Genomic DNA, 130,928 nt, shown 5'->3' on the forward strand with positions numbered 1-130,928 from the left:
GTCCCCCCAAATTAGTAGGGAATTAAACTAACAAGCATGAAGGCTGGAGGTGAGGGGAAGACATTCTCTTGAGATAAGTCTATTTCTCATTTACAGACCCATTTCAGCACCTAGCTAACCTCTCATAAGCCCCAGAATCTCATTAGGCTCAGACTTGGTAAGTACTAGGATGAGACCACACCAAGAAATCCCAGGAAGTTGAAAAAAATATCTGGGCAGAAGGCGGCGACACATTATTTCCATATTCTTGCCAAGAAAACCTCACGAGGCATTGCACTGGATTCAAAGGAAACTTTGAAGCAGCATCATTTTGATTTTAGAACAATGGAATAGAGTTGGAAATGGTAGTGCTTGGAGAGACGCCACCAGGAGATCCAAGGGCTGTAGACTAGACCAGGAAGTTGGAAAGCTTTGTAGAAGACAGCCGTGGCAAACCACTTCACTATGGCTGCCAAGAAAATGATCTATCCATATAGTCACCAGGAATCAAGCTTGTTGGGGTTTTTTCCCCCATCAGAAGCATCTAAGTGGTTAATAATAATAATAATAATAACAACATACAGTACATGCTAGGCAACACTGATCTAGGCACGAGGCTGGTGCCAATAACCAGCATCTTGGGGGCCAACGCTGAGAGGTTGAATCTCTTTGCTGCTGAAAACATCTCTAAGTATTCACTCTGTCATTCCAATTCCTTGAAAAGGCACCAAGAGTGGCCTTGCTAGCTGGGGAGGATTGGTGTTGTAGTTCTACCCCTCTGGAAGATAATAGAAGAGACAGACAGTAGATAGAACTTTATGGTTATTCATCTCACAATAGCAACACTGGGCAGCTAACGTAGCATTTTAAAAAGCTCAGAATACAAAATAAACCATATTAAACCATATGGCAGCAAGCAAGGGCAAGAACGATCGATAATAAATTAACAACAGGTCATGAGCTCAACTAATCTCCAGACCCCCATGCCTGGGAAAACATTCAAGTTTTTAAAGCTTTCTGAAAGGCCAGCAGAGTCAGGGCCAACCTAATCTTGGGGATTATGGTGTTCCAAAGACCAGTGCTGCATCAGAAAAGGCCCATTTCCTGGGTCCCACCAGAAGACACTCTTTAGTAGGTGGGATCTGGAACCTGCCCCTCCAGTCGGACTTGATGGGATGAGTGGAAGCAGTTGGAGAACGGCAGCCTCACTAATAATCCAGCCAAACACCATGAAGGGTTTTTATAGATGACAACCAGCACCTTGAATTGCACCCAGAAGTATACTGGGAGCCAATGCAGATGTCAAGGTAGACCAGGCTAGGAAACCAAAGTTATGATTGCTAATACTACTTTTATTCTAAGGTTACAGTAAAAAGAATCTTGCAATCTGAATACACCTCCTCCTAGGGAAGGTCTTGGCTGAGTCACTTTCTCAGGTTACAGTTCTGTCCCAGACTCGGGTTTCTTTTATCTGACCCTTGCCTTGATTGCAGCTCTTTGTCCTGTTGCTCAAGGTTACTCCTTCAGCCCATTACATCGGCTTGTAACTTTCTAGACCAGTTGCAGCTTCCAGCTGTTCTTCAAGGGTGGCTCCACGTAATGCACATTGCAGCAATCCACTAAGGAGGAGGAATGATTGGAGAAGACCAGTTCAGAATTTGCTGGTGTTGACTGGCTATGGCCATAATTATGATGGCCTATTATTATTATTTTTCCACAGGTTAATTATTACATAATTAACCTGTGGAAGGCATCAGACTGAAGGAGGCAATTTTCATAGCATGGATAAATCTAGTTTTGGAGCTGTTCCTAGCATTGCTTCAGAAAATCTGTTGCCAGAAACCCCTGGATTACCTTACTCACCATCGCTGAGTAAGAACATCAAGAGCAAGACTGAAATTATGTTGGCCCAGCATCTGCCGTCAACATAAATGTGCAGAAAGGTGGGTTTTAAATCCACTTTTAAGAGATTCTCTTGATCCAATGGGTTTTTGGGATGTTGGTCATGCTGGCTGAGTTTTCTGGGAAGTATAGTCCAAATACACTGGTGGCGGTGGTGGTGGGAGCATGAAAAAGCCTTCTCTCAAAAAGTTGCCTCTTTTTTTCCATCTGTGCATGGGACACACATAAAAATAGTCAGGACCTTGATTGCGTGGCGGCAACCCCCATCTTGACTTTTTTGACACCGCCGACACCCTAAGGATCTTTGACGCTAACCTAAAAAGATATCTGCGAAGAGAGATCTCTTTGGAGAAGACCCTGATGCTGGGAAAAATGGAAGGCAAAAGAAGAAGAGGAGGGCAGAGGATGAGATGGTTAGAGAGCATCACTGAAGCAATGAGCATGAAACTGAGCAAACTCAGGGAGGCAGTGAAGGACAGGAAGGCCTGGCGCAATATGGTTCATGGGGTCACGAAGAGTCGGACACGACTGAACGACTGAGCAACAACAACAACAAAAGATATCAGGACTGTGGCGGGAGTGAACAAATTCAGAGTCCACGTGTCAAACTGAAGCTCAGACGAAAGCCAGTTCATCTATAATTTTTAATATACTAGATCTCTTCTGCTTTTATAAGGGATTAAAATAAGGGGTGTTTTTTGCAACTTTATGGCGAAAAAAGTTTGGCTGATTGGATTTGTGCCCACATTTCAGCAGTCAAAAGTAAAGCAAGTGATCTTATCCACGATATTAGTCATTCTATGAACTATTCCCATTACTGTTTTGTTTTTTTTAATGAATAACAGCCATGGGGGAAACTGATCGATATCAGACTGATAGCGGAGAGAAGTGATTTTTTAAAATTCTTTGGCTCACTCTAGTGCAAAATCAATCTCCCTTCCAATAAGAAAATTGGCAATAAGAGATTGTCACAGATCAAAGGTGTGTTGGCAAGAATCAATTTCTTTTTTAAAATTCAAAATGTTCAAATGGGGGCGGGGGGACAGTATTTTACACCTGAAAGTTTCCAGCAGAGGAAATGGATGCTTTAAGCTTGGCCCTTCTTTACTATTTTGAGGCTAGGCAGCTGGTGGTGAAGATCTCGGACTAGGACCAGGAAAACCTGGGTTCAAGTCCCTCCCATCCACCAAAGACTCCCGGGTGACTTTGGGCAAGGCATGATCTCTCAGCCAGCCTACCCTACAGGTTTGTTGTTCTGGGGATACAAATGGAGGAGCGAGGTTGGAATAAAGTGGAGAAAAGCCCTTAAACTGAGTTTGAGACTAGATAACCGTGCCATTTTCTTGGCAATAATGTGAAAGTAGCTTGTCATTGCCTTCTTCCATAAAATACACATCTAACAGACCGAGGAACAAATATGAGATCTATCAAAATCTAAGTGCTTCCAATTATGGTCAAATACTAAATGCTATTGCATGCTCTCTATAGGTGCAGTCAAGATGTATCATTTTCCAAACTGCAGAAGTCATCTGACAAAGGCCATCAAACATCAAGAACAAATCTAATCAGCCACTGAACGTGATCTCAAATGTTCAGAGAACATTAGCAAAGCTGTGACTATTCAGAGAAGATCTGGTAGCTCTCTGATACCAACACTGGGCGCAGTTTTAGAGAAATGGACTCATTTTAGATTCATTTTAGCCCAGAAGTGAACAGTCTTGCCATATCTGCCACAGTGCACATCTCCTTAATTCCTTGAGTCATCACGATACTATCCAATTTTTCATCCAAGCAAGAGATATTTGACTAAGTCTCACCTCTTCCCAACGGTGGTCTTACTTTGGGTTTCATCACACAGATACTAAGTTACTGTATATGGGTCATCAGAATGCTAATAAGAAATCTGATTAATGCTCATGGACCGGTTAAATGAATGGGATATTTAATTAATGTCTCCGGCTCTTTTTAAAGAGAACATTTCCTTTAAATCGTGTGCTTTCCCCCTTCCTTTTCTCTGTTTAAAGAAAGGATACCACCCCAATGATCCAAAGTTTTCCAAACATACAGAAAGCTTCAAAGACAGACATGGTTTGGTTTTAAAAAGCTTTGGACTGGTTCATTGATTCTTTTCCCTGCTTTGTTCAGAAGGGCAGCTGGGCCTGATTCCAAGGCTGAAAAATAGAAGGACATGTTGTTCAATGGGAATCGGGGGTTGCTTCAGAAAATGTCCTCTTCAGAATGGGACAATTAACTGCTTAGTTCCTGGGTATCTTAAGGGAGCACAGTCATGCAGCAAAAGTTTGTCCCTGATGGGCTGATGTCATATCGCATCCTCGGAAGAAAACACAATGAAGATGCGGATCAGAAACTGATGGATTTGTGAACACGGAATCTGGGGAGCCAAGGGCTTCTTTCTTCAAATAGCCTTGCTCTCCTTCATCTCTGCATTCACAGGATACTAAAACATTAACTAGACAATGGCATTTTAGCCTAGAATGTCATGCGAACCCACCCTCTTTCTTCCCCCCTTCATTCAGGGATTCGTGCACAGCCAGAAAGCTGGGCTTATCCCATAGCACGTGGCTGAGTTGGGGTTAACTGTGTTATGCAAATGCAATCATAGAACATGTTAGTGGGGGAACTGTAGAAAATGCTGTGGGGAGGAATTGTCTCAAGAGGAGAAGGGGCCCTCTCCAGATACTTTGGGCTATAGAAACTAGGAAATGTGAACCTAATAAGAAGGTAGAAAATGCTGTATATGGCAAGGAACCACTCAGAAAGAACTGAAGCTTGAGTTAGCTAGGGACCGAGATTTCTATTAGAAAAAGGTTGCTAAGCTGTTTAGATTTTTATTTTTATTTTTACCTGTTCAATCGTGTCCAATGTCAATTCTCGGAGACTGCCTGGACAAGTCCCTGCAGTTTTCTTGGCAAGGTTTTTCAGAAGTGGTTTGCCATTGCCTCCTTCCTAGGGCTTAGAGAAAGGGACTGGCCCAAGGTCACCCAGCTGGCTTTGTGCCTAGGTGGGACTAGAACTCACAGTCTCCCAGTTTCTAGCCTGATGCCTTAACTGCTACACCAAACTGGCTCTCAGATATTTCATTACTGTACTATGAATACAATGGTTGCTGCATAACAGAAAGTTTGGGGCCTTTTTTCAAAGTACAAACACAATGTCAGATGCCTGTACCACTTTGTAGCATGGGAGATGTGTGAACGTCAGTAAAATTCACAGCGGAAGCTTAAGAAGAATCTTGTGGTTTGAACACTGACCTTTTACCAAGGTTTTTCCCACCAGAGACCTCTTGGGAAGCAGAAGTTTTCTCATCTTAGGAAAATGGATGACTAGTTTATGCCTACCTGATATATAAGAGGGTTTGAGAACATCAAAGACACCAAAGCTTGAGAAATCTGTAAGGATTATAAGAGGGAGAAAGCAAATGAGGGAGAGATTCAAGACAGCAGAAAAGACCAGGAATATGCAGATTGTGGGATTTATCCCCAGAATTAGGTAAAAATGGCTCTAACCACAGAAAGTATGGTGGTCAAGAGCCAGGAATAAAACAAAGGAACATTCATGGGCTCCAAACAAAGTTTGATTATTGACCGATTATGTCCCATCAAATTAGTGTCAACTTTTAGGAACCCCATAGATTTTGTCCAGGAGGATCTGTCCCCCACCCTGGTCCTTCGGGTCTTCCAACGTTGCAAATAAAGCTACAGAGGGGAACAGCCAGAAAGTCAGTCTAGACAAGCTTTTCTCCTTGACCAACCATTCAGCACCAACACAGCTGAAGGTCTCTAGATGTACAGTTCTAGCTGTGAAGGAAGTTATGCAGCTGGGCTGAATTTCCTGGGTCACAAGATCTATGGGAATGGGCGACAATAATACATTGTAATCCTCTTCCTCCTCCTTCTCTGTAGCTATAATTCACCTTGATCCTACAGAGGAGCCTTCCTTGTGAAATGAAAACACTGTCAGGGGCTGTTTACCTGGGCCTCCAGAGATTTTTAGGCACTGCTTTGAATGCCTTAAGCCATTTCCTACAAGGACACTTTTGAAAATAAGTAAATAAAGTAAATAAAGTAAGTAGGTAGGTAGGTAGGTAGGTAGGTAGATAAATAAATAAATAAATAAATAAATAAATAAATAAATGGTAAATATATGGAAGCAGCAAGAAGGATAAGAGCACTTTCCAGCAGAACGTGCCGATTCATGGGCAAAGGTGGATCTCTTCGTCCGTGAGCAGAAAGCAAGATTGTTCTCCTGGGCATCATAAGATTTTATAGGTTGAGAGCAGAGCGTATGGTGGCATTTAAGGCTATCTTAAAAATGCAGATCCTTCACCCACAAAGTGTGTAATTAATCACTTTGAAAACAATATTTGAGAGGTGTCACACGCAGCCCAAAGGGGCCTCTTAGCTTTCAAGGCATCTTCCATTCATTTGGGTTCTTGAACAGAAATCAATTTTATTTTCAATTAAATGGAGCTTGGCATTTGATTCTCTGTCACCGGCCGCTGCAGCCTCCTTTTCCCCCTTCTGTCTTACAGAAACGTGAGACCTTTGGAAGGGTTAATAAAGAAACAACTTTAAACAAATACATTGACGACAAGAGAAAAAAGGGGAGGGAGGGTGAGAGAAAGGAGAAAACGCAGGCATTAAAAGAGCACGGAAGAGAATTTCACATCCAGCCGTGCTCGAAGGAAGTGACAGCTAATAAAAAATAATAATAATAATAAAGCTAGATTGGGCATTAACTGCACCAAGCCCATTTGCATTTCTATTGCATACTTGGAAAATACTGATAACACCAGCTTTATTTAAAAAAAAAAAATCCGGCAAGTATCAGGCATAACATCTGTGCCCAAGCACAAAGGAAAAATAAGTGCGATTGTGGCATTTCAGTGCGGAGGCCTTTTCCAGTGATAAAGGCAGAATTGTGTGCGAGAGTGTCGCTCTTTCACTCTATTTATCTCTGGATTCAACCAACAATGGAGGCAGCATTTTGGAAGGCTGTTGAGCCAAACCACAACGGCCAGCAAATGATTTCTAAGAGACAGATCTGGGAAAATGCCTAAAATGTTCCTCCCCCACTTTCTCATGGTGGCTTGAATTAAAAAAGGCCATTTTTATTTCGGATATGTATACGTTCATATACTAGGATGTATCTATCTATCTAGGGATCCCTCTATAGCAAAATGTTCATTCTATGTTTTACCAAGTGCCTCATATGATATGCCTGGCAGGAGATATTGACGGAGTTATGGGGAGTGATTTTTTTCATTTCTACCATTAATAATTGCATTGTGTTTTGCATCAAAGACATACTCCTTTCCTTCCTTTTTTTTTTCAAGGCTGAATTTTAATTTAGATGGGAATAACTGTGTTGGGGTTGATGCAGCCCATCTGTTAGAATGCCACCCATCTTTCCTTGCACCTAGAAAACTAGCAAACCAGGGTAAACTAAAACACGGTTGCCCTTGAGACGCTGACTTTCTGTGTGCTGCACAGAGTTTATTTCCTGCAAGAAGAATTTTGCAACTTCGGTATTAGCTAGGCCAAGTTTAATGAGCACAAGGCCAACGTCTCTGTTTCGTATGGCTTATTTAATCTGTTTAAATGATTCAAACGCATGGTGTAATTGTACTAAACGGCAAGCACTGTTGCTCTGGAAATTGTTTCGGTTGTTAAGCTAAGTGGGAGAGAAATCATCCAAAGATGTAATCAGTGCCATTCTTTCTATTTCATTTATCAACTTTCTCCACCCCTCCCACTCTTCTTGAACTTCAGAATCAAATGTTCTGTTTTCTCCTTGTAAAGTTATCCCATCCGGGAATGTAAGCCAAGGAGCGCTTGTGACGTCCAACTCTGAAATCCATTTATTTATTTATTTGTTCCAATTTCGAAGCTGCCCAACTACTTGGCGATTCTGGGAGGCTTCCAAATAAATGAAAAGAAATGATGCAAGTAAAAAAGAACACGGTCAACCAGAAGAACAAAATTAAGCTAAATGAAAAGGGGTTCCACAACCACCCTTTCCCAAGGCCTGGGAGAACAACCAGGTTTTTAGTAAGTTCTGGAAGGTTATAAGAGTGGGAGCCACATAAATCTTTGGCGGAATATCATTTCAAAGGGCAGGCACTGCACTTAAGAAGATAGGCCTCCTGGATCACATAAGATGATATAGTTTGACGGATGGGACCTGGGTGGAGTCCACCCATCTTGCTTGATCACACCATATAGGCAGAAACAATTGGAGGTAAGCAATTCATCAGACAACCAGGGCTTTAAAGATGATGCCCAACACCTTGAATTGCACCCTAAAGCCAACTGGTAACCAGTGCAGCTCGTGAAGGAGCAGGGCCATGCGAGCATAATACTTCCTGCTTCATTCTGGACCAGTTGTAGCTTCTGGATGGTTTTCAAGGGCAGCCCCATGTAGAGCGCATTACAGTAATCTAAATGGGAGGTGACCAGGGCATAAGTGACAGTCTGAAAGGCCTCCTGATCCAGGAATGGGGACAATGGGACACCTGATAAAGCCCTCTTGGCCACAGCTACCACTTTTCCTTGAACAGGAGCTGAGAGTCCAGCAGGATCCCCAGATTGTCTCAAATGGGGGAAATGCCACCCCACTGAGAATTAATGATGAAATTAGCCTGGAACTGGGGACCCAAATAAACATAGTCACTTGGTCTCATTAAGACTGAGCCTGAGTCTGTTCTTCCTTATCCAGCCTCCAGGCACTGGTCAGGACTTGATTGGCCTGAGGTCAAGATATATAATTGGATATCATTGGCATATTGATGATACCTGACCCCAAACTGATGGATAACCTCACCCAGCAGTTTCATATAGATGTTATACAGAATGGGAGAGAGTATTGAATGTTGTGGTACCCCAAAAGTGATGGTCCATGGGTGCAATCTCTCCCCACCCACCAATAGAACTGGTCATGGAGAAAGGAGAACCACAGTAAAGTGGTGGCTCTCATCCCCAATCCTCGAAGCCAGGCCAAAAAGATACTGTGGTTGATAGTATTGAAAGTTACTGAGAGAGAGAGCAACACAAGGATGGACACACTACCTCCACCCTGGCTCCATCACAGGTCACCAGCAAAAGTAACCAATGCAGTCTCTGTACTAAGCCCCAGACTGAAACAGGTCTAGATAATCCACTTCTTCCAGGGACCTCTGGAGCTGAAGCCCAACCACTATCTCCACCAGTTTCCTTAAAAAAAAGAGGGGGGTAGAGACTGGATGATATTTGTCCAGGACCATTGGGTCCATCAATGATCTCTTGAGGAGAGGACATACCATAGCCTCCTTCAAGGACACCAGCGCATGGATTCAAACACAGATTACATCCCAGGCAGCTTTAACCATCCAGGATGGACCTGGATCTAAAAGGCAGGTGGTCACGTTAACAAACTGGAGAATCCTCCACTTCCTCTGGAATCCCAGAATCATGCATGACTATGCCTTGGGCACCTCAACTGGACCTGTCCAGTTGGGATCCATCTCTCAGCAAATCTGAGGGACTTGATCTGCCAGAATATTCCTCACCATGTCCCTGCAGATGGTCCTGCAGCAAGGACCGGGTTGCCTTAGACAGGGATGAGGGCAGATTTATTGCTGTCTAATTTGGCATTCAGCAGCCAGAGCCTGAGGCCACTGAGGATCTGGTAACCTGGCCCCGTGGGCAGACCCAGTGAACTGGACAGAGGGATAACTCTCAAAAGTGAGCCCACTGTCCCCAAGAATGACCCGCCCCCAGGATCCTGCCATGTCTCACTCTGCCCATCACAGTGCTGATGTTCCTGCCTGTCCTCTCATCCCTAATTCCCCCCTCCTAGGCCAAGGCTTACATTCACCAAAATGCCCCCCTCAAAACCACACAAACACAAAACCAAGCATATCACACTTGCCCCAGGCCCTCACAGCAGCACTTAAATCCCACCCCAGGTGCCCCTGCCCTGGGGAAGGGAGGTCAGGGCAGTGGCAACCCCATCACACATCAGGAATCTTTAAGGATGCCAACAATGACCTAATGCTGAAAATTGGTCATGAGGCTAAACAAAATTCCTGCCAGGATATGATCCGTAACATCAATAAAGTGTCTTGATGGCTGACTAAGGTTTAAATGTTGCTGGCAGACTTTAAGTAGGTCACATAATTAGAGTCTGGGGGCAAAAACGGGAAAACCACAATGTCAGCCTTAGTTAGTCTGTAGCTTTGTGACAATGATTTTTTTTACCTGCCGAGGTATGAATGGCAAGTGTGACTTTAAAGCAGGCACTGTTTGCTGGAATTCTGTGTGTGTCCAAAGGACCAGGAGCAGCCCCATATAGCTGTAGTCAATAAACCAAGGTTGAAGTCTTTCTCCAACTTCTTGGGTAATATTTGGTTACCACAGCCCTTCTTTTGGAGAAAGCAAGGCAAAAGTCAAGCAAAATGAGAGCCCGGGAGGCAGGCATGGCAACAGGGTTCCTGCAAATGCCGTTGCCAGTTTTCCACCGCGGGGCGTCAAAGGAGAAACAGCGAGGGAACCAGGAAGAGGCCAACAAAAGGGCTGGTTTCTTGGGAAATGTGGATGTAGAAGCTAGTTTGGGTGGCAGTGAAAACATGGCGCACGCAGGAACGGGGGAACTGAGCAACAAATAATTTGGAGCGCTGGCAGCTGAAAAAAACAGGTTGCCAAGTTCCAGTTGCTCTATTACTGCCAAACAGGCAGGGGGGTGGGGAGGGAGGTAGCTAAGCGACCACAGAAAAGTTGATGGCAACTTCCCCCCATTCACCATGTTATTTGGAGGAACATTTAAATCCCAACTTTTGCCCAAATCCCACCATGCAGAGTCAGTAGGTAGGATTCAAAGACAGGGATGGATCCGATGCAAATCCAGATGTTTGCACAATCTCATTAACGAGTTTCCCATCCAGATGTTGGCTGTAAGTACGGTGACCACATTTTCCTGGAAAGAATAATGGACAAACCTGAAAAAGGGGCAAATCTGAAAGAGGTTCCTAAGGATAAAACATTTTGATTGTTTGTGCTGATAACCTTGCTTTACGGAGGAAAATGCAAGAGCAAAACCACGAAAAAACTTTACAAAAACGCATATTCTAATAAAAATATCTAAAATCAAACAGCTGATGTGAATTTATTTTAAAAAACAGTTCAGTTTCCGTATTTTTCACATCGATGTGAACAACTGTGCGTTAAGTGGTACCATTTGTACGGTGAAAGTGAAAGGACCAAAATAAAGGACAGAAGTGAGTTTATGAAAGATAACTAAAGGACTGTTCTTTATAATGAAGGACATATGGTCCCTGTAGCTTTAAGGGAGATCAAAGGAGTGGGAAAGGTTTATTACCGAAGGAACTCATCACAGAGTACATCTCATCCTTTCCTAGAGGCCTGTTATTTATTGATGCTTCACCTTAATGTCAACCAGGGTGGTCCCCAAGTGATGTCTTCAAACAGAGGATGGATGTTCATCTGTCAGAGATGCTGTAGTGGATCCTACACTGAGCAGAGGGTTGGACTAGGTGACCATGTACAAACTAGGGGATCAAACATGATGTGTAACTCAAACAGTAAGTATCATAATAAAATACAATAGAATCTTCAGACAAATGCATGCAAAGCGACAATGAACCTACATGGGTAAACCTACATGTTGTTTGATTGAAGCGACCTCTACTTGTTTAAATAATCCATCAGTCACTGGGGCAGAGGGAAGAAGGGTTAGCATGTGAAGCCAGGGGTGGTGAGGCTAGTCCATCCACGTGCTCTGCTCCTCTATACTTTTCAAATTTTAAAGTTACTGACTCTACAGGACTTCAGACTCATGAGATAGCTGATAAAAGCATCAATGGATCCTTGGCTAACAAGTCTTCAAAGGAACCCTTTGATAGCAAAAGGTCAGCAGTAGAGGAGAAGCCCAGATATCCATCTGCTTTTTCCACTGGAGATTTTTAAACCTAGAGTGATATGTTATTTTTTTTTAAATGTATTTTCTTCTTCAGGATGGGGATGTGGGTGCTTTAAAACAGTGTTGTGCAAAACTTCAACGGAGGATTTAAAGGTCAGAAAGGGAAACTGCTCAGATTTTTGAACTGCTGCCCAGGAAAAGATTCACAGTCACAGATTTTTTTTTCAAAGGATCTCCTCTTCTAATGGATTGCAGCAGAAGTTGGGAAATGTTAGCCAGAAGTATAAAGGCGACGCTTGTGAGTCAGCTTTTCAATACAGGAGGAGAGGGAAAGGGGAAGAGAATAGCCTATCTAGTGATAATGCATCAGTCACCCAAAGTACGCCCTCCTACTGAGTCCCAACCAAACCAGCCAGACACGTCAAAGTCACTTCTACTTTTCATCTTAAAGATGACCACTTTACAAGCAAGCCAGCCCAACATCCAAAAAGCAAGGATGAAGGTAGAAAGCCAGCATGGTCTCTTAGCTGTGTTGGTTCCCATCTTATCTCTAAGATCCTCTGCCCTGGGCACCATCAGGGTTGTTTACTCAGTGCAATGAAATCCATGCTGGCTCCTAAAAAACAAATTAGTTGCTTAAGCCCCAAGTTATGGGTGTTTGCAGGGAAGGAAATAAAGGGAAGCCAGAGACATCACCACGGAAGGGACAAAAATTGCATAATAATGCAGCATTGGTGTGAGGATGTTGTGACCCGTGTGACATCATCACGGCTTGTGCCACATTCATGCACCCAAATAGCTGAGCTGGGAAAACTAGAAGTTTCGGCAGATAAGTCCCTCCAAGCTTTAACAGCATCCTTAACTCCATCCAGGTTTCCCCTATTTTCATTCTGTTGACACCCTCTTGCTACGCCGAATCCCAACATCCGGTTTTAAAAAATTACCTCTGGATTGAAGGTGCACAAAACCACTGTTGAAAGGCAACGGGACCAAAGACTGATTTTTTTTTTTTTTAAAGTTGGCCATATTCTCCTGCCAGCTTCCATTCCCCAATTTTTCTTTCAGACTGATCCAATAACAGAGCTGAACCTTCTTTACCATGCTGTATTTTAAAAACGGGTGAATTAAACAAACCCTGCTGGCTGGATCCTAAATTAAAATGATTGTGGGGTGCCTAGAGACTCTTCCAAATCCACCAATGGACAAGGATATGGATCTTTATAGCTGGCTCCCTAAACTTCAGAAATCTGACCAGCACAAGTTTGTAAAAGTGGAGATCAGGACTTTTCCTAACTTTTCTTTCTCCACCTCCCCATTAGCTCCTAATTCTAGTTTCCACTGATCGGTGGCCACCTTCAGCTTGGTTGCTAGAGCTGAGTTTCTTTTCTCTGTTCCAGCGCCCTGCTGTTTGTTGATTGTATTAATAATATGAGCAGCGGGAGTCAGCAGACAGTGGGGGCCCTTGGCTGTCCAAATTGTTCTTGGGCCTCGTCTGTAAATTACTTGGTGACCCAGCATTTCGGCAGGGAACTACTATAACTCAAGCCGCTCGGTTTATTGAACTGCCCTCTCTCAGCCTCCCACTTATTGATCTCTTTGGACGTGAAGAGGCTGACTTCATCTGTCTGCAAAACGAGAGGCTCGCACTGATTTCAAAACCAAGGATCCGGTCAAGCCTGTTGTTTTTGGCAAGACTCCCCTGTTGTCCGGCATTTTGGATCCAAGGTGTGGAGACACTCAAGACACGTCTAGTTTATGCTCCCTTAGCATTAAAATGGTCCAAACTCGCCATCAAGAGCTTGGCCTGAAGGCTGTGCTCGGAAACTCCTCTGGGTGGATCATCTTGCACCCACATTCTTGCTTCGCACCCTTCTCGTCCATGTGAGAAGTTTCCAGATTATCACCACAGTGAGAAAATGAACACTTATTTTTAGAGGATGCTGTTTTTCCGTCAAAAATTAACCACAAAGAATGTCTGCTGGAAACGTGTTAGCTAAGAACTACACAAGCTGCTAGAAAGGCTTAGCGGAAGTCCCTAAAATATTAAGCGTGGATTTAACTCCAGAAGGGATCTCTGGAGCATACAGAGATGTGAACATAGCATCTGAGCTTTTTCTCTGCCCCCCCCCCCCAATTTATGGAATACCTTCCCCAGCAAGCTTTGACTGAGGACATGAGTATCATGCTTTTTAACTGGCTTTTAATTGCATTTTTAACTTGCATTGTTGTAGATTTTGAATGATAGCCTCCCTGCTGCCTGATTTCTACAGCGTTTTCATTTTGCATTTTACTCCATTTTATTGCATCTGTTTCTGTCCAAATTGTATTTTTTAGTATTGTTTTATTATAAACTGCCCAGAGAGCTTTGGCTGTTAAGTGGTTTAAAATTTTTAATAAATAAAATAAACGTGATCCCAGGAAGAGATACGGCTGCTTTAAAGAGTTGCCAAAAGGTGCTACGTTGTACATGCTCTGGGAACTGTTTCTGAAGCATTACACAGGCTTATTAAACTATTCATGAAAAAGGCCAGTCATTCTGTCTTTCTAAGCCAAACATGCTTTGATCCAAGGCAGGAAAGGCCAACATTTGGGGTTAAAGGAGGCACACCTTAAACACCAACAACAAATCAGCATTTTGAAGGTTTGAGGACTTAAGTAAGGCAAACCTGTCAGAGCCTTAACATCTGTGTTTTGCATGTTATTTACAGAAACAAAAAAATCATACCATCAAACTTTATGTTGTATAGGAGGAACTAAGAATCGAACACACACATGCCAAGCCAATAGCTTATGTCTACTTTTGGTAATGTCTGGAATAATTCTTCTAAGTCTTCCCCATACCAAGAGCCCTCCGGATTCCCAGGTCAGAAACCCATCTGAAGACAGCAAACGGGATCACCGTATATACCAGAAACACACACCACGATGCCTTTTGCACATCAGACACAAACCTGGCTAAATCATTTCTGATAAAGCAAGGAGAAAAATCCCTGAAGTTGGCTGCTACGGACAAGCAGCAAGAGGTTTGCAGTTGTAGCGTGTGGAGCAAAGAGCTTTGTCTCACCTACTTCGGTTTGTGAATGTTAAAAGATTTCCACCCCCACCCCACCAAGTTCTGCAGTGATTTTATTTTTAAGAAGCATTTCAAATGACTGCAAGCTACTGCCTACCTCTGAAGACTAAGCATTTACTTCAGAAATGCTTTCCAGCAGCCACCTTAGAGAAAAGATTAAGCTGATACATTCAGCTATTCTAACAGATTTTCTTTAAGCCTTCAATCCCCCCCCCCCCCATTCAGTTGGATAATCACATTACTTTTGTCATTAAAAGGTCCCCTTCCCTTTTATGGCAAATGCCTAAACTGCTTACACCACCCAATGGGGTTCCACAGATTAGGGAAACAAGGCAAACGGAAGGAATTTGGTGCCCCAAGTTCCCTTTTTCAAGCACTCCCCTTTATAAACTCCGGAGATAGTGCTCTTTAAAAACAAAAAAGTGGAAGTGAAAAGAGGAGACCACATCTAGGGGAGCTTCTGTTCCCATGTGGCATATGGGAGAAACTTTAAAAAAGAAAAAAAAACAGAAGTTGGGAGGTCTTCTCAAATACAACACTGCCCCCTCAAGTCAACACTGGAGATAGAACTTCCCATCGCATGGCCTTCAGAAAGGAGTGCACGTTCAGTCCATGTTCACAAGAGCTTGTACCTTTCAATAACTTTTGTTAGTGCTCGCCAAATTCTTTCAGCTTTTGGGCTTCCATCGGCTAATCCAACTGTCTTCCTGTAGGGTCTTTTCCTGCAGAAAACGATTCTCAAAGGTTGACCCAAAGGGGACAATTTGGACCAGAGAGCCATATGAGAAAATACAGTGGCAGGTCATATTCCTCATAAGGGTGGGGTCCTTTTTAATTTGCGTGCAAGGCCAAAGATTGTCTAACATTAACTCTTCCCTGGCAGTTGGGGGGCTCTTTTAAAGCAGAGGCATGCAGGCCCAGAAGCACCCCAAAACCTTGGATGTAGCTCCCCAATTGCTTCCTGAAGTTCTTACCACACCGTACTGTTAAATGTAAGTAATGTGATTTTAATTACACTGAAGTTATAAACTAAATGCTTGTTTTTAGGCATGCAGGCCCCCCAGAAATTAAAAGTTCTGTAGCAATTTAAAGACTGGAAATAAAGCCACCAAAGAAACCCCATTAGGAGTGTGACTGTGGTGCGGAAGCAAGCAGCTGCTAGCTAACATTTTAAATAAAGAAATCATTGAACATGTTACTTGGAGTTGCAACCAACCATCAAGCTTACTTTTTACTGTCGAAACCATTACGTCTTCATTCCGACTGCCTTGAAGAATTAACATGGTTTGCAAATCCCACCACTGTAGTTGGAAAACCATGATTAATGGCTTAATTTCAAAAATTAATGGCTTAATTTCCCTTTTCAAAGCCTTGAAGACCTGCATGTGTTCAAGGGGTTCAGATTATTAGTTGAAGCCTGTGAAGTTGTTCACCGTGGCACACTCGGTGCTATTAAACATATTGACGTAAGTAAGTTTATTGTTGCAAACTGACAGGCCATTGCGTATTGATATTTCACGCCGTATTTGAATTTTGATTTTAAATACTGCGGGCCACCCAGGGTCGCCCAGAGATGAGCGGCCATATAAATCAGATAAATAAATAAATAAACACACACATCCTCGACACGTGTTTGTGCAATTTCTCTCGAAGGCATCCAGAGAAAAGGAACTCACCTTCTCCTTCTGTAATTTGCTCCACCATCAAAAACCATGACAGCTGGGAATTTTCTTTTAATCGTCCACTAGTATCTGCCTTCCTGTAACTTAAGGCCATTGTTCCGTAGCTTACTCTGTGGGATGGGGCGGGGGGGAGAATGGCTTTTGTCTGTCACCCAGGTGTATCTGGGAAGGGGGGTCAAAAAAGTCAAGAAGGTGCCTGTGACAACAATAGAAGCCCCACCCCTTTTTAATGTACTTTTCAGGCACTTGAAAAGTGTTTCCATGTCTCTTCTTCTGATCTCTGGTCACCTTTTCTCATTTGCAGTTGTCCAATTCTCTTCATGAGACATATTTTCCAGGCTCCTGAGTTGCCCTGCCCAGTTTATTTAATTAACAAACATTGCCAAATGGATATGGTTTTCTACTTTTATTAATAGCTGTATTTTTTTTTTCATTTATGGATCACAATGTCATTTTATCAGTGTACAAATTGCAGTTCATCTTTTCTAGAAGAATAACCAAAATAAGGATATCTATCTATCTATCTATCTATCTATCTATCCATCCATCCATCCATCCATCCATCCATCCATCCATCCATCCATCCATCGTTTGGTGCAAACAACCTTGGATCTCTGCAGTCCTACAGGAAAAGATATGCATATACTCAAAGTTTTTGAGAACCAAAATGGCACAAATCTGTGTCCCTGGCGATACAAACCACTCCTGGATTTGTTCTTGCCCAAAGATACTTCAAATCTTTGGTCAAAATTGTTATAAGTAGCTAAAATTTGCAACAAATCCCGGTCTCTCTCAAAAGCCAAAAAAGGTTTATTGGAGATTTAACAGAAAGTTTGCTTGGATATTTCTTCAGTGTTCGCTCCCTGGTCATTTCCTTCTCAAAATGATTCAAAGCACCTGAAGGTTTCAGTAAAGGGATATAGTCAGGCTAATAATGCATAATCTTTTACCATTATGAGCCTCAATTTTAAACGAGTAGGGACATTTAACCTTCTCATTTCCTGCTGCATCTTCCTGACATACAGTACTTTCAAACACCATTGGTGTTAAAGCTGGACAGAACCAAAATCTCCTAGAAGATTATCAGACCAGGGAAGGGGGAACGGAGTGAAAGATAAACTCTGTTCCTGATATTTTGCCCCTGTATTTCCATTAGGAGACAACCAAGAATGGGAAATTCGACATTCTCATACAATGCCTATCTATGGCTTTAGCCACTGGCTAAACCAGCATCAAACTTGAGTTAAACAAGTCCCGACCTGCAGGAGATCATCCACACACTCCATATATTCTAGCTGAGCAATTACTAGCTAGGTAGCCCAGCACAAGTGTCCTGCTGGCCACAGGCCCATCTATAGTTTAAGCGTCATCATCATAACCAAACAACATGCAAAGACAAAGATCTTCTGCTGTAATGCTTCTTGGTGTCTGTTTTTCAAAGTAAACAGCCATGATCAGTAGCAGGATCCACTGAACTACAATGCCTTACAGCCAGTGGCCAGGGACAACATAACTGTAGTCTCAAGTATTTTGAGGACAAAGGTTCCTTCATAAATTTGTCTACTCTGTTTAAAGTCACCTCCCAAGTTATCAGCTATCCCACCTGTTATTCAACTGAATTCCTTAATACAATTGGCCAGGGACAACATAACTGTAGTCTCAAGTATTTTGAGGACAAAGGTTCCTTCATAAATTTGTCTACTCTGTTTAAAGTCACCTCCCAAGTTATCAGCTATCCCACCTGTTATTCAACTGAATTCCTTAATACAATTGGCCAGGGACAACATAACTGTAGTCTCAAGTATTTTGAGGACAAAGGTTCCTTCATAAATTTGTCTACTCTGTTTAAAGTCACCTCCCAAGTTATCAGCTATCCCACCTGTTATTCAACTGAATTCCTTAATACAATTGGCCAGGGACAACATAACTGTAGTCTCAAGTATTTTGAGGACAAAGGTTCCTTCATAAATTTGTCTACTCTGTTTAAAGTCACCTCCCAAGTTATCAGCTATCCCACCTGTTATTCAACTGAATTCCTTAATACAATTGGAGTCCAGCTTCCCACACAAAGGCAGCTAAGTGAGTCGGGTAGGAAGAGGCAGAGAAGGTGAGGGGTTAGAAACGTTCTCCTTTTCCCGTTGTGGGCCCTACTGCTCAATCAAGAGCAACAGAAATCCTCTTGGCTTCCTGTGATGAGATACATGGATGTAATGTCACCAACCAGAGCTCAGCCACGTAGATTCCAGCTTGTCTCAAATAGAGAGTTTGATTAAGTAGTGGGAGAAGATAAAGAATGTTTGGAAAGCAAGCTGAAAAAGAGACAATCCAGAAAAGAGATGATCACCAGAAGAAAGCAGTTGCTACAAACCCCAACTGTATCCAGTTACTCTGGGTGCTTATTGACCGTTTTGCTTCTGTAACCACAATTTCATGTACTGAACTTCCAAGAGGCGGGCCTGCAGGACGGATTTTGGGTCAAAGGGGCTGTTGGCACGCAGATCCAAGTGATGAGCACCTTCCGGGATCACAATTGCAACTAGAGTGTCTGTGATGTTCTGGGTAACTCCACCTCCAGACCAAGGATCAAGTCCCCCATTGCTGGAAGAGAGTGAAGAAGGCAGGCATGAATGCCATACTTGAACATCAAGGAGAATGCAGAGAAACAAGAACAGCACAACAGTAGCATCTCAGATCATGAATCAGGCTGTTTCTCAGGGCATTTTTACCATGAACCATCTTGAATTATGACGTCAATGGTCAAGAATGAGAAGACAGTTTCTTCTGCATCCCCACAACACCTGATTATACTGTAGTTTTGCATAGGTTTAATTGAACAGCTTCTCTAGGAATCAACTGGATAGAAAAGTGAAGCATAAATATCATTAAATGCTAAACAAATTATAGGTTCAGTGTTTAAATAAGCAATGAAGGCTTCCATTTGCGGGGCCAGATGAAGATAAAAGGCCAACACAGTTCTTCTGAGAGAAGTGTCTAACATCTATTCTAGCCTTCTACATTAAAAAAAAAACAAAAACCTGGTTACTTTTTCATGACTTGTACCCATCACCATTGTAATTGCGTCCATCCATCTTGCTGCTAGTTGTCCTCTTTTTCTCTTTCCTTTCATCTTTCCCAGCATTATAGACTTCTCAACAGACCTAGCTCTTTGCATAATGTGTCCACAATACAGCAATTTGAGCCTGGTCATTGGTGGGGGAAAACACACCTACATCATGTCTGATATGCCTATTTACAACAGAAACTCACCTGAAAATGATGTTACTATGAGCACTAATGTTCTTCCCCCCATAAAGAGTGGGAATCCAAGAAGGGCGGGGTCGTACCCCCCAGGTTTTGAAGCAGTCTTCTGAGTACGTACGAAAGTCCCATTTCTGTGGCTCAAACATATCATTGATGCCATCTGAACACATGGGCATCACCATTTCAGTGCAAGCCTTGGAGATGAGGAGAGGAAACAACACAGATTAATTTCATAAGATTCTGGCTTGGAATAGTTGTGTCAGAGAGACGTGTTCATATTTGCATCTCTAAATTATGAGGTCTTAAGATGGACATTATCTGATCACATTACAGTCAGCTGTATCCTAAACCACAGAAAGGAGAACTGAATTGTGGGATTAAGCAGGACTGTACAACAAGAGGGGACTTTATACCACTAAAGAAACCAAGGTCAAATTCACAACTTTGTTATTGCTGATGAAAAAGCAAAATGTTGTTTCATATAGTCAACAAGTCATGGTAGTATTTGAGGCAGTTCATTAGCAACTGGGAAAAAATTATATTTGTAACCTCAAACTACCTCACAGAGTGAGATTCTCAGCAGAACAGCCCTCCCTGACTTGATTCCTATCAAATTCCTGGATTACAACTATTATAATCCTCAAACAGAAGGGCCACCTCTACTCTCTTCCTCACTGCTGAGAAATGCAGTAACTTCAGGGTAGAAACTGCCTTAAAATAAAAGCGAGATAATCAAATATATGATCCTTGTAACACACTCTATCCATCCAAATAGATTAATAAATAAGACAATCAGTTAAATTACAATATAATAGTTTTGAATTCTGATTCTCAATTTCACTTTACAAGCGAATCAAAACATTACAGTGGTACAAAGTCAACCATCTGGGTTTCTTTTCTGCTGAACTTCCCAAACTTCTAAAGCTCAGAAAATGCTCCTGATTTATTAACTGCAATTTGCATTTCAGACTTTTTCTCCTGCCCTTAATTTCTTCTCACTCCTCCTTGCCACAACCTGCTTGTCATTACTATATTTATAGAAATCAGACTGCACTCAACCTGTGCATCTGGGTTTTTAAGATTCTCTTTATAATTAATCCCAAAGGGTTGCCTTACATCATGATCCCCACTTCCCACCCCCCACAATTGCCATGGTGATTATGGGGCACACACCCACCTGGTAATACCAACCCTGAAGGCCCAGACTTTTAGTAGCAGTATGAGTTAAGTTCAGGCACGATGCCCGTCCTGTGTAGTTGTAGTAGATGTCTATAGCCTGGAAGATATTCTGGAGCAACAATCTGTCCGACAGTTTAGGATTTTTCAGGTATTTACAGATAGCCTGGGGAAGACAAAAGAGGAGAAAGGAGTTGAACCTCCCCAAAATAGCAGAGAGCTACACAGTCCAATCCTGCAGGGAGAAGCCTGTTGCTGACACATCTGCAAGTTAAAGGATTCTGGCTACAGAAATATACCAGCTTTTGTCCCCCAATAGTACAGAGATTTCATTTTTCTAGTTATCCTTTAAAAATTAAAAGGAGACTTAAGATGCTGAGAGAATTAAGAATGATGTGGACAGACATCAAATACTGATCAAGTACACCCAACGATACCAGTAGACAGCAGGTTCAGGATCAGATGAGCAAAAGCCTTTTTCATCTTTAAAACTCAAAACACATGATAGCCACAATTACGAGCTCTGATAACCTTTTCTAATATGGGTTAAACAGAACAGTACAGGTAGTCCTCGAATTGCGACCATTCGTTTAAAGACCGTTCAAAGTTACAATGGCGCTCAAAAAAGTGGTCCTTTACGACTGGTCCTCGCACTTACGACCATTGCAGCGTCCCCATGGTCACATGATCAAAATTCAGGTGGTTGGCAACCAGCATGTATTTACAATGGTTGCAGCATCCTGGGGTCATCTGATCCACATCTGCAACCTTCCCAGCTGGCTTCTGACAAGCAAAGTCAATGGGGAAATCTGGATTCGCTTAACAACCATGGTGATTCACTTAACAACCACAGCAAAAAGGTTGTAAAATCAGGCACCACTCACTTAACGAATGCATCACTTAGCGATGGAAGTTCCAATCCCAATTGTGGTCATAAGTCAAGAACTACCTGTACAAGATACCAGAGACTGCAGTAGCTGGTCCCTCTAGCCCAAGTGAAGCAATTCTTAGGGCCTTTATTTACTGATAAATAAAGATGGATGCCCTATCCTTCAAAACCATTTTTTCAGAGCAACTTCTACTAGTTTACAAATCAATGTTCATTTTTTTAAACACCAAAACAGTAATGAAATGCAACATATCCATAATAAAAGTGCACATATGAAGCGTTGTAGCATGCAATTAACAGGAAGGAAAGTTGTTGAGAAGATGGTCAGGTTGCAGTTGCAGAGAGCCATAGATAAAGCAGATTCTCTGGATTCTTGCCAGTTGAGCTTCAGTCCAGAACATAGTATGGAGACAACGTTGTCTGTGCTTGTAGATAACTTCTGGTAGAGCTGGGATGGGGTGGTGTGACCTTCCTGGCTCTTGAGATCTCAGCAGCTTTTGTTACCAGCAATCATGGTATTCTTTGAGGCACGCTATAGGGATTAGCAATGGGAGGCACAGTATTTGGTTGTCCTCTTTTCTCTTGGACTGGTTCCGGTTTGTGGGGGAGGGAGAGAGGTTGATCCTTCATCCCCTTATCTGTGGGGTGCCTCAGGGCTCGACACTCTCACCTCTCCTGTTTAGTATCTATAAGAAACCACTAGGTGAAGTCATCTACTAACAGGGGGGCCCAATATCATCAGGGCACTGATGGTACCCAGCTACATATCTCGAGTCCAGGCTGACCAAGTGATGCTAGCAAGTCATGTCTTTGGTTCTGAATGGGATGGCATTTCCCCAGACAGAACTGGTGCACAATTTGGGAGTCTTCGGAGAGGAGGTGGCAACTTTGGACAGGAGGGCCCTGGCCCAGATTCATCTGGTATACCTTTCCTGGACTTGGATTCCCTTCTCACAGTCACTCATGCCTTGGTTGCCTCCCATTTGGACTCCTCCAATAGGCTGCCCTTGAAAATCACTGCCACGTGGGCAGTTATGGTCATGCTTCAGTACACCTACATGATGCCTCTGCTGCACAAGCTGTACTGGTTACTGGTGAGCTTCTGGGTACACCATTCAAGATGCTCTAAAGTCCTTCAAAACGTAGGGCCTGGTTAACTGAGGAAGCATCTTTCTCACATCATTTCTGCCCACCTTCAAAGATCTGGCAAAGTGGGCATGTTCTGGGTCCCATCCTTTCAACCATGTCACTTGTTGGGTCCTAAGAAGCATACCTTCTTGGTTGTGGTGCCTGCCCTCTGGAATGTTGTCTCCCCAGAAGTTCACATTGCCCTAGCTTGGTTGTTCTTTAAGCAAGCCTTGAAGTCCTGGCTCTTTCACCAGACTCTGGGATAAGGGGGTGTTTTTGGATACCTATTTATTGATTGATTGGTTTCTGTCCATTTATTTATTTATTTATTGGTTTCTGTCCTTTTTAATTGGTATTCCGGTCTTCTGGGGGTCTTGTATTGGGTGTTTTTCATTGTACGCCATCCAGAGTGGGTGGAATGGGATGGCTCTATAAATTTGTTTAAATAAATAAATAATAGAGAACAACGTATTACAAACATCTCACAGACCACTGCATACTTCTAGGTCAAGAAAGCTCATTTACTCACTGTGGACAAAAAGTGTAATTTATCAGAGCATCGGATGAAATCCTTTGGGAGTCTCCTTCAAAAGAGACAGCAAAGGAAGGGAACTGGCAGCTAAGCTTGGAAATATTCATCAGACTAACATGTAACTAATTTTTCCCACATGATGGGCCAGGGGGGAGGATGTTGTAGTTTAATGCCTCTGCAGTTAGTGGAGAAGGTTGCCTGTGATCTAAGCAAGAAGGCCACTCTGAATTTTCCTTGAGGACAACCAGTCACATTGGAACATAAGATTCCATGATTATTTTGAGATCCTGATACTGAAATCAATCATTCTAGAACTTGGTTCATTATCTCAGTTGTTCCAGGTCCTACTCCAGCTCCCCAGGAAGAGAGCTTACAGCCCATTGTCAACAGTGGACAATTGGCCCTAGGCAGGTAACCCAGTGACTTGATTGAGCTGGCATCACAGTGAGGGAAGGGGAAACAGAATCCAAGTTGCCTTTGAGCCAAGTTTCAGCAGGGACTAACTGCCTTGAGGCTTAGTGAGTGGGGGAAAAGGTTAATCACTTATTAAGATGACTTCTAGCCTTTCCCAGTCGACCGAGTCCCTTCTCAGCTGGAAGACCAAGGATTTCCCAAAGCTTTTCTGCTACTGCAGATGGGCCATACGGAAGTTAAAGAGTAGCTTTAAGAGGCTGCAACTTTTATGAAGAGCAGTGGGGAGAGGGTGGGAACTGAAGATGGAGAGCCTCCCATTTCCCCAAGAGGACCATTCCCATCCCTGCCCCATGACTGAAGAGGATTAAACCGATGTATTCAGGGAGTTGAATAAATCCATCCTCCTAAATTCTCAATAGACCTCCCGCTCAAACTCAGAATAATCACATTAGTTTGGTCACTGAAAACCCGCCTGTTTCCTAATAAAGAAAAGAGAGGTGACTGGAACAAGCTTACGCCACCCAGTGAAGCTGCATACATTATTAAAAAAAAAAAATCAACAAAAGAGAAGAATTCCCTTCTTGATTTTAGCCCCCAACGGACTGGAATGTCTTGTGAAAGAATCTCAAAGGAAACCCCATCACTACCATTTCAAAAAACAAAAACAAAAACACCTCTTTATGAAAAGGCTGTAAGCACCAAGGACACCCAAAAAGCTAAAGTGATGACTGACAAATCTGAACAAATCAAGGTTGCTTACAGCAAGAAAATATTAACAGACCCGGAGCCTAGAACAGCACTGCTCAACCTTGGCAGCTTTCAGATGGGTGGACTCCAACTCCCAGAATTCCCCAGCCAGCTTGCTGGCTGGGGAATTCTGGGAGTTGGAGTCCACCCATCTGAAAGCTGCCAAGGTTGAGAAACACTGGCCTCGAGGGTGGAGGCCAGATATCTAAGAATACCTTTCCTATATCCTTGGATTGTGAAGCAACCTGGTGACCAGGGTCTATGGAGATGCCGTAGCTGATAGTCACATAGCACAAGACCTGCCTAGTAATGTGATAGCCAACCCATGATCTCTGACAAACAGACGCAGCCCACCCCAAATATACCTTCCTAAAACGAAACTTGCTCCCTACCGCTTGTTTGGTAGGAAAATTTCACCTCCTCCTTTGCTCCTCTTCCAAGGTCCCCTGTGCCAGCCCCACCAGTACACCAGACCTGTCAAGGTCATCTTCCTTCATCACGACACCTCTTTTCTTGCATGGATTTTGGTACACGTCGGCCTTGTTACAATACAGATTATCTTCCAACAGCAACTAAAGAGGGCAATTTTGGCACCTATCAGGACCACAAGCCATTTTTCACACCTTCAGCGGCAACCCTTTCTTTCCCCATCAGGTTATGGTCAGTATTTGCGCTACTTCGCCCCGTGTTTTTCTTGCTAAGTGTGGTAAGTGATATTGCTCACTGCCCTGTGGCCTTCGCTGTGGAATCAGAATACCTTGAGAAATAACCCAATATCAGAAAATAGCTCCTTTCACAATCATGCAAGGGCACCCCATTTCTCTGGCCAATAAGCAGAGGTGCAGTGCTAGAAGCACATTGTAGCAGCTGGGATGCTTATGAGGGGAAAGGGGCTTCTGTTGCTAGGGTGATGTGGCCAGTTTTAAAATAGCTGCAGTCTAGGAAGGACAAGGGAGAGATGAAGAAGCACATTGGAGTCCTCAGATTTCTTGTTAGAAACTCAGCAATAAAGAACCCCTGAAGCCCAAATCCACCAGAATGTTCATAACTTTTATTCATGATGGAATCAGCTATCATCTTCTTCTCGGTAATTCAGTTTTGGCCTCTCCTGGAAAAAGCCAGTTCTGGGATGGGTCACAGAGCAGAAAACAGAGACTTTGGGTTTGGTTACCTGAACAGGCCAGGCAGGAAGAGGCTGTAAGAAGTCGGCTGGATATGGGTAGTCCACCATTGCTGAGTTTATCCATGTCTCTCTCAGCCACGCTTTGAAGATGGTGACATCCGTCACAGTTTTCAAGGGACTGCACAAGTGAAATGTGCAGGAAAGCCACCGTAAGCCTTTCTCTAAAGAGAAAGAATTCAAGAAATTACTGTTTAATATATACAGCAGGGTTCCTCAACCTTAGCAACTTTAAGATGGGTGGACCAACTCCCAGAATGGCTGGCTGGGGAATTCTGGGAGTTGAAGTCCACCCATCTTAAAGTTGCTGAGGTTGAGGAACTCTGATATACAGGATATAACCTACTTCATTCTCACAAGAGGGAGAAGAGCTGGGCTCCACATACTGTGTTACAGATCATCTCCTTTAAAGTCCGCATTTTTTAATTTTAGCAGAAACTGATACATGCTGGTCCAGTGCCAATTCTGCAGCAAGGAACTTTTTTTTTCAAAAAAACTAAATGCAAAAGATCCTCTTCCACTGAATGTGAACAAATGGGTCCTTCAGCAAAATACAGCAAATTGCTCCTTCTTCCCATCAGCCAGTCATCACCTCTCCTCCCATTAAGCTATTCCATGCCCTTCTGTAATTACATTTTCAGGTTTTCTTTGCCAAAAACTTAGCTGTTATGTCATGTCTGAACACCCCCGGTAGGGCTGTGCAAAACGTCTCCAATCCAAAACATCTTGAGCTAAAAGCAACTGTTTTGAGTTTGAAATGAGTTGTTCTGACCTTACTGCAAGCATTTCAATGCAGTGCCAATCATTTGGAAAATATCCGGGGCATGATGCCCTTCCAAAATGTTTGGAACAGAGTTGTGTATCTCCAATAAGGTCAGAACAACTCTTTTGCAAAGTTTAAGGTCGTGGAGACCTCTTGAACGTGCCATTTGTCCTCTGAATTACACTGATACAATTGGCACCGATTCAGAGTTTTCCAGAAGCAGAAATTCAGAACAAGAACTGGATTGGTGGGACGCAGAAGACACCCAAGAGAGTTTCAACATACCTACTTTTTGAAGGTGTGCTTTGAACTCAGAACAGCTGTTTGAAGTGTAAAACATTCAAAATTTGAAAATGTTTTGTACATTACTAATTCCCAGTACTCACTGGGTTGTTGTATACACCTTATCTAGTCTCAAGGTATCCAAGTATGATGAATCCAATCAATACTTTCTCTTCTCATTTGACCACAGTGGGGACTTGGCTACAATGGTTTTTTAGTTTATTATATTTTTGAAAAGAAAAAATATTGGCTTGTACAAGAGATCTGTATTCCGGGACTGGGCCAGTCTTCCCTTGGAAGAAGGAAAGGTCAACACAGTATGCTTCTTCACACAGTATGCCAACCCAGGTCAGTAAAAGACATTCATGGATGCATTATCAGAACACGTTTGACTTCGTTAGGGTTAATCTTGGTTTGCAAATGTTCTGGGTATGTGTCTATGTGTGTGGAAGAAAGGAGTTTGAGAATGCTGTGTGAACTCAGCCTGTTTGGTTAGTTTATGGTGAACCACAAAATGGGAGAATTCAATAATTAGGTTAGACACGGTGTGCAAATGGAAACAATGTCAGATCTGGCTACAAATTTTGCTTCCCACACTCCCAACTAAATTTTAATCAGAATACAGCTCTATTAACACAGCAAACTTACATAAACAAACACTGTTATGAACATTACAGACATTACAAATGGAATATGGTGCTGTAAACACCCGATATGACAGGCAAAAAGTTTCACAAGCCAAGTTGGCGTGGCAGTTAAGGTGCTGGGCTAGAAACCAGAAGATTGTGAGTTCGAGTCCTCCCTTAGGCACAAAACCCACCTGGGTGACTTTAGGCCAGCCCCTCTCTCTCAGCTCAACCCACCTCACAGGGTTGCTGCTGTGGGGGAAAGAGAAAGCGGGAGCATTATATACGCCACCTTCCATTGTGCAAAATAAAGCAGGACATCAATCTAATATGGGCGGAGTCTAAATTTGAAAAATAAATAAATAAATAAATAAATAAATAAATAAATAACCATATTTGCCAAGAGGGGAGTGAGGAGGCTCCAGCAGAAAAGAAACCTATTCCTTCTGGGCGAGGAGAGGCTGAGATGGTGGAGCTTCTAATGGCTGCTGGGCACCAGAGGGCACCCTTGGCCCACATGCCAGGTGCTGCAGCATGGTCACTGTACAACGGGTCAGGCATCGGGACCCTCGAGTGGGACTTCCCAGCCTCCCTGTCTGGTTCTGCCTGGGCTGGGGCTCCACACCAGTATATTCCAATCATGGGCATTCAACTCTACTCTGCAGACACCCTCAGCTTCAATCTTTCTACCCTCTCACCTTTGAATGGTTGCAGATCAATATGTTCGTTTTCATAGTTATTTTTGCTTGTAATTTTTTTTTAATGTATTTATTCTTTTTAATTGTTGTACGCCGCCCAGAGTCGCTTTTATGTGAGATGGGCGGCTATATAAATACGATAAATAGTTAAATTAATAAAAATGAAATCATAATAACTAAAATCAAATAACTAAAACAAACTCCATTTACTCTTTGTTAGCTTCTTACCTGTGGCAGTAATACGCTTAATGGCTGCCCAGGAATTTCTGATGGCTTCTGAACAGCCAAGCCCACTCTTTCTGAAATCTTCGGTGACTATCTTGTAAAAAGTACCGCAGGGAACCAAGCTGTCAAATTGCCAAATGGGGGCCGAAGCTGCGAGAGCTCTGAAAGCAAAAAAGACAGAATCTATAATAAAGGAAATCTAGACCAGGTTTCTCAACCGGGCTGGGGAATTCTGGGAGCTGAAGTCCACACATCTTAAAAGATGCCAAGGTTGAGAAACACAGATGTAAACAATCATCCGTGGAAACCAAACAGGCTGGTGGTCATGCTTTGGAGCAGCCAACAGATCTGATCTCAGCTGTGGGATGAGCCAACCCTTTTCTCATAGGCTTTTTTCAAAAGAAAGTACCCGATTAGCATTCCAATTTGAGTGCCACCACTAATGGCTGAATTCTGCTGGGTTTAAAGGGGAGAAGGTGAAAAGACTAGGTGGTACAAGATACCTCCTTGATGACGACTTCAGCCTCAGTGCGATGGGAAAAGCCAAGTTGGTTGGGGCTACTCTTAGAGCAGGAGATGAAGGTCAATTCCTACTAGCTCACCTGGGTATTTCAACTGCTGTTTTCCTTCTTTTCCTCCTTCCTTCAATTGCTGTCATCCTTCTATTTTGTTTTTATAGCATTCTCATCTTCTGTTTTAAGCTTCTTCACGTTAGAATAAAGTGATCCGTCGGGGTAAATTCCTTTTCAACACACCAACCCCCATATTTGATTATGCTGGACTCACTCAAAGGAGAGCTCCAACTATAAAACTCTTCCAACACATCGTTAGATCAGCCTACCCCAACGTAGCCTTCTCCAAATGGGTCTGACTACAGCTCCCATCACCGCACAACAAGTAGGACTGCCAAGCTCTAATCTAACATAGTAATCAAAGATCGCTAGGTGGAGAAAGACCAAGCTAGATTCAAAAACTAGCTGGTTCTCTGCAGTTCCATAGCAGATAGTACCACCTTGCTCTGCACTCACCCGATTACGACATGGGGATATTTCATTCGGAACCAGGCAGCAAGCATCCCGCCGTAGGATCCTCCTATGGCTATAACCGGGGTGTTCTGCGCCCCAGGAATCGTATCCTTCAAGTGCTGAACAAGTACTGCAAAATCAGCCAGCGCTTGCTGTGAAGTCAAGTAATTCAGATGCTTGCTATCCTGAAACAAGACCACAGGACCTTTGTAGAGCATCCTTAGGACACTTGCCCATTTCTCCTGCCCCATCCAAAGATGTGGTTTCTTAGGCAGCTCAAAAGAAAGGGCGCTGGAAACAAACAGCAATCTGAAAACCCAGCAAAAAGAGAGTAGGACTTACACAACCGCGTACCTGGGCACCCATCATAAGCAGCGAGCCACGGAACGGGGTGTTACTGAAAAGGGAGCAAGGTTGTGACCAACATTCCTCCCACTGGTCAGATCATAAGTTCTATTTGCATTTCTGTGAGAGGTACATCCTCTAGTTAGTGGCAGGCCACGAGAAGGAGTCCAGCAGAAATGCTGTTCTTACCAGAGGAAACATGGTGGAAGTCCGTTCCTTCTTTTGTAGGAAGATGGTGAGAAAAGTTGCAAGCCTTCCGATGAATATGGTTTGTCTTTACCTAGTTTCTCAATGCTGCAATCAACCCTATACCAGTGGCCTCAACACTGTTATTGATGAATGAACTGGCACCATCTCATCCACCAATTTAAGTTATGCCACAGCTCAGTAGCCAAATAGATGCTTCAGATCAGATGTCCCTAGGTTTATTTCAACCCCCTGGCATCTCTAGACATGGCTTCTAGAGAACTACTATCAGTTAACATCAAGAATACCATCCTTTATATAGTCCTGTTATTTTTTTTAAATCTACAGAACAAATGGCAATGTTCACAGGTAACACCAAGCCAGATTTTTATAACCACACAACCAATGAACCATAATGGCCTAGATCACACCTAATGATCAGCCATAAAAGGTAGGATCCCACCTTAGTAAGCCAAAATCATACCACGTTATAGTTTAATGTATGAGCTCAACCCGTGACAACTTTGAATTGGGGGTGATGCTTACGGTGAACGATTTGTTTCCAAAAGGCATGGACTCCCCGTAGTATCTGTGTTCAGCAAAAACCAAGATAGCATCTAATTCTTCAGCCACATTCCACATGAAACCCTGAAATGGAGCAAAGGTTGTCTTTTTAAAAAAATAATTCAGAAAACAATCATCTTCAATCTTTTAACCTTCATAAAACGTCTAAAATATTTTAATCGGATACGAGATCATGTGCACCATACCGTATTATTTGCAAACCAGGTGATGTCTCCTTCGTTGCCCGTGTAGAAGAGAATTGACCCAACATCTTTCTTCCGGTGCTGATCTGCTATGAGGTAGCGCTGCTTGAAGGTGCGATCTTCAGCAAAACCAAAGTGATCGACCTGCAACAACGTGAAAAAAAAAAACCACTTCATGGAAAGCAAGCAAAAAGGAAAAAACCTAGGGATTGAGGACGGTAATAGCATAAATGAGATTTCTGCATAAATGAGATTTACAGGCATCCAGAAATTCTTTCAGCATAGCATCTGCCAATGAACCTAGCTGGGAAGTAGGTGGCATATAAAAGCTCTTAATAAATATACAGATATACTTGACAAAGAAGATTGAGACTGGACAGGAAGAAAAAAAAGAAAAAGAGACAGCAGATGGAGCTGTTGGGTAACTTAAATCGCTTCTAGTCAATGTTCTTGCCTAATCCTAGCTAACCAGACTTCAGATCTAAAGCAAACAAAACTGCTGCAATCTGGTGTTTTCTTAAAATGGTGGGTAAACCCGTCTGGTTTTTTCTCCCCACTCCAAGCACTTCAAGGTTGGTTCATAAAACTACTTAGGACTCCAAGGAGAATTGGTTCAGAATGCAGTTGTGAGAACAGCAGCCAACGGTCATACATATTCTAATGTACCTTTCAGACCTCAAAGGGGCTCCAAAGACATTATTACAATAGTAAAAATCTTTGTACCAGGATTTGGCTGATCCCATTGGATGAAAGGCCGGTGATCATAAACCTGGTCCCCCAAAAGTCATTTGGGTCTACACACTTTGGCTCTATCTTCTTCCTCTGGTTTAACTGCTTGGTAGTAAACTGCTGCCACCACCTATCTTCTGGGGCTGAGTAGCTACATGGAGCCACAAATGTAGGGTCGGGGGTGTACATCCAAAGGGCTTAGGGGAGTTGGCATCTGAGACCTCCTACCTTTGACCCAACAAGAGACTTCAGCAACACAATCTAGCTGCTGCATCAGAAACTATGAAAAACATCAAATTATAGATGTTTGGTAGACCTTTTTCTGATCAGGAGATGAATACAGATTTGCCTCCAAGGTAACATGGTGCAGGATTAGAAGAGTGCATTCTCTGTTACTGGTTCCCCATGAAGAGTCAGGAAACTCACAGGAAATACGCCTATGGTTGAATCTCACACCAACCAGCCAACATCTCTCAAGTCTCATTTATAGAAGGATCTGACTTAACAGAGATCAGAAAACATGGCAACTTTTTAAAAACACGGCAGAAGTTGGGGCAAAACTAACAGTTCAATCCTACATGAATTTACCAAAGAATAGACTTGAATGCAAACCAGTGTAATTAAGATATCAGCATGAGGCAAAACTACTCCAGCAAAAAAAAAGTAAGTATGAATTTAAGGATCAGAATACAACAGAAGATTATGAATTCACTAAAATGAACACTATACAAGTCTACACATTTAATTTCAATCTCACCTTTATTTTTGGTCAGCTCAAGGCAGCCTACCTACCTAACGCTCCTGCCTTCAGCCAGCTTTCATGCCAATGGGAGGCCAGAACACATGGTCTTCCAGTTTCAAGCCTGGACAAACAATCTTAGGCTGTTTATCAATTGCCTAAAACTGAAATAAGTTCTGTCCTCGCAGGATTTAGTTCTGTCCTCACAGGATTCTCATCAGAGTTCCCTTTAGCAAGGTTTATTGAGATGAGAGGGTGGGTTACAAGAATTCCGGCGAGTGAACTATTTTCAATTTAGAACCAATGTATTCCTCTGCACATTAGAGGGGAAACTGATTTTTTTTCCTAAGGCTTTCCTGTAATCCAGCTAAGAGGTGGTCTCTTTGACAGTGGGGAAGTTTACAGTCTCCTGAATCTTTATCTGCCTGGAACCAATTCTTACAACCTGGGCATAAAACAGCATTACGCCACGTCTGCAGTTCTACAAGAGAGCAAGAACCTTCAGGCAGGTAGCCTTATTCCACAAAAGCTTTTTCCATCATGAGCCATGAATCATAAATTGCCACCCAACATTTTGTTTTTGCTGTAACAGAATGACTGTTTTATTATATCAGTCACATTTAGACATGCAGTTTTAAAAGCTAGGGGAAGAAGAAAGGCAGAAATGAGATCACAGAAAAGACTCCCCCCCAATCAGAAAGCTAGCTTTAGTCGCGGCCTCTTCGATCCTTCCTCCAGATGCTCATAAAACAGCAACGGTTTTAGCAGTGCACTAACAACTCTAACAAAAATAGTCATTTCAAAAAGCAGAAGGGGAAGGAGAGTGAAAGCTGAACTGCACCGCACTATGAGCAATATATATCCTGCTAGGAAGACAACAGCTACCAGATGGCAAAAACTAGCTTCATTAACCCTCATGGCTGAAGGACACAGGTGTGCCGGAGTCAGCAAAAAGTGAAAGGAGGTTGTCCTGCTAGGTTAGGAAAAACACACAGCCAATTTATTTCTTACTTTATGCAGGATACTCCTAGATCCTCATCCTGGCTTGCTTTTAAACCTAGATGGCATGTGAACTGCCCTACCGCCTGATAAGCGGTAACAGCATCTGTTGGGATAGGGAGCGACCCAGTTTTATTTTGACTCAATCGGTTGGCCTCACAACTCATAGTAAAGTATGTGGCTTTTCTAGTTTGGGCTTAGCAGGGCGTCTGAACTTAGCCACTGTGGTTTCTGTATCACCCTTTCTGGTTGAATTGCAATGGGTGAATCCAATCATGGAGCAGGCATACAATCCCAGCTGTGAAATGCTGTTTCAAGGTGGTCCTCTCAGAGGTTATGCCACCACTCCAAGGAGGCTGAATGAAAGCATGATTCTAGGTCAACACAGGCCATCGGTCTGGGGAGAATGGGTACCTTGCTTCTAAAGAGTAGCCTCCACATACTCATCCCAGCCTCAGTTTCCCTCACCCATTTCTTCAGGCTGGTTCAGAAAGGAAAACAATGCCTTCTTTTACAGAGGTAATAGGTGAAGTCACCATTAACCGAGGCAAGGATTGTTTTGCAGACAACCATTTCCCACTCCCACAACTACACAAATGGCCCAAAGAAGATTCCCTTCTTTGTTCTTTGCTATGCTATGCAACCTGGGGCTCCAGCTGTTTTTCAAAGAATCATCTTTCATCCATTTCAAAATACTTGGTTTTGCACTGAAAAAAAAAAAAGAGAAGAAGGAAATTATGTCATCTTTTCTTATGTGGCAAACCAGCCTTTTTGTTTTTTCTGGGTTCCCGCTTTTTCTGTAATAACTTCCCTTCTACCAAAGCATCTTTGAATCTCCTCTTCCCCAAATTGGAACATCAGACCAGCTATGCAAGTTAGCATTTTAGATAAAGAAGCCAGGCTTTAGGGCTTGGTGTTACACCATGAGCCATTTCCGCCTTCAGAAGCATCCCAGAGAAATTCAGTGCTTGCAAAATTATACATATCCCTAATATGGACAGCTGTCACCCATAGTTCATCCTGAGCACATCACATCCTGCTAATGGTTTCTCAGCTCCCAGACTGGAAATCCTTGATGCAGACAGTCTGCCAGGAATAGCCAAAATCTCCTTCCTCTTTACTTAACTCTTCCTTAACTCCCATATCCTAGTCTCCCGACCAGAATAATAATTTTGGAATCTATCCCAGAAAACAACAGATGGATCCTTCTCATAACCATGCACTTCTTCTAACTGGTTTTCTCCAATATTCCCCACTTGTCCTCCTCCTACATCACATACAGTGGATTTTTTTCCCTCTTATTTGTCATTTGGACACCTACTCAACCTGCCCTGTTGATGCCAACAATGCTGCAATTCTTCTGGTAACCCTACATGGTCCTCCTTGGGGATAAGCATTTAGTAGTAATTACCACTTGCCTTGAGTACTCATCAGAGTAGGCAGACAGAATATACCTTGTAGGAATAACCTCATAGCACAGCTTCAGTTTCTCCCTTATGTAATTCAACCTCATTTGAATTAGAGGCTGGGTGTGCATTTTGATGATCCCAAGTATGGTGCAATGTTTAAAGTGGTGGGAGACTCAGTTTCAACCCACCTTCAACCACAGAAGGTCATTGGATTCCTTTGGGCCAGTCCCTCTTTCTCAGTCCAACCCATCTTCCTGGGTTGCTATTGTGGGGATAAAATGAAGGGAGATCCCCATGTAGCAGCCTAACCATCTCTTGGAGGAAAAGCGGGTTATAAGTCTAACAAATAAATAACACAAGGAATACCCTGGAACTGAAGGAAAGGATGGGAAAGAGATCGTAGATGAACAGTTAGCTCACTCCCAAGCAACCTAATTGCCTCACAGGGCTAAAGTCCTTGTAAAAAATGATGATGCAATGCTACCAGACAAAATATGCACCTAGCTAATCTACCTTGCAAGGTGAATGAAGTATAGGGGAAAATTCAGAACATAAAAGTAGTCCTACTGGATCAGGCCAAGGGTCACCTCATCTAGTATTCTGTTATTCAGTCACCAACCCAATGCGTTTTGGAAGCTTGCAATCATGAAAACAAGAGCAACTGCTTTTCTACAAGTCTTGACCCCAGCAGCTGTGATTCAGATCATAATCAGCAATCTAGACTAATCATCACCTGATTCTCTAATTTCTTGTTAACACAATCTACACTGATGTCCATCACCAGCCCTAAACAATTCGAACCCATATTTAACACTGCCTTTTACTGCTAGAGACAATGACCACAATATCTTCAATGGCTTCATGACAGCCCCATTGCTCTGATGAAGTGACACAGAGTTCATGTCACCCAGCCAACTGGAATAATATTCAGGAGAAATCCAGCACAGTAGGATCTTTCCTTTTAGAGTCCTTCAAACCTTCATGACAACGGAAAACAGTTCTCTTGCCAGATAAATTCTCTAATGCTTGGTGCCACAATACCCAACTATTTTTAACCACCAGCTCTTTCCATCCTAATGTGCTGATGAACTAAGGGATGTCTTTTAATGACATTTTGTTGCAAGTTTCCTTTTGTTTTGAGTCACTCTTGGATTTTAATTGCAAATACAGACTTCCCTACAGACAGATGTTGCCTGAAGATTGCTTCCACGCAGCTCAGTTCAGTTATAGTACAAGTTCAATCCATGGTCTTTTATGTAGACTACAATATCTTAACTCAAACTTGGTGCCCCTCCTTACAGTTTGCTGCACTATGGCTGGAGAACATCAGATGGGAAAGGCTGCCTTAAGTTCTGTTGGTGCTTAGAAATACTAGACATAATAAAGATGCATATTATAAATGTAGGAGCCACTAACACCACCTTTAGCAATGCCATTATTGCCACCAAGAAATTTTGGTGGTTTGGGCAAAAGACACTTGTCAGAATAGTGAGTACTTCCCTACCCCTACAGGAACTGTTCCAAAACAATTACACTCTTTTTAACTTCTGAGAATTAAATTTTCATTTTAGCTGTTTCCCTTATTTTTGCATTTCCTTTTTGATTTTGCAGATTTCTCCTGAAGAATTTCTCTCTCGTAGGTCATATTCACCAAATGGCCTTTGACAAGGAGCAGAGTTAGGATGTGTGACAGGTGGTCATTATTCTTTGGGTACTAAAGCACTTGGGAACCCGGACAGAAAGTTTAATAAATTGACTTATATTTCTCCCTCATGAATTCTTAGACCAAAACGTACACAAAATATATTTCTCACCATTTGTACACTGTGTGGGAATATTACTACAGTTGAACAAGTGATGTAGCCGAGATGCTATCTTGGTGCTTGGAGACTGTTAGGGTGCAGGGAGAGAACAAACTCAGGCTAAATCCCAGCAAGACAGAATGGTTTTGGATTATTATGCCATTTAATTCCAGGGATATTCCATGTTTAGTTCTGGACCAGGTTCCTGTTCCCCTGGTTTGTAATCTGGAGGTCCTTCTTGACTCATAGCTCCTGTTTGATGAGCAGGTGGCAGCTGTAGCAACAAAGGTCTTTGCACAACTTCATCTTGTGTGATGCATACAACCTCTCTTGGAGCTGGAAGTCCTACTCATGGTCACCCATGTCTCAGTCACTTCTTGCTTGGACTGTTGTAATGCACTCTACATGGGACTACCCTTGAAGACCCATTAGAAGCTGCAGCTGGCCCAGAATGCAATGGCTGAAGTACTTATGGGCACATATTAGTTTGCCCTTACAACACCTCTATTCCAAAACCAGAAATGGTTACCTGTTTGCTTCTGGGTGGGATTCAAGGTGCTGGTGATCACCTTTAAAACCTTTTGTGGTTCTACTTCCAACTGTATCTGCCCATCCAAATAGAGCAGGAAAAGCAGGCTCCTTCCAGGTCCCCTCTTTCAAAGAATGCCATCCACAGAGTCCACAAAAGTGTGCCTTTCCAAATGCAGCCCCCCTTCTCTGGACCTTAGGGCTGGGTTTTAGAAAAGCTGTTAGAATCTGGTTGTTCAAAAACCTTGAGGATATATATGTTCCTCTCTGAAATGCTGATGTCTGCACTGTTAGAAGTTTTATTCTTCTTTGGCTAACAGCATATTAGAGGGATTGTTATGGTTATTTACTCTTCTTGTGTTTCATATTGTTTGGATTCAAACTTAAGTCATATAGGGAAAGCTGTATGGAGGCTGCTCAAAGCCAGCATCAATCCAAGCAAATAAATACCAGCCATTTCAATATCTAATTTTACTCTTCTAAATTCCATTAAACATTAAAAGAAGCAGACAAGAGGGGAAAATGGTTAGGTATTTAGTGCCGGCTTACTTCGGTGACCTTTGTTGCTGCACTTCTTCCAGAAGTTCAAGGCAGCAAATACTTTGCTATTTCTCCAGTGTGAACCTCACTATACCTGAGAGCAAGAAGTGCAAAGTTTCCTTTAACAGTCTGGGCAAAGTTTAAATGGGTCAACCAAGTTTGAGGAGATAATATCAGGATCTCTGCAGAAAGTATGTATAGCTTCTACGTCCAATGCAACTGCTGAAGACACGTGTTCTATCAACACCATGAGGCTTTGCTTGTTCCAGGAAGAATCTTCCAAAAACCCAATATCTATTCAGTACTGTTAACAGCTACTCTAATTTTATTGCTTTGTCGGCAAATTTTCTGGCACATACCCACATGTCCTGGATCAACCAAAGAGATCTAGAAAGAACAAACATTTCTGCCTTTTGAAGTAAAGCCGCGTTTACAAGAGCATAAAGTCTAAAACAATAAGATAATTTAGCAGCTTCTAAACACTGTGGTTACAGGATATTCTCAGAAGCATTTTGATTGTTCAAGGCCACACCTTTTGATACAAGGAGTAATTTATCAAAGGATATGATGGGGAACCAGCAAAAAGTTCCAGAGAATGAGAAGATTCCTTTCATAAAACTTTGGAATTGACAGCATGCAAAACTTTACTTCAACTTTGCAGAAATCTCCTGAATCAGATTTTGAGGCAGATGGAGACATATTCAGTCATTCGTGCTATTATATTGAGACACATTCAGTCATTCGTGCTTTTATAAAACATGAATTTGCTTACCAACATTAAAACTAAGATGGAAAATTAACCAGAAAAGTCTTTCCCCCCTCCCTAGGAATCCCCACATTTGAAACCGAAGTTTATTTGGAACATTGTTAGGAAAACCTGCACTATAACATCTTCTAAACTGAAATCCCCCCCCCCCCCAGTTTATAAACCAAGTTAAAGCTGCTTCTTTCTATATAAAAGCACCAATATCAACATTTCATAACCATTTTATTTCTCTAGCTGAAAACAATTTTTTTTCTCCCAGAAACCACTCCTTGGCTCATAAATTGTTTTATTTTTAAACTACTGAGAGTTTGTAGTCATGGCTAGGGCAAGGCAGAGTGAAACAGAAAGGAGTAGGAAGTAACAAAACAATTAATGGCCAAATATTTGTTTCCATAATTAACCTCACAAACATCATGACCAAAATCACAACAGCCACCCTACTGGGGAATCCTATTGGTATAAAGCAAAAACAAAATGCACACAGCGTTGCATAGGTCGGTGTTTCCCAACCTCAGCAACTTTAAGATGCGTGGACTTCAACTCCCAGAATTCCCCAGCCAGCATGCGGGCTGGGGAATTCTGGGAGTTGAAGTCCACGCATCTTAAAGTTGCTGAGGTTGGGAAACACTGGCATAGGTGAATAATCTGGTCCTAAGAAACAGCACCAGAGGTCCTCACATTGTGATTGATGAATCTGGTGGCCCACCTGTTCCATTCGGGTAGTTCAAAGGAAGCCTACAGAATAAATAGGATACTGATTTACTAACTAAATGTATATCCCACTTTACATTGCGGGGTGGCATACTTCATCCAACACTGGAGTTGATTTTTTATGATTCAAAAATAAACACTTTTGGGCTCAACACTGAGCAGATAATGATCATAGCTTAGGGACCATGACTTTCACAGCGTGTGAAGTCTGTTACTCAATTTCACAGAGGATTGTCCTAAAAACAGCACAGCCCTTACATTAAAAAGGCAAAACTATTATGAAAATGTTGATTATATGCTTTAAGATGCAAATATTCCAGCAAGTTTTCAAAGCGGCCCATAGGGGAAAGGTTTGAAAACTGCAACCGACTATTCTGCAAAGGACAATCTGAAATCCCAGGAGCTACATCCAGCTGTCTAAAGCCTTAACTGAGGGGCCAGAAGCAATATAAAAATGGCCATCTGTAATTTTTAATCTAACCCTATGGAAAATTAGGATGACCCAGGAAGCCATCACATTACCCTTATGTAACTACATTTAAATGCAGATTAAATCCAATTTATTGTCTTTCTTTTTTTCCTGGCTCAGCTCAATTTCGTCCTAGCCTTGCCTATTTTGGGGGCAGGGTATACCTTCTCTAGCCCACTTATAATTTAATGTAGTTTAACAAACAAACTTGCCCCTTTGTGTAGGAAGTAGAGGATCAATGGGTGACTTGATTTAAGTAATGAAATCACAGCATCCACTTGAGCAGCGAGATGACTAAGAGGAACATGTGAAAAAAAGCACAGGAACTTGAGTAATTAATTCAGCAGAGTTCTTGATACCATATTTTATAAATCTTCTGGCAGCTGAAGTCCACACATCCTAAAGTTGCCTAGATTGAAAAACACGGATCTAAGGGAACTGTTTGGATAACAAAGGAGTTGACTGCTCCTTCAGGAAGGAATCAGCTAGAAAACCATGGTTCCATGAATGGTTCCAGCTGAACTAAGTGTCCCAAAGTTCAGTGTCTGGGTGTGGTAATAATCCCACATACCATAGAAGATTTTCTATCATTAGAAAGGAGTGGTTGGAGATAGATGCAGGGTTTCACCAACGGTTATGCAACTTGGATACTGAATAGGTATCAAGGTAAATCAGCTTCCTTCTTGACTATCAAAGCTTAATTGATTCCCCATTGAGATCAGTGGCGACTTCTCTCCAGCGTAGGAAAGAGGGATTTCTCTTCAACACTCCCAAGTTTGTCAGAATCGAACCTGGGGTACAACCCACATGTGGATTAAATTACAACATTTATTTTGCACCCATCCACATTGCCATATTTCCTAAAAGGCAATGTTCATTTGGGTCCAAAAATTAAAAAAAAAATCCGACGTGTGGACTTCAACTCCTAGAATTCCCCAGCCAGCCATGGGGAATTCCACACATCTTAAAGTTGCTAAGGCTGAGAAACGCTGATCTGGAGAAATGCGATTCTCTTATTTAGATGAAATAGTCAATGAAAGACATTTTCTGGCTCCTAGGGTATGGAGCACTTCCTTTTTGTGGCTTTTGAAAAAAAGTTAAGTTTAGCTGTCTTGGGTAACTCTTAGCTGGAAAGCAGAGAACAGAGGCTGCTTCATGAAGTCAGATTGTGAGAAATACACACACACACACACACACACACACACGGGCTAAGTTTAAGATGGGGAGTCACACGATTAGTCACACTCTAAAAATTCCTGTTCACTGTCTGACTCTGAAGGATACCCAGAGTTTGATAGGATTTTCTGCAGAAAGCGAAGCCAACCGTGCCTTTAGAACCAGCTCCTGGATATATTCAATTTCTTCTACACCCACCTCACTAACACCCTGCCGACACAGAATTTTTCCACTTACAGCTAGTCATTCTACTTCCTGCTTTGAATACACATTAGCATAGCTTTTCCCAACCTCAACAACTTTGAGATTGTGGACTTCAACTCCCAGAACTCCCCAGCCAGCATGTGAGGACTCCAACTCTCAACATTCCTCAACCAGGGAATTCTGGGAGTTGATATCCACACATTTTAGAATTGCCAAGGTTGGAAAACACTACGTTAGCAGAACTTTGCTGGCAACTGATTACCCTTTTCCAGATTCTGAGGAATTATTTTAGGATACAATAATCACAATACTCATTTACCTCTTTAAATTACACAATTACCAAATTGCAAAGACTCTTTGGGAGTCTTCATGAAGCCCAAGCTTTAAAATACAAGGAAAAAAGTTATGAAAGTGACCTGAAAGAGCAGAGAAGCCCAGAATGTTTAAATCAATCAACCTTTCAGGGGAAAGCCTTTATTTAGTATATAGTATGTACTAAAGTATATATTAAAGTATATACTATGTTTATTTTTTTTTAAATTTTATTATGTGTTACTTTATTTACTCGTTATATATTCTTTTATTTTTCATAATTTCATTTCATTGCCAGAACAGCTTAAAAAGGAGCATACTGTCAAGGGGAAGTTGTCAAATATCTTTTAAACGAATGATTTAAGTCATGCGACGATATTGATGCGCCAGCTTCACTGGCTATAAATTGGGATTGTAATACTTAATACGCTACCCTCCCCAACACGATTCTGTGCATCTGCTCTGGAGAAGCAAACATTCTGTCTCCCATCACAACACAAGCATAGTGTAAGGTGTACAAGAGTACGCTCTCTTATGGCAGACATACCCCAGGAGCCAGAAAATGTCTTTCATTGACTATTTGACCTAAATAAGAGAATCGCATTTCTCCAGATCAGCGTTTCTCAACCTCAGCCACTTTAAGACGTGTGGAATTCCCCATGGCTGGCTGGGGGATTCTAGGAGTTGAAGTCCACACGTCTTAAAGTGGCCAAGGTTGAGAAACACTGCTGTAGGGACTTGGGTAAATTATTTTTGTAAGAGTGCAGAAGAAGAAATGCGGAGATAGTCCCAGGTTTCTGTACGACACCCAGGTTTTTGGCTGACAGAATAAAAATACGAACGAGGCCAGGTTAGAAAATTGACAGCGTGATGAGACCCTCATTGCTGGAGCTTTTGTTATGGTGTTAACTCCTGCCTGGAAGGAAAAAAAACTGCAAACAAACGGGGCAGGAAGCTCTTCATATCCGCACATCCTTAAGAAGTCGGGTCTGCAGTGTGACCTGCAGATAAGTGCACAGAAATAAAATTTCACTCGGAATACACAAACAACTACTTCCGCACTTTCCAGACTCTTCAAGGGCTATTGTTTTACAACCCGGGTTTTTTTTTTTTTTTGGTTTTGATCACTTGGTGTAGAAGTGCCAGAGAAGGCTAAATGATTCAGCCAGGTCAGACACTTCTGACTTCTCTCTTTATCTGAAGAATAAATTTGGAAGAAGCCTGATACAACTCTGCCAAGTGGGCATGTAGTAGGTATCTGTGCAACAAGCTTACTCAGATTTAACTCAACCATGGTTTCCTCAACTTAATTTTCTGAGGTCCCTCAACACCCTTGAACCCTAATCTGGATTGGGTGTGCACAACACACCAAGGCTGGCTAGTCTGTACTTCAGCACATCACACAACTGCAATCAAAAAATGGCAACTGGAAAAGGAGCACTTTTCTTCCTCTGTGCTCTTCTCAGCTTCAAATGTTAACCAAGGTTCCTTGGCTTAGTAGCCCACTGGAGGTATTCAGGCCTGAGTTGTTAAGAAGGCAGAGCTTGACAAATGCTTTTTCGAGCCGTTTCTTCAGTGGAATACCCCCATTCAATGGACAACTTGCTTTTCAGCTGATTTCGGAACGTTTCGAAGGCAGGGAATCAACAAGCTGGAAGGGATCCATCAGGCCACGGTGCAAGAATTCAGATTAAAGAATCCCCAACAGATGTTGGCCCAGTAGAGAGGAATTTGGCACCACTGAATGAATCTTACCATCAGAAAATTGTTTCTTAAATGTAATTGGAATTTACTTTCCTATAACTAAAGACCATTCTATGTGCTACAACCAGAAACACTAGAGAATACACTCTAGTCTTCTCTGAGTAATACTCCTTCAGATTTGAAGCATTCTACCACATTCCCCCTTCTGAAAGCTAGGCATATTCCATTCCTTCACTCTCCATACACAGGATTTAGTTTCCAGTCTCCCCATTATCCTTGTTATCGTTCTTTGCAGTTCTAGCTTCTCTGAATACTCCCTAAAGAATGGCGTTCTGAACAGGATAGTCCTTGAGATGTAGACCAGAGCATCTTGAGAACCTCACCATTCCCAAGCACCCATTGACCAGAGGGTGATCACACAGGGCATCACACTGCCTAACCCTGTTGAAGCAGTTTCCAACAATAATGCTAGACCACACAGTCTGCGTACAATGCTCAACAATGACAATGAAGAGCCAAAAGGCCAACGTAGAGAGAACTGAAAGCAGTAGATAGAACTACACTTGAGCAAGGGTACAAGATTCACTCAAGGACCTTGGGAAATCCTGACCACCTGCCAGCCCTTCAAGGTAGACCAGACTAGGAAACTAAAGACATTTTATCTAGTATGATTTTTTAGCTAACTTAATGTGGGTGTGTGTATGTATGTTTTTTTTTTATCCGCACTCAATCGTGACCGATTCTGCGGCGACTACCTGGACAAGTCCCTGCAGTTTTCAAGGCAAGGTGTTTGCCATGGCCTCTTTCCTAGAGCAGAGCCCAGCTGGTGAGCGCAGGAGGCGGGGTTTCCGTTGCTTCACGCCTTTTTCGGAAGCGTGCACGGCTTCCTCGTTACCAGCAACTGTTCCCATCTCCTTTGCAAGGTGCTGCCAGCATTTTTCCTCCCACCGGGGTGAGAGTCCCCATCTATCTACTCACGTACGTTTTCGCTGCTGGGTTGACAGGAGCTGGAGAGGAAGCAGGAGCTCGCTCTGCTGCGCGGAGCTGGGCTCGAACCGCTGAAGTGTCGACCATTTCTGGCCGGCAACTTTCAGCGTCATTAAGCCACTGAGCCACCATGTCCCCATGTGTATATATGTGTGTGTGTGTGTGTGTGTGTGTGTGTGTGTATGTGTGTGTGTGTGTATATATATATATATATATATATAAAAAAATAACTTTTTGATGTTTGATTTTAACTGCGAGCCGCTCAGAGCCACCCTTTGGGGGAAATGGGTGGCATATAAATTTAATAAATAAATATAGTCCAATATTACTTTTATTGTAAAGTTATAGTAACAGAATCTTGCAAGTCTGAATGAGCCTTCCCCCCCCCCCCCCGCCACCTCCGTGTGAATTACGGAGGGGTCTGTTTGGACGTTTATGTACGTTACATTCCTGCCCCGAACTCAAATTTCTTTCATCAAACTGCTGCCTTAGCAGCATCTCTTCCTCTTGTCCACCAAGGCCATTCCCTCTGCCCTCTACATCACCCCTGCCAAAGCCACACCAGTTCTTGAGATCCACTGGGTTGACTTCACCAACATGGACTCCATATACAACATATTAAGACAAGGGCAACCAAACCATTTTTGGCCTCGTAGGCCCACCTGGAATTTTGAGAATATATGGTGAGTATTTTAGCTGGGGGACTTACCCATACCTAGACTGGCTGCTATGAGAACATAACCATTTTACCCACAAGCTAACCACCAACCAGTTTCAGCCCCAAGTGCAGGAAATTCCTTATTATCCCTGTTTATCTGTGTCAGATGCAGAAACTGTGCCACAAGAAATTACTGTAAACTACTGATCCTGTCTTAATAAAATTCCAACACATTTAGGGTTCTTAGGAATGAGTTGTTTATCGCTTCAATTACTGTGATACCTCTGCATAATTATCTCCACGTATAAAACCAGGAAAGCATTCATTATAAATGCTCCCACGTGAATTGATGGTTAGTGATACTGCATGAGATCTCCTCCCTTTTACAGGCAGTTGGAACGACAAATAAGATCAGGAGAAGGTTTGGCTTGTAACTTCTTACTTTCAAAAGTCCATGAAGGGTCACTTTTGACTTTTTAAAGTTTTCATCTAAGCCAGCCTTCAGATTTTACTTTAGACTACAATATGGGAAAGTTAAGAAGTGGACTACAAGAAGAGATTTCTCTAATCAACAGCATTTATGTAAAAACTTGGCTTTAACCCCTTAACATGAAACTGACAGCAAGTCCCTTATTCTGTCATCCACTGCTTTACAGAGTAAAGAGATTATACTGAATGGGAAAGAAAAAAAAATGCCTTTACTGATATATTATCAGCTATGAGATGAGCAAGATAGCAGAACAGCTTACTGTAGTATACTGCTATTATTCTTTTATATAAAGGCAGATAAAACACCAAGCCCTTAGACAATGCATAATTACGCTATGGAACTCATTACTAGCTTGATATAGATTTGACAAATTCATAAAAACAAAGTTATTAAAGCTGTATGTTAACTCCAACAGATATTGCTGGAAACACAAGCAGTAGAGTGCAAATGCCCACATCTCTTAAATTTGCCAGCTCTTTCAGCAAGGAGTTGGAAAATTTACAGAGCCTTTTTTTAAATATATATTTTTAAATTTTTAATTACAAAAAGAGGAACACACATAAAAAGCGCTTTAACAAAAAAGTGAAAGAAATACAACAGAGGAAAAAAGGTAATGTCATTATAATAAACTACAATTCTATATATGCTTATCTAATGCAAATATTATTCAAGTACATATATATTTGTAATAGATTTATATGACTGTTTTTTTTTAAACCTACTATATTTTGTATAAATGAGTCCCATATTTCATTATACTTGTCCATACAAAGTCTATGTCTATAGGCAATCCGCTCATAAGTAGCAAATGCAATCAGGTCTTCAATCCATTGAGTGAATGGGGCCATACAGTTCTCTTTCCAATGCTGCAGTGTCAGTCTTTTGGTCATAATAAGGGCACAGAGAATCCATTTATATTGTCCAGATGTCAAACTCCATGTACAAGGTATACAGTTCAGAAGAATATTATCCTCTGAAAATTTTACACAGCTTGAGTGCCAGCAAATAAAGGCCCTCCCCACTTCCTGAAATTACTGAAAACTCACGAGGGTTCACAAGACTATCAAAATACCACAAGGTTTTTGAAGGTCCAGATTTCACAGGTTTTCAGGGAACTGGGGTAGCAGCGGGAAGGCAGGGCACATCACATCTTAAGGATAGACCCCCACTTTCATTTCTGGTTAGAACAAGATGTTCAGTAAGACAGAATAGAAGACCACAGCTGGATCAGGTCTAACTTTTAAAAATGCTTACACAGCTGGGGCAATTCACGTTCAAGTTAAAGTGCAACTGACTTGGGGGCCCCGCATATCAGTTGCAGAATATCCTAGCTGAGACTAATTCTGTCATAGCAACCTCTGCCCCCCCCACCACACACACACACAAATTAGGGTTTTTCATTTCATTATTACGTCAGCACTTCCTTAGGCATGAAGGAACAAGTAAGACTACAGGGCAGGATATGTCAAAATTTATTCGCACAGCCAAGATGCAGCAACTCTCAAACAACTGAAGATTTCCAGTGCCCACATCGGTTGATGTATACATTTATGTTTATACATACAGGTGCAACATCATATTCTTTCCTCTACCTCTGGTATTCATGGTGACAATCAAGACTTCAGAAACCCAAAACATCAATCTTTCTTAAGAGAAGCATCAAAACCCTCAATTAGGTTCTGAGGTTTGCAGAAATCCAAGAAACCTTTAGGTCGGGTCTAAGGGGAGGACAGAACACACTCCGAAGTCACAGAATCCTGCAGCCCCAAAAGTCAGGATGAAAATCACAGCTGCGCCTTTGAAGCCCCACCCATTTTTCACATGTGTCAACCCCCTCAAATACTTGCGGCTAATGGGAAGGGAAAGAGTGGGTTCTGAAAGACAGGGTGAATTGCTGGCTCTTTGAACAAAACAATGCCAAACTGTAATTTGCAGGAAGTTCTGCCAGTTATCCATCAGCAATAAACAAATAATATGGAGGGAGGTCAACTGCCTTGTAGGCTTAAGACAATAACCAAGCTTCCCACAGTGTAACTTGCATAGCAGGATGAGCTTCTGAAAAGCCCACCTTAAGCCACTTCTAAAATCACTCCAAGTCAGCATGTCCATCCAATTAACATCACGCAACAGCGGCTTTTCTCATTGATTAGCCTGACATTCAGCAGCAAACTTTGCAAACCTTGGAGGCTACCCCACAAGAGATCAGAAGAGCATTTAAGTCAGAACAATCGACAGATCGCCTTCCATCCCTTACTGCAATATTTATATTACTGCCCTGTTCCCCTTCAAAACAGCCAACGTCACCCAAGACAGCCGGCCTTCAGCCACGCTAAGTCACTGATTTGCTAAGCAAACCCTGACCCGGGCTGACACCATGCGCTAACCCAGTGTTCCCCAACCTTAGCATCTTGAAGACGGGTGGACTTCAACTCCCAGAATCCCCCAGCCGATGTGCTGACTGCATGCCAGAAGGGTTGGATTTGCGCCGGTGCTGTGCTAAGCTAAAGCCAAAGTAAACCATAGTATGGTTTGGGACAGAGTGTGAATCCGGTCATTACCTGTGTTCATGCAACATAAGAGCCAAGTTCACATGGGCGAATGCACCCAGGTTCTCAGCCCCGGGTTGGCAGGGCGGCTGCTGCAGACAAGCAACTCCGGTTGGCGGGGGAAAGACACCTGCTCTCAAGATCAGTTGAGGGCATGCATCAAACACCCCAAAAAGCCTGGCTCTGCTTAGGGCAGTGTTTCTCAACCTTGGCCGCTTTAAGAGGGGTGGACTTCAACTCCCAGAATTCCCCAGCCAGCATGGCTGGCTGGGGAATTCTGGGAGTTGAAGTCCACCCCTCTTAAAGCGGCCAAGGTTGAGAAACACTGGCTTCGGGAGCCCTCCATCTGCTGCCTTCCCACAACAGGTTAAGCCTCAAAAGTCAGTGCATTTTAATCCCAGCGTGTTGGGTCAGCCATCCCCGCTTTTGAGCGAGGATGTGAGAGGAATCCAGCAAACCATGGTTAAGCCATTGCGGTGCAAACCCCAGCCCGCTTCTGCTGGCTCGCCTGCGACTCCGCCAGCAGGCTGCGGCAATCCTTTCCCCCTCCAGGCCCAGCGAGCGCCGCAGGGTGGGCGATCCTGCGCAACGCACCGCCACTGGATACGGGCCGAGAAGGCAACGGAAGGGAGAGAGTTGAGCCGCCCGGCTCTTCCTTCCTTACCTTCTGGGTGATATAGCAAGTGCGGTAAGCGCGCAGCCCCGAGAGGCGGGAGGGGTCGGGACGGGAGGCCGCCCGGAGGCGAGGGTGGGCGAAGAAGGTCGGAGCGCGGCCGAAAGCGCCGACCCAGGCAAGGCAGAAGAGCCACCCGCCCCACAGCCGCCCGGAGACCCACATGACGGCAGAGCGTCTGCCTGAAATCAAGACTGCCGCCGCCTCTCGCCTTATTTATAGCCGCGCTTCGGGAGGGCGGGGAGGGAGGCGGGCCCGGAGCCTCCTGGCTCCACCCATAGCCTCGAGGCGGGCAAACGAGCGCTGCCCTCAAAAATCAGCCACGCCCCCCCACTCGATGATTCGCTGCCGGAGAGGGCGGGGGGAGGCGAGACGGAAAGGCAGCGATTGGTTTCGACTTGAGGCAAAGCGTTAAGCCTTCCCTTCCCCCACTTCCCCGCCGTTCACGGAGCTGGGTCGTGGTTGCCACGGCAGGTGGAAACGACGAAACGCTACGATTGGCTAGAGATGGGAGGGAGTGGGCGGGGCTGGGGAACGGTTGAGTTGAGGCGGGGAAAAAGGGGCGGGGATCTGAGCGGCGCCCCTGATTGGCGCGTGGGAGAAAGAAGGTGCTGTTGTCACTTCCGTCGTGAACCTCGGGAGCACTTCTGGAAGAGAAGGGGCTTCTGCGGTAAGGTATGTTACTTTTGTTAGGGGAGGCGGGGGATGATGGGTGCATAGTCCTCTCATTTTCCTCACTTTATATTCTCCTCGATCAATTTGTTTATTCGCCCCTATTGGACTAGGGCTGGGAAGACCCGGGCTGAAGTTCATCCTCAGCCATGGAAGCTCCCTGGCCGACGTTGGGCCAGTCCCTTTCAGCCCGGCCTACCTCACAGGGTTGTTGTAGGACAACTAAGAGGAGGGAATACTATGCAGGCTGCCTTGATCCCTTGTATAAAAGGTGGGGTATAAATTCACACCACCCCCTGTTCTAGGGCCTTTCAGGCTGCTGCAGGGTGGACTATGCTTTCCATCATCCCCAGCCAGTACTTTAGTTATAGGGGTTGGAGCCTTTCTCATAACTAAAGGCCACACTGTCTTGGGAGTAGCTGTGTGGAATCCCGTGTGACAGGCAGAAATCCAACTGATGCAGATCCCCATTTCTAGAGGGAACCTGAATGAGGGTTGCTTTCAGGAAGAGCAAGATAGATTTCCAAGGAGAAGACTGCAGGCACTGAAACACTGCTGTCCCTTTCTTCTCTTCTAGCAGATGGATTTAAACTGGATTTCCTCAACTTGATGTTCTTCAGCCATGCTGGAGTCAACTTCCCTCACCCCCATTTTATAGGGAGAAAGGGGGTAGAACACATTTTCTTCCACCTGACAATCTCTGGTGAGCTATCGGTTCATTTGGGTCTTTTTCCCGGAACCCCTACCCCTGGGTTTGACATGTTAGACATCATTGCCCAGGCAGAATGGATGCGGCACCCTGTGACAGGGTCCAAAATGTGTGAGGCTAGACTGGATAGTTGAAAGGCATATTGTTGCCAAGAAAATGATAAATGCAAGCCCCCAGCAGCCAAGCCCAACATTGGCTGCCAGTCTGCTTCCGTGTTCAGTTCAAGGTGCTGGTTTTGACCTTTAAAGCCCTACATGGCATGGGACCAGGTTAATGTAATTAAATGTCACTTACATAAAAAAGACCTATTTCTTAACACGTGTTTAAAAAAATACAAAGAATAAAACAACAAAAATGCCTGGAAATAGAAAAACCTTATTTTGATGCTAAAAAGTTAGGAAACTGCAGGGATGTGCTGGAACTTTTGTGGAGGTTTTGTTGCTGACATGGACTGGAATGGGGTTATTTTATTTCAAGTAGAAGTATTTTCAGTGTTTCATTCTGTTTTAGCTGCTGTGATTATAAGTTTTCTAGTTTACTACAGTTGAGGTGTTATCATTTATTCTATCTGAGCCAGAATATCCCTACTGTTATTGGCTTAGGGTGGATGGTAACTGATCTGGGTAAATTTTCAGGGTGAAGCAGTAGGCATTTAAGGAACAAGTGGCAGAGAGGGAGGCTTTGTTGATTTAACTTGAAGAAAAACAGATAGGAGAGTGAGGAAATAGCTGCGAAGCATCATTTAATTCAACATGGACTGGTACTTTTGCTGGCATAATAGTGACTGGTGGTAAATATGCCTACCTCTGAGACAACCCCTATAGCCATTTTATTTTTGATTATTATTATTATTATTATTATTACCAATATTATTTAGCTTCATTGTTGGTTCATTGTAGTGGCGTAATGGTTTTAGTGAGTAGCAGATCTTCTTTTGCATCAGCTTCAGTAGCTCTTCCTATGATGCAGGAACCAAGAATAGATTCTGCTTTCTGCTGAGGTGCTGGACATGGCTCATAGGGCAGACAGGGTAGCATACCCCATTGAGAACCGGCTCTCAGGATAGCCAAATCTCAGCTGCAGCTTTATGGTCGCAAACAGTGAACTGAACGTGTGAGTGGGCAGTTTGATGGTATTAACTGCATGGCCCACAAGCTGCATTTAATTGCAGAGGGGTTGATGTGGGAACCATACCGTGCCAGGTAACGCTGAGGTTGCCGCTGATGCTATTACACACAAGTGCTTTAAGAGTGCTGGTTTATTCCACTGGAGTATGACTGGGACAGTGCCAGGTTGAGTTCCACATACTCTTAACACCTGTATGTCCCCACCTGGTGGAACTACACCTACCTGCTGTTCATGGCTGCATGACAAGTCAAGACATTCAGCTGTGTCTCTCTCCAGCTTCCAGGAATGGAGACGCATAGCTGAGGCAGTTTATGCACTTGAGCCATTCCTCTGCATGATGAATTTTTTAAATGCTAAGCCAGGTTGTCCCCATGTTTTTTTGTCTTAGGAAAGGCCTTCTGTTAACTCCTAGGATAGAAGAGCTTTGGTGGCTTTACTTCCCATTGGGGTCTGCAGTGACTGAAGCTCTTGAGTTCCAAGCAAGCATTTGCATCCTTTTTTGACACAGGGGAAGTAGGGGTGATTGTCAGTGCTGACCTCTTCCCAATGGAGAAAGCTCTTGGTTGCAGAATTAGGCCAAATGGAGCACAGAAGACTGGGCTGCAGCCAGGAGAAGAAGGTGGTCCATCCAGCAGATACTTCTCTAACAGTGGTCAGGGACCCAATTTTAGCACAAGATTTGCCAGGCAGGCCAGCTTCAACTTGGGCAGCATATGTGGTGCATCACCAGGGAGAAGAGGTATTTTCTGATGGCTTGGCCAGCAGTGCAGAACTCTGTTATGCATTATCCGAGTCAGAGAAATGGAAAGGGACAGACCTACTCCAGCTTTGAGCAACTGATGCCAAGGTTGGCCAGGCTTATGGATTCTTGTCCAGTGTATCTGTGGCTCACCAACCAGCTTCTAAAGTGATGGTATTCTCCATAAAGTGATCAAATCTCCCTGATTTGATGGAGCAATTCATCTTCCTTAAAGTGAATGTTCCCAGACCTGCCCTTGGAGGGAACTGAGGGCTAGCCTCTTATGTTACTCTCCAGACCACAGTCAGTGACTCATTCACTGGGACAAGGACTACTGGGCTTGTATCATCTTAGAGCTGCATACCAGGAGAGAGGCATATGGCTTATTGGCTGCCCCTTGCAACCACTGGGTGAGGCTCACAGTGTCAAACCAAACCCTCCATCTGGTTTGGTCTCCATCTGCACTATGTAAGTTGATAAGATTCATCCACCACCCTTCCCATGTCTCCCTATCCTCCCTTAATCACGCCATCATGGCCCACCTACCTCACGCACAAGCAGTATTGCTGGGCCCCAGTTGCTGAGCTACATGGGTCAAATGAGGTATATATGGCTCTGAGACTGGATGCACTCATAGCTCAAACATAAAGGTACACTCTGGCCATAGCAGACCACATTGGCCAGACAGAATGAAAAGAGGACTGTTCTTTCCCACTCATCATGCCATTGCCTGGAAAGTAAGCCTCTGGTTGCTTTTCTTTAAAAAAAATTTCTAAGGATTCATGTAGGGAAGCTGGAATGGGGTGGGGGTGGGGGCAAATTAATGTATGCAGGCTTCAGAAGAAGAGCAGGTAGAATGCTGGAGGTTAACATCACGCTGAGTTTGAACATGCACTCCGTTTTACGCACAAGTGATGTATATGCAAAAGTATTAGTACTTGTTGGTTTGCTGCCTAGGTATGTGCATGTGGGTGCATGCTCTTGATTCCTGATGAGTTTAAAAGTAGCTTTATATGCATATGAGTACGTTCAATTTCAAAGGCACCATGAAAGCCCCACAGTCAACAGGACAAGGAGCGTGCACAGGTGTGTAGCAAGTTTTTGTTTGTATGATTTTATTTACTCACTGTTTTTAGGTAGACTAGAAGTTCTTTCATACCCACTATTTGGAATTACTGTTAGGCCATGTCAGTTTTTTGAACTATACGTTGAATGTTAATTTCTTGGTCAGTTGAAAAGTTCTTTCCATGTCTTTAATGAAGACTAGAGTGAATGGGAGATTTTAATCTACACTACATAGTAAGATGTGCAATTAGACAACATTGTATGCCTCCAAGACACTTGTGAAAACTTGCCTCTTTTTTTAGACATGCGATAAACGTGCAAATTCACCCAATGAGCTACCCTCAACAGATAGACATTTGATGTAATGTGTTTCTAGATTAAGAAACATTTCCATTGTAGAATTGCACACAATCAAGGTTATCTAACACTGAAACTGTGTTCTCTTTCGATAGATACTTGTGAAAGCACATGAATGGCCGACGCTTCCTGGTTGCCTCTGTCATTTCTATCCAGAACTGCAGTTTTGTGTATCCATCATGTCCCAGTTGCTTTTCCAAGCTGTCCCTGCAATTCAGAAGGTATGCTCTGTCTGGAGAATTATTAAACAATGAAAACTCTCAATAACTTTGACCAGATGTAAAGGATTGTGGTATAGAACAACCATCACCAAATTAGTGCCTTTTGGGTTTGAACTGCTTTGAAGATCTACGTTGAACTTCCGAACCTGCGTTCTTTTGGCAGCGTCTGCTTATAATTTTATGATCCATATCTAAGTTCACTTTAAATGGGGTGCAACTTCACTATCAGGATATTATCGCAACCTGTGGTTCTCGGGCATGGGATCAATTCAGACAATCATGTTAGGGTTAACTACTGTTGTCTGAAAGCTAGCATTGCTCAGTGTCTCAGAGCTTAGCCAAGCAAAGTATTCCTTTATGTGCTACAGAACTATTCCCAGTCTAGGTATAACTTTTCCAATGAGAAATTCGTTCATTCTTATTTTGTCTGTCCACCTGATAGCTCACAAGTGGCAGTAATAGAGACCATTCTTCATTATATACTATGTATAAAGTAAAACATTAATAGCAGTTCTTTCTCCTTGTCTGCTGCAGTATGTGAATTAAAAGTTTTCAGGTGAGACAATGACTGGATTCGCACTTGCTAAATCATGTATTTCCTGAACCTAGCCATTGCCTGCAAATTGTGATGTATGGCTAAGCGTGTTGTGAACCCAGCTAATTAGCCCTGATTAAGCCAACAGTGGCTTTGGGCAATAGCTTATCCCCTAAAAGGATTTGCGATGCCAGTAATGCAGCATAAAGTAATTAAACTGCACCTTTGCACAGATGGTAATGCAAAAGCCATTGTAGGCAACTGTGTGAATTAAAAATCAAACTGATTTTAATTCTGAGTTTGTTGTAACCAAATTCAAGAAAAGAGAGTCATTCTTGCTGTTCAGCTTCTGATTTTCCTTCATTCTGTGCATTAGATTTTTAAACTGCTTCAATATTATAACTCTCGGCAATGTAGAAAGATGAAACTTTTTGATAGATAACTGTACGAATGAATAATTTTATTTGTGTTACAGCTCAATCCAAACAGACTGGGCAGGGTGTGAGAGGCAAAAGAAAACAGGACGCTTAAAAATTGTCTATAGTGTAAACCTCATACATCATAGGTGTCATTCAATCAAACTAGCCAAAGGCCCACTGAAACAATGAGACTTTTGATGTGAGCCTGCAACGATTAATCCCTTCTGTCTTCCCTTTGTCAGATACAATTGCCAGAAGTGTGGTTGTTCGGGCGACACCAAAGAAGCAAACTACAGATATCGACTTTTGCTGGAAGTAGCTGACACACGTGATATTTTTGAGGTCACAGTATTTGGAAGCTGCTTAGATACCTATTTTGGAGTTACAGCAAAGGGCCTGCAAAGGTAAAGAAAGGAATTACTTTTCTGAGAAGTATGACCTGCCTCCCCCCATCTACTTGTGGGATTTAATTATATCTTTCAGAACAGTTGCTGTTCAGTTCGCTGCTTGGATACCAAGCTGGTGTATATTAATAATGGCAATTAAATTTGCAGAGCTATAAAATTTGTGGCAAGGCCAGTATATTAAATGGGGAAAAGTTCTGGACTTGGGTCTGAAAATTCTGAGTTCACATTTTCTTGAATTCATTATTAACCTTGGGAAAATTATTCCTCAACTTTGTCTTCTGTTTACAAGAATATGGGAATATGTTCATTAACACCAATTCTCTGTATTAAAAGAAAAAATAACTATTGGATTCTTATGCAAAACATTTAAATCTTGTACTGAATATAAGTAACATGCAGGTAACTATATTTTTTTTCCCCCTCAGCATAAGATTGCCTAATTTATTTAAAATATTTTGCAGATTTGGTAATTCCTGCTGCAGAGAAAGTTGAGCAAGTGTTGAGCGAGGAATAAAGGATTTTAAGAATGTTGCCAGAAACCAGGAAATGTTCTGTTCATATCTTGCTGCTTCTGTGCTTATAAACAATAGCAAATTTGATTTAAAAAAAAAAAGAAGGCATCTGGATACATCTGATTAAGTGATCTGTAGCTCATGAAAGCTTATGCCCCTTAATAAAATTTATTAGTTGGAAAAGGTGCTACCAGACTCCTGATTTTTGGCTGCCGTAGACTGACGTTTTTACACAGTCTACAAATTTGGTTGTTTTATTATTACGGTGCCTTTGAGTCAGTGTTGACACTTGGTGACTGCCTGGACGAGTCCCTGCAGTTTTCTTGGCAAGGTTTTTCAGAAGTGGTTTGCCATTGCCTCTTTCCTGGGGCTGAGAGAAGGTGACTGGCCCAAGGTGACCCAGCTGGCTTTGGGCCCAAGGGGGAAGTAGAACTCACAGTCTCCCCGTTTCTAGCATGGTGCCTTAACCACTAAACCAAACTGGCTATTGGTCAATTAGCACACAAATTATAAGGGTTAAAAACTTAATAAAAGAAAGATTCTTAAGAACCAAGATCTAATCACAATAATAATCTGACCTGGTTTTGCTGGTTTAGTCCTGTAAAATATTCTTGGAATCAAAGAACCCCACAGAAATTTTCTAAATGAGGAATTTATTTGCTGAAAATATTTTACAGATATATGAACTGGAATTCCTCTTAGAATATAAATTAATCTGGGAATAATGTTCGTTTTGAGAGTGTTCACCTTTCCCCAAAGGGTGAGATTTAATTACTCCCCATCTATCAATATCTGAAGAAACCTCTTTCTATATTTTATTCATGTTACATGTTACTCATTGAGTTATATATTTTGGTATACACATATCTAAATACTTAATGGATTCAGTACAAATACGGAATTGATATTCCTTAAATGGATGGGTAACCAAATTTTCACCTATTGGCATCACTTCTAATTTGGACCAGCTAATAGAGCACGCTGCTATTTTACTAAAGGCATCTGTCATTTGCATCAACACTAGAACAGTAATGTGAGGCTTAGAAATAAAAGAATATTGTGTGCAAATGAAATCAATTTGTGCTCAGCTGAGTTATGTACTACTCCGTAAATCTCCCTATATTGTCTAATAGCACAAGCTGTGGGTTCCACACAGATATTAAAAAGCAAGGGTGAAAGTGGACATCCTTGCTTAGTTCTTCTAAATAGTGGGAAAGTAGCAGAAAACATGCCATTAACCTTTACTTTAGATGTGGGCAATGTTGAGCCATTTTATGCATTCCAAAGGAAATCCGAACCTGTTTAGTACAGCAGACATGTACTGTTTATATATTTTGTTTATATATTTTGTCAAAGGCTTTTTCAGCATCTAATGATAAAATTGCAAAAAAAAAAAAAAAAAAACCAGAGGGAACCACGTTGGGAAGGCTGCTCCAGTGTAATTAACAACAAGATTTCCATGATTGTAGCCAAGGGTTAGAGATACCAATGGTTTTCTGGAAGAATCTGATGTATGCAGAACCACTTGAAAAAAATATCAGCACACTGTTAAACCATCTGGAAGGATTTATGTGCAGATAAATGATTATCACTAAAAGAGGAATTGGATGGGAAGGAAGAAATCTGTTGCTGTGACTATTCATTGTGTGTCTAGAAATCCTGAATTCGCCTTGGGCTGTAGCTCCTGGATTTTTAAAGGGCTTGTGGGAGATGTCCACAAGCAATGTGAAACATTTAATCGAAAGGCAAGTCTGTTTGCTTCCCTTTTGGAGTGTAAAAAAAAAAAAATGCTGCCAGAGTCATATTAAATTAAAAATTAAATCGTTCTCCATCAAGGTACATCGAAGAACTGAACCGGGAAGCAGGAGAGGCAGAAAATGATACAGTGCTTGGTGTACTGTTTCATGCAGTTGAAACTTGCTTTGTTGGGAAGAAGTTTGTCTTCAGAATTAAGGTAACCATTGTAATTGGAATGAATCTTTTAGAAAACATGTAACTTAGGCATGGCATATAATTTGCTTTGTTGGGCAAGCCTCTGTGCATGCATGATCAGACTTCTGGTTTAAACTGAGCATCATTGTAATTGCCAGTTGACAGCCTGAAATAACAGTTTCAGTAACTGGAACGTTGATCCTATCTTGACCAAGGTACACGCTCTTATGTTTATATGTTGTATCTCAAGCTGTGCAGAACTGTAGTTCCCATGCATAAATGCTAAATGCTATAAACCCTATCCAGGAGTCAGCAACACAACATTTGTGGGCACCTGGACATCCATGTTCTTCGAAATAGCACCTGTGACTCCTCAAATTAAGTACAATTTTTTAAAAAAGAAAAGCGTGGAATTTCATACCAACATCAAATTTTCAGTCAATTTCATGAGACTTCAGCATATTTGCATAGGGGTAAGGTCACTGAGATCTTGTGAAACTTATATAGTAGTTCTTGTTTAGTGACTGCCTCATTTAGCAACTGTTCGCACTTAAAACAGTGATGAAAAATAACTTTGCAACCAATCCTCACATTTATGACCTTTGCAGGTCTATAAAGCAAAGGAAAGTTGAAATCAGATCATAAGCACAGTCACGGTTTCACTTAGTGACCTCTTCGCTTAACAACTGAGTTGCCAGTCCCAATTGTGGTTGCTAAACAAGGACTACCTGCATAACCTGCAAGATTTTGGGTTCTTGTTGATCCAAAGAGATACTGGGCTATTGTGCAGTGAATCTCAGGGTTCGAAAAGGTTGGTAGCATGATCCAAACCATACTCCAGCCTCATTTAAATGCTATCCTCTAATTATACGGGTAGGGAGTTCCAGAAAGGCAAATAGGTGCGTTGGCAAAGAAGCTTCTCACCATAAATTCAGGGTCTGCTTCAGGAAGGATAGAACTCTCCGTTTGTTTCCACTGGAAGGCAAAGAAAAGTTTTGCTGGCTTAATTACAAGGCTCCCATATTTTGAGAGAAGAGATGTATTTGCTGCTGCCATAAATCACGATACGAAAGAGCAATGGTGCATCTCAGATTTGGACTGTCTTCTTCTGCCCTCCCACCTGACAAGGAAGAATTCAGAAACTTGTTTTATCACGTTGTCCACATTAGCCAATTTCAAACCATAATTACTGAAGCTGGTGGTTTAAACTAGCCATAGGCAACGTTAACCACAGTTCTAGGTCCAGACTAGGAGGGGCCTGCATTTAATCAAAAAACAAAGGCTTCTCTTCCTGTTTGTCCTAAACTATCTTGCTGCTCATTTGTGCTTGCTTTTGATACGCCCAATTAGAGATTGTCAATCTTTCAGCAAATGGGACCCACGTTAGATATTTTTGGGAGAATAAAGTCCACAGTATGGGTGTCCATGATGCAAAATCCATGTCGCTCACATGAGCAGGGTCAGATCTATATTTTTGTGTGTTCTTGACTCAAAATAGCAAGAAGCCATTCCAATGATTTTTTTAATAATTATATTTAAAAGGGAATGAGGGCTACATGTGGTTCTGAGGCCTCAGGGAGTTCCCCCCTGTTGTAAGTTTTGATATAATGCAGGTTTTTCTCCATCTAGTTCCCTCTAGAAGTTTAGGGAATACAACTTCAGAGTTCCTAAACAGCATGCTGGTGTTTGCTAGATACCAGTGGTAACCTCCTAACCTTAAAAAAAAAAAAAAGACCTTCCAGATTGCCTGTGTGGCAGAGAACGGGCATGTTTGCCCACACTTGATTTCATGACAGGTAGCCCTCATTTAGCGACCACAGTTGGGACCGGCAACTCAGTCATTAAGTGAAGTGGTCGCTAAGTGAAACCACAACTGTGCTTATGATCTGACTTCAACTTTCCTTTGCATTACAGACCTGCGAAGGTCATAAATGCAAGGATTGGTTGCAAAGTTACTTTTTCATCATCATTGTGACTGTGAACGGTGGCTAAACAAGGCATTTGCTAAACAAGGACTACCTGTATATAATCGGGGTTTATGTCAGATTTAAGGGAACCGACTGGGGGTGGCTTCTTAGCTTCTTTAACAGTTAAACTTTATGACTGTACGCCATCTGGTTTTCCAGCTGCATTTCAGAGAAAAAGAGTCTAAATCATTTTGCTTGAGGACTTTCAAGGTGGGATGTGCAGCCGGCTACCAAAAATGGTGCTTTGAATAGAGGGCTAGTCCGTCGCAAACTGCTTCTTCTGGGTGAATGCTGTGCAGCCTCCTGTATCCAATTCCACGTATCATCAAGTTTATGTTATCAGTGGTGCTGTTAAACCATTTCCCGGTGTTATCCTCCAGTCAGGCAGAGTTCTAAGGGGATACACAAAAGTCAAGGAACCACAACAAAAAAGTCTCCTTTAAGCTTTGTAACATTTGTGCAGAGATGTGTGTTTCATTTTCAATCTGTCTCTGAAGTCTAGCAGGTGGAATCTTGCTGCTGGTGGTTAGTTCCCGTTTGCCTGCATATCCCGAGTTCAGGCATCTGTGCCTGGTGCCTCGCCTGTGAGGATTTCTACTCATGATAGAAACTTACACAAAATTACCAGTTTCAGACCTTGGAGATCCAGGGAGGGGAAGAAACAAAAGCGATCTTCTCTAAGCCAGCATCCTCCAGATAGAGTTCCCATAGGCTTCAGTTGCAGGCAAGCTGGCAACTCTGTGAGTTACAGCTTACCCCATCTGGAGGGTATCAGTTTAACTGAGATGGCCAGCCTGCATTTCAGCGATACCACTTCCTATTGGAATTACCCCTGGATCTGAATCACATCCTTTAGTTTGGCTACAGTGAAGGAAATCAGGACTAGGGTTCATTACTCTTTCCCTTCCCTTCGAAGAGAGATCCTCAGTTTATATGTGTAATGTAGGCAGGGAGGGCATTTATTTTGTTATTGTTTGCTGCCCAGAGTCCATCAGAATTGGGGCAGAGTATCAACATTATTGAAGAAACAAATAAACCTTTTTGCCATACCAACTGCATACAAAACAGAACCTAGTTGTGGATAGGTCTGCTAGCCTGGATAATTTGAAAGACCTGTCTACATTCTAAGGTGGTGAAGAAGCCCCCAGTGATCAATTGTATGGGGGAGAATGTTCTTGGATAACTGCATCTTGTTAGATAAGTACTCAACTAATACTTGGTAGAAAACACTGGCGTGATTAGTCTAGAATTAGCAGTACAGTATTGGGGTAATATTGATTTGACATTTCAAATCTGTGTATTTAGAATTTGTCTTCCTTTATGGCCCTCTTGTTTGTTTGACTCTGGTTACAACCCCATATATCCAGCCAAACTGCTAACTAATGCTCAGGCGAACAGATGCACGTTAATTCCTTCTTCAAGAATAGAATCCTTCTTTCATTTGCTCGGAAGCACGTTAAATTGTAATAAACACAAACCGATATGGGTACAGATATTTATCTAACACGTCTGGTAGGGGCCAGATTGGGGAAGCTTGGTTTAAAATAATCCATTCTCTGTATATGGGTCAGATAAAATTATTGGTGGGTGGGGACACAAAAGAGACATAGCTGATAGAACAAATTTTGTTTCTTTGCAGGGTTGTGACAAGCCAAATGTGGTTAGCTTATTGCAAAAAGGCTGCCAAATTGACCGAAACACCAAATCTCTCATCGCCTGTGAAATGTTCGTACCACCACACCCTGGGCTTGTGGGCTACACCGTTATCCACTATATTGAGCAGCAGCGATGTTTTCGTTTTAAGTACAGCCCTAGGGGTTTATGGCCTCCTGATCATGTCATGGCATTTGATCATCCAAGTAGGGAATTAAAGAACCTGCATGTCTCTAATGGTTTGGATGTGGTTCAATCAGGTCATATAAATTTCTCAAGCTTCTGGCCTTGCTCATTTGGACTAACTTGGTCATCTACTTCATCAGAAACTACAGAACATTCAGTAGCTTTAGTGTCATGTGAGACTACCTCTGATAAGCAAAAATGCAAAGATGGATCTATTACTTCACGTAGCCAATTGGTTTACAATCTCAAGGACCGAAACTTGACACTGAATAAGGGATATGTACATGAAGATAAGAAGCCTCATTTGTATTCTTTTCCACAAAGTACCACCACAAAGAATGAACTGGGAAGGAGATCTTCCATAAAAAGAAAAGATGGCAATGTACTAGAAAGCCCCTTAGCATTAGAACAGAAAGATTCTTCTGGCAAAATTGACATCCAATCCAGCTATGGGCTAGGAAATCCATGGAACCCTTTGCCCCACAAAAGACATAAGGGACACCTTGCTTCTTCATCTTCTCCTTATGCTACAGTAGATGCAGCCTCTCAAGAAGTCTCATCTGAAAGCTTAAATGAATTTCTTGCCAGACTTGAAAATAACAGTGCCACTACTGATCTACAAAATATTCAAGAACAGCATTCCTCCTCAGGCGTCTGTGAAAAATCAGGTGAAGATAAAGAGAATGAGCTGCTCCCAGAAGAACAAGACTATTCTTTTAGAGGAAATGATGTCTGCTGTTTCCCACTGGTTGGTTCCAACTGCCCCAAGGCTAGTTTTGATGCTTCAGCAGATCTCTTTGACATTAGTGCCAGAGGGTCAACAAAAGCCACTCTAGCAATGTTACATTTGCCCCAAATAGTCTCACCAGGGGCAGGTGAACTGACCCCAAACTGTATAGCATCAGAATTCATGCCAAATAAAGTAAATGCTAGCTGGAATAGTTCTCATTATGGGTTATCCTTCCATGATGCACTGGATGTTTCTGCCCCCAAAACAAGTACTCCAGTTGCTGGATCAGTATTCAAGTCAGAATGCAGCCTTGTAGGTACCCTGGACTTCATGCCTGATTCCCACTCCATTCCCCTTGCCAGGCCTTGTCATCAAGGCAGCCTCTCTGCAGGGAAAGAAGCCATTCTAAGCGAATTGCCACTGAATAAATTGCCTTGGGACAATGCCAAGTGCAAAAGGTCTAGGCTCCCCTTTAAAAACTCTTTAGTAAAACAGCTTGTCAGCAAGTTCCCACCATCTGCAAGGTCAAGCAATGCAGACGCTGGCACAGTCAATCCATGTGGACCTCAGCAGTTATTTATGAATCGCATCTTGGCCAAAGAGCTGCTGCCTGAAGATGATGGCAAAGGATGGGTTCCTTCATCGGAGAAATTCCAAGTGCAGGATGAAAACGTGTGGAGAAGGAAGAGGAGGGAAAGTCGAGTCAGGCATAATAGCGATCGCCAAGTGACAGAGAATTCTCCTCTTTCTGAAAGCCAAGGAAGATCCTTGATTCCAAGAAATCTTTCCAGATTAGCAAAGGTAGGATCCCTTCCGAAAAGGCAGCAGCCAGCAGAAGCTAACGTTGGGGGCCAGCCCATTTATCAACAGAGAACGATGCTTGGCCAGCTACTCACTGAATCACCTGCCCTACCACCTTTCGTGGGCATCAGCAAGTCAAGCCTGCTTCCCACACAATCTCCCGTGCCTAATATTGCAGACTGCTCTTCTGAACTCTTTTCAGGTTATGAACAGCTGCCCAGCATGGAGGCCACTACATCAAAGCCATCCTCATGAAGGCACTTTTCATTTTGGTCACAGCCGTGCCTTTAGCACAATTTCAGTCATTGTAAATTTGGGTGGAGGGCAGCAAAAGCTTGTGTTTTTAAAAATTCCGTAGCCAGGCTGCTCATATTCGTTTGATCACTTTAAGGAATGGATTGTATCTAATTAAGTATTAAGGGACTCTTTCCTAGAAAATAAACACTGTTTTGTCATCTTTGATGTTTTGTCTTCCTTTTTATATGGCCACCTTGAATCTTTCTGGTTTGGCAGCCGTATATGTCTAATAAATAACATAAGTACTGGTGTTCAGGCTACTTATATGTCCACCATTCATAGAGAATTTGGGGTGACCACTCACCAGCTAGCTACTGCTAAGCAGAGTTCATTCTGGGGACCAAATGCAAGAGCAGTCACCGCTGTCACCTTCGTTTATAATTGGTGTTAAAATGCATTTAATCCTAACGCAGTTTGCACCTGCTCCAGAATCTCACATTTTTTGCATACTTAAGTTCTTTTGGCTTAAAAGCCCTTGATACAGGGGCACCAACACATTTTTTTACACTGTGTTCATAGCTAGTATATGCATAGATCGATGAGGCTGGTTGAAATGATTTATTGTAGAAGAGAATATCTGTAGCTCAGGGTTGAACTGTGGAGTCCTTGGGGTTCTCTGAGCTTGGTTTTTTGCTTGCAGACGTTTCATTACCCAACTAGGTAACATCTTCAATGCTGAGAGCTCAGAGAACCCCAAGGACTCCACGTGATTTATTTTGCTTGATTTTTTAAAATGTATTTACAGTTGGCTGCTCTGAGTGTTTTGTATGGAAATGAAATTGTACATTTAAGCCAAGGCCTACCCCTGATCTCTGCAGGAATCCAAATGAAAGTACCTGCAGCAGAGAACAGGCCAGCCTTTGTTTCAATTCCTCTGGTGAGGGAGAGTCCACCGACTATTTGGGTAATAGGTTCTCCTGATGAATTGCTCTTGTTAGGGAAGTTTCTTTTCCCAACATTCATCCAGAGCCTGCCTTCCTGAAATTTAAATCCATTCTTCCGTGTCCTGCACTCTGGAAACAGACCTTCATCTCCATGATCGCCTTTTGGATAGCACTAACTTCTCTCCTTCAAACTGTTCTTCTTAAGGCTAAATCTTCCCAGTCCCTTTCATGTCTAACCCCCCAATGCTCATGTTGCTCTTGAACATGTCTCATTTTTCTGAATGCTTTTTCAAACATGGTATCCAGTATTGGGGTCTGATCCCTGTCAAATAAGGGAAACAATTACTTTGCATTATTGGAAATGATACTTCTATTGATTGTTTTGTCTCTCTTCATCACACGATGACTCACTCTGTTTGTGGTTACTGGGTGCTCAAAGGCCATTTTCACAAAGATGGTTACTAAGGAAGTTAACCCTAGGCCAATGCTTTTGTTTTTATTTCCTAAATGGAGAGCTTTGCATGTGTTATTCAGGCTGTTTCTCTAATCTGTGAAGATCATTTGGAACTCTGGCTTCTGTATTATTAATTATCCCACTCAGTGTTGTGTTATTCTTAAATTCGATAAACATTCTTTACCTCTCCATTCAACTTAATAAAAAATATATATTGAGTAGTACAGGGCTTACTGTGCTACTGAATCTTGTGGCATCCCATTTGACAAGGCAAGTTATGCCTCTTAATTTTTAACATTTGTCCAAAATGTGCAGCAGTTATTTAAGAAGATTCCTCACTCTTCTGTAACCCATGGAATGCTTCCTGGGTTTATTACAGAGCACTATGTGCTTCTTGAGGTCCAACTCTAATTATGTGCCATCAAGTAGGTGTCATCTCCTCGCAATCATAGCTAGACCTTCTCCAGGATGATCTTTCCTCAGCCTGGCTCTTCTGATCTTCCAACAGAGCATCTATTGCTACTGTAATCGAAGTTTCCAACATGGAAATGTAAATTTCTGTGCAAATGCTATATGTTATAGCCAAAGGATTCACTTCAGCTTGTCCATTCCAAGGAAGTGGACAGAGCGCTCAGCAATATGAGCTGTGTTTCTTGCAGTCCTGACCTGGGAGTGATCAATGCCTCTTTTGGGGGAAGTGGGGATCATGTCTACTGCATTGAAAGAGAGATTGATGTTCTTGGATCAACCAACTATACCACTACTGTCTGGTCTCCAACCTTCACTTTTTAGGGAAGGTTGCTGAGAAAAATGGCCACAACTACAGAGCAACTTTAATGGCCACAACTACAGAGCAACTTAGAAAAAGTTTATTAGTTGAACCCTTTCCAGTCAGAGTTCAGGTCCAAGCATGGGACTGAAACCATATTGGTTGCTCTTGATTACTGTCAGGACTTAGATGGAGGGAATGTACCCTTCCTGGTCCTCTTAGTAGCCTTTGATATTGAGCATGGTATCCTTTTGGACCATTTGTGGGGAGGGAGATTGAGGGCATTTATTACACAATGCCACTCCCAGGTGGGTGATCACAGTCATTCCCTTGCCAGGTTTGTCTCTCTCTCTTGCTTTTCAATATAGCAGACAAAGCCACCAGAAGTCAACTATTAGTTCAGAGTGAGGTATCATCACTATGCTTATAACAAGCATACATATCAATTCTGGGTCTAGTGGAGATGCCATGAACGTCTTGGTCTAGGTTTTGAGAGACTAGATGGGAAGAAACACACTGAAGCTGAGCATTTGCAAAACAGAAGTGCTGTATATGCCAAGTGCATATGACCGTGCCAGCTCTGGTAGTGACTTTGCACTCAGTGGCACTCCTGAACAAGCAGGTCTGTGACTTGAGGTTTCTTCTAGCCTTACAGCTACTGCTAGATGGGCAGATGGGGGAATACCTTCGTGCAGCTTTGGCTGTTACATCTTCTGTGGCCCCTCCAGGTGCAGGAAACCCAGTAATTCACGCCCTCATCACTTCTAGGATGGATTACTGCAATGCACTCTACATGGGGTTGCCTTTGAAGACTACCCAAAAGCTACAGTTGGTGCAAAATACAGCACTCCGCTTGTTGGCAGTTGAGAGCCACTCCTGTCGTGGTCACAGTCGTTCTGCAGGCACCGCACTGGCTTCCAATAAGTTCTTGAGAACTATTTAAAGTGCTGGTGTCCACCCAGAAAGCCCTTTATAGTTTGGCCCCAAAATACCTCCAGGACTATCTCATTCAAATAGAACCAATCTGTCTGGGATACTTAGGTAGGAGATGCTGAGGGTTTCCCTCATATGTGAGGGAGGTGGAAGGAAACAACTTTGTCATGGCTCTTGGAACAGCTTTTCCCCAGAGATTTGGAACATACCCTCCCCGCTGGTGTTCAGGAAGGTGGTTAAAACTGAGCTTGTTTGCAAAACTTCTAATTTGTCGCTTGGATGACGGACACAGAGATGGGTTATAGTTTAATCAGTTTGATGTACAGGTGGTTCTTGTTTAATGACCACTTGTTCAGCCACTGTTTGAACTTACAATGGCCCTGAATGAGTGGTAGTTACAACTAGATCTTGTACCTACAGCCGTCATAGCGTCCCTGCGGTCATGTGATTGTGATTTGTGAACTTCCCACAAGCAAAGTCAATGGGGAAGTTGGCAGGAAGTCAGAAGTTGCGGTCATGTAAGATCCTCACTTAATGACCCGTGTAGTCCTCATTTAATGACGGCAACCAGGAATGCTGGAACTGCTGTCACTAAGTAGCATGGTCACATTTTTTTTATTTATTTATGACCATGTCACTTAATGACAGAGTTTCTGGTCCCAATTAGTGTGGTTAAACAAGGACTACCTGTATTTGTCTTTACTGACATTTTAAATTTTGATACTGTAAATTGCTGGAAGTCTTTTCAGACTATGGTTGTATATAAGAACTGTAAATAAAATAAAGTAATAAATCTATGGACAAGTTCTTAAGCATCCAAGATTAATCACAGCTTGGAATGAGGTATTTCAGATCAAATACTGTAAGTCTGTGGTCCTGAGAAGGCTAACCCCCAGCTTTTCCCCAACACTGCGAGTTATATTTTAGCCCTAGCGTTACCTACATATCATTGGAAATTTCTTCTCTCGTCTGTCCATTAATAAAGGAACATTGGAAGCTGTGTTATAGGTCTATGGGACTTGTACTAACTATTCTGAATGATTTCATGGATTTTTAGGACGGTACTGTTGGATTTTGAAAAAAAGTAGACCGCAAGGAAAAAAACAGCACATTTTAAAATGTAAGCTTTATTCTCCAAAAGGCTAAAATTTTAGCAGCTTTATTTTAATGCAAAAGGGGACCATTGGTCAAGGTTTGAGCACAACGCCACCCCTAATCTTCCTGTGCTAGCCGGCCCTCCTGAATTTAAGATACCATGGCTTTCACCGGAGGCTGCTCAAGATTGCGCACTGGTACCTCTTCATTTCGTGCCGTGCCAAAACCTTTCTGCTTCTCCAAATATCAAATTAAGTGATGCTAAATATGGAACAACCACCCATAGAATACTAATCTTGCGATCTGTTGTGAGTCCATAGCCATCCAGACAGTTCATCTGTCTCTTCCAGGTAAATAAGTGAGCACCAGTCTCTAAGGAATCTGCACCTACTCCTTCAATTGGATACTTAGTGTTGACTTTGCAAAAGCGAACGCATTCGTCGAAGAGGTCTCGTAAGGATGGCGAGGAAGGTAGGACATTGTGTTCAGTCCTTCCAACACTGAGGCTTTGGTTCAAGGGTATTGCCTAAACCATTCTTTGCATACACGCACGCACACAAACACATACGTGAGCACGCACACGTTTAAGCCCAAGTACGGCGACAAACGAACCTTCAAGTGTTTCTGCCTGTTCAATGGCTTGCACGTTTTGCAAGGTGATCAGAGCTTCAATAAAGCTCTGAAACAGATTTAGAACACGACTTTTCCCCCCTAAGCATATAAAAACCCTTTGAAATTGTGCACACCCTTTCCAACGAGAGAGTAATTTCCAGACACGGTGCTATTGTTCTAATGAAGAGCGTACCCAGGATTCAGCCGTTACAGGCTACCTCCTATGTTGAACGGCTCTTTTCTAGAGGGACCTTGAGACCTTCCTAGGACAAGCATTTGACATTAATGCACACTAGCTGCAAATTCCTCAAGTGCACCAACAGTAGAGAATCCCACATATTACATTTGTGCATAGGTATAGCCCCAGTCTTAGTGCTACAGTATTCTCTCGAACAAATAACCATATCTACAGTCCAGATTTCCAGTATCCAGCATTTCCCGCAAAGGAGCTATTTTTGCTAAGTCCCGGGGGGGAAAAAAGTATTAACAATACTTAACTAGGTCATTTCTGCAAGAAACAAAGTGGGAGGGGAAGCCCCACCATATGGCAAAACAGTAGAAAATGCTGAGTTGAGTTGCAAAGTTTGGAATACTTATTTGATCAGAAGTGCAGAGATACTAGTGGCCAACTTTTAAATCCGTATCATCGGTATCTAGTCAGAATGAACAGTGCCATGCTGGCTTGAACCAACCAAAAGGCTGCTTATATTTACAATCCGTACTTATCAGCAAACATACCTCCTGTCCGTGGAGAACAGAGAAAGCCAACCGCAGCTGAAATTTAGCCTCGGGAATAGTTCACTGAACTCCTAGAACCGAAACAGCACCGATCCAACCTCAACCCCTGCTGATTGCAAACTGCTGGCATACCCATTTTTAACTTCCATGTTTATCAAAATGCCAGAACATGGAAACATTAATACATAGGGTTTTTTCTCCAAAAACGACACACGCACGCACAAGCACAGTTGGCGGAGTTGTGCCGTAAGAAATGGCACTTCTGGGTCATCATTTATATACAAGCATTTGCTTAGCTGGCAACCGAGAGAAGCTGCCTGATGTGCCTTTCAACTGCCTTATTTAAGGATCCGAAATATCTTCTGCAAGCAAAATTCATCCTGCATTTCCCAGGAAGGTTCCCAGATGCTTCCAAGAAGTGAAACCACGGCCTGACCAGCCGCTACCTAGCACCTTTTTGAAACCTAATCTCCTCCATATTGCAGGGCTCCGGGGTTGGGGGGATGTGTTAAAAAGAAAAAAAAGAAAGGATTATATTCTATGCTGACCCTGCAGGCCTGCCATGCTTCATGATCGGATATCTGACCATCTGCACCAGTCAGACTGGGTCACGGTGGCAGCATTTTGCCTCTGGAGAGAGGCCTTAAGAAGGAGCAGTCATAACTCTTGGGGTTCAAATGCTATCAGTTAAAATTACAACAAGTCAAATAGCTGATACTTTTCCCTTCACCGGGCAAGGGGGACTCCACATTGTTCACAAGGGTGTTCTGCCTCGCTTCGCTGATCAGCCGACAAGCTAAGTCCAAAAAGAGTTTTTCCACGTTATCGGATTCTTTTGCGGACGTCTCCAGATAGTACATATCTTGGGCTCTGGAAAACTCTTCAGCTCTTTGTTGGGAGACTTCTCGCTTATCGGATAAATCAATCTTGTTTCCTATAGAAACCAAACGGGGGGAAGAAATTAGACTGACTCTAAAAAGTCATCAAGCCAACAAATGAACAAAAGATCTGCATGAGTAGTGATGCTCCATGAGTTGAATATCAACTATGTAAGGGGGGCAGCTTGATAAAAGGAAGATTAGCAGACATAAAGGATGGTGTTCATGGGCATCACAGATCCTACACATTCCTTGGTATGATTGGAAAGCTCGAGTTGACCAGCTACATAAGAAGTTAGAACACATGACCTAAATCAGTGTTTCTCAACCTTGGCGACTTTAAGCTCTGTGGACTTCAACTCCCAGAATTGGCTGGGAGCCAAAGCTGGCTGGGGAATTCTGGGAGTTGAAGTCCACAGAGCTTAAAGTCGCCAAGGTTGAGAAACACTGACTAAATCATCAAGCAAGAGATCTTCCCTGCGCAGTCACCAGTCTGCTTTATTTCCTAATCTGGCCACAGTGTAAAATGTGTGAGGGAGGATGTTCCAGAAGAATTGTGGTGCAATCGTATTAATACTTACTGGAGAGAAAGGCCTACTGAGCTTAGGAGAAGTCTTTACCAGGCAGATTTTTGCACACACTGAAGATTCCAGTAGAGAAATATCGGGCAAAAGACCTTTTCGGTACTGCAGCCGTATATTGGGGCATCCTGTTTATTTTTGGCACTTCTACATTCATCCAGGTCTATAAATTTATTTTCTGGCTTAGTTTACACTTAGGTCACTGCTGCAGGATTGAGGTTGTTATCATTTGTAAGGATTTGCATTTTAAAGACCAATGTTGTATTTCAGTCATATTGGTTTTTTCTTTTAAATTGTGGATTGGATTGTTAGCTGCTCTGTGAATCTTACAGAAACGGGCTCCAAAAGTTCCCCAAATATATTTATATCAGGTAAACCATTTTTTTTTTTAATGACCCAAGTGTTTTACTTTTTATCTTCTATGCTCACTTCCATATTCTGGGTTATGCAAAATGGCAGTGATCCAAAATAAACCTACAAATCAACCTTGAAGTACTCAAGGAAAAGATAAAAGATTTTGGAATGGTCCTCCCAATCCCCAGACTTGAATATTTTTGAAAATCTGTGGGGAGATCTCAAACATGCAGTGCAGAATATTTGCCTCAGAATATTTGCATGCTAGAAGAGTTCTGCAAGGAAGAGGAGGAAAACTTCTGAAAGCAAGAATAGAAAGACTTTTAGTTTGCCACAAGAAACATTTGGAAGCACTTATTTCTATGAAAGGAGGTATTACAAAGGACTGAAAGGGTACTTAAACTTTTGTGCCTGTCAGTTTTCTTATTTTGGATCTATAAACATCAGTATCAATTCAAATTGGTAGAAAGATGTGTTTAAGTTTGTGCCAAATACAGACTATGTCAGTTTTCATTTAATTAAGGATTCACTGAAACATACAGTTTGACCAAAAGTGCCTAAACTTTTATATACTGTACAATTGCTTCTGAAAGGGTTCAGGAGATTAGGGGAATAATTTGGGTTATAATTTAAGGGCAAGCAATTCAACAATCTGCTTGGTGAGCTTCTTTGGGGTTCCTCTGTTTTAATATCCCAGATTGTCCTAGATATAATAGGGACTTGCAAATCTCACAATTCAGGGATGGAACATTCCAGAACATCCTAGAACATTCTGTTTTTTTCTCTCAGAATGTACCAGTCTGACTTTTCCAGGGTGCTACAGTTAAGTTTTCCAGAAGAAAATCTTCTAAAACAGGATGTGGTTTACAATGTTCCCAATACACGCTAGCACTGAAATGGCCAAACTTGCTGGGACCCTGATGCAACCCACTCTGTGTTGCAATGTTTTATTGGGAGTTCATTCTTGACATATAGCATTTGCTAGAAACACAGAGCTATGAAGCGTGACATTTTCTTTGACCGTGATTAGAAACCACACCTTTTATCACAGATTGAAACAGTCAGAGAGACAACAGCTGGATAAAATTGTTTGGGGCACTGGAGTTGGTCTCTGGGGTTCTCCTCCTTGTTCAGATGCCTCAATCCCCCACAGAAAGAAAACCCCTATTTCTCACTCCTCTGACACTTGTCCAGAAGGATTGTTTCCTGCTGATTTTGTCAGCAGGGCACCCAGTCCCGAATAAACATGCCAATGTCTCTTACCCACTAGGACGGTTATGACCTTATTGCTGGCATACTGCTCTATTTCCCGTAGCCATTCGGGGAGGCATCGGAATGATTCTTCGCAGGTGATGTCATAGGTCAGGATTAATGCGTTGGCGCTGCGGTAATAGCTCTGCGTAATGGACCGGAACCTTTCTTGCCCTGCCGTATCCCAGATCTGCAGCTTTTGTTTTCCCCACCACAGGGAACAGGGAAGAGAAAAACAAGGGGATGGGGGGAGAAAAAATGAATGCATTAGCATGGACCCCAAGAAAACCTGTGACCTCGTGCCCTTCCTAGTTCACAAATCCTTCGGGGCTCCACATCCATCTCAGGGGTCCACATCGATTTCAAGCTCTTTTTCAAAAAATATCAGAGCATGATAGGATCAGAGCACATGCCCATCCAATCCAAAATGGCTGTGTTTCCAAGAAGTTTACAAGGACATAAGATCTATAGCATATTGTCTGACTCAAGTTTCTGGTATTCAGAAACATACTGTTCCTGAGCCTGAAGGTTTCATCCCATAATCCAGGCCTTGAATTGATATGTTCTTCTGTAAAGTCCATTGTTCAAGTGGCCTTAATGCTTTCGTTCACTGACAGCAAAATCCTCTACCGACAGTTCTTCTGAATGCTTACAGTTAATCTAACTTTTTTCCTCCACCACCTGGCCATCTCAATAAAGACAACTGAGAAAAGAAATGGAACAGCCTAAAATAATTCAACAGACCCTTAAAATAGCTAATTGCATGAAAAAGGTTTTTGTCTCTGTCAGATCTCCATCTACCCCTGCTTTGGAATTAATTAGAGTTCCTTGGGACATCCAGATGTGTGAGACTCTGGTCACTGTGAGTTTATAGACATCATTTGCAATTTCAAGAGGATGTTACGTTTGACAGGAAGGTAGAAGATACCCCCCAGCATTCTGTTGAACCCTTCCAGGGGAAGTTTTCTATCACTCCAATTCTCTATCATTCTGGACAGGTGAGCAGATTTCTAAAGAACGCACTGTGTACAACATCCATCATTTTTAATTTTCCCACATCTTTAACAGTGATTCTGGAGGCTGTTGCCTTCCCACTTCATTTTCACTTTAAAATAATATTTTAAGTAAAGTGCTTAAGGTTATATCCATGGGCATCTTGTTAAGAACTTGGGAATGAATTTATGAAACATTTAACACGGCCTGACTCCCAATGATTCTGAATGATTCACAAATTAAAAACCCACAGAACAATCAAATGATACAATGATTATAAAAAACAAGGAACAGAAGATAGCAAAAGATGGCAAAAATTGGGCAACAGCAAGAAGCAAACACAAGCTAACTAGAAAGGTTGTCTGTCAAAGGCCAAGGGGAAGAACCAGGCCTTCAAGGATGAACTGGGGCCATCCGGATCTGGAATTCCAGGTTTAAACTGGAGTTAATGAACTACCCAGAATCACAAAATATTTTACCCTGGCATATCAATTTAAATCGTAATCAGTTCTCAGAGTCTTCAAGTTCCCACGTATATAGGAACTTTGGTTCCAACCTGAAGATTCCCCATCTCCTCCTTGGAGCCACGTTGGACAAGGGAAATGGGAGTAACATGCCAAATATTTCCAAACTTTGAGGAACTAGAGCAGTGTTTCTCAGCCTTGCCAATTTTAAGATGAGTGGACTTCAACTCCCAGAATTCCCCAGCCAGCATGGCTGGCTGGAGAATTCTGGGAGTTGAGGTCCACTCATCTTCCAGTTGCCAAGGTTGAGACGCACTGAACTAGAGTATGCAAAAAGCCCTGGGGCAAAGACCAGATTTTTATCTACAAGAAAAAAAAACTTGCCACAATTTCATAATTTTGCAAAATTCTGTCCCCCCCCCCCTGCCTTGGCAGTTTTTACCAATCTTCCTCATCCTGTAGCATTCAGGACTTTGCATTCAAGGCATGAAGCCGAGAGGACATGCCCCTCTCAGAAAGCAGCCATGTCTGGAAATATGATCTATAATATTTATAATTTCTCCCACTGAGAATGGGAGAAGGTGACTGGAATCTTAATGCCAGCCTTAAAGGCAAAACAGGAAGCCCTTCGACCATCCAACATCTCCTAGAACTATGACCGCAGCTTTATTTAATGCTCCAAAAACCCAGTTTTATTGTTCTTTACATTGGCCAGTTTTTAGACTGCAAGGGCTTGCCATTTTAAAACGTGGCACAACTATCAACCCCAAAACTAAATAAGGAGATCTATGTGTTCATTGAAAGCACAGGCAATATTTTGAGGGTTGGGGATTACACATGACTTTTTTCCCCCCTCTTTTTGGAGTGGCCAGGCCAATCATGCAAAGTGAATAAAGCCAAGATTTTCTTTTGTATTTGTCTTTTTGTTGTTAATGTTGTTTTTAAACTGTGTGACGCTTGCTTTAGAGAATAGTCTACAACAATGTTTTTTCAACCTTGGCCCCTTTAAGATGTGTGGACTTCAACTCCCAGAATTCCCCAGCCAGCACGGCTGGCTGGGGAATTCTGGGAGTTGAAGTCCACACATCTTAAAGGGGCCAAGGTTGAAAAACACTGCTCTACAGTTTAAAATGTTTCCCATCTCAATGTGGCAGGAAAGTAGGTCTCAGCTTCTGTGGTCAGAGGTGGCTTCCAAGGCCACGAAGCGGGCATTTAAAGACCGCTGACCATCCCCATGTTGCCTACCTGATTTACCCAAAAGCAAGCATGCCATTTTTGAACACTACCTGGTGCTCCTGTCAAGGATGAACGGATATATCCGCCAAAGCATCTAAGGTGGTGCCCTTTGGAGCAAGTTCTATGCCAACTTCAAGATCTGTTCTCCAAAGTTTTCAGCTGGCTGAACTTTGCATCCTTGCTGCTTTTATCCGGCCTCTCTTTTTTGGCTCTTCCCTTTTTTAAAAATTGGCTGCTACCAGCACTGATTTTGCTTGTTTGATTTAGGTGGAATTTTGGTAACTTGTTTTGCATTTTTCAGAAAGAGAAAAGTGCAAGTATACGATGAATTCAGCCAACTCCTAGATTCAGGTCTTCAGGGTTACAGCCTGATGCGATTAATAAATGAGAGCCAATGCCAACTACTTAAAGTGAAGTTTTGTTATGGGGAGTAGTTTAAGATAATGTATATGTGCAAACTATTTTTCTGCCAAGAATGCAAGCAAGCAAGAGATTGTCTTTCCTTTTTTACAATGAACGTTGTACTCTGACCATTATCCCTCCCATCAAATGTACCTGTATTAAAATTGCAGTATTACCCCACTATATAAAACATTCCTGCCTATTTTATCATGGCCTCTTAGACATAAATTACACAGGAGTGTAGACTAAATCAATGGAGCGGTAGACAGGCCAAGTACTAATACGCAAAATCCAAGTTGGATATGTGACAAACTGTAATAATAAAGCCTCATCATTCTTGTCCAAGGAGACAACCCGCCAGCTTACTCAGTCTGCCATGGCTTCTTCCAGGATCCCCCCATTCATTTCCTCCCTTCCAGCTTCCTATTTAACTTTTCCAATGGATCATCTCCATTTTGTGCCCAGGGAGACAGTACAGTTTTAACTGGGTATTCCCCTTCCCCACCCCATTAGGAGTTTGACACCCCTTCTTAACCTTCAGTACTCATTTGGGCTCCAATCACATCACTGCTGTATTCACCAACTAAGTTTTCTAACCCAGATGGTGATTGCGCAATCACCCCAGTTCACCGCGCTCTTGGAATGCAAACGACATAAATAGTTTTTATGCTCTTTCAGCAATTCTGCATGAGCAAAGACACCGTTATTTCAGCTTTACTCATGAAATATTGAGTGCAGCCCTTTGCTTTAGCAGGAGATCCAAAAACAACTCAAGCAACTCAGTTCCTAATAAAGGATAACACGACCACGGATGCTTTCCTTTCCCCTAAACTCCACGCTAATCCCAGCCTAGCTGAAACCAGATCAAGTCTGTAGCGAATGTGTTTTTTGTTTAAAGACGCCTATGCAAATCTGGTCCCTTCCAGATACTTTGGGACTGGGGAACACCAGGATGGTTAGAGTTGGCTTCTAACAGTGTCATGCTCCAAAAACGCTCACGGCAGCTTATGTTAGATAGAGAAAACAAAACAACCCTTACCTTTGCTTTTAATCTAAAGGACACAACACGAAAGGAAGCAGAAACAAGGAAGGAAGAGGAAAAACACGCATTCCAAAGGCCGATTTTGAAAACGGCAACGTTCTTAAAATAATTGGCTCGAAAGGTCAAAGAAAATACAGCAACAGACTTCTCTTTTGGTGGAGCTGATGAACTAGCCCTGGTCTGCATCTCCGTTGCTTCCTTTCATCTCAGATGGCATGGTTGTTTGTAGACTTTCCTAATGGCAGAAGAATGGCTTGACGTAATCCCATTTTTCAAGTCACCGAGACCCATTAGCCATGGACACACCTTGAGCCCTTTTTCCTCTGTGAAACTTGGTCTTTGGAACCACTTTCTGTCTCAGTCTCCTTTTCTTTGCCTATTACTTATTTAGGAGATTTATTCTGGAAACTCCATATTTTAGACCAGTGTTTCTCAACCTTGGCCGCTTTAAGTTGGGTGGACTTCAACTCCCAGAATTCCTCAGCCAGCCATGCTGGCTGGGGAATTCTGGGAGTTGAAGTCCACCCAGCTTAAAGCGGCCAAGGTTGAGAAACACTGCTTTAGACAGCTATATATAAAAGGATCCCAATCTTCCACTGAAGTTTTTTTTTTTTTTCAACAAACTTGACTCTCCCAACAAGAACGTTTTCTGGAGAGGGCGGAGCTGGCGTCGCGGCGATACGGCGGGGGATCCTGGGCTCCCAGGATCGCAGCTGATATCTCCTCCCCCGGACGGTCCCGATGGACCTAAGCCGTCCCGTAGAGATGGCGAATGCAAAGGGCGCGTCCCGCGGATCTCAGGGACGCCGCAAGTCCCAGATCGATCCCAGGAGAAGCTCTTGAAGCCGACGGAGGAGAGGCAGCCAAAAATGGCTGCGAAAGCCGGGACAGCTCCAAAGGAAGATGGAAGAGAGGGGTGTCAACTGGGTGAGATGGACTTTTACTATGCAACTATTCTTAGAGAACACCTTAAGTAACTTAAAGAGATTTTTAAAAGTGAAGAAAAGTGGATTAAGCGGCGAGATTGAACCCTATTAAAAAAAAAGAAGGGGGAGAAAATTTTTCTTTTCAACTTTCCCTTTTTAGTGGAATTGATAAGATGTTTTTCTTTTAAAAAAAAAATATTTTTAACTGGATTGGCTTTCTCTTTTTAATATTCAATAACTCTTTATTTTAAGCCTTTTTTTTTACTAAGATTTCTTTATTGTTATAAGAAATTTATATTTTTTTGACTTTGAAATGGGGAAAGTGGAGTTAAGAGAAAGTAAATGAAAGAAAGTTGCACTGCCATCTAGAGGCTCGATTTAGTGCTTTCTTTTTTCATTGTGACGCACGCTCAAGGACTTTGTGCTTTCTAAAAAGATAGTGGGATGTGCATGTTTATACAGGTGCCATCCGTAACTATAAACAAGAAAGTGAGTTGAAAGCGATTTTGAAAATATTAAGATGGAAAGTTTGAGCTAGTCACAAGAGCCTTGATTAGTGGCAGTAGCTCTTTTTTCTGCTAGAAGCTCTGCTTTGCTCTCTATTCCCCCCTCAGATGGATTTTTTTTTTTTTTTTTTAAAGAGGCTTAGCCTTTCTCTTCTTTTCCTTTTCTTTTTATTTTTCTTTTTTTTTTTCTCTCTCCTTTTGCTTCTTTTTTTCTCTTATTTTTGGCAAGAACAAAGATAAAGAATCCTTTGACTCAATGAAGGTTTATCAAGATAACAGACTATATGAGAAACACAATGCAGAAAAAGATCTTTAAACTATTGAGGATGACTATAAAAAATTGGAAGAAGAGCTGCAGAAATTCTCAAAAAAAAAAAGAAAAGAAAAAGAAAAAAAGATATTAAAGCTAAAATGGACTTAATTAAATATAAACCGGGATCATTGGAAAAGGAAGAAATAGTACAAGAAATCAGAAACATTAAACAGAATTATTGTGAGGCCTATAATCTGAGAATTAAAAGGGTTAATCAACTGATAAATGAAGAGAGACAGATTTGTTCTTGGCACTGAGGGTGAGAAAAAGATTATACAAGATCATAATGGAAAATTGTACTAAGAGAATGCACAAAAAGAAGAAGTAAAACAATATTGAAAGAAACTACTGGAGATGTTTAAAGAAAAAATCAGGGGAATACAATAATGATGGAACTGATAGAAGCTTCCAAAAGCAGAATGTTCAAAAGGACATTTATTATTGCTTTCTCTTATCCAATAATATAGAAAAAGGAATGAACAGTTAGATATCTTGGCATATTGAATGAAAAGGGTGAACTCAAAATTATGCAAGCGCTAGAATAAAGTATAAATCTGAGATATATAGTTAAAAATTGTATAACATGTAGTGAAGAATTTGGTTAGAACTGTAACCTGGTTAGAACTGTAATTGATACTGTAACTGATATTGGTTAGAACTGTAACTCTTAAGAACTGGAAAAATTAAAAAGTACCTATGCAGGAGGAAGTTATTGAAAATTATGGAATGTGCAGAGATGAGTTAAACTGAGATTTGAAACTAGAGTAAGAAGATAAGTAATTTTATTTGACACGAGATTTGCTTTTATTAATGATTAGATGAGAAAATATAGTAATCTAATAGATTAGGAAATTTTATAATAGAAATTTGATATTAATTATTATATATATACACATATAATAGATAGATGGAAATGTATTACTAATCCTATTGAAAGTTAAAATTTTTTGTAATATATGATTTTATAGATTAGCTATGAATGATTAATAATTGTTAATTGATAAGTATACAAGTATATTTTGAATAGATGATATGAGAATCTAAGATTATGAAAGGGGCACCAACGAGTTTAACTGGTTGACACACGGTATAAAATGGAAGATGCTTTTTTATGCCTTTTTATGTTTTTGTTTGTTCATGTTTGTTTTGTGTTTGTTGTAAAAATAAAAAAAAAACATTAAAAAAAAAAAAAAGAACGTTTTCTGAAAATGCTATGCCTGAAAACATTCTTGATTAGAGAAAAATTAATTGTTGCTGCTGATTTCAGTATTTTTACTTTTTATAGCAAATGCTTCTGTTCATACAATTACGCCAAGGGTGCACAACGTCTTCATCATCCTCATAACAACCATGAGGACATCTGGATCCAACCTAGAGTTGTTTCTCCTAGGCAAGGTTCATACCACATCTTAAACCATAATGTGGATTCTTTGATATAGGATTAGTGTGTTGTGTGATCCCAGTCAATTGTGGTCTAATGAGCCAACCTTAATGAAGCAAATTCTAGTTTAATGTTGAATGCTTTATGGTTGTTTGTTAGATTTATAATCTACTTTTTCTACGAAGTTTGATGGTTTATTTGATTATCTCTATTTTATCTTCATAACAAGATGGAGAGACAGTGATCGGTCTAAAGCCCCCCGGGGGCTACTGAGGCTGACTGAGGACCAGAACCTGGGTCTCCCATTCCTACTCCAGCATCTTCACCACTACCACACCCTGGTTCTGGGGCTGAGTAGGAAGTGCTGAACCAAAGTACTCCAGGGAGCCTCTTTAGCTGAGAGGGAACCAGAACCAGTCCTTCTCCACTCCTAGTCCAAGCACCTTCACCACAGGTAACTCACAGATGGTGTGCCTATAACTTAAACTATTTATGTTTGCTGGGTTCTAACAGCACACAGTCCTTTCCCAAATCCAGATCATCAGCTAAGGCTAGACTTAGCATTCCAGTGGCAAATACTAGGGGTCCAGGTTCAACCCCACAGCCAAAGACGGGGAAATCGATTTGCAGAGGAGAAGCACCAGGGAAGAGAACGAGGGGCATAACCCCAGTCTTCCAGGTCCTCCCCAAATTGGGAAAATGAGCAGAAGGGATAAGAGGAGCAATATGTCATTCAATGACTGTAACAGAAATTTGTTCATTCAGTCGTTCAGTGTCCGACTCTTCGTGACCCCATGAACCATATTGCGCCAGGCCTTCCTGTCCTTCACTGCCTCCCTGAGTTTGCTCAGTTTCATGCTCACTGCTTCAGTGATGCTCTCTAACCATCTCATCCTCTGCCGTCCCCTTCTCCTTTTGCCTTCAATCTTTCCCAGCATCAGGGTCTTTTCCAAAGAGTCCTCTCTTCGCATTAGGTGACCAAAGTATCTGAGCTTGAGCTTCATTATCAATCCTTCCAATGAGCAGTCAGGGTTGATTTCCTTTAAGATTGACTGGTTTGACCTCCTAGCAGTCCAGGGGACTCTTAAGAGTAACAGAAAAGGCTCATATAATTGAACAATGTGAACTCACGTGATACAGAATGCTTTCTTATAACTGATGTCAACTAGATCCCAGGTTCGAGGTACATGTGCGTACGTGTGGCAACCAGGTTCTGCAAAAATGAGACTAAGTTCCACATGGGAAGCATAACACGTTTCCTGAAGTTGTCATGAGTTGCAGCACACAAATTTGGAACATAAACGGAGGGCTCATCAAGCGAGGGCTTACCTTTATTTTCTCACCGTTTATCTCCACTGTCTTAATCATAAAGTCAACCCCAATTGTGGCTCCTTGCCCGGGCGGAAAAAGTCCCTTAAGAAAGAAAGAAAGAAAAATATTCATACAACACTTTCAGCTCTAGAGGTGATCAACATTTGGGATATCATTATTGTTTCAGGTTTGGATTAGCACAATAGTCCATTGGGTGGATTACATGATCTCTCTCTCTGTCCCCTGGTACAGGACCAGAACAGCATAGTCTGCCATCTTCTGCATTGTCCCTGAATTAGCCCTCCTTGTTTATCACCAATCCCTATGGGACTGGGATTCATGGAAGTCACCAGTTTCACTTACTGGTGTTAACTCTTCAGATCTTGTACATGGCCACACCTAATTATCTGAGAACTGGTATGGTGCAGTGATGGGTCAGGTACTGAAGTAGGAACAGGGAGTCCCACATTAGAGTCCCCACTCAGCCATACAAGCTCACTGGGTGACTTTGGGCCAGTCACTCTTTCTCAACCCAGCCTACCTCACAGGCTTATTGTTGGATTTGGATTGGGGAGACTCAGGTTTTGGGGGCTTCCTGCTTTCTGGGGGACTTTGGACCAGTCACTTTCTCTCAATCCAACCTACTCCATGGGGGAAAACAGGAGGAGGAAGCACTATGTACATTGTCTTGGGTAGAATAGAATAGAATAGAATAGAATAGAATAGAATAGAATAGAATAGAATAGAATAGAATAGAATAGAATAGAATAGAATAGAATAGAATAGAATAGAATAGAATAGAATAGAATAGAATAGAATAGAATAGAATAGAATAGAATAGAATAGAATAGAATAGAATAGAATAGAATTTTTGAAAACCTGCTCATGCTTGTGTGCTCAACTCATTCACCTACTGCAAACCAACTGGGACTTCCTTGCACTAAAATATCGAGGTCACAATTGAGAGCTTTTTTCCTATCTAGTGCCAGACTCTCAGCACCAGCATCCCCCAGAATTACACCCGGAGCCTGATCCATCAAAATTTTAAAAGGCGCTAAAAATGTTTTGTCTGTTAGAGGCCTTTGTGAAGCTGGTTTAAGTATTAATCCTCTCTGCAGAAATGTCGTGTTACTTCAGTATGGGTTTTAATGATTGCTTTAAACGTTACGAGCCATTGAGGTTAGAGAGGCTCTGTATTTTAGCTGTGATCTGAAAATGGATTTGAGCGAGCAACTGTATTAATTTTTGATGCTGTAATTTATTACTTTGCATTGCGGCTGGCTACAGGCACATGAAAAATAAAACAATGATTACTACTACTACAGTGTGGTTTTGATCAGGTACTCAAAACAGTAAGTGGGAATAGACACCCAGCTTTTTTAATTAGTTCCATGAAACGGAGCCTGCCCTGAGAAAGTTTGATGCCAGATTTAAAAACAAAAGTCCTGAGGTTGGATCAGTCCAAAAGGCCAGCTGGTTTGACCTTAATTTGTTAATTTATTTATTAAATTTATAAGGTCGCCCAACTCTGTAGTGACTCTGGGTAGTGTACACTTAAAAAATAATTAGTAAAAAATGCAAGTTGGCCAACTATAGTTTGCTAATGATGACAAGATGACAAGGTTGAACATCGACATCTTGGGAATCAGCGAATTAAAATGGACGGGAATGGGTGAATTTAATTCAGGTGACCATTATATCTACTTCTGTGGGCAAGAAGCCCTTAGAAGAAATGGAGTAGCTCTCATAGTCAATAAGAGAGTGGGAAAGGCAGTAATGGGGTACAACCTCAAAAACGACAGAATGATTTCAGTGCGTATCCAAGGCAAACCATTCAATATCACAGTCATCCAAGTCTATGCCCCAACCACTGATGCTGAAGAAGCTGAAGTTGACCGCTTCTATGAAGACCTACAACACCTTCTAGAACTAGCACCAAAAAAAGATGTCCTTTTCATCATAGGGGATTGGAATGCTAAAGTAGGAAGTCAAGGAGTAATCGGAATAACAGGCAAGTTTGGCCTTGGAGTACAAAATGAAGCAGGGCAAAGGCTAATAGAGTTCTGTCAAGAGAACAAGCTAGTCATAGCAAACACTCTTTTCCAACAACACAAGAGACGACTCTACACATGGACATCACCAGATGGTCAATACCGAAACCAGATTGATTACATACTTTGCAGCCAAAGATGGAGAAGCTCTATACAGACAGCAAAAACAAGACCAGGAGCTGACTGTGGCTCAGATCATGAGCTTCTTACTGCAAAATTTAGTCTTTAATTGAAGAATGTAGGGAAAACCACTAGACTACTCAGGTATGACTTAGATCATATTCCTTGTGAGTACACAGTGAAGGTGATGAATAGATTTAGGGGATTAGATCTGGTAGACAGAGTGCCTGAAGAACTATGGACGGAGGTCCATAACATTGTACAGGAGGGAGCAACTAAAACCATCCCAAAGAAAAAGAAATGCAAGAAAGCAAAATGGCTGTCTGATGAGGCTTTACAAATAGCTGTGGAAAGAAGGAATGCGAAAAGCAAGGCTGAAAGGGAAAGATATAAGCAACTGAATGCAGATTTCCAGAGAATAGCAAGGAGAGATAAGAAGGCCTTCTTAAATGAACAATGCAAAGAAATTGAGGAAAACAATAGAATGGGGAAGACTAGAGATCTCTTCAAGAAAATTGGAGATATCAAAGGAACGTTAAGTGCAAAGATGGGGATGATAAAGGACAAAAAAGGCAGGGACCTAACAGAAGCAGAAGAGATTAAGAAGAGGTGGCAAGAATACACAGAAGAACTATACAAGAAAGATCTTAATGTCCCTGATGTCCATGCTGGTGTGGTCACTGACCTTGAGCCAGACATCCTAGAGAGTGAAGTCAAGTGGGCCTTAGGAAGCATTGCTAACAACAAAGCTAGCGGAGATGACAGTATTCCAGCTGAGTTATTTAAAATACTAAAAGATGATGCTGTTAAAGTGCTGCACTCAATATGCCAGCAAGTTTGGAAAACGCAACAGTGGCCACGGGATTGGAAAAGGTCAGTTTACGTTCCAATTCCAAAGAAGGGCAATGCCAAAGAATGCTCAAACTATCGCACAATTGCACTCATTTCACATGCTAGCAAGGTTATGCTCAAAATCCTACAAGCTAGGCTTCAGCAGTACGTGAACCGAGAATTACCGGATGTACAAGCTAGGTTTCGAAGAGGCAGAGGAACTAGAGATCAAATTGCCAACATTCGCTAGATCATGGAGAAAGCACGAGAGTTCCAGAAAAACATCTACTTCTGCTTCATTGACTATGCAAAAGCCTTCGATTGTGTGGATCACAACAAACTATGGCAAATTCTTAAAGAGATGGGGGTACCTGACCATCTTACCTGTCTCCTGAGAAATCTGTATGCGGGCCAAGAAGCAACAGTTAGAACCGGTCATGGAACAACTGACTGGTTCAAAATAGGGAAAGGAGTACGACAAGGCTGTATACTGTCACCCTGCTTATTTAACCTACATGCAGAGTACATCATGAGAAATGCCAGGCTGGAAGAATCACAAGCTGGAATTAAGATTGCAGGGAGAATCATCAACAACCTCAGATATGCAGACGATACCACCCTAATGGCAGAAAGTGAAGAAGAACTAAAGAGCCTCTTGATGAGGGTGAAAGAGGAGAGTGCGAAAGCTGGCTTGAAACTCAACATTAAAAAAACTAAGATCATGGCATCTGGACCCATCAATTCCTGGCAAATAGAAGGGGTAGAAATGGAAGCAGTAATAGACTTCATATATTTGGGCTCCAAGTTCACCACAGACGGAGACTGCAGCCATAAAATTAAAAGACGTTTGCTCCTTGGGAGGAAAGCTATGGCAAACCTAGGTAGCATATTAAAAAGCAGAGACATCACTTTGCCAACAAAGATCCGCATAGTCAAAGCTATGGTTTTTCTAGTAGCAATGTATGGCTGTGAGAGCTGGACCATAAAGAAGGCTGAGCGCCGAAGAATTGATGCCTTTGAATTGTGGTGCTGGAGAAGATTCTTAAGAGTCCCTTGGACTGCTAGGAGGTCAAACCAGTCAATCTTAAAGGAAATCAACCCTGACTGCTCATTGGAAGGATTGATAATGAAGCTCAAGCTCAGATACTTTGGTCACCTAATGCGAAGAGAGGACTCTTTGGAAAAGACCCTGATGCTGAGAAAGATTGAAGGCAAAAGGAGAAGGGGACGGCAGAGGATGAGATGGTTAGAGAGCATCACTGAAGCAATGAGCATGAAACTGAGCAAACTCAGGGAGGCACTGAAGGACAGGAAGGCCTGGCGCAATATGGTTCATGGGGTCACGAAGAGTCGGACATGACTTAACGACTGAACAACAACAAGTTTGCTAATATTGACTATAGAGAATTGGGCATCCAGTTTTTATTAATTGACCCAATTTATAAGCTGCCAAAGCAGTTCTAGAAGACATTCAGGAGTTCAGAACATGGTGGGACCATGTGGCTTTGAGGGGGGGATGCTATTCCGAAGGGCAGGGAGGCCATTAAAAAGCTATGTCTCTGAGGCTCCCCAAGATTATTTAACTCTATCCATGGGACCTGGAGCATGCCAGCCCTCCTGGATTAAACAGGACAGGCACACATAACTGGAGAAAGACAATCCCACAGATATCCAATATTCTAGGCTAGATGGTACACACTATAGTTTAACAAACCAGAACATCTTCTCTGTAGCAAAAAACATCCACACCCATCATTCATTTTCCTTTTCATTCCATTTAAGACACGCTTGGTTTTTGCAAGCCAGTCATGAACCAGTTCAGAGAACATGATTTACAAAGGCTTGATTTGCTACATCACACTAACGAAGCTCTGAGAATCTGTCGATTTTTTAATTCAAGCTCTCAGGGCAGTTTCACATGCAACCTTTAAATAATATACACATTCTATCTATTGCCTCCCATCAGAAGCAAATGGCTCAAATCCTCCAGGGTTGTAACATCTCCACTGCTAAGGTCTAAAGCAGTGTTTCTCAACCTTGCCAACTTTAAGACGTGTGGACTTCAACTCCCAGAATTCCCCAGCCAGCCATGCTGGCTGGGGAATTCTGAGAGTTGAAGTCCACACGTCTTAAAGTTGGTGAGGTTGAGAAACATTGCTCTAAAGTGTATTGGGTTCATATCATATTCTATCCTTTTTTTCTTATACAAAGAAATTCTTACAAGGATGTGAGGCTATGTTCCATGTTGACACCTTACCTGTGTAAACCGTCGAACTAAGCAGGTCTTCCCCACACCAGCGTTCCCAATTAAAACTATTTTGAAGAGAAAGTCATAATCTTCCATACTCATTTACCAAGCTGAAAGAAAAAGGAAAAGAAGATAACAGAATAAATCCAAAAGGAGCGATATTAGGCTTCTAACTGAAAATGCCTGAAAATGTTACAGGATTAGAAGCAAAAGGCTTAGGGGAAAGATCTGGTGACTTTTCTTGATGACTAATAGACTTTGCTCCTTCAAGTGTCAGGACAAAGGCCACTGCAGATTGGCACTTTCCAGCAACATTGCAACGTTCACTGAAGTCTATAAATTATAGCATATCCATTCACACCATTTGTGAATGGATATATTTAACTAGCATCAGTGGGTCGATCTGCTCAGGAACCAAGGTGAAGGTGCAGTGCCCAATTTTTTAATGCAACAGAAAAGGAAATTTGATTCATGCAAAAAAAACAACAACCTTGTATCGTCCCCTACTTCCAATACAGCAGAGCCTCGAGTAAAACTAGATAGAATAAAAATTTAAACAACCATCAAATCCCCATCATCAAAGCAAATGCAAAATCAACAGGCTTTGGTGTAGTGGTGAATGTACCAGGCTAAAAACGGGAGGATGTGAGTTCTAGTCCTCCCATGGGTGTGGAAGTCTGCTGGGTGATCTTGGATCAGTCCCTTTCCCTCAGTCCAACCCACCACACAGGCTTGTTGTTGTGGGGAAAACAGGAGGAAGAAACATTATGTATGCCACCTTGAGCTGTGCCAAATAAGGGCAGGATTTAACTCAATCACTCACAGATAGACAGTCTTCTCTTTACTTCAAATGGGGTGGGGACCCCAGTATCACCTCCCAGAAGAATGCCGAGAGTGGGTAGAAAAGTGCTAGGAGAATCTATCAGGGACAAGCCATGTAGGGCTTTAAAGGTAAGAATTAGCATGACCCAAATCCTATCAACTGTGTTTCATTTTAATTACACATCAACATAAATGAATGATAATCAAATGTATTGGGAAGGGCGATTCACCAATGCTTGCCTCTGAACAAGTCATGCAACTCTGCTTTAAGCCAACCATTTCTTTCTTCTGATAGCTAAGAATTCCCAGCTAGAGAGGCCCAGAGAGAAAGTTTTGACACAGATTGCATCTTATTTCAAAAAACCTGAGAAAGACTTTGATTTATCCTTCTTCCAACACCATTCATAAAGGAAGGTGTTTCACCAGCACAACATGGAGGTGGCTGGAGTGGCTCAAATTAATTTTTCTTTTTCTTCTCTCGTATTCAGGGGACTCTGGGGAGAAAAGCATATTGGAGAGTACTGCCCTCAGACCCCCTCATAAAGACAGACCCATCCAAAGGGTAGTTTCAGTATTTGCAACAATGAGATGGATCAATACTTTTCATTCAAGGCACCTGAGATGAACCCATGAAAAGATCATCCCATCTGTTTCTGTTTGCCGAGTCTTTGTCTTCGGTAGAAGAAATAAGGGACGTTGACATGAGATGCTATAAGAAGAAAGTGGAAGGAGAAGGCACAATTCAACAGTCCATTCTCGCCTTTCAGAGGGTTTTTTTTTTTAAAGACCCTACATTTATTCTGGGGGGAAAAAAAATCCACCAAACCAACCCTGTGAGAAAATACTAAACAACACGTGCTGTTTTATATCAAACGGAAGTTCAATGCCATTCGGATTACTCGAGGTACAAACGCACACATGAACTCAGACGACTCCATTTTGTTCAATATTTGTTCTTAATTGCAGCTAACTTGTGGAATGGTTTGGAATGAGGCCCTATGTTTACTCTACTAAATGAAGGAAGTTAATTTGATAATTTAAGAATGCAAAAAGAGTTCCAAGAGATCAGGTCAAGTGCCATCAATGCCGGCTTCCTGCTGGCCACAAAAGATAAGCAGAGGATTTGGTGAAGGCCACAAGTGGGACATGGGGACAAGAGTCCTCTTTATGGTGTAGCTCCTCAACAGTAATATTTAAGATGCATTGTTCAGTTGCTTTTGCTGCTAAATGTCTCCTATAGATAGCTTGGTCTCCCCTCTGAGGCTTTGTGAAATGCAAAAGCTACAAAGGGATTCATTTATTGAGGAGGAGGAGGAGGAGGAGGGTGGTTGGTCGCACAGTCAGGCAGATGTTTAGACTGGATTTGACATTTTTAATCCACCTATCGAGTCCTTCCCAAGGACCTGGGATAGGCAGATGTTGTCTGATGGTGTTAAGGTATTGTCGCAGGATATAAGCTGTTCCAAGTAAAGCTGCCTTTTGCAACTGACTTATGGTAATTTTGTTTTATTATTATTAAGAATTCTTGCAAGATATTTAGTGGAATTCCGATGAAAAGGTGACAAGGGGCACGAGTTAGGAAGTGCAGTCCAGCTGGGGGAATACAGCCAGATTCTTGTTCTTCAGAAGGTCAATGAGAAACGTATGAATGGGAGAAAGAGAATTTATACTTGAGGGCCCACAATCAATCAATTCAATGATAAAGTGAATGAGCAAGAACTAAGAATGTTTTGAGTGAATATGAACATGAAGATGGGCTGTTCAATGTGATCAGAACAGAACATGTTCTGTAAGGATGTAAGTAAACCATATATATGAATAAATGAAGTGCTTTGTGAATGGTTCATCGCTGAGCAACGGTTAGGATGTATGATACCACCTAGGTTGTTTAATGAATTTGTGGATACGTGTAAAGAATCTTTGTGGTGAATTAAGAGTGTGTTGGTTAGGGAGTGAATGCAGGTGTCCTTTCGTGTGTTGTTTGCATGAGAATCTGCAACAAACAAGAGCGGTGATGTAACAAGGAGAGCGGATCTGAAAATGAACGTATCGAAGTCCGAGATATTTTTGACAAGGGAAAATGGAGTGGAGAATTGCAAGTTATACATGAATGGCCCAAAATTACAGCAAGCAGATGAAATGGGGTACCTTGGCAGAATGTTTATGAAGGATGCCAAAACCGATGGAGGAGTCTTAAGATGGGAAAATGCAGGTATGTAGGTGTGTTATGTGTGGTGCACATACAAAACAGGCAGAGCTTCGATCGCACCATCACAGCCACCATCTTGACTTTTTTGACCAACCCTTGCCGACACCCCTGACTCACCACAAGACAGCTTACTTCGCATGAGGAGCTTACTATGAGATCCAACAAGCTGTATCACTCCTGCTTTAGGTATAGAAGTTACTCACTACCCCATTAAAGAATGTGGACGAAACAGAGTCCATTGAAAGAAAAAGAGCATTTTTGCTTCTTCAGGGAGAATTTGACAGAAAGGATTAAAGATACTGCCCAAACGTAAAAGTTGGAGATAGCAGAAAGCACTACTATGAAAAGACTTTGATACCACCTATCAATACATGACTCGTAAGCCTTTTAAGTTTTCAGTTTAACCCCACAACAATACGCATAAAAGTCTCACTCAGATGAACACAGGTGTGGAGGCCCTATTACGGTACATTTCTGCACATGCTTCTTCCTCTCCTTCTGTGTCCCTCCAAGAATGTGTGCATGTATTTGTGCAGGAATGCTGTTTGTCTTTTTCTGAGTTGAGATCTGTCATGAGATCTTCCTGGCACGGGGTTAACCCCTAACAGGTTCAGCAGTGGTGTGGTTTCTTTCATAAAGATGGTCATCTTATCTTAGGAGGTCCATAAGAGTGCTAGGTTGAAAACAGGCATGCTCAGAGACATCATTTCTTCCAAGAAACTATGACATCTCAGTGCTGGAGGTCGCAACCAAGATGGCTGATGTCTTGTTCTTTTTGTCTGTCTTGTGCCTGACCCTGCTGGAAAGGCCTGACAGACAGTTTTCTTCTAAAAGGTAACCTGATAGGTAGTACATGGTCAATTATGAGGAATGAATGTTTCTTGAATGGAGTAAAAATTGTTATATAGAAAAGAGTGCGTCTGTACAAACAAAATGCTCGGAAGTAGTTTGGTCATAGAGAGAGAATGAATGACGATCACATCACAAAACAAATATATGAAAGAGGAATAAGTGGCAGTCTATCAATGTGATAGAAGCCACAGTGGTTTGCAAAGATGGAGAAGTCCTCGGTTAACAACTACCCTGTTTAGCGACCAATCGAACTTACAATGGTGCTAAAAAAGTAGGCTTATAACCAATCCTTGAACTTACAACAGTTGCAGTGTCCCTACAGTCACGTGGTTGCCCTCTGGGTTTTGGGGTCCACTGGTTTTGGGAATATGCCATCTTTGGTGCTCGATGGGGTGGCGCTATCCCAGACAGACCCAGTGCACAATCTGAGGGTCCTCCTAGACTCACAACTCCTGCTCAAGGAGCAGGTGGCAATTGCGGCTAGGAGAGCCTTTGCACAGCTTTGTCTCGTGTACCAGTTGCACCCATTCCTGGACCAGCAGGCCCTGCTTACAGTCACTCGTGCCCTAGTCACCTCCAGATTGGACTGCTATAATGTGCTCTATATGGGGCTGCCCTTGAAGAGTACAGTGGTGCCACGGGTCATGAACGCCTCTGTTCACGACCAATTCGGGTCACGAACAGCTCCGGTCGCAAAATTTTGCCTCTGTTCGCAAACGCCGGATCGGGTCACAAACAGGATCCACGGCCATTTTCCCTCCTGTGACACGGTCCACGGCCATTTTCCTGCCCCTGACACATGGTCTGCGGCCATTTTTCCGCCCCTGACACGTGATCCGCGGCCATTTTCCGCCCCTGACACGTGGTCGTAGGGAGGGGGACTCTCCCTCCAAGCAATAGCTGTCTCCCTGTCCTCCATGCCAGAACGGATTAACGATAATTACATTGAACCTTATGGGGAAATTTGCTTCGGGTCGCGACCAGAGTCACGGAACCAATTCAGTTCGTGAACCGAGGTTCCACTGTATCTGGAAGCTTCAGCTAGTACAGAATGCAGCAACGTGGGCAGTTATGTGCGCTCCTAGAACAGCGCATACTGAGCCTCTGCTCCGCAAGCTGCATTGGTTGCCAGTTTGCTTCCAGGTCCAATTCAAGCTGCTGGTTTTAACCTTTAAAGCCCTTCATGGCATGAGACCAAATTATCTGAGGGATCACATCTCCCTGACTATATCAGCCCACCCCATCAGATCTAGCAAAGATGGCATATTGAGAGTACCATCAGCTAGGCACGTACATGTGGTGGGTCCCAGGCATTGGGCCTTCTCTGTTGTGGCACCCGCCTTGTGGAACATTCTTCACCACAATATTAGATTAGCTCCATCCCTTTTGACTTTCCAGAAGTCCCTCAAGACCTGGTTATTGTCACCAGGCCTGGGGCACCCAGAGAACCAGAATCACGCTTAGATGGCTCCATTGTTAAGTTACCTATCTGTATTCTCTCCTTCCTAGGGTTCGTATATTTGTTTTTTATCATATTTATCTTTTAATATTGATTTTATATTTTTATATCAATTATATATATTGTTTTTATTGGATTGTTGTAAGCCACTCAGAGTTACTTTTCTGCAAGATGGGCAGTTATACAAATCTGATTAATAAATAAATAAAAATAAATAAATAAATAAATTGCCATTTGCAAGCTTTACAGCCAGCTTCCAACGAGGAAAGTCAATGGGGCAGCTGGCAGGAAGTCACAAGTCGTGGTCACACAACACTGTGTTTAATGGCCACAGGTGATTCGCTTCAAGAGTACAGCAGAACTGACGTCGTAAGTCTGGTGCGGTCACATGTTTCACTTAACAACCACATCACTTAATGACCGAGTTGCTGGTCCTAACTGCAGTCGTTAAGTGAGGACTACCCGTACAGCAAATAGTATTTACTACTTTTAGTTATATTTCCTTTCCTTTTCTCCTATCTCCTGCCTTTAATTTTTTTTTAACTCACTAGTTCTTACTCTTGTTCTGTGCTTGGCATAAGGTTGCGTACCCTTAAAGGGAATAGCGTGATGGATAGGTGTATCCTAACGCATTCAGAAGACAATTCAAACAAGAGGATAGCACTATACTTCTAAGAATGATTCCTCCCTGTGCTGTGCACATTCCAGACTGTTGGAATAATAAATTTCATGCACAACAGCAAAAGGTTATTGTCTAGGAGCTGCGGGAATGGAATATATCCCAAAAACACCTGTTTGGAGAAGCTGTTTTAAAACATGGGAAAGAACTGTCCTTATAGTCAGGTTGCATGACCTTTCTTCCACTAAATACTGAAAGTCATCAGATCCTGATGGGAATGACCCGGTTCAGAAAAATCACTCCACGTTAATGCCTCGCCTACGATTATGGACCGGAGGACTCATTAGCCTGTTCAAATACCAGGATGGCACACAGCATTTTCTATTTTGCCTTGTCACCTCGCAACAGTGAGCTCCAAACTCAGTTTGCAAAGCCAGCAGAAACGCAAACCTTCCCGTATATCCACATGCACAACCGATAGGTTAGCAGGTTAAACTGCCTTAGACGTTTGACTGTTTCAAAGGTGTGGAAGATTCTCTGGCCAAATATTCACCTGCAATGTAAGTTTCTGTTTTCTTAAGAAGAAGACAAAAATAGAAAAAGAAAAATATCCTCTTTTGTCTTAAACAAGTCCTTAATTACGCAAACAACCCAACCGTTGCAGAGAAGCAAAGCACATGGTTTTGGTAGCTAAGAGAATGATTGCGGTTGGCCCCCAGATGTGTTAACGTTTTCCATTTTTGCTTCACTTATTTTTTCTTCATTTGTTTTTAACCCAATGTTAGCCACCCAATGTAAGCTGAACGGCCATATAAATCGATTAAATAAATACCTCCCAAATGTGCACGCCCCAGAGTTAAAATATGAAAGAATAATGCTGCTGCATGTCCACGGAGAAGGAAAGAACATGTAACAGGAAGCCATAATCAGCAACTGCCCTGCAAAGTATTCCTTTATAAATAAATATTTTATCCCTTTTATAGGCCCAGATAAATGGCATCCCCTAGCTAAACTTGGATCAGACCAGGCCAGTATTTGGATGAGAGGTCACCAGGGAACAGAGCAGTAGGTCAAACCAGCAAGTCAAGAAAAATATACTGGAAAAAGGCCATTACAAACCACTCCTGGAATATTGCCAAGAAGTTCATTGGAAGCTTGATTCAAAGAAGATCTTACTCTCCACTCCTCCATGTGTTATGGCTTTCATCACAGCAAACATCAGCACTGCATTGTTGTCTCCAAACTGGCACCCACCAGATATGCTGGTCTCCAACACCCGTAAATCTAATCAGCACCGCCAACCGCTCAACGCATCCAGAAGACAGGAAATCGGAGAAAGGTTGCTTAGAAATCATGGAAGCATCAACCCCATTTGCCTTGCAAGAGCTTAAACGTTCAATATGTTCGTGAATCTGACCTTCTGCTCTCTCCTCCCTGCCTCTCTTTTTCTGGATGTGTGTGATTGCACGGCCACATCGATAAGGACCTTGGTCCTTGTTTGAGCAGACGTGTGACAGAGGAAAAAAACATGCTGAGGGGGTGGTGGAAGGAGAAAAATTAGGAAGAAAAAAAGAACTTAGATTGCTGGTTGCTAATCTATGGGAAACTGAAGACCGAGAGAAGGCCAAACATGTACTGGAAAGGGACAAAGGAGATTAGGCATGAAATGCTCTCTCTGCAGTATAAATATTTACTGAGATCCTCTGGTTGCCACAGATACATTGCTTTGCTCTGGAATGCCACATCAAGGTTGTCAAAATGCTCCAAGTCAGCTAGGACAACTGTCCCCCACCCCCACTAAGGCTTCTGGAGGCCCAGGGCAAGGAGGAAACCAAAGGTTTTGGAGGCAGGGTTGGTGAGACCCCACCTCAAATATTGCATCTGATTCTGGTCCCCACCCTGTAAGGATTTAGACAAATGGGAAAAAGAGGTTTGGACAACAGCAATGAGGAAGATGGGGGACTAGGAACTATGAGCTGTGAAGAGACTCTGAAGGAGCTGGGATGGTTTAACCTTCAGAAGATTGAGGAGGAATACAACCACATTCTTTATGTCTGAAGGGATATCACGCAGAAGATGGGGAAGACCTGTTTTGCATCATTCCAGAGGCCAAGACACAATGTAATACTGTGGAACCAAGGTCCAGGAAGGCTGATTCTAATTCTTATTAGTACAAGGAGGCTGACAGTAGAACCAATTACCTAGAGCAGTATTTCTCAACCTTGAGAACTTTAAGAGGTGTGGACTTCAACTCTCAGAATTCCCCAGCCAGCCATGCTGGCTGGGGAATTCTGGGAGTTGACATCCACACCTCTTAAAGTTCTCAAGGCTGAGAAACACTGATCTAGAGAGATGGTGGGCCACCCATTGTTGCCTACATTCAAACCCAGGGCCTGCATTTCCAAGATCTTAATGGCCCCTTCCAGTTCTCTATTCCAAATACTGGATTTCTATATATTGAAGACAATGTTGTGCTCTCAGCAACCTAAAACCCAGGGTCTGTGTGCTTTCCTAAGTTAGAAGCATGGAAAGATACAGTAATATGCAGCCTTGGTTGGGCTGAAATTTCCCCTTCTCCCATAACAGAACAGAAACCTGATGAAAGGAAGCTACTGTTAGGATTTTGGCTACCGAGAGGAAACTGTTTTGCAACCAAGAAAAGCCAAATTATGAACGACTTGTCCTTCCAGAAATATATAATATTCTTGCTAATCTATAAGGCTAGGCAGAACATAAAATCCCACCTCCAGACCCCCAGGGTCAATTGCTACCTCTCTACTTTTCCCCAAATCACGCCATTTTATTTTCCGTTTCATAAGGACCAGAAACTTGTTCCTTTTTTTTTTTGGGAATGGGGGCAAATGTGTGTATAGAAACACCCACACATTCATTAGGCTTAGCATCTATCTAAATCCTGTACTAAAAGCACCGCTGTGTCTTTAACAGCGGTTAGCTGCAGAATACTTAGTTATCACTAATGCATTCCTTCTAGTGTTTATCTCAAACGGCTTGTCAGAAGAATAGCTGTTTAGCCACATCAGCTGATAGAGGAATATAAGCATGACCTCACCCTTCAGGCTTCTTCCACATCACTCAGAAAATTCAATCAGGAATTCAGTCTTAGCCGGACTGATATAGAGCTGATCTCAAAACTGTGTCTTTACTAGTTAGGGAGGATTCTCCAGGATATTGCCTAGGCAAAGGAGGTCAGCATCCAAGCATCCCCTTTTTCTATGGCCATGTAGAGGGAATGGATTGGTCCTCCTGTCCCCCCCCCGCCGCTGCATGCAGCATGAAATAGCCACCCAGAAGCAGCAATGCAGCCAGCCAGAATATGCACCGTGCAGAAAAGCCAACATCCAAGAGTTTCCACCTCTGCTTTCCAAAGCTGTTGGCTCCTCCAGAAAGGAGAGGAGGATATAGAAAAGAGCCTTTTTAAAGGGTAGAAATTCAATGTTTCCAAACATGATTCAGCCATTTGGAAGGAGATGTATATAGAAAAGAAGTGGAACGTGAGATATTTCAGCAGGGGAGAAGATGCCCCCCTTGCGGACCACTGCTTTCCAGCTGCAAATTAACCAGATAGTTTTGATTTTGAGTTGGTATGCATTATTCCATTTTTATTTTTTTTTGAGAGTTCAGGGCAGCATAACTCTGGCATCTTACCTTCACAACAATCCTGTGAAGTAGATGAAACAGAAGGCGTGTTTGCCATGAGACATGATGCCATGCTTAGGATAAACCACAGTTAAGAGACACTTGGCACAGGGAGAAGCCGTTTGCAGGTTCCTCTCTAGACCTCTGTTGCAACTGACCATAGTTCATCTCCTTCCTTCCTTCCTTCCTTCCTTCCTTCCTTCCTTCCTTCCTTCCTTCCTTCCTTCCTTCCTTCCTTCCTTCCTTCCTTCCTTCCTTCCTTCCAGTCTGAGAACCTCCCCCACAGTTCTGTAGTCCTTATTTTATATTTTGCATGCCTACAGGGTGAAAAATAGAGCCAGGAGCAACAGATACTGCAACTCAGCCTTCCTTCTTTTTCTGTGCATATAGGTTGAAACTGGGGGGACATGAACTACAGATTGATTTTTCTTTCTCCCTGCTCTGTGGCACAGCCGATGTAAGTCAAGTGACTGCAAACTTTATGGACAAATTAAGTGTGGTTACGGCAATCCTTTATCGCAGTTTAACCATGGTTGGAATTCACACGTCACACAAGGGAACAAGGTCAAAGAGATACTAACCGGTTCAAGGCAATCCAGCGGAAAACTTCAGTGGCTTTTTAACTGTAACACCCATATTTTATGGTGCTCTTTTTCCCCCTTGTTTCCCACTTTGAAATTATAGGAAAATGGATTTGCCTAGCCAGAGGAGTCTACTGTGGGGGAGGGGGGTAAATAAAAGTCAACATGGGAGCCAGAACTATGCTGTTGAAGCCCCCACCCCCTTTTTACATGAATTCATGTTCTGACACATGTAAAAAAGAGCCAGGGCTTTGATTGGATGACTGTGGCAGCCATCTTGACTTTACTGACTCCCCGTGGATGCTCTTGCCAAGGGGGGGGCCTCTAAGAGCCACAAAAAGGGGGGCATATGGGGCCCTGAGCCATCCCACCTCTTCCTTGCCCAGTATTACCATCCCCAAGCTGATGACCATGTTCCAATAGATTTAGCACAAAATCCAGGCAGTTTATTCTCCACCCATCAAGCTTGCTAAAGAATCCTTTGAAAACTTACAATGCTTTAAAAATAGCCACTGATTTCATTCAACACGCAGGCTAAGAGAATGTGCTGCAGGAATTGCAAAGTCCGTCCTTGATATCTCCTAAGGATCAAAGAACCAAAGAAGGCTCCTGCTCGATCAGGCCCCAAGCCAAACTGGACTCCCAGATTGACCAGCTGGGTGCTTTAGGACCTCTCTGAGAAGGAGGTCCTCAGCAAGCACACATCATTGAGCTTGTCATGGTATGGAGGAGAAGGACGACAGAGAGCATCTCAAAGAAGAAATGCAAAGGCGGTTAGGTAAGCATTGGCTTAGCCCTGAAACAGAGGAAAGGGTGAGAAAGAAACTCAAGATTGCCCCACCTTGATTCTCTTTGGTATAAATGGCATGGGACCAGGTTATTTGAGGGACCCCACCCGTCCCATCAGGTCCGGCAGAGGGGACATGTTGAGAGTCCCACCGACAAAGGAGTGTCATCTGACGGGACCCAAGAGAATTATAATGCTCTCAAAGCTTAATACAATTACCAAATTAAAAAATAAATAAAATGTCAGCTATATGCAGCTCCCTAGTGAGTTTGTATGAGTAGCAGCCCTTATTTCCAATATTTGAATATTTCTTAGCCTGTATGTTACCATATTTCTGTCAATATAACAACCATTACCAACTATTGCAAATCTCACAGCACTCCTAACATGCTCACGCTGAGCTGTTCCACCTACGTTAGGAAGAGAGATCCTTCCAACAAATCTCTCCCTTTTGCCCGAGAAACCAAGGAAAATTTATCTCGGTCACCAGCCTTAATCCTTTTCTCATTAAGCATCCGTTTTAAAATCAATCCTTACAAGTGCCCTCTAATTAACTGGTCACCCAAGGAGGGTTTGGTTTTTAGCCCATTTTAAAACCCAAAGGTGGAAAAACGTCAGGGAATTTTTTTCCTGCGTGAGAATAAAATGAAACAAGGATCCAAATATGCTTTTCTTTCTTGGAGGTCTGCTCTTCTGCCTCTTTTGAAAACGTAGGCAGATTTTATTAAGTCCATAACTCAAAAGCGCCAGTTAATCAGGTAAGATATCTTTAAGTAGGCAACAGCTCCAGAAATTACCCGGATAAATATTGCAAACGCTCTGGAGCGCTCCACAGAAATAATGCAAGCTTTCCGAGGAAAAGCGAAAAATATATAGATACAGATATATAGATCTATAATGAACAACGTAGAATCAAAGAGTATTTTTATTTTATTTCATTTATTTTACAGGATTTCTATCCTGCCCCCAGCTACTGACTCTGAGCCAATATTACTAAATGAATACCCACCATTGAATTGAATGAAAAAGTGACTTCCAGAATGCAAGAAAGGCAGGATATCCACCAGAAAAGACCTATCTTCTGGCCCACTTGCTCTGACCACACATGGGAGGAGGACTTGTACAGACCATCTCTAGATTTCTAAACACAACAGGCAGAATCATCTCCTACAAGCCCAACCTAATATTTTTCCAAGGTAACAGTTTGTTCTGACAAATCTAGGCAGCAAGCTACTATTATAGTTATTACGAGGTAGCAGGTTACTACTATAGCAAGTTCCATCTCCAAGATTATGTGGAATACAAATCCCAGTTGCTTAGACCAATATTTCTCAACCTTTGTGTCTGTGGATTTCAACTCCCAGAATTCCCCAGCCAGCATGGCTGGCTGGGGAATTCTGGGAGTTGAAGTCCACACATCTTAAAGTCGCCAAGGTTGAGAAACTTTGGCTTCAACAATCACCCAGGGCTTAGAGGTGATGGGAGTGGTAGTCCAGGGTTGATAAAAGGTGAAGCCATGCGTGCTTTCAAACTCGTTCCCAAGTGCTCCAGACCCCACACATACAAAGCACCCCTTCGATGCAATTCCAACCATCCCCTTTTTTTTCAGATTTCTGGGCCAACCTGAAAAAAGATGCAGCTGCTTTAAAGAGACAATCCTTTAAAGTTCAGGCAACTCTTCAAGCAGCAGCAGCAGCATTTATTTTCAAGCTTGTGGAAAAAGTTTGACAAAGGTAGGGATACATGACAAATAGCACAGAGGTCCAAACAAATTCTTCCACGTTGTTTTCCAAGTCAAGGAGGGGGGGAAGCTTGGGCAAAACTATTTAAAAACATTTCTAGTTATCCCTCAAATAAGAGTTTTCATTAGCGCTGCTCCAGCCCTTGAACGAAAATAATTTTTTCCAGACTATTTCCCCAGATGGCTTTTGCCAGACTCCCAAGCCTCAACGAAGCCTTTTTGAGTAACAACAGGGAGGGGGGTGGGGGTGGGGAATGGCACTTATTTACTTGTCTGTTGGATTTATATAGCCCCCATCTCATATATATGACCCCAGAAGGACAATTCAGTGCTGGAACAGAAGCAAAGGGGCCAGGTGAAAAAGAGAAAATAATTTGTTGCTTAAAAAAGGGGAAATTATGTGATGAAATAATTGCCTGAAAAGATTGGTGGGATAGGGAGGGGGAAGGGAAGGAGGCAGGCAGGCAGGCGGAGGGAGGGAGGGAGGGAGGAAGGGGGAGGCTGGATGAAAGGAAGGAAGGAAGGAAGGGAGGGAGGGAGGGAGGGAGGGGGAAGGAAGGCAGGCAGGCAGGCGGAGGGAGGGAAGGAGGGGGAGGGAGGATGGAGGGAGGGAGGGGGAGGCAGGATGGAAGGAAGGATGGATGGATGAGGGAGGAAGGAAGGAAGGAAAGGAGTGAGAGGGAGGAAGGGGGGAAGGAAGGAAGAGAGTGAGAGTGAGGGGAGGAGGAGGAAGAGGGAGGGAGGGAGGACCTGAGTAATTAGAGATAGGCGGCCTACTTGGGTGTAGAAAAGAGTACACTCTTAAGCAGCTTAGAAAGTCTTTCTTACATTCAAAAGTTTGGGTGCCAGATGGCTACCTGCGATGCCTGGCTGAATCCGAAGGGCGTGTGTGCATGTATACATGTGCAGGCAGGTGTATATTCCAGACTTCCATTTTTTCCTGCTGGGAAAGGGTTGTTTTAATGCCAGCTACTTGTTTGGCATTTGAGACCCAACATACTTCCTGCCCTGGTCTCCATTTCTTGGGTGCTTCAGTTTGGCTCCTCAGTTTTTTCTTCTGGGAAACAGGTATTTTATTATGCTCTGGAGATTCAAAGGCAGGGCTTGGTATTTAGAGGTCAGACGCTAGTCCCGTTCCCAGTTTCTCAAACAAGAGGCTTGCACGAGACCCTACCCCCTGTGACCCCGTGGCTGTAGCTCAGAGAAATTCCTCAACTCTTGGAAAGCCTCCACGCCTCCGATGTTGGAGGACTCCCAACCTAACTATGAGGTCAACGTGGACACCAGAGACCTACGTCTCCTCCAAGGCTCCAATACTTTGCCTTGGATTTAGGGGAACTTTGTCTATCACACTTCTTGTCTCTATTCTACATCACATCCTGGCTTGGCTCAGATACTGCATAACTAAACAAGCAAATTGTAGTTTGAAAACTGTGGCACAATTCCTGTTATATATGAACAAGGCCACTAAGACGTGTTCCTTTTGGAATATTTTAATTCTAAAGTATTTTTAACTAGTTTTCACGCAATGGTTGGACAGTTTTTTACGATACTTATTGTTCTATTTTATTTGTATGTTTTATTAATGTGAACTACTTCAAGTAGCATGAATTATTATTACTAGCATTAGTATTATTATATCCTGATATATAAATGTTGTGACAGCTAAATATAAGAAGTGTCCCATAATTTATGGTTAAAATAAACCATAACTCAGCATGTGTGTACGTATCACTGACACTAGGTCAGTGAAGTTTGGGCACATACCCAGCTGCTATGATTTGCAAATCATGGTTTAGTGATTAGTATGTTGGGTGAACCATAATGTAGTATCTGGTCCAAGATTCTACGATGTCAGAATAATGACCTGAGCAGCAGGACATCATTTCATAGCTAACTGAAATGATGTACTTGCAGGAGAACATCTTCTGCATAATTTACGTGAAGATGTCATGCCATGTATGTCATCATCTCGATCTCATCATGGCTTGGCCTAGACACCTAAGAACCTGTTGTGCTTTAATCATCCAGCAACCAAACCAATCCTTTCTTGGTGCAATGTGTGAAGCTAACTATATCTCAACACACACAGGTGTGTCTGTATGGTTGTGTCTTCAACTGTTTGGAGGAAGGGAAAGATACTGGCTTCTCCAAGAGGTACTCTATCGGCGTCCTGAAGGTTATACCAAAATGTGTGGGCTTTAACACTCCGTTCAAAGATTACAACTGAACATATAGAAACTGGAAGGCTGTGAAATTAGCTATCTAAATTACACAGTGTTTGAGGGTTATTATAAAGAGAGAATTTGCAGTTTCAAACGATACTGTTCTTGTAGGGCTCTGTAAGCACTTACTGGCTTCTCCAATCTTGATCTGTCAACCGTTACATTGCACTGGCTCATCGTTACACAAAACAGGGAGGAGAATTCATCAGTTTCTGGCACACAAAATCTTGATCGCTTTCAAAGAGCTTGCATGGCCCTCTCCAACACATGAGGCCCTCCCTTGGCAGCATCTGCAGTAGTTGCAACAGCCACTCTTCCCACTGTGAATCTCCCCCTCCCAAATGATGTTTGATCTGCCACTCCCCTAGGGGAAGCTGGCACAGATGGAAATGAATTCTTTCAAAGCAAGGTTCCCGCGGAGTTTTCTTTAGCGAGATTTATGGAGAGGAAAGGAGGGGAGGGGTGGTTACAAGGTTACTATTTTCCAGTTAGAACTGATTTATCCCCTAGTACTTTTTGAGCTTCTTTCCAACAGCCTTGCGGTGAATTTGCTATCAGAGAACCTTGCAGCTGGTGGTCTATATAACCTTCTCCTGCATCTCTAACAGTCTAGGAACCCAGCCATCTGTAATGGTATGTGGGAATGACCTTGGGAGACAGGGGGAAGAGCCACAGCCAGGAGAACGGTTGGATAAGAGGCAGCTGAGCCTGCAGAAGGAATGGGGACGTGGCAAACATCTTAGAAGGGACCCTCCCGACTTTCTTGGACTGTAAAAATGAGGGGGGAGAGATGTACTTTCAGACTTGTAAGATTCTGTCAATGTAACCTTACAATAAGGTAGAAATAGTTCACCTGGGCATGCTTCTTGTCTGGACTACCTTGCAAGGCCGACATCAATCAAGAAACTAGGGAGGGTCCCTTCTGAGACATTTGCCATGCCCCATTCCTGCTGGGGGCTCAGCTGCCTCTTATCCGACCCTTCCCCTGGCTGCGGCTCTTCCCTGTCTCCCAAGGTCGTTCCACATACCATTACACCATCACGCTATGTGTACCGGGGAGATGCTTTAGTGACTGGGAAGGTGGAGCCTGCTGGATGAAAGGTGGGATGGGGGAAACTCCTCTTCCTTTTGCAAACCCTGGCCCCCTCTTCCTGCCTTGGTGAAATGCGTGGGTTATGTAATACTTTCCTTCTTATCTTCCTGAGGAACATCTCCCCCTTGTGGGAGAAATAGGCATCTCAGCATCTGAGCATTTAGTTGGCTGTAAACTAGTCATTGTGGTGATGATGAAAATGATGATGATGGAGGAGGAGGAGGAGGAGGAGGAGGAGGAAAAAGGGAGATTAAACTCCATAGCAGTGTTTCTCAACCTTGGCTGCTTGAAGATGTGTGGACTTCAACTCCCAGAATTCCCTAGCCAGCAAAGCTGGGGAATTCTGGGGATTGAAGTCCACACATCTTCAAGTGGCCAAGGTTGAGAAACACTGCTCTATAGCATCATCTCCTGGCCCTGGTAGCTTTGAGATACATAACCAAAGAAAGGAGGAGTTGGAAAAAAAACACCCAATTATAATTTAAATATTAAATTTGTTACAGATAAGTAAAACTTCCTTTTAGCTTAGGTAGTAAATACCCCAAAATAATAACAAGTGGATGGAATAACGCATTTGGTCTGATTAAACAAAAATGTATTAAACGTCAGTACCACGGAATGTTATAAAAAAATAAGTTGCGCTTTTCCTATCCACTTTGGGAGGCACACAGCAGACGCCTTTTTCAAAGGGCCCATAGATTCCAATGCAGGGATCTCCCGTTCTGGTTTCCCCAAATTTACACTGGGAAGAACAGAACGCCTCTGAAGACGGCCATGGGAAACGGTTTCCATATCATCCCAAGAGAACTGCATGGATGTGTCACTGGGAATCAAGCTCATGTTGAGGGCATCTTTATTTTGAAATTAGTTGCAGTCCTATAGCAGCAGCACCTGGTTGAACTTGAATGATCTTGTAATGGAAAGGAGACCACCAGGAAACCCTGTGGTTGAAACCTCTGGAAGAAGCCAACAGCAAACCACTGGTGCCCTCTGCCAGCAAAACTAAGGGGCATTTCTGTATGGTCACCAAATGCCACCCAATAGCCTTATTTTGTGACATGTCAGGACCTTACTAGCACTCTCTCCCCACTGTCCCAATTTTGGCAACTCATAATCAGGGAAAAGCACAGAACATTTTTGCTCACCGCTCAAGGTTGCAGCAAGGGCGAATGAGATAAAGGCTCCCTTTACTCTCCAACAGCTGATAGGATGATAAGCCCATTAATAAGTAATTATCGCTATGCATACTGCCTGGACCTTCTTGGACCTTCCTGTTTGTGGTCTACGCACGCATGCAAAGAAATCATTGTGTGTCCAGGTGGGGCTTAATCAGATAAGGTTGCAAATCAAGCTGGATTAAAAATCCCTCATTTCATTCCAATGGTCTGCTTTGAAATAAAAAAACACAGAAAGGGATGACAAAGATCAGACCATGGAGCTCCTGCTTCTCAAGTTTATTCATGCTGTGCTCATTGTTAGTTTCAATCCAAGCTCTTTCACCAAGGAGTCAAAGATTTTTATGCTCATAACAACCCTGAAAGGTAGGTTAGGGTCAGAAGTAGAAACTGGACCAACATGTTTCACGGTACTTTATCTCTGAGCAAAGACTGGAATCTTCACAACTCCAGTTCAGTGCTGTGAGTTTTATATCCAAAGCCATACGTCTGATAAACCCACCCACCCACTATTCAGAAGGTTTTTCTTTTAGGCAAAATGAGTTCAAATCTACAATATGCCACCCCACAACTTCCTTTGAACTAAAAAAAAAATCATTTTCAGTATGGATCTATCCACTGTAAGTGTTTGAAGAACCTCATGACTACATATTACATAGGAGAAAAATGGGAGTGGGGCACAGGATGGAACAGAACAAAGAACTATCTTATGCACAAAGCTGTGTATCAAATCAAATCTTTATTACGGTCATAGACCAGCATAAAAAGCTGTGTATGTATCCATTATTTATAAATCCTTGCAAATTAAAAAAAAACAAAAGCATCAGAACAGATGCTATCTTTATATATGTAAACACACACACACGAAATATTAATTTATAAATATTAATTTATAAACTGTGTGTGTATAGAGAGAGAGAGTTGATGCACATTTGCCTTTTTAAAAAAGTAATGTCTCTATAATTAAAAAAGAAACTAGCACATTAAAACAAGAGGTGGACTAGAAAGTCTTCCAGATGAAGCTTCTATTCTCAGAAAGGGATTTGTTGCTGCTGTTCTGTTTTTTCCCCTTAAAAAAGAATAAGTTTTTCTGGTATTGTCATGAATCATTTTTTTTTTAATTTGTCCAATGCATCTAAAAAGTAAACATGTGCATTTTGTGTATGAGAGGGCGAAGGGAAAAAAAAAGTAAAAAGATAACAGGGATTCTTGTAAGTCAAAAACAGACAGAGATCTCAGGTCCCAAATCCCTAGTGTGTCCAGTGTTAAAGATGGGAGATACTACCTGATGGTCTTGAAAGTTCAGCTATGAGCCTTGCTTCCTCAATGCCTTTGGTCCAGTTATGTCCTTGGCTTCAAAAAGAGGTGAAACTTTTATTAAGATGCCCAGCATGATTTGCTTCTCCCTGCAGCCTGGCAACAGGCAAACACACCTCCTTAAGTACAAAACCCCTTTGGGGTCATCTTCCCCCCTCTCGCTCTCTGCTGAATTCTATTAAACACACCGCTGTTTTAGCACACAAGGAACATTCAGTATTTTGCAGCTCACGCTAGAAGTTCTTGCAAAGAGCACAAGAAGATTGGCACCAGGACACCAGCGACATCTCTACTGAGCTTGGCTACAGATAGTAGCCTTTAAGGGTTTGGAAGCAATTGCTTTTAAAAAAAAAATGTTGTGCTAGACTAGAGATACAGTTCGTGGATTTTCTGGTCAAAATTTAGTTTCCAGAGTGAAGAAGAGAAACAAATTGTCCTGGGTAGATTGGACCACAGTGGGACTAACCAAATATTCTGCTTTGGAGAAGAGCATTCAGAGGCTGCTGACCTTCCACAAACATCTCCATGGGGTTGTTCCTGACAGTGGGTGTTCAGAGGTATGGGGGGGAGGCAGTCATGCAACACTCTCCCTTTTACACACACACACACCCCAGGGCTGGATTAAGGCCAACCAATGCCCTAAGCCCAGCCCAACAATGGCACCCCTCAACAGAAGCAAAACTCTCACGCCATGAGACGGAAATGAAGGTGACCTTTGACAACTTCAAACCAAACTTTTAAACTGTAGTCCCTCCTCATGCCAAAGAAAGCTTTGTTAACAATGCAGACTAAAGTCGAACACAGCAGATAAAGACAATTACAAAAAAACCTGACTAAACTCTAGCATGGCAGTGAAAGAGTTAAGGGTATAACGGGGGGGGGGGGAATCTGTGGTTCCCCCCTTCCCTTGGTGCCTTAAGTGGAGGCTTATTTTGCTTAATGGTTCATTCAGGGCTGCATACACCATCTTTCAGTAGAGACCATATTTCCATTTCTTCCTTTCCGTTTTTCCCCCTAAACAAGTTCATCCTGCTTTCCCCACAGCATCCTTAGTCTCCTAGCTATTTGCTTAATTCTCCTTAGATTTTTATCCACCTCCTCAATTTTCTGTCCTCCTGCAAAACATGAGATCCCTTCACTAATACTTCTCTCTTACCAGTGGCTTCTGCTATTCATGTCTATAAGGACTCACATTCGGAGAACAGAGCTCTACTAGAAGACTTTATCTCAACTTTCCAGCCAGAGGTGGTCCTTCAAACACACTGGATTATAATCCTCAACCAGATTATGAGAACTGGAATCCTGCACATCTGGAAGACACAATTTTGGAATAAGGTAGCTATCTATGACATCATTTGGCTAACATAACTTGGGTCCTAGGTACACCGAGGGGCATCTTCTCTAAACAGGATCAGCCTATCCTTGCATTTGAGTCAAGAGGCAACGTTTCAGATTTCTTCTCCCAAGAGGTATGAGGAGTAGGGGTCCAAAAGGCAAACCTTCTCAGTTGTAGCCCCATCACTCTGGAAGAGCTTACTCCAAGAAGCCAATATGGCTGCTATTATTATTACAGGTAGTCTTTGGTTAACAACCACTCCTTCAGCGACTGTTCAAAGTTGCAATGGTGCTGAATGACTGGTACTTATGACCGGTCCTCGAAGTTCTGGCCATCCCAGCACCCCTGCAGTCATGCGATCGCAATCCGGGCACTTGGCAACTAGCTTATACAGTTGCAGCGCTCCACAGTCACATGAGCGCCATTTGCGACCTTCTCTGCTGGCTTCCCACAAGCAAAGTCCACGGGGAAGCCGGCAGGGAAGGTTGGAAGTCACTCCTGCTGCTTTTTCTCATGAGCAGATCCACTACCGAGTACAAGATCCCAGGGATCTCATACTCTGAAACGCGTGCTCATGCTGCAGCACCCCCTCCCCCATCCAGCTGCACTCGTGTGGTACAGCAGCACCCCCTCCCTGCACACACTCATGTAGCACAACAGCAGCACCCACTCCCCAGCCTGCATGCACTCAGCCCAGCACCCCCCACCCCACCTCACTCCGTAGTACTCACCCACTCACTGGCCTGCTTGCCAGCTGCCTGGGACTTGCAACTTCCTGCCGGCTTCCCCATTGACTTTGCTTGTGGGAAGCCAGCAGGAAGCTGCAAGTCGTGGTCACGTGAGGTCCTTGCTTAACGATCCACAACCCTTGCTTAATGACGGCAATGCGGACTGCTAGGCTTGCTGTCGCTAAATGATGCGGTCACATGATGTCGCACTTTATGACCGCATCACTTAGCAACAGAAATTCCAGTCCCAATTACCATCATTAAGCAAGGACCACCTGTAATAATATTAGTATGTTATCTGAATTTATAAGCCGCCCAACTCCAACATCTGTCTTTAAGAGATCAGCAAAAGTAGTTTTATTCCACTGGCCTTAGCACTTTGCAGTTAAAATTTTTACTGAATCATTTATGTGGCACTCTTTTGACATCAAATTCTGAGAATTTTGGAAGGATTTCACTTTAGGGAAGTTTATGCTGTTCATTGATTGCTAACCACCTAGAGCTGGGTGGTTGCATGAATATTTGCGCGAGATGTCACGTGAATAATGAAAGAAATAAGCAGAACTCCATTCTTTACCTTTAAAAGCCTTCTCCTATTATGAATTTCTTCCTACCCACACTTTATGAAGTCAAAGTTGAGGGTATGTAGAGCAGGGCCTTCGCTGTGATGGCACCTACCTTTCGGCACTTCCATTAACAATAAATACAGCTCCCTGTCTTCCCTTTTCCCTTCAACAGATCGTTTAAATTCTCATTGTTTTCTGGGAGTTGTTGCTCTTGAGTGAGTTTTTGAATACTTTAATATCGAGAGTTGTACCTCCTGCCTTTTGTGTTTCCTACTTGAGCTTTTTTCTAGATTTTATTTTATTATTTATTCAAGAGAAGAGAAAAATCCTAAAAATAAAGCTTAGCAATCTTAGTGTAACCACTATTATGGTTGACACTGATATAGTCTTAGCTAAGCTCAGGGCTAACTAGGATTCATGATTAACTAGGACTGAAACGTTTTAAAAGCCAGGTTAGCATTTTAAGCCAGAACTGTGAATATTAACCTAGCCAGAGGCTGGAGGAGACCAGAGAAACTATGAACTGACACAGGGGAGGCTAAATAAATAAACATGTAGATAACTCAGATTTTCCCACCATCTTAACCTGGATACCCAAATTCTTTGCAGAATAATGGCATAAAATTGCAAAAAAAGAAAATATCTAGCATTTAATAGGCGCCATTGGCCTTTACATAGTCTAGATCTTCTCACAGAAATATACAGTTACAAATAACTTCTCCTTAAAAAATTTCAACACGAAGGAATCAACCACCTTTTCTGGATAATTGTTCCCACTGTCAATCTGTTCTTACTGTTAAGAAATTTTTCCTAACTGAAAGCAAAATCTTGTAATTTAAAATTATTATCCGCCTCTAGGGTGACAGAAGTCCAATCAACGCAGAATAGAGTAGAATTGTTATTTCCTGTGATTTTTGAAATGTTAATGCAGCTATTTATCTTCTATTTCTGTTAATGCAGCTAAAATTGCATTTGTCTTTTTCGCAGCCCCGTCACAGCACTGGCTCATATCCAGTTTGTACTTCTACTCCTAGACAAGAGGGCAAATTAAGACAATGATTCTATTGAGAGTTTTATGGGAAGCCACCAAGGCATTATCTGCAGTGATTGGGCCTCTTCAGTTCTCATGAAGTTGTGTGATGGAATGGAATTATGAAGGCCAGGCTCAGGGAGATAAACATTTTCTTGGGAAGATTGATGTCAGGCCTAGCCCAAGGAACTCCAAGAGACAATGCCAATTCAGTCCAGCTATGTTTATTAGCTACAACCTCAAGCAAGAATCTTCCCAGACTAAAACCCCAACTCCCAAGTAATGCCAGCCAGAACACTGTGAATTCCTCAGGGAGGTGCCAGTCTCATCCTCTTGATCCTCCCACGCGGTTCTGGCAAGCTAAGAAAATGTTTATCTCCCTGAGCCTGGCCTTCATAATTCCATTCCATCACACGGATAGGTTTTCTCCTACACTTTCTCCACTTCAGAACTCGATTTTTGGTGCTGCAAATCTGGTTCTTCTGCTCTCCCTTGGCGCTGTACCCAGCTTGAGTGGGCAGGAGACCAGTCCATGGGTGCATTCCACAAAGACGTACCATGTGAAGCTTTCTGCAGCTCCTAAACTGCAACTCCAGAGACCAAAAAATCAAAGACTTGTCTAGAGAGCCTCACGGGCTGTTCTGAGCACATTGAACATTTCTCAGGGTCAAAATGGAACAGATCACGTCACAAAGCGGAGGAAAAAGAAGGGGCAGTATTACGAGTGGGATCCATCTGGAATCCCAGCAATTTGGCCATCTTCCCCCTCTTCAAACGGCTCCAATCTTATTTAGCCATTCTAGAACTGTGCAGCAATTTACAACAGAAGATTTCTATACGCTGCATCTGTAAGAACTGGATTTCTGATTTTTTTTTTTTTAACTGCACAAATTAGTCTGCGTCCTTGGGACTGTGGAAGAAACATGGAAGCTAGTCCTCCACCAAAAGGAGGAAAAGGGAAAGGTGAAAGAGAGACTTTTATTCCCTACCTGCTTCAAACAGCAAGCAAGCCTAATGTAAGAGACTGTGGGGAGGCTGAGAAAGGAGGGGAAGAGAAAATTGGCATAAACAATCAAGAGATAGAAAGCAAGTCTGCTAATACTTTATCTCATAATTGGCAACTCAGCCAAGGTGGCGAGAAACCTGGGAAGAAACATTTCAAATCATTTCAAGAGTCTGCACCTTAATGATATCACTATAAACAAGGCTGGGAAATTCCTCTTCTAGTTTCCAATACGGCATCTTCCCCAGACTAAAATGAAAGACGATCTACTGCAACCTTGCTTCATTGACCTTGCCCAGCTGCACGGGGCTTGACATCTTTCCTCATGCCCTTTAGGGCTGAAGCATGACAAGTTTGAGTTTCCAAGACTTGCCTCTGCATCAGTCTGAATTCAGTGGACTTACAAAGTCCACATATCAGGTCCGCTAATAATCATCCCTTCCTCCTGACAGATGAGTACAAGAGTTAGCAGCAGGCAAGTCAGTTAGCAGCTCATCTCATTAACAGCAACTCAATCCACGTGGAGAGAAATCTGGGAAAAAACATTTCACATCTTTCCAAAAGACACTGCCTTAATGAGTTTGCTATCAATGGGGCTGCGACATTCCTCTTACTGTTCCCAATCTTCTGTATTTACCCCCAGATTAGCATTCAAGATATCTTACTAAAATCTCTGGGGTTCTGGCTTGCTTGATTTTGCCTAACTGAATGGAGTTTGATATTCAAATCATTTGGAAAAAAGGCACCATGTCTTCCAGTCTTTTAATGGGATATTTTTGGGGGGAAGGTTATGCTAATGAATTCTGAAGTCCACATATGCTTCAGTTAGACTCTAAGCTGGACATGAACAGCCAGGATGGGGAAAGGGATGTTGAAATCACTGTTGATAGGGGAATGAAAATGTCAACTCATGGATGTGCTATAAAAGAAAACAGGAAAAAAAGACAAATTCCATGCCTAGAATCAAGAGAAATGGAATTCAGTATAAATTATCTCCTGATAGAAATCTGTAGTGAGACTGTTTTTAGAATACCAGCTGCAGACATGGTAATCGCATGCAAAAAAGTTATTGTAGAGCCTGAGAAAGAAGGTGCAAATAATGGGAACTAAAACCATTAGGGTACAGTATCTCTGCCAAAGGTTATAGTACATCCTTTATAAGAAAAAAATGCAGTAGTTGGGGCTTTTCAGCTTCGAGGGAAGATGAGTAAGGGGGAATACGATAGAGGTGTCTAAAATCACAGATGGTTTAGAAAATGTGGATGGAGAAGTTTACTCCTCCTCTTCCACAGTGTTAGAATGTGGGGTCAGCAGCTAAAATTAAGTGCATGGACATTCAGAATTTCTTTATATAGTACAGAGGTAAACTGGTGGATTAGCTGCCACCAGGTGTGGCAATGGCCACAACCACCATAAAAGGAATTTAGACAAACTGATGGAAAATTGGGCTTTCGGGGACCAGTAGAATTACTAGATGACTTCCTGAATTATGGGTAGCATATCTTAAATATCTTCTGCTGGGGAGCAACAGTGAAAGATGGCTTCTAAAGTGTGCGATGAGTGTCTTAAATATATCTAGTGGGGCACTGAGCATCAGAGAAATGCAGGGTTCATACCTGATGCAACCACCAGGCTTTGGTCAAAGGTGGTGATGGTATAGAAGAAACAACAGCTCCACAGAAGTCATAGGGTAAGTCCAACCTCTAGAAAAACATCCAAGTCTTTTCAGGTAGCATCTGACGGAAAAGGAATTCCTGCCCAGGACTAGGAAAAGCCAGTTAGGAAAGACAATATGGTAAGAGTAGGTGCAGAACTTTTGTAGTTTTCCACTACGGAATCGGACTTCCTTGATGGTCTCCCAAAATGAAGGCAAGTATCAGACTCCTGTGGAATTAGACTGGGCCTCCTGAATACAAGGCAGCTCTTCTATTTCCTGGCTCCCAACTAAGCAGCAGACTCATGAATAAAATGAAGTGGAATCAGTTTTCATTTACAGATTAAAAAAAAAAAAAAAGATTTCACGTGACACAGCAACTTGTTGAAATCCTTGCCCTTACGGCTTTGCTGGATCCAAACGAAATGTCAGCCAGCTCGGAAAACCTCGTGGTTTTGCTGCATCAGCAAAGACGACAAACTTTCACAAGGGAACTCCAAGTATGATAAGGAGCCCTGTCTGGTTTGATTTGGTTTTTTTTTTCTAAAGGGTCATCCATCGCTGAAAAAGCACAGCGAAAGAAAACATGTACCACTAGCACAGACTTACTCAATAGATTTGCTCTGTTGAAGCACGCTCAGGGTCACCGTGGCTGGCTGCAAATGAAAAAGGGTTGTGGGGGCTGGAAATGAAGCTGCAGGAGGGACACCAGAACCACAGCAAAGGAAAGGGAAATGAAAAAAAATTAAGGGTACAAATTCAGGGTTGCCCACTGAATTACAATTACCATTCACGTACTCAAAGAGAAAGCCAATTTCAAATGTTCTCCAGAAGGTCCGGAAAATCTTTGGCCTTGGGGCTTCTCTAGACCATTCCAAACTAGCCTTAAAGTCTAGACCGGCACAACTTGAAGCTCATGAAACTGAAGAGCTGTAGTCAGAAAGGCATCAGTCACAGAAATGCCCTCCTGGTCTGCACCCAAGAACAAGAGAATTGTCCAGTACAAGAATCCAGCTGTTCTAATATGACAAAAACCAGTCCCTATTTTAGCAATCAGAGCAATAAAATGAAATGCATGTAGAGAGGGGCAGATGCCATAGTCACAGGACATAGAAAAATGGTCTCAGAAGTGTAACCTCAAAGCCACTGGAGAAAGGTCTTGGGGTGATTTGACTTTGTATTCACATCCCCACAATTACCAAATCACAGAAGGAGCAGTTCCACCAGATTCTGAGCTAACGGTTCCTTTTGGAAGATGCATCCTGTTCTAGCCAGCACACTTCATATACAGGCTTGCCAGCCTGATGCTTTCCAAACGTGTTGGGCTGTAACTCCTGTCTTGAACACTTTGGCCTGATAGTCGGAACGATGCAATTTGTTGGCCAACGTGCAAAAAGTTACACAATGGTCCTATCTAGATTCCAAGATGGCTTTTTCTCCAGATACCTGTTGACCATCCTTAAGTGACCTGTTGACCTCGTGCCTGTCTAGCCAACGTCTTGCAACAGCCGCCCAGTTTTCAGTCTGTGCAGTTAAGATTATCATCAGGGAATGCTCTACACAGAACCACAAGCCAACTCCTCAAGTTCTGCCAACCCCATAATTGCAGGAACCCATGCTGATTTCTGCTGGAACAGACATTACATATAGTTTAACTTTTCCACTATGCCACTGAAATAAACAAGCTTCAAACCCAGCTGTGGGTTAAGTAGAATAATCAACAAAATGTAGTTCCTGGAAAAAGATCATTTTGCTATTAAAGTAGTCACATTAATTGAAGAGAATGCAATGGCAGAAACTTCATATTCACCAAGACAGGCTGATGCCGGATCCTCCAGATTGCAGCAAATGTTCATGCGTTCTTCCAAAATATTTGCTCTCATTTGCTTTCTCTGAAAAGACTTGATATATCTCTCCTGTGCAGAAACTTTTTGTTCTTTGGTTCTACACGCAAACATTTCCAGCCCACCAGCCAGTAGATGAAATAAATTCAACAACTGCTCCTCACTTGACTTGATTGGCTAAACATTTCTATATTGACATTCTGGTTTACAATTAAAGTGAATCCAATCCTGTCAACCTCTTAATTACTGCACAACTCAACCATTTAACCTCACACTTAAGCAAGAGTAAGAAGTCACCTTTAGATTGATACTTCAAAACATTTTTTCAGTCTGATCACTGTAACTCTAGATGCTAGTTCTAGACAAGGAAAAGAAAAAGTAAGCTTGCTTGATTTTGCAAAACAGCCTCTGGGATATTTTTCTCATCCTCCAAAGGATTCGTGTTTCATTGGAATTTTACCCTTAGAAAACTCAGAGCAGATTTGAAGGGGCTATCAATGGCCCCTACAACGTTTTTTGCATTTCTCTCAAATGTTCTAAAGAGCTCTAAATTGCTGACATATTAATGATATGGCTCCAAAATGAAATGCTGAGATACGAAAAGGTTCTCATCAAACTTCATGGAACCGGCCTCAATAAAATTCATCTGGATTGTTTCCAAAGAGGAACGCTGATTCAACTTCACAATCAGGTAGAAAAGACTCCAGAATCAAGACATCTGAAATCACAGTGACTACCAGACATTAAAGCAGACCATGATTAAACAAGCTCCTAAACCCAGCCCTGGTAGTACTTGGATGGGAAACTGCCAAGGGCCCCCAAGACCATCCATTAAACTGGAAGCTGCATGTTGTATCAATGGAGTTGGCAGGAGTTGAACTCAATGCAAGGGTGCCTTTAACAAGCATCAGATGACTCTAATCATGCCGATGTACACACATTTTAATGGGACTAAAAAAAAGGGTATCCAGATATACTCTTAAGCCAGATTCTTACCCAAAAACCTAGTTCTTGGGTTCAATGGATCAAAGTAGGTAGGTTTTCCTCCCTTATTATTATCTGACCATCAATCCTATCCTGATTACTTGAATTGAATCCCACTGAATTTAGTGGGATATAACCTAGATGAACTAAAGAGAGTACATAACTTTCTTCATCAATAATGCAATACTGTGACCTATCCTTAAGGTCTAAGAAAGAGGATGGACGTTCTGAAAGAAACCAGCACGCAGGACTGCAGAAACAGGAACAACATTAAGCAAGTATACAAACCATATCTGCTCCACACATTTGGATCTGACACTCTAACACACCCTTTTTCCTAAAGTCCTCACATAGTTTTCTCATGCTCACATATTGTCAATTTGTCAAGCAAGCTGTCATAATGCAGTTTTGGAGTAACATTTCCCAATTCTGTCCTTCGGCAGGGAGGGGGAATTAAAAAAAAAAATTCTAAGCACAGTAAGAAAAAAAAAATCTAGGGAAGACTCGGGACTGAGGCTTTATTGTTCTTCTTTAAGGACAATAAGGGAGGAAGGAAAAGAGATCAGATCTCATATAAATGAAAGAAGCACTTTTTAGCTCACAGGAATGACACATACGAGATCAACATGATATCAAACTGCATGTAACACAAGATTAGCTTCGGGGGCCATTGTGGCAGTGTTTACAAATTTGGGGATGTCAAAGAAAAGGGGATGTCTTTGTTCACCCAGCTCTCGTGTCATGCCATTCCCCCCCCCCAACCCACCCATGAGAAGTTTGCCAAGGGACAAAACAATGTCAGTTACACAAGGGAAACACACAAATAAATCTCTGCGGTCATAACAAGAAGCAGCAGCTGGAAGGGATCGGCGTTGGGTACATGGATTCGATTCCAACTATCCTCACACAGCAAAGGAACTTGGCTCAGGGACCAATGCCAAGTAATTCCACAAACTGCGGATTACACAACACCCCACTGCCCTATGCATTTCTACTCCTGAGGTAAGGCTGCAGAGTCTTCCACTCTGAATAAACATGATTTGTTTTTCCAGAGAGAGCTTTGATTTGACCCTTGCATTTCATCGCAAGATATGGGGCAGAAGGCAGGTTAGTAAAATCCTGTTTGCCTCCTCATTCTTGCTGAATCATCCCCCCTTCCAAGTAGTTATGGGGAGCAGAACTCCTGGGCGTTGGTCCTAAAGACACAGTGTGAAAAGCTACACTGGTTCCCAGTGAAATGGATTCTAACTTTGGCTCCAGACCAGGATATACTTAACTAGAGGATGAAAAGTGGCCGTGTTAGCCCAGAGAATGAAAGGAACTTATCTGCCCATGAACTTTTTTCTTTATTAAAGTATAAAAGCAGCAAAGGTCTTTTTTGAAAGGCAAAAGTTTCTTCCCTGAGGATCAGACATTTTAAACGTCAGCAAGAGAAGAGCACTGAGAGGTGCATTAGAACAAGTCAGACCCCTGGGCCCACCTCGCTCGGCATAGTCTATGCTGTCACCTCATTCGGCATAGTCTTTCACCTTGCTTGGTATGGTCTACACTTCCTAAGATTTCAGCCTTTCCAGCTTTACCCCAAGAAGTCTGGAATCACACATCTTAAAGTATTGTCACTCAAGTAGGCTCAGTCTACTGAAATCAATGGGACCAACTTGCAATAGAATAGGGTGCTGAGTCAACTTTCCAAACCTAGCGTCACAATCCGCCTTTGGGTTCCTGCACCCCTGCAAAGTCCATTGCTGAGGGGTGCCCTCAGCCTTAAATCTGAAGAGCTACTGTTTTAATTTCCCACAAGCACAAGAGAGAGACCACAGGGTTATTGTGGGAAATTAAAAAGGTGTTAGGGGAGCACAAGTAAACCATCCACCTATGAAAAAGGGAACTTCCCAGTTTACTAAAGCCCTTCCCTCTTCCCAACTTTCAGGATAGAGTCTGAAATGTATTTATGACTTGGTCCCAAGAACGCTGATTTCACTTGACTGACGGATAACAGGGCCAGTTTAGATGTTACTCACCCCTTGGGCTGGCAGAAGAAAAACATTCTTAGGCTGACCTTGCCCAAATGAGCTGTTCTCCAGATGCATGGAGTTCAACTCCCATTATTCTCCAGACATCACAGCAAAAGCTGAGAATCTTGGAAACTGAAATTTACACATCTGGAAGCTGCCTTGGTGGGAGAAAGCTGTGTCAAACCAACACAGCTTGCAGGGTGCATAAGGTTTTAAGTTCTTTATTGCATTCACAGCCTCTGATACAAGTATGATTAATCAGCTTGCAAAGAAGACACCTAGCACCACCAGCACTGGTGTGCAACTGCTGAACACCCAGTCAGGGAATTTGGCTGAGCCAAAATTGAGCATTCCCATTTCAAGTTTCCTAACCCAAGCACAGTGCAGAGTTCTAAGTGGAGGGAAACAATAATTCCTCTCTTCTGTGATTTCAAGCAGCATCTCATTCCATAGGAGAGAAAGGGGGGGGGGGAATCCTACTATCTAAAGAGACCCATTTTATATTCTGAAATACCTACCCCTTTTTATGTGACACCGGAAAACCTAAAATATCCCTTCCTAAAATTCAGCCCTATCAGAAAGACAGGTTATGCTGTCTGACACCAGGATTTCTGAGCCCCTCAAAGACATCAAGACACCCCTGCTGAAACACTCTGCAATTCTTAGAAGTTGTACTGAACGCAGAGCAATTCCTTCCAAGTTAACCAAGAGTGTTCAGATCACAGCTGCCAGCTTTGAGAAACTCAAGGCTCTTTCTAACAGAATGAAAAGATCCACTGAGAATTTCCCTGGGCTGTTTTAAGAAACCAAGCAATTCTGTGCTTCGCTCTGTCAATGTTTGCTCTTCTCTCCTCAGCAAAGCCTGTCTCTTCAAAGTCCCCCTTAGCAGTTTAAGAACTGGTGGCCAATTTCGGTGAACTGCATCGGATGGCCTTTCACCAAAAGAAGGGAACCACCCAATGTACCGGCATAGCTCCTTCACTGCCAATTTATTATTTGCACAGGGTCAACTGGAAACCAACCAAAGTTGGAGGGGGAGAGAAGAATATTTGCAAAACTGAAGAGAGAGAGAGGAGGGGGGGGAGGGAGACTTTTGACCATCCTTCAGACATCTGCAAAGCTGGCTCCCTCAGGAGCAGAAACCTCTACATTTCCTGAAATTTCCTCTGTAAGGAATGCATGTTGGACTGCAACCTTTTTAATACACTCAAGTCAAAAGGTACCTTCCAAGTCAACCTTAGTAAAGCCAAATCCCATCATATTCGCAGGGGTCTCTTTATGGCTAAGTATTCCTACAACTGTAGCCTCCTTGAGAAGACAGAAGGTGAGATCACTTGAGTAAAGACCAAAGGCGAGACCTACTCCAACCAAGCGAGCTAAAGACAGCTCCTTAAGCTCCACCGAACTCACTGGGCTTTACTCCAGAGTAGGCAAACTTGCAACAGGGAGCTGCTGAAGAAGCTGATTTTTTTTAAAAAAGAAAACCTCACACGTCTACCAGTGTGACTCTGACTTCTGTCACCTCTGGAGAAGGAGGGAAAGGAAAACCACAACCTTCCCGTTTAGGAAGATTTCCGACATCAAAGCAGCAAACAATGAAAGGATGGAGAAGAACAGAAGACCGACCAGGAGCAGGCTCTATAAGGTGCCATAAATTCACACCCGTTTCCCCCAACAAGTCATCCAAGGTGTCATTTTCTCCCTTCTTCCCCCCCCCCCCCATCCCCACCCAGCAATCCATACCGCCATCCGTTCGTTCCTCCAGCGGCCCAGACGCTCCCACCCCAGCATCTGGAAGGGAAAAGAAAGAGGGAGGGAGTCGAGAAGGAAACGCCGCCCGATGCGCTTTCTGCAGCCAAGTCCCCCTCGGTAGGGATTCTGCCCGCGCATCTCCTTCCCAGCCAGAAAAAGGTTTCCAAAAAAAAAAAAAATCAGGAGGAGGAGGAGGAGGAGGAGGAGGAGAAGGAAGGAAGGAAGGAAGGAAGGAAGGAAGGAAGGAAGGAAGGAAGGAAGGAAGTAAGGAAGGAAGGAAGGAAGGAAGGAAGGAAGGAAGGAAGGAAGGAAGGAAGGAAGGAAGGAAGGAAGGAAGGAAGGAAGGAAGGAAGGAAGGAAGGAAGGAAGGAAGGAAGGAAGGAAGGAAGGAAGGAAGGAGCAATGCTCGGATGAACTCCGGGCTGAGAAGCTGAGGAAGGGGCACTGCTCCGAAACCCAAGGAATGGGGGGCACCAGCCTGAATATTCCCACGACTTCTACGACTTTGGGGCGATCCCGCGTCCGAGAACCCGGAGGAGACAAAGCTTCCCCCGCTGCGACGCCAGCAGAGGTAGGCTTCGCAGCCCCAGACAGCCAAGTTGATTTAAAAACCAGAGAGAGAAAGGAAGGCCAGAGCCCCGTCCATCCATCCATCCATCCATCCGTCCGTCCGTCCAGGGGGCGACGCCACTCACCTGGTTGGGCACTGCCGCTCCCTGCCCCTTTGCAAAGAATAGAAACGGAGAAGCCAGGTTTGAAAGCAAGTCACTCAGACACGGGGGAAAGCTTGGAGCCGCTTCCTTAGGATGCAAACTCTGGACTGGGGGTCGGGGCTCTCTTTTTTGCTCTCCCCCCCTTTTCCCCTCCCCACCAACCCACCCACTCCCGCCCCCTTTGCTCGGGAGTTAGTTGCAGCCGCTGCCCCGCTTACTGGAAGCAGCAGGAGCCGGGAAGAAGGCGGCCCCGGACTGGGATACGGCACAATGAATTGCAGCGCAAGGAGAAGCGCTCCGCCCTTTTGCCCGCTTTGCCATTACATCATCCTTCTGAAGGTTCGGGGAGGAGGGAACAGGCGGCGGGAGGGAAGCCAAAGCGAGCGGGCCTTTTCATTGGCTTCCCGTAGAGGGGCGCTCCTCTGCCACGTGGGTTTCTGGGATATAGAGTTTCGAGGAGCGATCCGCCAGGCAGGCTGATTAGGGTTTCTGAGCGCGATGAGAACTACAGCGCCCATCAAGCTCCGCGCCGCGCAACCTCAGAGGGAGAAAATACCACAAAGACGCGGACGGAGGGAGAGCCTTCTGCTCTAGAAGCGAGCCCGCTCTTCGAGCGGCCATATTAGCCCAAGCAGTGGCAGCTGGTGGCAGTCGTAGACTTCGCGGCGGGACTCCTGAAGAGCGGAGAAGAGGCCCGGGGAAGCCGTGCTTCGTAGGTCGGCGTAGGAAGGAAAGGGGGTGAGTGTGCCGACTGGTTTCTCCCAGGGGGAAAAAGCGCGCTTGGCCTTCGGCGGTGGGTGCGAGGGCCAAAACTCCTCAATTGCGTTTCGTAATTCCTCCTCTCTGTCTTCCCCCTCCCCTTTGCAGGTCCTGAGAAAGAGGCGCGCGCGGGTTTGGAAAGGGCTGGCGCGTTGCTATGGTAGCCTGCAGTCGGGTCCCGGGCGCGCGTCTTCTCTCCACCTCATTCTTAGGGGTTCCACGCGCGCCTTCGGTCGACGGCTCGCCCGTAGCCCCGCGGCGAGCTCGTTCTTCGCAGATCGAAAGGCTCTGCGTTCGATCCCCGCCGCGCCCTTCTCGCCGCTTGCGCCTAAGCTCAGGGCGACGCTTTTCTCAGAGGAAGGATCCGCGGCTGTGGATGATGGGATGTGGAGCATTGCTCCTCTGGCGGGGGCCATGCTAGAGTGGAGTAACTCCCCCCCTTTGAGCCTACCTCGCTGGGTTGTTGTGATGGGAGCCTTGGGCTGCTGCAGAAGTGGGTGGGGTACGAAGGAAATAAATTAAGAAGTATTTATTTATGATGGCCATTTATATACCAGCCCATTTTGCAGTTGCAATTCTGGGTGGTAAACATAGAATAAAACCCAAATAAACAATAATAACAACAACAACGGCACCCGGGGCAGTCTAACCCAATCTTATCATGACCATGATAAGAAAAATGTTGCCGATGGGCTCACCCAGCCTCCAGGCCTCACGCCGGAGGGAACATCCAGGTCTTCAGGGGCTTTGTTTTTATTTAGTTTATTTATTTATAATCAATCTGTACAGCCACCCATCTCAACCAGGCTTAGGAAGTGCCAGCGGGGCCAGGACCCAGTCAGTCTCAATAACTTTTCAAATTAACTGTTGCAGGAATGTCCCAAAAAAGCACTGCATTTATTCAAGACCAAGCTTAGGATAAATAAGAAACACAGCAAGAGTGTTTTGGATTATGGCAGGGATTAAAATAAATAAAAATGGATTTTTAAACGTCTGTCCAAGACAGTGAGTTGGGAGAATCTAGAACTCATCTACATTTCCTGGGATTAAATTCTTGCTGAATTTCATGAGGTTTTTTTCTGCATCAATATATACAGGATTGTAGTTTTATGATGGCGCCGAGTGAGATATACTCCATTCGCTGGGTCATTTGCAGCTCTCGGTGATCATTATTCCAGTTGATCTTGGGGAAAAAAATCTAAAATGAGTTGGATCTAGTTCATGGATGGATAGGAGAAATCCTGGGGCCGTTCGGCTCGCCTGGGAAGTTGAGAAGGATCCCATAAGAAGGCAGTTACAAATCTTTTCCCTAGTTCTGCATGGCTGCCTCTGTGAAACCTAAAATGAAGCTTGTTCCAAGGAAGGCTTAATAAATATTAACAAACTGCTTAATCCTTACTAACAAATCTTTAAACGTTCATCTGGCAGTCCCAAATGACAAGGGCTTAGATGCAGGAAGGTAAGTGGAAACGATCAAAATACTGTAGTAACTTTTGTTGCATGTTTACTCAGACTGTAAATCCTTTAGATTACCATAGAATATCTTGGATATAATCTGTTTTTTAAAAAAATCTGATGAACGAAATTACAGAATTTTAATATTTTTGTTCTACATTTTTCTTTGCAGGATGTTCACCCTTTTGGAGCTTACCAAAGGCATTTTTCATTTCTTCTTTTGAGCAGTTAAGCTTGTCTGAAGTCCTTGTATTAAACAAGATAGGTCATTGTTCGGCTTATACGGGAAATGCAAGGATCTCTCTTCTGCTAGATTGGTAAAAGAAAAAGTTGTGCATTCCTAAAATTGTAAAATGTAAGCTTTAATTTTAACCACAGCCTTCACAATGTAGAATACGGTGGGATAAATCCTAGACCGATTCTATCCAATGCGGCTTGTTTTGGTAATTTGAAGTTACCTCCTGAATCACAGCCAACATCAATGCAGCTGCTGCGACATCACAGTCACCTTCCTGTGGTTGGCGTCGAGCTTTTTAAATGCAGCTGCTCTGCCAATCTGGGACACTGAATGTGGGAGTTGATAGGGCAGGATTCCTTTTATCATCTCGCTTTGCGGGCTGAGCCAGTGAATGGATAAACACTCCTTTCTCCCTCTTTCTCCTAAAATAATGTATTCCGAACTGTATTCTAAACAGAGTCATAGATTAAAACCCCGAATAACCTCAGAGGTTAGAGCTGCTGTGTCTCAGAAAGCTCCCTCCTGGATAAATGAGCCTTTTTTCAGAAAATTGACGGAATATTGGCACCTCTCCATAAGCATTTCTTAATCCTTTTTTTTTTTTCCACCATTGTAACCCAGTGCTGCACTGGCTCCCAATTCTGGGAGTGGCAATTCTAGCCCATCTGGAGGAATGCCAAGTTAGAAAAAGCTGATTCAAGGCTTATGCAAGTGTTTAAATAATGTCTTTTGGCTTGAAATGTGGAGGAGATGGGAGAGCAAGCTCTAGCCTGCTAGGAAGCAGAGCCTCTCTTACACTGATTGCCTTTTGGCGGGGTTCGTAATACATTCCCCTGAAGGCAGTGAACATCTCTCTGACCTGGTCAGTTTGGGAAAGTCAGAGGTAGAATGGATACTGAGGGAAACAAGATGGGATGTGCTCCATGATTTATACCGGTGTTTCTGAACCTCAGCAATTTTAAGAAGTGTGGACTTCAACTCCCAGGGTTCTCCAGCCAGCATGCTGGCTGGGGAACCCTGGGAGTTGAAGTCCACACCTCTTAAAGTTGCTGAGGTTCAGAAACACTGTTTTATACCATGCATATTTTTTAATTGCTTCCATTAGATCAGTGTTTCTCAATCTCGGCAACCTGAAGATGTGTGGACTTCAACTCCCAGAAATCCCCAGCCAGCATGGCTGGCTGGGGATTTCTGGGAGTTGAAGTCCACACATCTTCAGGTTGCCGAGATTGAGAAACACTGCATTAGACCTTTAGCCCCAAAAGCAAGCTTGCAGAAGAACCAGAACATGTCTGCAAACTACTGTCTGTGGCACCCAGATGGTCTGAAACATTGGGGCAGGAAAGGGGAAAGTGGGGCCTGAAATCCTTTGGGGCTGAAACTTCCATACATCTCTGCAGGAGTAAGACATGAGTGGAAACGGACCATACTAAATGTTTAGATTTGCATTCTCTTTCAGGCGTGACGAGAGCAGAGGATGTGAAACGTGACTTCCACAGCACCTTCTCTCTAGGGCTGTGATGCTCCATAGTTTGCACAAGTGGACATTTATCTGCTGTTCCTGAATCCTGAAGGGGTGACATTATGCTTCTCAGCCTTTGATCCAGCAAACTGTAACCGTGGTGTAAAATTAGCACACTGAGATGGAGTAACACATATTTTTGGACCTCTTCTTTCTACAGATAGCGCACGTGGAGTATGTTTATTCATTGACATAGATAGTGTCAGGCTTTGTTAACTCTTGACAAAAAATGATTTATTTAGGCCTTGGGAGTCTGACTGGGTTATCATGTTCCTCTCTGGGTGAAAAGAACATTCTGTTTTTCTACTAATTAAATCTTGCCTTGGACCTCTGCCATCCCCTTCCTAGGTGAGAATGGTAAGTATTTGAAAAGGCTGAGCAATGGCTGGTTTTGTTTCTATGAAGAGGGAGGATAATCACCTGCTGCCTGGAGTGGTTAAAATCGTGGCAGTAGATACAGCTGTGATCCTCAGAAGCGGGGTGTTGCACACATTACATCTTACAGGAGTCGTGCCCCAAATGATAAAAATGTAGTTCAGTTAAAGGAGGATTGGGGTTGCTCCACTATAAAAATCACCTTCACCAAACTTCCACCGAGGGTTGAATGAGAGTGTGCATGTGCGCACCCCAATGAAAGTGCCTTAAGAGCCACATGCTGATCAAGGTAAACTGGTATGGTCTGTTTGCAAGTCTGTAATGTCTTTGGGGATTTGGGGTTGCACTATTAACAAATCCTCTTAGCTGGCATCTTTAAAATGGGGAAAGTCAGGGACAGAACTGGTCATTGTGTCTGGGGTATGTTCTGCATCGCCAAGTTGGTTCATCTGCCTCCTAGTTTAGTGCCAAGCGAGAAGGGTAATTCCCTGCCCATCTGCGACTTCAGTCACAGTTGCTGTACAGGAAAGAATAAAGTGAGAAAGGAGGACTGGAGGATGGTGCTGGTTGCGAGTTGACTCCAGAGGCCCTGAACGAAATCTTCCTAAGCGTTTGGTTTATTCAACTTCTCCACGATGGGAGGGGTGCCCCGAGAGATGAGGAGGAATTCCCAACACTGAAAAGTGCAGAAATAGTATTCGGCTGATGTGCATTCAAGGCTTGGCCCAGTATATTCCTTAGTCCTCTAGATAAGCAACTTAAAAAAGAAACACTTGTAAAATGCACCCCAACCTGGTCCTGTGTAGGTCTTTCAGTTATACTGGAATAACATCTGGGAGGTGTCTTCAAAGTCTGAGCTGGACGTATTGGTGGTTGGAGAAACGAACGGCACACTTAAGGATTTCAGTTCAATCTGTTTAGGTGGCCGTGCCTTAAGCCTGCATCTGGGCTGCAGCCTTATGCAGCATCTGTAAACCAGTTATTGAGACAAACCATCTTCCATTGAATCTGGTTTCTTCTTCCAACCTGCCACCATCCCCCCCCCTTTTTTTTTCTCCCACTGAGGTCCTCTGCTGTGACTGTACTTCATTAGCAGTCTTAGCTTTGGAAATGTTGGGGGGGAAATTCTGCATTTTGTAGCACTGCTGGGTTTTATGTCAGGGCCACTGAAGAATGGTTGAACTTAATTTCCAGCTGAACTTCTCTTACGTCTTCCGTTTCCAGATTTTTTTTTTTTTTTTTTTAATTTAACCTTGCCTGCTTGACTGAGCAGCCCCATGCTACCTACCTGCTTGAATGTCTGAGAGTTCACCAGGGCTAAAGAAATCGATAGTTTTCTATCACAGTCGATAGTCTCCCATTGCCCACCAGAGAGAAATGGGGGTGCTGTGATTTAATATGCCTCCAGTGGGGTGTATACCAAGAACTGGATTTCTATATAGTAATCTTCCCTTAATTGCAGCATTTCTTAATTTGTGCAGCTTTAATCATTTTGCCACCTGCAACATCATACTGTTTTGAAAGTATTCTCTCTGCGTGTTTGTACACACACACACATACACAGATATACATCCATATATAGCAGGCCTCAAGGAACTCATTTCTTAGACTGCAGAAGTCTATTCTTGATAAAAGTGCATTTACATTAGGTTGTAATATGAATGGAAGCTTATGTCAGGCTTGTAGGACCTACTTTGTTTCCTACTGGGATCACAAAAGACTAGTGTGAGCCAGCTTCAAAGAACACATAAACTTAATTGGATGTCCCTCTAAATTAAGGGGCTCGGATTTGAAATTAGATGCTCCAATTTGCCAAATCTTTTCCCACCCGCTCTCCCTCGCCGCTAAATCTGAGATTTATGGCGCAAATAATTGAGCACGTTCTTCATCAAAGGCCACAACATTCATTTGAGTACCTTTGGCCCCAGCCAATGATAACGGGCAAAGTTGGCTGATACCGAGAAAACAAGGTTGGTGTTCGGGTGGGAGGCCATCTGGAAGCGCAGGTTAGCTTGGGAAAGACGTTGCCAAGAAAGCTATGTAGAAGTATCCATGAAGTCACCCGGTATTAAACTTGAAGAAGGCTTAACGTGATCAGGTTTCTGTAGGAGTAAGCTAATAATGCTGCTGAACCAACAAAAGTGTTGCCTTGGGAGATACAGTAAACAGGACTTTGAGTGTGTTGTTGCTTGTAGAGAAATTGCAAGTATAAAGAGCTGAGACCAGCATTGATGCAAGCTGGAACATTGGTGGTTTTTAACATGCTGATTGCTGGCTGCACTAAAGTTTTGCATAGCGTAGGCTTCTCTGCTGGCCAGTGTTGCTTGACTGCTATTTCTCCAGAGACTGACCATAGATAATTTCCGTTTCTCTGTTGCCTGGTGTTTGGGCGAGAAGTGCCAGCAAGTTTTCTTGTGGGCCCTGAACGTAACAGTGCAGACCTTCGATTGGTTCTTTGCTTGCACTTCAGTTTCTGTAGGCAATTTTCTTTTGCAAATAAACATGGAGGTAAGTCATTTTATGTAGGGGCTGCATGGGCAGGAAAGTTTCCTGCTCTTTAAAGGCTGTTATGGGGGGTGGGGGGGGGGCTAGCATAGGAAATAGTCCCCCTCTGAAAGGTGGGGAAAGCAATGTTATATAATGTTAAGCTCCTGCTTTGAATCAGAATGCCATCTTTTAATGCCTTTTGAATCGCAGGGGTGTTTATTTGCGCAGGAAGCTGCTGGAAAGGGAAAAACACTCATTTTCATTTCTCCCAACAGGTTCGGAGGCAGCAGTAATGCGAGTCTTGGGCTTTTTTGGTCCAAAAGGTCACACCAGTAAGCACCCTCCCCCCCCCCAACTTTCCCTATGATGCACATGTTGAACAAGACGGGCCACGAGACCATCGGGTGCGTGCAGCGGTTGCAGATGACAAGCCGAGTCTGCTCTCTGCGTCCAGCAAGGCCGGGGGGGGGGGGTGTCCTAGACGCCCAGTTAAATGCAGAAAGCAGGGCAGCAGAAATGCAACTGCAGTAGGGCGGTTGTGCAATCACCAGGCCCCGTGCGCTGACGATGGGAAGAGAACATAACCCACGCCATCAAGTTTCCGAGCACGGGAGCGGTAAACAGGGCTGGCGTGTTTCGTCACAGATGGGCTGATGTGGGAAGCCACCCTAGATTGCCACCTTGGGTTGCCGCTGCTGGGTGAGGCGAGCAAAGAAGCCGCGCCTGTGTGGATACGGCTGTAAACGTTACAGGCCAGAAGCGCTTTGAATGCCGAATGCCTCCCCCCGCCCCCGGTCCCCCGAATGGCAAGTAGGATTTCTCACGAGATTGTAAAAGGAGAGGGCTCTATGCAAGATTTTCGGGTGTCTGCTGAACAAGGGATACTAGCTGCTGTGCATTTACAGGCTGGCAATGCATGGCGTCTCTTAAACGTGCATGGGAAGAGCTAAACTGATTGGGGGGGGTGTCATCCTTACAACAACCCTGCAGGGCTGCTTGGTGGCAATACTACTGTTGCAAATGGTGATCTTGTATGTAGAGCAACCATCCAGAGCAGTCCTCAACCTTGCCGCTTGAAAAGAGGTGGAATTCAACTCCCAGAATTCCCCAGCCAGCCATGCTGGCTGGGGAATTCTGGGAGTTGAAGTCCACCTATCTTCAAGTGGCCGAAGTGGAGAAATGCTGCTCCAGAGGGAGACATTCAGCAAATATATAACCAATATGAGACTTGCTAGCAGGTGTTTCTGAGTTCACACCTCCGTCCTGCCCCAGTTCGCCATTGACTATCCATAAACTAGGACTGCTTATTAGTAGAGTCCAACCTTCCACAAAGGGAGGCACGGGGATTTAGCCAAACCTGCTACAACTCAGTTCAGTCATGGGTGCTTGAAGCTTTCTTTGATGGGATGGGTACTTCAGAGCAGATCTGGGAGCAAGCACCCATCCGGATGGAGTCCTGGCGAGTTTTTCCCATCTCCCAGCAACTGCCTTTGGTGCTATTTTGAAAGAAAGAAATTGCATCTGATGGGGGTGGGGGGGGTGCTGCCTTTTGCTCCCCACAAGTGAAGCAAAGCTTGATCTGTTCAGGCATAGTGAAAACCAGGAGCAGCTGCTGAGGGTGAGCCATGCTCATAAGGTGATGTTTCGTTTGCAATTTTTGAGATTCCTTAAAAGGCAGGACTGTAGGCTAAGCTGGGCGGGTGGTTTCAAACTCATCCCCCACCCCAAGCACATCCAAGCAGCGAGCCAGGTCAGCATCACATCAAAACTGCCCAGAGGGGTCCATCTTGGTCACCCCAAACAGAATTCAACCTGAAGTAGACTCCCCCCACCACCACAAGAGCGTATTCGTGTTGCTTAGGTGACCGTTTTCCTTGAGCGGCGTTTTATTTCTAACTATTCACAGTTCAAGGACGAGCACAATTAGTGCTGTGCTGTTGGATCTGAGTGTTGAAGCAAAGGAAGACTGCCAGGCTGAAACGTGGAGTGGTTTGTGATTAGGCGTGGATTCACAGCCCGCTTATGATTCGCTGTGTTGTGCAACTCCAAGGCGAGTGGGTGAAGTCAACCGTAGGTTAACGTGTTGTGCTAACCCAGCCCGTGGGTTTTAAACCCCATCAAAACTCAGATCTTTGCAACAGGACCCTGTTAACCTGTAGAGTTTCTGGCCTCGCCTCGAACTGAAGAGCAGGGGTGCTGGTGTGTGTAAGTATACTAACGTGGTGGTTCATTTGCAGGGTTTGAGCCATTTAATACAGCGCGTATTCATTTTGCTTTTTTTTTTTTCCGCCTCTCCTGCAGCCACTCCAAGGCCTTTTTCCAAATGGAATAAAATAAAGCAGTCATCTTGTTCTGCCAAAATGATTCAAAAGCACTCTTACCTTCCCTCTTTCTCTCTGGGTTTTACAACAATCCTAAGGATTATACACGGACTCTTCCTCCCGTACCACCGTATAATGGCCGATAAGATCTATGTCAGTCCTTTTCTTTTTTCTTTTTCACATCCCCTGTGTCTTCTCATTAGGTCTGTCCTAAGGGCCGGATTACAGACCAGAGATGATCGGCGGTAGGATTTAATTCCTTTCTGACTCAGTCGCTGGTGGCTTGACTCATACATAGAAATAAACGCATCGGGTCATTAGCCGATCTGAGTCACTTTTCTACTCGGTAAACAATCAGTTTAAAATCCAGACGCCGCATCTCGAGAGATCTTGCATCTGAGAAGGGGGTGCCTCCCTTCTTTTCCACCAAAGCTCCTGTGTAATCCCCGTTGAACGAGACTGAAATGACGCTTAAAACAGGACTGAGGAGAACCAAGCCTCGTGCTATGTTTTTACAAGCTCGGGCGACTCGCATTGGATCTGATAAAGTGAACAGGCCGCCCGAAGTAGTGCGTCAGTAACCTGGTTCACCTCTGTGGCGTCAAAGGGATCTCCTTTTTGGGACAAGCCGGCCCAACAACCTGTAGAAATTGGATTAATCCAGATCAGGAGCGTTGCAAAATTTAAATTCATCAGTCTCAATGCTACTTGGGGAGGGAGGGGGAATAGGAAGATTTTGTTCAGAGAAATGGGGGCTTCTGCATTCAAAATCTTGGTTGCAATGCTCCCCTTCCAACAAAGGAGACTGGAAATGTTGAGGCTTTAAAGTACGTCTAATCTTACCTTATCTCTAATAATGGGAAAAAGAGATCCTTTTTTTATTATTGAAATATTAGCGAAGGTGTTAAGTGAGGAGAGTTGTTTATACTTCTCTGGAGGGAGGAGGGAGTCACTTTTATATATTTTTTTTTCTCTGCACTTTTTCTTTTCATTTTTTAATATTTCTCTTAGTTTGCATTACTCTTTTACCTTCGTATTTGTAACCTTTAATACAATGTTACAAACAGAAAAATACCTCTAATCTAGGAAAGGTTGAGTAGTTGTGTGTGTTCTTAGAACAAAAACCTTAAATGCACTAAAAGGAGGCGTTTTGCTTTTTCCCTCCATCCATTTAAATCCTAGGGCTATAAATTTGACAGGGAAGAAGGCAAGGAGAAACAGTTTCTGTCCTGTCAGTGGAAAACCCACACGGATGTATCCATCAAATCCCCAAGAATCAAACTAGACCAGTGTTTCTGGACCTTAGCAACTTTAAGACATGTGGACTTCAACTCCTAGAATTCCCCAGCCAGCATGGCTGGCTGGGGAATTCTGGGAGTTGAAGTCCACACGTCTTTAAAGTTGCTAAGGTCCAGAAACACTGCTCCAGAGGGAAGCATTCAGTAAATATATAATCAATGTGAGACTTTTTACCAGGAGTTTGAGTTCACACGTAGCTGGCTGGGGAATTCTGGGAGTTGAAGTTCACATATCTTAAAGGTGCTAAGATTGAGAAACACTGAACTAGGCTGAAATGAGTTTTTTCACCTTCCACCCTGGTTGCAAACCCCACAAAGGCCCCCATTAAAATGGCAGACGCCACTTCCCTGGCTCCCGTGAGAAATCCAGAAAGGTTAACTTCAAATACTTTCAGAAGACACCAAGAGAAAAGGATCCACCTGGCACCTTGGCCAATGCGCCCTGAGTTTATTAACATCTAATTAACACCTGCCTCTTGGAAGTATTATAAAGGAAGTGTGTTTTGAACATGTTGCAATTGTTCAATTAATATTTATCTATTTTAATCAATATTTCTTCTATTTTTGCTGTAAACCGTCCAGAGTCACCTCACCATAAGATGGGCGGTGACAAATTTGAACTATAAATAAATAAAATCCGTTCATTGTTTGGAAGTGGAGGGTCCCCAATAAATGTTTCGGGGTGCTTCTTTGCAGCATCCTGTCCCTGAGATGTTCCTGGTTGTCTCAAAGATGAGGGTCCTTTGGGAGCCCCCCACCCACCCCTTTGGCTTCTTTTCTCAAAGCCAGGCCGGGAGAATTTTGGCGTTCTCTATTGGACGTTCTCCATCTAGTTGGGAAGGTGGGGTGCTCTGGGACGAGTGGCCCTTTGGGCGGAGGCCTGGCCAGTCTATCACGCGCAAGAAGTGATTTATTTTCCCAGTTTCTTCAAAAGGCTGGAGCACCAGGGACAGGGGAAGGGCCGCTCCAAAAGGGTCAGGTTCACACGGTTTTGTTCTCGGCAAGTAGTACGTGCAGGGATGGGTTGAAGCGTGGGAGACCGGAGGGCCTAGAAGTGTAAGGAGCCCAGGAAGGCTGCTCTGTGGAGCTCAGGGCAAGCTCGTGGGCAGCTAGATGGTCCCCATCTCTCTCTTTTTTTAATATGAATAGGGCCAGTATCTCACATGGGGTCTCATGAGATGTGGGGCATTCATTCATTCATTCATTCATTCATTCATTCAATTTATACAGCCGCCCACCTCACCACAGGTGTACAACAAAGCTAAAAACAGTAAAATACATTAAAATATATGTAAAACAAAATAAAACAGAGGATAAAAGGAAGTTAAAAAAAAGAGAGCCCCCTCAATAATGCCCCCGTCCCCTGGGGTGCTCAGGCCTGCTGGCATAACCAGGTCTTAAGGGACCTCCGGAAGGCTGGGGAATTCTGGGAGTTGAAGTCCACTCATCTTAAAGTGGCCAAGTTTGGACAGCACTGCCCTAGGCGATGGAACCCATAACATGCCCTCTCTGCTGGATCTGCTGGGATGGGCAGATGAAATCAGGGAGAGGCGATCCCTCAGGTAACCCAGCCCCGTGCCATGAAGGGCTCTAAAGGTCAATCCCAGCACCTTGAATTGGACCCAGAAGCAAACCGGTACCCAATGCAGCGCACGAAACAGAGGTGTAACGTGTGTTCTACTAGAACATTTTGCACCAGCTGAACTTTCCGGATACTCTTCAAGGGCAGCCCCGCGTAGAGCACATTTTCATGTTTGTTTGTTTTTTAACCTTTGCGGCGTGTTTTTGTAATGTTTTTAATAAAAATAACGATCGCACGCAGTATCGTGTGCATTTGCAGAAGGATGCTGGTTACCGGAAAAGCTTGTCGTTCCACCCTATCTTACAAGATGACTTTTTGGATAGGAATCCACAAATTACTCCAATTTCCACTGGGATTGCGCTTCCATACGTATCCAAAAGATGCAGCCTGGGGAATGGTGCTCTAATAGTATCATTTGTCCCATGAAGCTCATTAGATGGTCTTCTGCAAATTACTCCAAGCGTTTCCAACCTCGCAGGGTTGTTGCTGTGTTGGCAGTTCGGGCCCATGTTGTTTTCCCATCCTTGTGACTCACACTGACTGTGGCTCACCCATTTATGCATACTTTATGGAATTCAATTTCCTGAGTTTCCATGACACATCGTACAATAAGCGAACTATCCACGTTAGCCCGATACCCTGGCCGGGCTGAAATGCGTGCTTACAAACCATCCTTTGCTTGGTTGCATCCATTAATGGTTGCAACGGTTCGTTACACGGGTGTCCCATCTTTCCTTTAGGATCCCAAGGTGGCATAAATAACGCTCCCCTCTCCCAGTTTTCCACAACAACAATGACAACCCTGCAAGGTAGGTTGGGCTAAGACTATTCCAACGTCACCCAGGGAAATTCTGCTCCTGAGAGGGGACCAGGCCCTGGTGACAGTCCAGCACCTTCACCTTGGTTGGTGAGATCAGAATATTACAAATGCCACCTGGCATTTCCCTTTCCTTCCTTCCCCAGGGAGAAAAGGGTACAAATAAAATAAAAATGCAAAAAACACAGTTACACTGTCCAGAAGGTACGACATACCAATCATCCTCAGCACTAGCAGCTAATGATAGAACAGTTCTATTTTATCACCTGTAATCAGAAAGGCAACGGTTGCGATTCCAGCCTTTGACTACATTGAAATATCCCGACGTGTTTTAATTTGCCAGCTTCATTCTGGACTGGATTCTCTGAAGCTCAGTTGATGGGAAAGGTATATAAAATTACTGACGGTAGAAGGGCCTTGGAGCATCCAATAGTGAGATCCCAAAAGTCTTTCAGATATTGCAAAGCGTTTTGTTCAGGATTTCCAAAATATTATGGCTATTGCTAAGAATTGGCGGGGGGGGGGGGAAGGTTGAGAATATCCTGGTTGTAGCCCCAGCTGCCCTCTGAAACAGTGTTTGTCGACCTCAGCAACTTTAAAGTGTGTGGAAGTTGAAGTCCGCACACCTTAAAGTTGCTGAGGTCGAGAAACACTGCTCTGAAATGTATAAAAGCCTATCTGTTTTCTTTTCCCTTCCTCTTTGAAGACTTTACTCAAATTTATTTACATGTCTAATTAACTTTTTCTTCCAAAGCTTATTGCAGTGTCCAGGGTTCTCCCACCTCCTGCAGGAACCTTCACAACAACCTTGTGGAAGAGGCTGGACTATCTAATAAACTCTACAGCTAAGTGGCGGTAAAACTGGGACCTCTATATCCGATGGAAGGGACAGGACTGTGTGCAAGCTGCAATGTTGCACCTCTTATACTAATGTAGGTCCATTTCATGCAT

The 130,928-nt window shown here is 43.0% G+C and overlaps 3 protein-coding genes and 1 long non-coding RNA gene across 15 annotated transcripts; 2 read left to right on the forward strand and 2 right to left on the reverse strand.

The window, feature by feature from the left end:
* Positions 1–16,970: 16,970 nt before the first annotated feature.
* PRCP (prolylcarboxypeptidase) lies at positions 16,971–48,429 on the reverse strand. Its single transcript, XM_088140505.1, has 9 exons — positions 48,250–48,429; positions 30,820–30,960; positions 30,596–30,697; positions 29,522–29,703; positions 28,497–28,654; positions 25,891–26,063; positions 21,011–21,175; positions 19,840–20,027; positions 16,971–19,170 (listed from the first exon to the last, which is right to left on the reverse strand). The coding sequence occupies exons 1-9, from the start codon at positions 48,421–48,423 to the stop codon at positions 18,969–18,971; spliced, it is 1,485 nt and encodes a 494-aa protein (XP_087996631.1). The 5' UTR covers positions 48,424–48,429; the 3' UTR covers positions 16,971–18,968.
* Positions 48,430–48,829: 400 nt separating this feature from the next.
* On the forward strand, positions 48,830–62,751 carry DDIAS (DNA damage induced apoptosis suppressor). Of its 5 annotated transcripts, none has more exons than XM_007443845.4 (6): positions 48,830–48,933; positions 49,508–49,633; positions 53,024–53,149; positions 54,346–54,507; positions 56,859–56,976; positions 60,561–62,751. In XM_007443845.4, the coding sequence occupies exons 3-6, from the start codon at positions 53,040–53,042 to the stop codon at positions 62,544–62,546; spliced, it is 2,376 nt and encodes a 791-aa protein (XP_007443907.1). In that variant the 5' UTR covers positions 48,830–48,933; positions 49,508–49,633; positions 53,024–53,039; the 3' UTR covers positions 62,547–62,751. The 5 variants fall into 5 exon arrangements, with proteins under 5 accessions (XP_007443907.1, XP_007443908.1, XP_025032452.1 ...); XM_025176684.2 differs by having other exon boundaries at positions 48,865–48,928; XM_025176685.2 differs by having other exon boundaries at positions 48,914–48,933; positions 49,511–49,633.
* A 3,983-nt stretch (positions 62,752–66,734) lies between these two features.
* On the reverse strand, positions 66,735–117,381 carry RAB30 (RAB30, member RAS oncogene family). 8 transcript variants are annotated; one of them, XM_088140507.1, is made up of 6 exons: positions 117,342–117,381; positions 117,106–117,132; positions 84,971–85,071; positions 79,730–79,813; positions 71,150–71,333; positions 66,735–69,007 (listed from the first exon to the last, which is right to left on the reverse strand). In XM_088140507.1, the coding sequence occupies exons 3-6, from the start codon at positions 85,061–85,063 to the stop codon at positions 68,757–68,759; spliced, it is 612 nt and encodes a 203-aa protein (XP_087996633.1). In that variant the 5' UTR covers positions 85,064–85,071; positions 117,106–117,132; positions 117,342–117,381; the 3' UTR covers positions 66,735–68,756. The 8 variants fall into 8 exon arrangements, with proteins under 8 accessions (XP_087996633.1, XP_087996637.1, XP_087996639.1 ...); XM_088140511.1 differs by lacking the exon at positions 117,106–117,132 and having other exon boundaries at positions 117,342–117,362; XM_088140513.1 differs by lacking the exon at positions 117,342–117,381 and having other exon boundaries at positions 71,150–71,327; positions 117,106–117,272.
* On the forward strand, positions 94,583–107,758 carry LOC148216041 (uncharacterized). The gene is made up of 3 exons (XR_015796073.1): positions 94,583–95,938; positions 96,898–97,143; positions 104,658–107,758. It is a non-coding gene; the product is annotated as an uncharacterized LOC148216041 (long non-coding RNA).
* Positions 117,382–130,928: the final 13,547 nt, after the last annotated feature.

Source organism: Python bivittatus, unplaced genomic scaffold, assembly GCF_059951505.1.
Source record: "Python bivittatus isolate LINGU-HERP-01145 unplaced genomic scaffold, Pbiv_v1 ctg000340_np1212, whole genome shotgun sequence".
Lineage (NCBI taxonomy): Eukaryota > Metazoa > Chordata > Lepidosauria > Squamata > Pythonidae > Python > Python bivittatus.

Excerpts from the sequence above, each read along its gene's own strand:
- PRCP (XM_088140505.1), bottom strand. The coding sequence starts at position 48,423 with ATGTGGGTCTCCGGGCGGCTGTGGGGCGGGTGGCTCTTCTGCCTTGCC. Across the intron at positions 21,176-25,890 it reads TTCCTGCCTGGCCTGTTCAG|GCTATCTGTAAATACCTGAA; the intron begins GTAACCAAACCC and ends TGTCTTCCCCAG. Across the intron at positions 19,171-19,839 it reads CATAGTAACATCATTTTCAG|CAATGGGGGACTTGATCCTT; the intron begins GTGAGTTTCTGT and ends ACTCTCTTCCAG.
- DDIAS (XM_007443845.4), top strand. The coding sequence starts at position 53,040 with ATGAATGGCCGACGCTTCCTGGTTGCCTCTGTCATTTCTATCCAGAAC. Across the intron at positions 53,150-54,345 it reads CTGTCCCTGCAATTCAGAAG|ATACAATTGCCAGAAGTGTG; the intron begins GTATGCTCTGTC and ends TCCCTTTGTCAG. Across the intron at positions 56,977-60,560 it reads AGTTTGTCTTCAGAATTAAG|GGTTGTGACAAGCCAAATGT; the intron begins GTAACCATTGTA and ends GTTTCTTTGCAG.
- RAB30 (XM_088140507.1), bottom strand. The coding sequence starts at position 85,063 with ATGAGTATGGAAGATTATGACTTTCTCTTCAAAATAGTTTTAATTGGG. Across the intron at positions 79,814-84,970 it reads TAGTTCGACGGTTTACACAG|GGACTTTTTCCGCCCGGGCA; the intron begins GTAAGGTGTCAA and ends TTCTTTCTTAAG. Across the intron at positions 71,334-79,729 it reads TAAACGGTGAGAAAATAAAG|CTGCAGATCTGGGATACGGC; the intron begins GTAAGCCCTCGC and ends GGAAAACAAAAG.